The 144,179-nt window shown below is 41.2% G+C and overlaps 1 protein-coding gene across 1 annotated transcript; it reads right to left on the bottom strand.

Moving 5' to 3' along the window:
• Nucleotides 1–71,196: 71,196 nt before the first annotated feature.
• On the bottom strand, nt 71,197–130,899 carry LOC149457869 (lipase member H-like). Its single transcript, XM_089682896.1, has 10 exons — nt 130,763–130,899; nt 115,352–115,728; nt 102,762–102,870; nt 100,605–100,706; nt 87,165–87,254; nt 86,418–86,585; nt 84,832–84,927; nt 82,497–82,608; nt 81,396–81,569; nt 71,197–77,948 (listed from the first exon to the last, which is right to left on the bottom strand). Exons 1-10 carry the CDS (start codon nt 130,827–130,829, stop codon nt 77,801–77,803), a joined length of 1,443 nt encoding a protein of 480 aa, XP_089539022.1. The 5' UTR covers nt 130,830–130,899; the 3' UTR covers nt 71,197–77,800.
• Nucleotides 130,900–144,179: the final 13,280 nt, after the last annotated feature.

The following is a 144,179-nucleotide window of genomic DNA, read 5'->3' as shown; positions in this document are numbered from 1 at the left end:
TCACTCAGCAAGGTGTGTCAGAGGAGCTAAGGCTGTTCTTTGAGTCAAGGTGCAGAACAGAGAACCCAAATTACTAAGTGGCTCTTGCAGAGGTAGTGTTGTCCTAGCGCTAGCCAATTTCTAGTAAACACATACCTATTTTGAATATTTTGGGAGTAATTGGTGATGGGAGGGGTTTGGGAAATGTGGGGTTGTGGTTTTCATTTATTTTTTACACTCTGTTTTTATAATTTTTTTAAACTTTTAAAACAATGCAGTCTGGTAACATGAAAAAGTTCACAAACTATACTATTAAAAGCTTTTGCCACTGGCAAATTTGCTTGAAATTGGTTTCGTTTATATTTTTTATAATAGCGAATTGTCCTATGGGTTTTAGATTGATTGTGCAAAAATGTAAAAGGTAAACAATTTAAATGTAGGAGTTAAATAAATTAGTTATAAATCATAAATATGCCATGCCAGAATGCATTGTTACTTTGTCCATGAATATAATACAGTACAACTTACAGGCATCTCCAAAGCATATAATTTAAAGGAGTGGAGTTTTTTGTTGTCACTCTCGAAGAAGCACTAAAAGGACCCTCAACCTACTAGTATTTTCTTTGCTTTCTTAAATATCCTCCATGTCAGTGCCCTGCTCCCAATGTCCTTTTGTTTGACAATATCTTGCCTATTAGCCTTGGAAAAGGCTAGAATTTGGCATCAAGATTTTAAATTGTTTCTCTGAATGCGGGTAAAAAGAATTTTTTTAACCCAAGAGGGTGATTTACCAAAGAAAGAGAGACTATTCAGTTAGAAAAGTAAATGGTCACAGAGCTTATTAAATAAGGTAAAATGGTGTTCACTTCAATCACATAAATTCTTTATTTACTAAGCTCAGTGAGTGTTTATTTTGTTAAGTGAACAACGTCTGGTAAATCAACCCCAAAGCATTCCAGCAAAAACTTTTTTTAGATCTACTCTTCTTAAATACTGCTGTAGTGCTATAGGAATATTAAATAAAAGAGACGCACAAAAATGTAGTGATTTGTAATTTCCCAGAAGCAGCCAAAAAGCCCTGCAATGATTTCTGATGCACTTCAGCTGTCCAGAGCGCTAAATGATTTTCACAAATCAAATATCACTTCTCTTTGACTTTAGAAGAAATGAAACAGTATATCTTTTTTTTTATTTGCATAAGTCAACTAGAGAAAAGCCTGTATATCCAAAAGACTTAGCTCTGCACACTGTTAAATTACCCTTTAAGTGGTGATATTGAAATATTATTGTAAGAAAACAGAGTCAGTGGTTAAAGGTACACTCACGTCAAACATGACCGTACTGACCCACTGAAGAGTTGCTCTAATTTTTCATCCTGGTATTTATTGTGTGTCATTGACTTATCTATTTGCCGAATCCCTATGATTGTTCTCATGCTTATTTCCTTCCTGGCCTTGACTCTATACCTGAGAAAATGTAGACGATGTATTTCCTGGATTCAAGCACTGTGCGCTATAATTCTAAGGGTCCATGCACACTGGGCGTAAAAAAACGTTGCTTCTACAGTTTTGTTTTGCTTGTAGGAGCAGCTCAATGTTATCCTATGTGTCCATGCACATTAGGACATTTAGAGGCATTTTGTAAGCTCAGCACTTAGAAGCAGAAAAAACCTTTCTGGTTTTCATTTTTAGGAAGAGTTTTTTGGCACAAAAGAAAACGCTAAAGCAGGGGTGGACTGACAACTCATTGGGCGACTGGGCCATATGGGATCATGGGGCCCCTCTGTCCTCACCCACACTCAAACCACACCCAAAAAAGCATCTGAAAGGTACCAGGGACATCTCAAGGGGCCCCCTACTGACCCCGGGCCCTCGGGCAGTGTCCGAGTTCCCCAATGGTCAATCCGCCCCTGCGCTAAAGGCTCCTAAACAAGCCTAAAAACAGTACAAAAACACTCTATATGGCAATATGGGAGGTTTTTTTCTGCCAAGGGAACTGGCGTTTTTTTCAAACCCAGCGTGCATGGACCTTCAGTGTGAGAGGTACATTCATGTGAAGCTGCAGTCTCATCCAAAGGCACTGTAAAAAGCCTACTCACTCTGAAGTTAGGTTTACTCTGCAGTAGGTAACTGGCGTCATGCATACTGCATCATTGTGTTTAATAGATTATTTTAGGTTGATCATAGTTGGAGCAGTATTTAGCATTCATGCAGCCCCAGGGAAACTTACATTGTCTTCTTTTTCATACGGGCTCCTCTCTTCACTATTCATAATACAATTTTATAATTCTGAAAAAATTCAAAATACAATGAACTATTTGAAGCACCATGTTGTATGTACAGAGCTTTTCCCATTCTGCAGAGAAAGCAGAGATGCATGATGAGGGTTAGGCACAGGGGCACACTGACAACTCATGGGGCCCCCGGACAATAGGGGAACATGGGGCCCCTGTGTTCTTGCCCAAACTCATGAAAAAGGTACCAGGGGCATCTTATGGGGCCCCCTACTGACCCTGGGCCCTCGGGCAGTGCCCTAGTTTCCAAATGGTCAGTCTGCCCCTGGTTAGGCAATAGGCACAGTTCAACAGTAAGCATACGGGATGGTGTGATTAGTTTGTTTGTTCAAATAAGTTGGTGCAGCGCTAAACAGTAATACATATTAATAAATATACTGCCATGCAATTTCAAATAAATGTGGATAGGTGATATCACCTTAAGGTGATTAATCGTGATATATAGTTCAAAAATAATCGTGTGGATCAATCAGAGATCACAATTCCAAAGTGTGTGGACGTCCTGATCCGGGAGTGACAACAGGTGCAAGCCACACGAATGGGTAAAAAACGCACTCACCAGATGTGCGTTTAGAATGCACAATAATAAATCCTGCGTCATCAGGTTATAGAAAGGTCATCAGATCTCGGGTCAGGTTACCATACGAGTCACTATCCCAGCTCCACAGAAAAGGTCACCAGAAACCACTACCAGGTATCACCATCAGGGTCATCTATCCTCCAAAAGGGCACTGTGAATGATGACACTCACACAGAGTGCCCAATGAGAGACCACATAGTGTGATATTGCTTAAGGTACCTTTTATTCAAGGATAGGTGCAATGGTAAAAACAAACTTTCAAAAAGTTCCAAAAAGTTACTGACCATGTATTCAGGGTATGCTGTGGTTAGATGTCCAGTTGCTGTTGCCCCTCTGACGCGTTTCGTGCATTGCACATAGTCATAGGGATTAGTTTGTTGGAGCTAGCTAGGTGGTGCTTTGTTGACTGTAAGGTTGCAAGCGTGGAAAAAGCAGAATTTCACTGAGATATCAGGTTTTGTTGAATGACCCTTATACCCTCTGACTCCGTGAGGTTTTGGCTATCTTTTAGCACCATCAGAAATTTTCTGCATTCAATTGTTATTGAGAAGTGTCAGTTGAGCACAGCTGAAGAGTTTTTAAGGGTGCACTCCCTACTGAGGTAAAAGTTTGAGAAGGAATCTGTCTTGGGTATAGTGTCCTCCTTTTCAGTGATTCTATAGGCACTGACATTGGTGTACATGTGTCATAGGCTGTGTCTGGGGATTACTGGAAAAATATCCCCCAAGACTGTGTGGTGTTTTGGGGGGCTTATTAAAGTGGTTGCTTGCAGATAAATATGTGTTTACTACACAGACCTTCAAAGACCTTAGACCCAGTGTTTTTTTAATTTGTTGTTGTATTATATTACTATGTATATTGTTGTATTTACAGTACATTGATATGGCATTTTGTAATAAAAAGGCTGTTGTTGCAATGAAATCCCAGGTTCTGTATGTAGTTTGTTTTTAAAGTGAGGGTTTGAGGGACTGGTGTAGTTGGACATAGGTGCACAAGCAAAGTGGCTGAAGAACACTTCCAGGTGTTTTGGATGCTTGCACTCATTGCTACTTGCCTTGGTTCCATTCAACGGTCACTACATCATCATAGCTCTGCAGGGACACAGCTCTGTAGGGTGGAACAATAGCACTGCAGCAGAAGGAAGTAGGCATCTGACACACTCAGAAGTGCCAAATGCTGAAGATTCTTGGATATACAGAATATATATATATATATATATATATATATATATATATAAAATAAAGGAGGCCATAGTTCAGCTTTAACATTTTGTATAGATGACTGTATAGCAATTTACCTAACAGTACATTCAAATACATCAAATGCATCTTTTGAAAATTAATTCATGTGAAACAGAAATCTATAAAATTCATCACAAGCATCCAGAGCCAATGAATGGGGTAAGAAGCCGCATGTTGAAGATGTATCTTTTTTATGAATGTAGCAGGTGTTTAAAATGATTATGTTCAAGAGAGCTATATTCACCCAAAGAAAGATAAATATGCCATATATTTGAAACTCAATTTGTAGTTGAATGATTCATGTCACTGAAGGTTTGCAATTACAACTGTTTAGATGTCACCCACGGGGTTCAGGTTGTCAAGACATTAGAAGTGTACATACATCTTCTGTATAAAATGCACAACATGGGAGGATGAGATACAAACTCCATCCATAGTTAGGGGAGATCTGTACAGAAAATACTATTTTAAAATTCTCAATTTACTTTTGTTTAATTATAAAGCGAATGTTAAATCTGAGTTTTTACATTCTTTTCATTTCTATAAAGTATGAGAATATGATCAGTGTAATTTAAAATACATCAGTATGCGCTAGTGTTCTATACAGCGTGGTTTCTCTTTTACAGTTACTGTAACAATGTAACAAATTCTGGTTTAAAAAAATAAATAAATGTTTTGTTCTTAACGCAGAAAAGTACCTTCTATTGCTCTCAGCTTCCTCCAAATCTCATAATTCCTTTTTTGCTACTGTGATCTGACTACCTGTTAAAGGGTGGCTACATTCCTTCTTCATGGCTTGAATTAATTCTCTGGGGTCTGTACTGATGGAGTGGGGGGGTGACCCCCTTCCTTCAGTACAGACCCCCCTCCCTCAGTACAGAACCCCCTCTCCACTAAGTATAGACCCCTCTCCCTCAGTATAGATCCCCCTCCCTCAGTACAGACCCCCCTCCATCAGTACAGACCCCCCTCTCTCAGTACAGACACTCCTCTCCACTTGTGCTAGTAGAGAGGTGGGGGTTCAGATATGTGCTGGGGGGCACTTTGGGAGGGGAGAGATCTTGTGCTCTTGTGGGGGGGGTCAGATTTCAAATCCAACCCCCAATTCTAGCATGGGTCCTCTCCCCTCCCAAAGTGCCCCTCCAGCACATATCCTTTTAACCTTTCCCCACCCACAATCACTTCTCCATCTTTTTTAACTTGCCCCCCTTCCCAGTCACTCTGTCCAGGAACAATATAATAAACTTAGTATAGACCTCAGATCAGCGTGGGACATGCACAGCGAATTCCCTCCTCCTCCTCCTTTGTACATGTAAACAGCCAAAGAGGGAGAGCTGGCTTCGGTCTGCTCTGCTGTGTGAGACAGGGAGACAGCTGGGGACAGAGATGTGGATCAGTGTCGCTGGTGCGGTGTTAGCGATACACCTGGTGACAGGTGTCGCCCCTCTAACATGTATCACCCGGGTGCTGTCTGCCCACCCCTATAGTGACACCACTGTATAGGGCCATTAAGTAGTGCATGTGTATGGACTATTTTTGGAGAATAATGATGTTGTTTAGAGTCACTTTAAAATGTATCTAAACATGGCCGGAGCTAGGGAGGTGCTGGTGTGGGCTACGCCCCCCCAAATATCAGCTCACATAGCTCAGACAGCACACTACCCCCTTCTCATCCCTCCGGTCTGTCCCACTCACACTCCAATTCTTAACCAGTGCTGAGCCTGAGAAGATGTGTGGGCTGGAAATTTAAAGCACTGCAGCCGACAACTAGATCGTGGCTTCAAGATTGATTCCTCTGCCTGAGCCTGCAGAGACCAACCTGGGTGAGTGAGCTGAGCTCTGCACTACAGCTGAACTCTCCCCATCTCCCTCCTTCTCTCCTCCCTCCATCTCCCTCCTTCTTTTCCCCCTCCATATCCCTCCTTCTCTTCCCCCTCCATCTCCCTCCCTTCTCTCCCCCCCTCCATCTCTCTCCTTCTCTCCCACTTCCATCTCCCTCCTTCTCTTTCCCCTCCATCTCCCTCCTTCTCTCCCCCCTCCATCTCCCTCCTTCTCTCCCCCCTCCATATCCCTCCTTCTCTTCCCCCTCCATCTCCCTCCCTTCTCTCCCCCCTTCATCTCTCTCCTTCTCTCCCCCTTCCGTCTCCCTCCTTCTCTTTCCAATCCATCTCCCTCCTTCTCTCCCCCTCCATCTCCCCCCTTCTCTCCCCCCTCCATTTCCATCCCTTGTCTCCCCCCTCCATCACCCCCCTTCTCTCCCCTCTCCATCTCCCTCCTCCAGCTCCCTCCATCTCCCCCCCCTCCATCTCCCTCTCCCCCTCTCTGTTAACACTCAGGGACAAATGTAATGTTATTGGAGAAGGATGACAATCTGCTGGCTGGATAAACTGATACAGGTTTCTCTCAAGTATGTGTTGCTTATGTTTAACTCCTTCTGCCCTGCCCCAGTATCCCTTTAGGGGCTTGTTCACACATGCTTTGGTCTCTGAAGAGCGATCTGAATTTAGATCACTCTTCAGAGGGCAGTTGGTTGGCAGTGAGGAGATGCCGTATCACCTCCTCACCATCTGCTTTAACGCCTAGAACCACACACTCGTGCAGTGCCACCATGATAATTGCACACAGTTTTGGGGTGCTTGCAGAGCAGCCTCATTCACTTTAATGGGTCACATTCAACAGGCACTGTGCTCACAGAACACAACAGAGGATATAATTTCTGCCACAGCCACAAAACATCACAGTGGTAGTATGTGTACACCCCAACGTGATGCTCATCCTGCCTGCTACACTCCATATGTTGTTTTGTTTTTTCACTTACTCCTGACCCCTGTACTCTGTACTGGTTTTTTATGAAGTTCTTCTTTAAGGAAAGGACTAGTGAAGCAGCCTATAAATTAGCCTATGGATACAAATAGAGAAACAGAAAAAGGGCGCACCGACCTAGTGCATTATCGTTTAAAATAATTTATTAAAGAAACAAAAATAGGTATCATACTCACAATGGACATAATAACACAGGCATGTCAAACTGAACAAGGTGTATGATCCAAACAACATCTGAGTCCATACGATGGAACCCTGGATGACCAACTTGCTAACGCGTTTTGAGGACACAACCTCTTCCTCAGAGCCTCAGGTTGTATCCAGTGTATTCAGACCACCCCGGTCTGTTGAGGGCAGCAAGCAGTGCATATTCCAGAAAATTCCAGAACATTCCTATTGGGTCTACTGAGTCCTTTCCTAGCGCAGGAGTAAAGTGTTTGTTGTGTTGGATTATACATTAGCCTATGCATTAGTCATTTTTTTGATAAACAGTGGGTTGAACAAAAACAAAATTACTTGATTCTCTCATCTACAAATTCGATGTGGATGGGGGAATCACTCCCGCTAAGGTGATGTGTTCTGATAATGAAGAGACTTCAATGCCACCAGAATACACTGATCAGTGCTACCAGCTATAGTCAGCTGTGCTGATCATGCAGAAATTTTCCTAGAGGCTGATTGTACAGAAGTCGATCGGTACATCAACTTCTGTACAACCAGCCTGCCCATACATGGATCAGATTTCAACCGGTCCCTACTGAAGCAGATGAATTTTGATCCATGTATGACTGCCTTTGTCCTGAGGTTTATGTCTTTGAGTCAGTTGTGGCACAGTATTTAGAATTATGTGGGAAAGATTACTGTAGCATAGGTGTGCATTGTATACATCAGGCGCAGATTCTGTTCAATCCCCTCTGAAGTCCCTCCCACTGGCCAGCCACATAATTTATTTATCTGTTGTTTCCCAGGGTTCCCCATGTCTTTCATAATCCCAGTCTTGCTCACATTTTGTCCTCCTGCTTTGACTTTTTAATTGTAAGGCCAGCCAGATTACTTGTTATGAGTACTGGTAATATTGTCAATGTTTACATATTGTTTATACTGTTTAGAGGCTAAGTTTGCCTTTAAAAACTTATTATATGTTCTGCACACTGCTGACCCCCTGTACACTGTCATACTGACCCCTGTACACTCCCCTGCTGACTGACCACCCTCTGCCCTGCTGACCCCCTGTACACTGGCTATAAACTGCTAACCCCTGCAATACACTACCATACTGACCCCTGTCCTCCACCCTGCTGACCGCCCATCCTCTGTCCTGCTGACCCCCTGTACACTGCCCTACAAACTGATGACTGCTGCAATACACTACCATTCAGACCCCTGTCCTCCACTCTGCTGACCACCCATCCTCTGTCCTGCTGACCCCCTGTACACTGCCCTACAAACTGGTGAATCCTGGAATACACTACCATTCAGACCCCTGTCCTCCGCATTGCTGACCGACCGTCCTCTGCCCTGCTGATCCCCTGTACACTGCCCTACAACTGCTGATCCCTGCCCTTTGCTCTGCTAATTCCTGTCCTCTGCCCTACTGACCCCTGTACATTGACCTATAAACTGCTGACCTCTGCAATAGACCCCCAGTACACTCTGCTACTGATTCCTGTTTTTGCCCTGCTGACCTTTATCCTTTGCCCCCCTGACATTTTTTACTGCACCCCCATATAAGACCAGCTATTTCCAGCCCTTTATCTAAAGCATCATTCTTTTATTTTATATGGAATGATGAGTTTTTAGAATCCCTGTTAAATTTGTATTGCTGTCTGTGTCCCTTCATCCTCTCTATCTGTCCCGGTGACCACTGTCGAAATTTTAGAGTTGTAATCAGAAAAAGAGATGCTGGTAAATCTTCCAAGAAGAAAACCTGTTCCAATGACAACTGATAAGAGGAAAATTCCCCTCAGTGAGAGATTTTCTGTCACTTCCTGTTGCTGGTCTTGGATAAGAAATACATGAAAATTTCCTCCACAGACAACAAGCAAATAAATTGACAGAGATTTTAATCCTTCTCTATTTGTTCCAAAACTTCAAAATGGTTCTGAGGTAAGCTTTGCAATAAAGCATTTCCATCCTAGTGTAGGAGCTAGGCTAAAGAATGAGCCACTATAAAGACACTGTGCTGCAGCTGGTTTGTGTGCCTCTATAAGACTCTTATGCTGGCTTTCAGTGCCATTTAGCATCTATCCAGCAGAGGGAATGCCCTTAAAGGGCAAGGTGCTGTTTTGGCCTATAATGCAGGTCAACTATTTGAGGTAAGCAGCCTCATTGAAAGGTGGTAGAAGCACTTCTGAGATAAAGAATTGGCATGAACACGGGTGGAGTTAATATTTGAAATGGAAAACTAAAATTGACGTTCACAGAGGTGGAAGAAATTATGATGGACTTTTATTATTTAATTTTTGTTGATCTGCTGAATATCAAATATATATATATATTTGTATTATTTTGGACAATGTATGTAATTTATTTTAGGTAGATATATAAGTAATTGAACAAAGGAACAGAGAGCGCTCAGGGATCCAATTAGATCAGCCGCAAATGCACTAAAAAGGAACCCTAGACCTTATATATATTACAAACAGAAAACAGTGCAGTGCTAAAAAATGACACAGTGTAGGACTAGGAAAATATAAATGATAAATAATAATTATTATTTATTAATGATGATGATAATAAATCAAGAATAGATATTAGTGATAACAAATATAAGTGGATGACGCTCTATGATTGGCGCAATAAAATAAGTGCAGCTGTGAAAGTCTTAAAGCAAAAAGTGTTCATAAGGTGGTGAAGGTCTAACATACACCAGTCAGAATACAGTGTTTTAAACAGGTCCTATTGCACAGTTGGTGTCATATTAATCCATGTGACTTTATCCGTGCGGGAGATTGATAAAAATGCGCACTCACCAGATGCACATAATTCAGGCGCAATGTGTTGAACGGTATATTAACCAAGAATCTTCAGGAAGCCCCCTTTAGATGGACCAGACAGACAGCGTGGGAAAAGAATCCCTCAGGATATGAGACTCCTCTGCAACCAAAATTCCACTGGGGTCCTGGGAATCGTTAGCTAAAAAAAGAGCCAAAAAAGAAGGTGCTCATAGTGTAGTAATATTTCTGATTTATTAAGTAAAAAAGTATTAGATAAAACTTCCATGTGGAATACAGCACAAATCAGAGCATAAAATCAATGGGGATGAACAGCCACTCATTAAGATGGCCGCTGGACCTTCGTGAGGCTCCGGCGGCGTGATGTCACGGCGTACGGCTCCGCCTTGACGCTATACGTGCAGTTGTTTAATTTAACCAGATATTTTGGGTGGGGGATCACATGACATTAGCTGCTGCAATCAAATCAATATATTGAGTTTGGATATGCACTATATTTTATTTATATACTTTTATAAATATATATATATAATATTTTGATTGATTCACATATAGTTGAGTGGCAGTGCAGGAGACTTTGAATCAGTGTTAAGCACCTTGGAATGCAGACTGGTTCTACAAACATTTGTCAAAGAATGGGCTGCTCTGACTAGCTCAGTGAATTCAAGTGTGGTACCGTGATAGGTTGCCACCTGTGCAATAAGTCCATCCGTGAAATTTCCTGGCTACTAAATATTCCACAGTCAACTGTTAGTGATATTATAACAAAGTGGAAGCAACTGGGAACAACAGCAACTCAGCCACAAAGTGGTAAGCCACGTAAAATGGCAGAGCGGGGGTCAGTGCATGCTGAAACGCACAGTGTGCAGAAGTCACCAACTGTCTGCAGAGTCAATAGCTAAAGACCTTCAAACTTCATGTGGCCTTCAGATTACCACAACAACAGTGCGTAGAGAGCTTCATGAAATGAGTTTCCATGGCCGAGCAGCTGCATCCAAGCCCTACATCACCAATGCAAAGAGCCAGATGCAGTGGTGTAAAGCACAGTGTCACTGGAGTCTAGAGCAGTGAGATGTGTTCTCTAAGGTGATGAATCGCGCTTCTCTGTCTGTCAATCCAATGGATGTGTCTGGGAGAACGGAACCTTCCTCACTGCATTGTGTCAAGTTTGTTGGAGGGGGGATTATGGTGTGGTGCCGTTTTTCAGGGCTTGGCCCCTTAGTTCCAGTGAAGGGAACTCTTAAGGCGTCAGCATACATTTTGGACAATTTCATTCTCTCAACTTTGAGGGAACAGTTTGGGGATGGCCCCTTCCTGTTCCAACATGACTGCGCACCAGTGCACAAAGCAAGGCCCATAAAGACGTGGATGAGCGAGTTTGGGGTGGAGGAACTTGACTGACCTGCACAGAGTCCTGACCTCAACCAAAACAGAACACCTTTGAGATGAATTAGAGCAGAGACTATGCCAGGCCTTCTCTTCTGACATCAGTGCCTGACCTCACAAATGCACTTCTGTAAGAATAGTCAAATATTCCCATAGACACACTCCTAAACCTTGTGGACAGCCTTCCCAGAAGTGTTGAAGCTGTTATAGCAGTAAAGGGTGGGGGCCAACTCATTATTGAACCCTATGGACTAAGACTGGGATGTCATTAAAGTTCATGTGCGTGTAAACGTAGGCGTCCCAATACTTGTGGCAATATAGTGTATATATATATATATTGCAATATAGTGCTCCCAATAGAATTACAGTATCGATTTACTTATCCTGGAGGGGACGAGGTTGCTCACTGAGGCAAAAAAACAGAGAACCAAACCTACCATGCGGTGTAGCACTACGCTAGCATTCATTATGTGCAGCTGGTTGTCTTGATAGACAAACCCCTCTAATTGACAGAACCAGCCTTGAGTGGGAGTCTACAAAAAATGCCAGTGTGTTTTCTGGTTCAAGTTCCTAAAGCCTAGAGCAGGGGTATTAATTTTAAATTTGTGGATGTACAGTCAGTAAAATTTATTCCAGTAAAGTTCCAAATCCCATGTTTGTGCTATTACTAAAACCCTTCACCTCACAGCTCCCCCTCTTTAAATGACATCAGTGTCCCCAGTCCCCCCTTCACATCACAGCCCTCTTTACAGCAGTGTCCTCAGTCCTCCCTTCACATCATAGCTTCATAGTTCCCCCTTACATTACAGTTTCCTTTTATATCACAGACCCCATTTACATCACATCCCCCTTTACAGCAATGTCCTCACTCCCCACCTAATATCACCCCCCCCCATATCATTCCCCTCCATTTACATCAGTGTCCTTAGTCCTCCATTCACATCCCACCCACCCCCTTTTATATCACAGACCCCATTTAAATCACATCCCCACTCCTTTGCAGCGGTGCCCTTAGCCCCGCTGTACATCAGTGCTCTCAGATCCCCCCCCCCACAAAACAGTCACCTTCACATACCAGCCCCCCATACATATTAATCCCCCTTCACATTACAGCCCCCTTTACATCAAGCCCCCCAGCTTTCAATCACCCCCCCCCTTTAAAGTCCTTACACAACAGTGTAGAAAATGGGAGATGGTGCAGGTCTGGTCAAAGAGCGTGGGCTGCCCAACTCTGTGTTCTAGCAACCAATCACCTGCTTGTTAACCTCAAAATTTGCTCAGCCCCTGACTCCATCCAGACCTGCTGCAACTCCCAACCTCTGCCCTGATGTGAGGATAACAAAGGTGGTGAAGTGGAAGAACACCCGGGAGAGGATACACAGACTGTTAAGTGGAATGGCCATGGTGTGGATAGAACTGTCATTCAGTCTGGGTCTGAACCTTGGTCTGCCACTTAGTGATGCCTGTCCTAGAGCAATGTTTCTAAACATTCTTTGAAGCAAGAGAGGAAGGTTGCACAGCAAGGTATCATATGGCAACAGCCTTGCCCAAAAACATTACGAGAAGTCTGCTGAATCTGGTGGCCTTCCTGACAGTTCCTGATGTAGCACTATTTCCTGCATTATGTCAACAGTTCACAGACTGATTTTTCTTGTTGCATGGAGTTGCCCCCTAGGCACAATCCATGTTGTAAAACACAGGCATGTTTTCTGTGCTTGTTGAATCTCAATACTTAGCAGGACAATTATCTGTTAGCATCTGCATTGGAAACTGTATTAATAGGCATACACTATATATAGCACTGTATATTGCTTTTTTTTGCATATCCCTGTCATTCTGCATGGCTGCTATCTGTAATACAAGACTTTTTATCTAGATGGAAAACATGTTACTGTCCCCAGATAAGGTCATCACTTTTTAAGCATAATGCAATTTCAGTAATAAAATGAATTTTATAGTGAGCATAAAATACTTTATGTGGATTAAACTCTTTTAATTAATCCTATAATTTTGCCCATTGAAATATATAAAAATGAAATCTACAGACTTTGAACAGGGATGCATTATTAAACTTATTTATGATTGTTATCTAATACGAAGGAAATGTGTTTCTATTGAAGAAATACTAATTGCAAATTTGAGATAACAGAAAATGACCACATTAATAATTCAGGGCTTTAAAAAGGTTATGCTGGCCGAAACAAGTCCATGCACACGTACAAGTGAAAAGCCTTTAACCCCTTCATTACCAGGAGTGTTTAGTGCTTGCATTACTTGATAGGGTACATGTACAGTGAAGGAAATAAGTATTTGATCCTCTGCTGATTTTGAATGTTTGCCCACTCACAAAGAAATGATCAGTCTAAAAATCAAATGGTAGGTGTATTGTAACACTGAGAGACAGAATAGCCACAAAAATTCTAAAGAAATGCATGTCTAACAAATTATGCACTGATTTGCATGTTCATGAGGGAAATAAGTATTTGATCCCCTTCACAAAACATGACAAATCCGTTGTTAGCAGTCACAGAGCTCAGACGTTTCCTGTAGTTGGCCACCAGGTTTGCACACATCTCAGGAGGGATTTTGTCCCAATCCTCTTGGCAGATCCTCTCCAAGTCATTGAGGTTTGGTGACTGACGTTTGACAACTCGAACTTTCAGCTCCCTATACAGATTTTCAATCGGATTAAGATCTGGAGACGTGCTAGTCCACTCCAGGACCTTAATGTGCTTCTTCTTGAGCCACTCCTTTGTTGCTTTGGCCCTGTGTTTTAGGTCATTGTCATGCTGGAACACCCATCCATGACACATATCTCTTTCTCTGGAGTCTATACCTCTTTTAATACAAGAGAGGATTTTGCTCACTTTAGAAACCGCAGCTTGGCATTGCATGCCATTATCAAGCTTGTGATCTACCAGAACTCCCGGATCCTTCTCCACCATTGATTCCCCCCAGTTGTACCCCCCCTAGTATGTATGATGCATTCATATTCTTAGCCCCCAAGTGCATAACTTTACATTTATCAACATTAAACCTCATTTGCCACATAGTTGCCCAATTAAACAGTGCATTGAGGTCGGCTTGTAATTTGTAGACATCTTGTAAGGACGTTATTCCACTGCACAGCTTGGAGTCATCTGCAAAGACTGAAATGGTATTTTTAATCCCAGACCCTGTATTGTTTATAAATATATTAAAAAGCCATTTATATAGTAGGTCGAAAAGGCTCCCTGCTTCCCAAACCAGATAACTAACTTCTCCCCCTGTTTTTATAACCTTAGCACAAAGGGGTGGAGAGGATCACATCACAAGGAGGCGCATACCACACACATGCTCTTAACCTAACCCTCTCTGACATGGCCAGTCGGCCACCACTGCTATTGAAATTTCCAGGTTTAACGAATAATGTGCCCCACCATCACTACCACCACCATCACATGCTATGGTTCTTCCTAATGAGCCTTTTGTCACCACTGTGTCTTGTAGAGACTTTGGAGCTGGTGGGAGAAGCCACAGAGTGCAGTTGGGGTCATATTTTCTGCCACTGCTGTATTGTCAGAGAGCAACAGAAGCTGAAGTTTATAAGAGACTTTTCTCTCTGCATGCTGGATAAGTGAATATTACTCTTACAGGTTGTTTCTATTTTAATGTCTTCCAGATAGTGACAGTCACTTTAAATAAACCATTATGTGTTTGTCAGAAAAATGCAAGAGCTTTCATGGTTATGCAGGTAATTTTATTTATTTCAGGTACTTATATAGCACCGTCAATTTATGCAGCGCTTTGCATAAATATATTGTGCATTCAAATTAGTCCCTTAACCTCAGGGAGTGTACAATCTAAGGTCTCTAACGCACATTCATACATTCACATACTAGGACCAATTTAGACAGGATCCAATTAACCTACAAGCATGTCCTTGGAGTGTGGGAGGAAACAGGAGGAAACCCATGCAGGCACAGGGAGAACCTGCAAACGCCAGGCAGGTGGTGCCATGGTTGGTATTCAAACCAATGACCCTTGTACTGCCAGGCGGAAGTGCTAACCATTTAGCCACTGTGCTGCCCTAGTAATAATGTAATCTTACAGGTGTACCTATCAGGTGTGTGAAATAGGCTGTATTTGTGCTACCTTTACAGCTGTCCTTCCTTTTGAGCTCTGAATGAAGCTCCATAATTTTATATCAAGAAAAGAAATAAGAACTGATAGGGGATGATTATATTGTTCAGTATGAATGGCTAGAAATATGTGCTCCAGTTGTCTGTGTTTTACCCGGCATGACATAAATTTGTGAATAGAAAGACGACGCTCGTGGCCCTGTCATTAAATAAAACAAGAAATGTTTGCTCATTATCAACCTCTTCCAGAATGATGCCTGAGAATCCTTTGAGGTCATTTTCTTATCATTCATCACAGCTGTCAGCAGGAGCTCAATTCCGAATGTGTATATTCAGTCTAAGCACATTGTAACACAGACAAAACACTTATTACAGTCATGCCAGATATGGAATGGGCAAGCATGAAGCTTTCTGATTTGAAGTAATGCAGTGAATTTTAAACAGGATGAACATATCTACTATATGTTAAAGATACAATATAAATTAGGCTTTGAGTAAAACACAGGAAGTATAGTCTATCTGTTCTATTCTTCAGGTTTTCATCCAGGTAATACACTAGTTAAAGAGGTAGTTCAGTTTTAAATACTAAGTCTTAATTTAACATTGCTATACGTAGCATATGGAAGTAAATGAATAAACCTCCCAGTAATGCTATTACTAGGGCTGCAGCTAGAAGGAGCTCTAATGATTTATAGTGTGACTTCAGGAGACTAAAAACCAACAAGTTCACATTAAACTCGGAATGAACAAGTGAACAACATGTATTTTCTGTTCTCCTCCTAATAAAAGTTAGTCACACTTGGTTTATGCTATCTTTGTTCAGTTTTGTGTTTGTTCTGACATTTACGTCCTCTGTTTAGTAGCCTATATGTTAGTAATGGTAACTCTCTAACACAAATTGATGCACTTTTCCATGTGGCCTGCACTGCCACATCCTATGATTGTGCAAATCCAAGTACACTGCCCAAGGACTGTGTTTTACATGTCTGTTTTTAGAGGTGGGCACAAAAAGATAAGTGCAGAAATCAATGTATAAAATATGTTTTTTTTGTCAGTCTAAATAACCTGACACTTTGGTGAATATGACACTTTATTTCCACTTTATCTCCTTTTGTCACTAATTTGGTGATCTAGGATCCCTGTTTGTGTTGAAGGAGAGTCCATAAATTTACCCACTACAGACTCTACACTGGCTTACCTAACATTCTGTTTTTGAGATGACAACGTTGCCTAGGCTGCACTGCTAATGTTGTCACCTTCTCTGCTAAACTACAGAACAACTCATCTTCTCCTCCTCTCCATAACATAATGTTATGGGCAGGGGTGGACTGACCATTCAAGCACTCGGGCACTGCCTCAGTAGGGGGCCCCATGAGATGCCTCTGGTACCTTTCATTGGCTTTTTCATAGGCTTTTTTGAGTGTTGGCAAGGACACAGGGGCCCCATGATCCCCTATTGCCTGGGGGCCCCATGAGTTGTCAGTCCACCCCTGGTTATGGGTGTAGTTTAGCAAAGGAGAGCTCAGGCAGATCTGACCAACCTGCTTAGGATTTCAGTGCAGCACAGGCACAGTATTGTCACCCCAATACAGTAATATAGGCAGTCACTGGAATTCTGACAGGATCAACAGATATTTTTCTATACCTGCAGCATTGTTAGAGAAACAAAACAGGAGAAATTGTTATGTATTGCTGATATATACTGCATGTTCTTTTTTTTTTTTCCCAGACATATTGGGGTAGAATGATAAAAACTGGAGCACTCAGAATCCGATGCAGCTGTGCATGGTAGCCAGTCAGCTTCTAACTTCAGCTTGTTCAATTAAGCCAATAAAACCAGGAAGCTGATTGGTTTTTGTGCAGAGCTGCAACACATTTTGCATGCTCCAGTTTTAGTAAATAACCCCCAGTGTTTCCCTAAAGAATCCACACAACTGCAAACTAAGACTTTTTAGACCTAATCTGAGTTTAAGCTGATAAGCTTGAATGGTTTAGCCGTTCCGGAAAGGCTTTGATGTTTTATTTTGCTGGAAGGTCCGTTTTATAATATTTCTGTGAATTGCACATAACTGGGCTTCAATCAGATCCATTTAACAATTTTTAGTTACACATCTCATCAGTCAGTTCTCCTAACCGCTGTGCAGATAAATGGTAAAAAGAAATTTCAATTACAAATTTGACAAAAAAAGCAGACCCCTGATCTCTCAATGCATATACAGAGGGGGGTGATACCAATTCTGTATGATGGTAAAGAGAACCAATTACTAAAAATCACACTCCACGGGCACGTCAAGATAACCAAATCATGCCATGATGTGTTGCTTAGCTCTCTTGTGACCTAAAGTCTATGGAAAGATCACAGAGTCTCTGTTGGCGGGGGGGGGGGGGGCATTAAGAGTACATCATTAGACACTGTACAGAGTATAATGTTTTTAATCAGGCAGACCTTGTCTAGTAAACTTGCATGAGCCCAAAGAAATTAAAATCAGAGATTGCCTATGTCTGCATAGAAAAATGTTACAATGTAAAAATTCTAGAGAATCCTCAAAGAAATTAGAAGATAAATGTATCCAATAGTTAAATTTATTTTCTAATTCCTTCTAGCTTTCTCTAGAATTGTTATATTGTATCTCTAATTACAAAGATGTATGTATTGCTTATGCTTTTCAACTCCATCTAGTGGATGGAATTGGTTATTTTTTACTACTGCCCATAATAAAAAAAACATTGGTTCAGAAGAGAATCTAGCCTATAAAATATTAGTTTTTGCTCAATTAACACAGAGCAAATGTACATGAAGATTCACTGGGTGAAGCAAACTCATTCCAATCAAAATAAGCTCAGCTGTAAAACTAGCATCTTTAAGAACAAAATAAATTGTCAATTTCAATGATGTACTGCCCTGGCCAAAAGTTTTGAGAATGAGGCAAATATTAATTTACCTTCAAGAAAACATTTGCAGTCATCATTGCTTTGCACAAAAACAGATTCACAGGCAAGGATATTGCTGCTACTAAGATTGCACCTAATTCAACCATTTATCGGATCATCAAGAACTTCAAGGCGAGAGGTTCAATTGTTGTGAAGAAGGCTTCAGGGTGCCCAAGAAAGTCCAGCAAGCGCCAGGACCATCTCTTAAAGTTGATGCAGCTGCGGGATCGCTCAGGAAAGGTAGCAGGCGTGAGTGCATCTGCACGCTAAGTGAGGCAAAGACTTTTGGAGGATGGTCTGGTGTCAAGAAGGGCAGCAAAAGAAGCAAATTCTCTCCAGGAAAACATCATGGGAAGACTGATATTCTACAAAAGTTACAGGGATTGGATTGCTGAGGACTGGGGTAAAGTCATTTTCTCTGATGAATCCCCTTGCCAATTGTTTGGGACATCCGGAAAAACCTTGTCTGAAGAAGAAAAGGTGAGCGTTACCATCAGTCCTGTGTCATGCCAACAATAAAGCATCCTGAGACCATCCATGTGTGGGGTTGCTTCTCAGCTAAGGGAGTGGGCTCACACATAATTTTGCCTATGAACACAGCCATGAATAAAGAATGGTACAAAAACACCCTCAGAGAGCAACTTCTTCCAACCATCCAAGAACAGTTTGGTGATAAACAATGCCTTTTCTAGCATTATGGAGCACCTTGCCATAAGGAAAAAGTGATAAACAAGTGGCTTGGGGAAGAAAACATCAACATTTTGGGTCCATGGCCAGGAAACTCCCCAGAGCCTAATCCCAATAAGAACTTGTGGTCAATCCTCAAGAGGCAAGTGACCACAGAACCCCACAAATTCTGACAAACTCCAAGCACTGAGTATGCAAGAATGTGGTGCCACCAGTCAGGATGAGGCCCAGAAATTGATTGACAGCATGGCAAATTGCAGGGTTCTTGAAAAAGAAGGGTCAACACTGCAAATATTGACTCTTTGCATAAACTTAATGTAATTGTCAATAAAAGCCTTTGACACTTATGAAATGCTTGTAATTATACTTTAGTATACCTTAGTAACATTTGACAGAAAGATCTAAAAACACCGAAGTAGCAGACTTTGTGCAAATTATTATTTTTGTCATTCTCAAAACTTTTGGCCAGGGCTGTACCATAAACATTTTCATTTTACACACAAAGTGCTGGAAAAAATGGTATAAGCTCCAAGCACTGCATAACTAGGAAAAGTCCCAAATGCATCCAAATTTATATAGTCAGGTGCTGCACTCCAGCAACAAGGGGGAGGAGCAAGGGGTGTTTAACCAAACTGCCCAGGAAACTTCGCACTCTTGGTGGCAAAAACACCGGGGAGAGCAGATTGAGGATGGAGTTGTCCTGCTGTAAGGCCATGTCTGGAGAGTCTGGTCAGGAAGGACAGAATGCAGCACATTGCTTAAGTGATGCCATTCACAGCATCTGAGTTGTGAAGTTGCTGCAGGGAGACCAGAGAACCTTCGCACCTACAGCTTCCTGCTCCCCATTGCCAGGAATTTGTTAAGAAGATCCAGAGCAGGACACCCCCATTACAAAGAGCTCCACAGACAGGAACGTGGGGATTGGTGAGAGGGCTCAGAGCCCACAGAAACCCCTATTAGCAGCATGTGAGCTAGGAAGCAGAACACTAAGCACACTACAGTCTAGTTTGGGATCCTCATTTATTTCAGCTATTCCTCCCTCTTGTTCTTGAGTAACCTCTCTTTGCTTTACCCACCATAGCTCCCCCCGCTCTCATTCTATGCTGACTGCTGGATTATCTGGACTATCTACAAGTGCACCAACATAACTTTAAGGGCCCCAACAATAGCCGACAGAAAATTTCCCCTTCAAGAGATTGTCTCTCCTATTATACCCTCTTGATACACTTCATCTCCTGTCCCCTGCACCAATCAACTGCCCTCTCTGCATATGGACATTATGCATCAATCAGTCTAGGCCTAGCACAACAGCCATTGCTCTGGCAGTATAGTATTATATTTGGTAACCTGAGATTTATTACTGTACACTGCTGCACTTTACAGTGGCACTGCTACTGTTTATGCTGAACTGGAGAGCAACTGTGATTTAGTTCTCAGTTGTTGGCATACATCGCTTGAATACATAGGAAATGCTCAAAGTGTTTACTGTTACTGTTGATCTTAATGAACCCAGACTGGTTACCCACTATATTGATGACATCTTATTGTGTTACTTTATTGAGCTGCTTACTGTCTGTTTTTTTCTACTGAGATCTAATTATTGACTGCTAATCAATATTTTAGTTGGGTATTTTTTTTGCACCTTTTCATGGTGAAACACTCAACCCAGTGTGCCAGAAGGGCTGCGGTCCTTGAGGAGGTTGAGCAACAGAACAGAGGATTAACATTATCCTGTAGCTCCTTTTAAATAACAGCTCAAATATTTACATACATAACAGGCAGTACAGAAGTTACCCCTGTAGCTGTAGGCACTGTGGAGTTATGTATCCTAGAATTTCATAGCAGAAGCACTTTTACTTTCTCTTAGTTGCTGGTTTTGCTTCCCCCCTCCCAGTAGTGTCTTGGCAAACTAACACCCTCCTAACCTCTAAGGGCCCATTCACACCTATGTGTTGCAGTAATAAGCAATACACACATTGGTCCATTCCAGTGCAATTCATATTCAATGGCATCTCCCGCACTTACGTAAACAGAGTTGTATCACAGTGCACCTTAATGCACTATTGTGTTTGATGTTCTGCATTGTGCAGATCCATTTTTGGTCCTTTGTGGTGCTTTTACACATACTGTAATATAGCACAACCAACTAGGGCCCTAATATAATCACAAAGAATTTGCACAGGAAGAGGGGAGAGAGCAAAGTGCTGAGACCTGACTTGAACTGCTTCAGTGCTCCTTTTGTCAATTTTGAGACTTAATTACTCCACAGTACCTGGCGGCAGGCACTGGTTCATTTTACATTTTTTATTAAATTGAAGAATAAATATAGGTGGCGCCAGACAACAATATTTAGTAAATAATAACATAGACCCAAATTAATCAATAAACCAGCTGCAAGATCTATCCTTTTTAAAAGTGCATACAAATGTGAAAAAATAAGATTGCGCTAGTAACAGATCCAGTATATACCATAACATTAACACATGCAAATTTTAAATCATATCAATAAACAAATACAAAAGTCCCACAATATATACGGTAAATCAATATTTAAAAGTCCCAAAAAATATATATGTGATAGTGAAAAAATAAAAATGCAATAAAATCCACCAAGTGAATCTACCAAATGAACTGAATAAACTTACCAGAGCAATATGCTGATTATATTATAAACCAGCATAGGTGCTTTTTTGCTCTGGGAGCAACGATCTGCAAACAGTTGAGACACAGCTTAGGCTTGGAAGAGATGATTTCCTAGAGTAATACTCTGCAGGAGACTCTGAAGATCCACTTTATTCACATCCCATCTTGTTTTAAGAGGTATTGGAATGGCCACTCGGAATATAAAAAAAGAAGCTCATGGTGCAGTACTTCTTAAAAACACTTTTTTAATAATGACAAAAACGCACTTACAAGAAACGGTGTCCAACCGGCACCAGCATATTCAGCATAGACAAAAGCCAAGGAGTAGACCTTCGCTCCGCGAGGACGTCGAAATGACGAAACGCGTAGGGCGTGGTTTGAGTGTGTGACATCAGCACGCTCCTAACATCGCAAGAGCGCATATGTGTTGTGGCTGGGTCTACTCCTTGGCTCCTCTGTTACTAGCGCAGTCTTATTTTTTCAAATTTTTTAATTAAATGTCTTATTTTCAGAGGCATAGTTACTTATCTGAGATACAGCTCTAAACGCTGTAATTTGATGAGTCTTTATATTATATATAAGTTGCAAAATTTCAGCTATGGTCGAAATTTTTCTTCTAGAACTATTGTTGAGTGTGGATCTATATGAACAATTTATCTGTTCTGGATAGTATTTGATGTTTTATTTGACTGGAAGGTTTGCCATAATTAGTTTGATATATTATTAAGGGAACTGCAATCAGATCCATTTAAAAATGTGTTTGCATATTTTCAATTTGCTCTCTTTTGCACTGCATAAACAAAAAAAGAAAAAAGATAAAGTATAATAAAATGATGTACCAGTTTTATGAAAAAATGTACCCAAAGTTTTTTTTTATCGCAGTTTATGCCCTGGCTAGATGCAGTCTCTCTGTTTGTCTGGTGACTAATGCAATTGAGCGAAGGAAAATACAATATTTTGAGTTGTCACCAGAAAAAGAATAAATGGAAAATTGTCCAATAGGGACAATTACAACTGTCTAACAAGGGGTTTCCTTAAATTTGGAGAGATTTGGGGAAATTCAAAATGCACTCTTTTTTGTGATTTTTGTGGGGGAAAAATAAAAAATAGATTACTTAACAGCACTGCTTATATGAAAAATATAAACAGTGTCATATTTTTCAGTACCATGGACAGTACTAAGAATTTTTTTTCACTGCATCACTTGTTTCAAGACTTGCAGTTCATCCTGTTATACAAGTAATTTATACCTCTGCACAACATGCCTGATCAAATGAGTCCAATAATATAGCCATGTACTGTGGTGGTTTCTAGGATTGAGTATATTTATAGCTTGAGTTGAGTGTCCTCATTATCATGAAATATCTACAAAAATCTGGAAATTTCAGCAACGGTTCATTAACTTTGGAATTCTGTTGGAATCAATTGGATAGGTAAATTAAAGTGATGCTGTCATCATAGGGTCTTTTGTACACAATAGGAACCCTGTAAAATAGGACCAATATGCCTTTTCAACAGCCGCTGAAGGTATTCCATGCTGCCAGCTGTGTAGAATAACTGTTTCCTTAAAAAATAGGTAAAATAAAACATATCAAGAGACAGTACATAAATACACAAATAATGATCAAATATAAAAAAAAAATGAGGAACAATAAACTATACTGCTTTAAATAAATTCATACCTCTCTAAGCTTTCCTACATAATGGAGTAACCGCAGTATGTGTGGGGAAGGATCAGATATTGAACTCACCCAGAAGGATCAAATACTTGCTGCAGGCAAGTAAAAGCAAAGTTGCCATGTTTCATAATATGGTCTACCAGAAAGGCAAACATTTTGCCTCTTTTTTTGTACAGGGCCCACATTGTGTACAAGTGACCCTGTAGTGACAGGATATATATTTTTGTTTTTGGCAGTGCAATAGGCTTTAATTTGCTTCTGAGGGTTACATACAGTTGTGTCCAAAATTATTCAACCCCCACTGAAATTGAGTGTTTTGGCCAGTTTGACATTGCTTTTGATCATTCAGTCATCTTGCTTACATTTACATTAAAGAGGCACTTGTAGGTCAGACAAATATAACATAACAGTTATAATGAAATAACCACAAATGTCTTTTCTGTGCTCACAGCATTATCAGTTTTATTCAACCCCCAAGTGACATTCAATCTTAGTACTTAGTACAGCATCCTTTTACAGTTATAACAGCTTTTAAACGTGAAGCATAGCTTGACACAAGTGTCTTGCAGCGATCTACGGGTATCTTCGCCCATTCTTCATGGGCAAAGGCCTCCAGTTCAGTCACATTCTTAGGCTTGCGCACTGCAACTGCTTTCTTTAAGTCCCACCAGAGGTTCTCAATCGGATTTAAGTCTGGTGACTGCGATGGCCACTCCAAAATGTTCCAGCCTTTCCTCTGCAACCATGCTCTAGTGGACTTGGAGGTATGCTTGGGATCATTGTCCTGTTGAAAGGTCCAACGTCTCCCAAGCCTCAGGTGTGTGACGGACTGCATCACGTTTCCATCCAATATCTCCTGGTACTGAAGAGAATTCATGGTACCTTGCACACGCTGAAGCTTCCCTGTACCTGCAGAAGCAAAACAGCCCCAAAGCATGATTGACCCTCCACCATGCTTCACAGTAGGCAAGGTGTTCTTTTCATCATAGGCCTTGTTCTTCCTCCTCCAAACATAGCGTTGATCCATGGGCCCAAACAGTTCTAATTTTGTTTCATCAGTCCACAGAACACTATCCCACAACTTTTGTGGTTTGTCCACATGGCTTTTGGCATACTGCAGTCGACTCTTCTTATTCTTTGGAGACAGCAAGGGGGTACGCCTGGGAGTTCTGGCACGGAGGCCTTCATTACGCAGTGTGCGTCTTATTGTCTGGGCTGAAACTTCTGTACCCACATCTGACAAATCTTTTCTCAGTTCCTCAGCAGTCACACGGGGACTTCTCTCCACTCTACGCTTCAGGTAGCGCACAGCAGTCGAAGTCAGCATCTTCTTTCTGCCACGACCAGGTAGCGTTTCAACAGTGCCCTTTGCCTTGAATTTGCGAATGATGCTTCCTAAGGTGTCTCTTGGTATGTTTAACATCTTTGCAATCTTCTTATAGCCATTGCCCTTCCTGTGAAGAGAAATCACCTCTTCTCTTGTCTTCCTGGACCATTCTCTTGCCTTCACCATGTTTGTAACCACACCAGTAAATGTCTAGAAGGAGCTGAGTATCACAGTCATTTTAAAGCTGCCTAATTGGTGCTTATTATGCTTGATTGCTGCTCGGTGACATCCACAGGTGTTTTCAATACCTGATGGAAAGCACCTGTATGAACCTCTGTTCTTCAGAGTGGTAGTCTTTAAGGGGTTGAATAATTGTGGCAATGAAGAAACCACATAAGAACCATTTACTACTGTATTACATAAACAATTGATGTCATTTTAGTTGCATTTGGGTAGTTACAACGTCCTTGTAGGATTTGATTCTGAATACAATTCCAAATGTACACTATAGTCCCTAAACCCCTTTACAGCATTGGGGGTTGAATAATTTTGGACACAACTGTAGGCTCCTTTCAACTTTCAACCATCCTGGATCTGTTCTTGTGGGAAAAAAAATCCACCATTAGCTTCATTGTTTTACTTTCAATCATTGAAAAAAATGAGACATAGAAAACAATAAGTAAAATAAAATATTTCAAGAGATAGTACATTAATACACAAAAAAATGATCATATACACAAAAAAAGGAACAATAAACTACACTACTCTATATAAATACAGTACATACCTCTTTAAGCTTTCCTAAAAAACACACCCTATAAAAAAGTACAATTCTCTGTAAAACCAATTTTGTCAAAATCACGCCAACTCATTCCTAGTGGTACCATGCAATGCCATTTGTTGTGGGGTGGGAGGATTTAACAAAAGGATATTAGTTCATTAACAAACAATTGCTCTCTTATACAAAAGCTGTTAAGACACAAGCATCCAAAAAGGATATTACAAGCTTATGTCAGTTATTGAAAAGACCTGATTGGTTTCAGGGAATCCAACTCGCACTTCACAGTTGTGGTTCATTGTGGCAATGGGTGCGTTGCCACAGCACACATTAAAGTTATTCTAAAGGTTCATTTGCTCTGGGGGCACTCATGCATGTTCACACCCTCTACGTCCATAAGACTCAGGGCAAATGACTTCACCTGTCTCTAAGCCAATGAGAAGTGAGAGAGCCAAGACAGCCTCGGCTCTCTTGCACATCGCTAAGTCAGAATCAGGCTCAGGTGTGTATAAGGGAGGGTGGGGGATGGGGGGAAGCTGCACTCAGAATGTTTTTTTACCTTCATACATAAAATTCTTGAAGGAAAAAAATCTGCCTGTACAACCACTTTAACACACTTCAAAAAATGGTCCATGTCCAATTTTTAATTCACTGGGCTATGCTAGCACAACACAAGTTAATGTGGACATAAATTAGAATAAGAAAGAGCCAACATAAAACATGTAGATCAAAACTATTCATGATCAATATAAACAGAAGCAGCTGCCCCTTAGCAAGTGTAACCCATACTTTTGGCATAAACAAATATAACTGAAAAAAAAATTATCTCCATTATTACGTGGGTAGATGAGAGATTATCAGTATTCACAAATGGAGCATGGATACATCATATGAAGATAAGAAAACTGTGTAAAGCCAGATACCCATTTATACTGCTGGTTTGGCTGTGGTAGTAGCCAAGTCATTCTGGTAAGTTTACATTCCAGCTGATCACGTGGTGGAGCACTATTTCATGGAAAAAGAACTTATCATCTATTTGGATGTATTTTCATGGAGTTGTTGTGAGAAGGGACTTATTTACACACATTTATTGAATGGACATTTTACCACAATTTATATTGGATGAGAATTTATTGTTGCATGTTTATTTTCTCACATTTTCTATTTATTTATTAAGGTTCATATAGTTGGTGATATATGTAAAGAGCTAGCATCTCCTTTTTTTCAGGTATATTGGAAATGTGGACATAAGCCACAACGCCCAAGTCTGAATAGGCCCTTATACATCAGACATTTGTAGAGTTCAGTAACCTTTTTTAGAAACACTTGACACTGATGACTCCTAATATTTTTACAATTTATAATGACGGTAATTTATTCCATGTAATACTACTTCTTTTGTCTGAAAAAAATAGACTAAAGTTGGGAATGTCTATCTATCTATCTATCTATCTATCTATCTATCTATCTATCTATCTATCTATCTGTCTACCTGTCTCAGTAGGTCATCCCTGTCTATCAGTACCTTACATGTCTCTTATAAAGGAATGGATTAATTGATTCCTATATGTTTTTATTATATCACTGTCATATTATAACAAATTCTATACCCGTTATAGTGCACACATCCACAATTATTGCAGCAAATTATAGACACATTAAAGTTAAGTGACAGATTTACTGTGCCCTTGTGTTATGTTTCATGTAAAGGACAAAAAATGAATTAGGTTTTACCTCTGACTAACATTGGTGAAGGGCAAACTGTAACTGAGGAATAATTATACTGTAGACTTATGATAGAATAAAAGTGCAATGACTTGTCCATCAAACACAGAACGATGGCAGAGATTGCTACTATAACATCATTTCATATTTGTCTATTCAAATCTTTGTAGTTAGATTGTACCTAAACCCAAGAATTAAAATTAATACTATATTGTAGTTTACCAGTACTTAGATGTGTTGGGTGTATTAGTTTCTTTTCAGTTTTTTTTCCTTTCATACTTGGTGAACTTGCCAGCAAAGCACTTCCTTTCCTAGAATGATAATACTCAGTCAGTGTACCATATCCAAGGCTTTTCCAGCGGGAATGTAAGGGAATGCAGTTCTGGCGCCTCCAGCAGTAAATATATGAAATGACAAAGTGGGCTGGGGTGTGCTGGAAGGTCTATTGATGCTGGCTTATGGGAAATATATTGTCGCTGGGGGGGGGATTTCCTAATTAGAAAGGGGTTTATGGTTGCTGAATGGTCAGTTGTTGATGGGAGGGATTTACTGTAAGTTATAAGTTACCAGCTGCTGGGGGGGGTTTTTGATGCTGGCTGCTTAAAGATCTATGGCTGCTGACGAGGGTCTATTGTTACTGGAGTGGATCCATTGTTGCTGGGAAGATATTTTGTCTATTGTCTATTGTAGCTGTGGGGATATATTGTTGCTGGCAATAGGAGATCTCTTTCACTGTTGTTCAAATTCCATACAAATTACTTAGCACCACAAAATGATACTTGGTTCTTTTTTCTCTAAAAGCGGCAGTGTTGGTAGGTGGTTAGGCGGTGGAACCAAAGAATGGTGCTCAGAAGTGGGTAGGGGCAGACACAAGGAATGACTCGGGAGAGGGGAGTACCTGCACCTATTCTCTGAGAAAAAAGCCCTGACTATGTCTATGCAAAAGCAGCATCATCACTCTAGGACAGAGATTGCGTTAGAACTACAGTACCCTTCCCCCTCCCCTAATCTCCATATCACAGGGAGATCTGAAAACAATGGAAACTGATAACAGTCAGCCGAAGCATAGATCACAGTAAGGTCCTTACAGTGGCTGCAGCTATTATGACAACTCAAGGTGATCGGCTCAAGGTGACTATCTGCTTTGCCTCTCTTATCAGTTCCACCTATCAGACCTGTAGAACAGAGCAGAGGAGGAGTTTTGAAGTACTTCCTTCGGTTCTGTGCTACAGGTCAGATAGGCTACTAGGCAGGGACAGCAGATGGAAGCTGTGGGTTTTCACAATGTTGGGACCCAAGGCACTTAAATGTGGTGCATTTACAATGGTTGCTGACACTAGTGACGCCCTTGTTTTCAACATTCTTTGGCCAACACAAAACAGAAAAACATCAATGAAAGTATCCATGTGCACTTAGTCAATGTGCTTTAGCAATGGTAGCAATGGTAGCTAAAAAGTTATAGTTTCCAAGTAGAGAGTATAGGGGACAACTCTTCAATGTAACCCTATATTGTAAGCTCTTTGAGAGGAGGGACTGATGTAAATTTACAATATACAGTCCTGGCCAAAAATATTGCCCCCCCCCCCCCCCCCCCCGCATTCCTGTTAGATAATGTTCCACTTCACCAAGAAGATTTTTGCAATTGCAAATGTTTATGCATTCTTATATTTTTATTATCTTTTATTTGCATTGGTATGACACAAAAGAGTGGCGAAACAAAAAGCCAAATTGCATATTCCATGCAAAACCCCAAAAATGGACTGGGAAAAATTATTCGTACTTTGAAATTAATTTTTGGTAGCACATCCCTGGGAAAAAATAACTGAAATCAGTAACTTCCTGTAACCATTAATGAGTTTCTTACACCTCTCTACTGGAATTTTGGGCCACTCTTCTTTTGCCAACTGCTCTCAGGCCACCCTCATGAAGTCTGTTTCTGATTGTTTGGTCAGAGACATTCACACCAGTGGCCTGCTGAAAGTTATTTTGTAGGGCTCTATCAGTGCTCATCCTGTTCCTACTTGCACAAATGAGCAGATACTGGTCCTGCTGATGGATTAAGGAACTTATATGGCCCTGTACAGCTTTCCTAGAGTAACTGCCTGTGTCCTGGAATCTCCTGCATGCTCTTGGAACTGTGTTGGGAGACACGGCATACCTTCTGGCAATGACACATATTGATGTGCCATCCTGGAGGAGTTGGACTGCCTGTGCAACCTCTGTAGGGTCCAGGTATCACCTCATGCTACCAGTAGTGACACTGACCCTAGTTAAATGCAAAACTAGTGAAAAACAGTCAGAAAAGATGAGTAGGGAACAATATGTCAGTAGCCTATACCTGTAAAACCATTCCTGTTTTGGAGTCATCTCATTGTTGCCCATCTAGAGCACCTGTTGTTAATTTCATTAACACCAAAGCAGCTGAAACTGATTAACAACCCCCTCTGCTACATAACTGACCAGATCAATATCCCAGGAGTTTAATTGACTTGATGCTATACTCTGATTAAAAATTGTTCCTTTAAGTTTTTAAGCAGTGTATTATAAGTACTGTATAAATAAATAAAAGTAAATAAACGTAACCTTAAAGCTTTGTGCGGTGTTTTCTATAATGGGAGTGGCTCAGTGCAGTATCTTGCATGGAAGACAGTAGGAACTTCTACTTCATAACCTGTGATTTCTAGCTGTGACTCCCCATTCTTTCCATGTACCGTACAGTGGGTTTAGGATTTGTCCTTAAAAAAGGGGGGATGGTTCATGTAGAATTTACTTCCTGGAATCCATCTGCCTTTAGCTCAGGCTTTCAGGCAGGAGGGTGTGCTTAGCTGAGAAAGCCCCTTCTCCAGATACAAGAAAAAAATGCCCATGAAGATTCCTGGGTTGTATGACATTATTTTGGCCTAGGCCAGAAACCAAGAAGTAACTGAAGAGATGTAAAAAACATTTTTAAAACAAGTAGATATAATGTATCCTACCCGTGTTCCTACCTTTTTACTAATGCTAGCAGCATAAGGATTCAAAATAGTTAATGTTTTTTGAGATAGTTAAGTTCCACTTCAATAGCAGAGGTTACTGTTAATATCCTTTTTTAATTTTTTAATATCTAAGCCTGTCAATACATTAACTGGTAGTCAGATGTCCATGCATTGTGAAACCACCCTAAATCATTGCTATTGCCCATTGAGTCCCTAAATACAAACATATGTTTCTTATGAACCTAAAGGGTGGGGGGACACACTGCAGGCCCATCTATCAGGTAAAAACAAAAACATGTGGGCCAGGTTTTTCGACCTGTCCAATTGCTTCTTCTTTCGGCAAGTCACAGATGGTGGCATCTTCTGGTCCCCACAGATGTTATTTTGTCTCTCAGCCCGATTAAGTTTTACATTTCATCTGTTCAGTGCAATCAGAACAGACTCATTGGTTGTTGAAGGTTATTGCACATCGCACTTGGACTTTTGAAACGAGGGCTATTGTCCAACAAACTTGAAAATTGATTTTTATGTTTCCAGACTTTAACATTCTGCTCCGTCTGCATGCAACAACATACCATATAAAAAGATTAGGCTCTGCTTGACACATCCATTGCTTCTTCTGTGAGTTACAGAGTTACAGCTTATATTTTATTGTTATTGATTCTTCCAGGCCAAAAGGAAGGTCCAGGTTTTCTGCTGTTAATATTTGGGCCATTATTACCGATGTCACGAAAGTTTTACCAGGTGCATTGGAAAGTTTTTTATTAACCTCTGATTTTTTATTAAAACAATATATTTATTGTTGAATAAAATAATAAAATAAATAAATACAATTAATGGTTTTATTAAACCAACAGTCACTCAGAGGTCCTTGGAGGAATTACAAAAAGATAAAGTGGAAGCATAATAGCGATATCTGTGTGTGCCCTAGCTTGTGTTTTACTGCACCAATAAATGGTTAGTGCTGGATTTATGAAATAAAACACATTGCTGCAGCTACTAGATGTCAGCACATTAGTCTTGTAGATCCGTTTACTTATTTATGATTTTATGCATTTTTGTCCACAAAGACCAAGCACAAAATTCTGTTGTACTAACAATTTGCTGTGGCATATATCCCAATTATGGCTATATAGTGAGTCATGTAAATTATTTAACTATCCAAGGTTTAACACAGATACAGTATGTATAAATTGGAAGTAGTGGTGCCAGTTCCTAGAATTGGCTCTTATTTGTGCTGTGGTGTTGTCTTCTGTTGTAACATCTCTGTAAAGGAATAAAACATAATATTGGTAAGCACTATGCACAGATCAGCTCTTTAAAGGGAAACTGGAATAGTCTGTGGTGAATTTTATTTTTTTTGTCTAAGTGCAAGTATAGCCAAAAGTTTTTTTTTCATGTTTTGCTTACTGTGCACTACTGCAGAGATGTCTCTTGTCCTGTCCTTTGACATAACAGAAAATCAGAAGAAATCTTCTCAAAGTGTTAGACCTCTTCTTGTTATCATTGCAACATTTCCCATCATCTTCTCTTCTGGCGGTAACTCTAAAATTTTGGATTTCTGCTTCAGTGACATTAAAGTGGAAGAAAAGAGTAACTATAGCTGTTCTTAAAAATGTTCCCTCCCCCACCTCTGACGTATACCTGCCTACCATGAATGCATATTTATTTTTAATGTACTCTGGTCAGGTCATGTGATCCTGCAGCTTCGGCTCCCTTGTGTCAGTGGGCAGCTGCTGCAGGGGACAGCAGGGAATCCAGACAATGGCTGGGCTATGGAAGCATGGGTAACATCATGGCTCCCAGAATTTAGAGCTACTCTACTAGGATCATGTGGCCATACCAGAGCGGACTGAAAATAGGTAAGTGTACAGATATTTTTTATACAGGGTAGGCAGGATAGGTAGGAGGAAGGGGAGGGAGCATTTTGTAAGACTTTTCTTACACTTTTACAAGACAAATAGAGGGGTAAAGTTCTTCCAGCAGGGACACAAGCAGCAATAAAACAAAACAGGGAGTGTAATCCTTCCCTATTCTATCCACAGCTAACAAAAAATGTTTTGTCTTTACATACACTTTAAATACAGCTTTAACTTGTATTTCCTTTTTGCAGTCAGATTGGCATAACACATTTTCATCAAGGGTTAATAGTGCCATTACAATATAGAAATTTGTACACTTATAATGAGATGAATGGTACATTGCCATGAAATGAAAACATACAACCTTGTATCGCTTTACAGTCAGCACAGCTTAATTACATAAGGCATAAATACATAACTTTTCCTGCCAGTAGTTGAGTTTGACAGACAGATTCCTTCAGTTAGGTAAGGAAACTGTAATTTAGTAAAATATAAACTCGGGCTCGGTTCTGCTTACTATCTCAGTGAACAGGAACAGCAAAACAAGAAATTGCGAGTTTGTGCATTCTGATGGCTTCAAGATGAACAATGCTTCCTTATGTGATTTTTGTGTACCCTTGCCCAGTATTGTGTATGATAACTGGTACAGTCTTGTCAAAAACCTTTTGACCTTTGGGCATTCTGACCATATCTGTAAGATATTGCCTGGCGTCCACAAAAGCATTTGTCAGAAGCAGTGAGTATAAATTTTGCTAGGCATTGTGGGACCATATACCGTCTCACAATTTACAATTGGATTCTACGGCCAATGCATTAATGGAGCAGTGGGCTCTGGTCTGCCATATTTGTTTCCAGTCCTCCTGGTCCATGCTGCCTCCCAGGACTCTCTCCCATTTTGCCACTTTACTTGACCTTTGTAATGATACTGTTATATGTGGTGTCATGAAAGGATATATTTTCAAACAATGTTAGAAGTTCGGAGGGAAGATGATTGTTTAATTGTCTGGGTGACAAAGTTTTTAATCTGAAGGCATCTGAATGTGTCTTGTGTTGATGCTTAACCAAGTATGGGCAAAGCTTCTTTGGTCCTACTTCTCCTATGGATCACAGGAGTGCAGTTTGTTCTGCACTCCTGTGACCCATTTTCAGCCAACAGCAGGCTAAAGTCCGCTATTGGCTGATTCACTCAGCTGGTCCAGGCTTAGGATCAACTCCAACTGTACAGTTGGGATCCACCCAGATGCCTGGACCAGCAGCTGGCTCAGTCTCTCACACACCACAGCCTGGCGCTCCAGTGAGTGCTTGAGGGGCAAAGCAGAGTGCAGAAGACGGACTGACAAATGCTGCATCCACCTAGGTGAGTATATACTGTATGTGTATATATTTATACATATATATATATATATATATATATATATATACAGTGAAGGAAATAAGTATTTGATCCCCTGCTGATTTTTAATGTTTGCCTACTCACAATGAAATGATCAGTCTAAAAATCAAGTGGTAGGTGTATGGTAACACTGAGAGACAGAATAGCAACAAAAAATAAAAAAAAAATGCATGTCTAACAAATTATGCACTGATTTGCATGTTCATGAGGAAATAAGTATTTGATCCCCTTCACAAAACATGACTTAGTACTTGGTGGCAAATCCCTTGTTGGCAATCACCGAGGTAAGACGTTTCCTGTAGTTGGCCACCAGGTTTTCTTGGTGACTGTGGTCCCAGCTGCCTGGAGATCATTGACAAGATCCTCACGTGTAGTTCTGAGATGATTCCTCACTGTTCTCATGATCATTGACACTCCACGAGGTGAGATCTTGCATGGTGCACCAGACCTAGGGAGACTGACAGTTGTTTAGTGTTTTTTCCATTTGCGAATGATTGCACCAACTGTTGTCATCTTCTCACCAAGCTGCTTGGCGATAGTTTGGTAGCCCAGTCCAGCCTTGTGTAGGTCTACAATCTTGTCCCTGAAATCCGTGCACAGATCTTTGGTCTTTGCCATGGTGAAGAGTATGGAATCTGATTGTTTGATTGTTCCTGTAGACAGGTGTCTTTTAGACAGGTAACAAAATGAGATTAGCAGCACTCCCTTTAAGAGACTGCTTCTAATCTCAGCTTGTTACCTGTAGGAAAGACACCTGGTCGCCAGAAATCCTGCTGAATGATAGGGTATTGAATACTTATTTCCCTCATGAACATGCAAATCAGTCCATCATTTGTTAGACATGCATTTCTTTTGAATTGTTTTGTTTGCTATTCTGTCTCTCAGTGTTGCAATACACCTACCATTCGATTTTTAGACTGATCATTTCTTTGTGAGTGGGCAAACATTTAAAATCAGCAGGGGATCAAATTATTTCCTTCACTGTATATATATATATATATTTTTTTAGTTTTAAAAAAAACCCATACTCTTTTAATGCAGGTTTTGTACAGTTGGGAAACTACAGATGGAATCTAACACAGTATCATCTAAGGAGATCCTGCAAGGATATTGTTACAGTAAAGAACCAGCTGTGGAACTAGTATTTCTACATACTATTTGTAAGATAGGGGTGTCAAACTATCTGTGCTTTAGGGATTTAATGGCTAGTTTTATGGCCTATAAGGAGATGGGTGCCTCAAGGAGTAAAAGGAGGTCATGCGGGATGAGGAGTGAGGGGTCAGATACCAGTGTTTCATCTTGGCCTAGGTTTGTGGGGTTTGATATCATATGGGATAACATATTCTTTTTGTTACATGTTGCCATTAACCACTTGCCCTCTAGAGGATTTACCCGCCGTTTCTGACCAGGTCATTTTTTGTAATACAGCACTGCATTACTTTAACTGAAAACTGCACCATCATGCAACGCTGTACATTGATCACCTGTGTGTTTTTTATTTTTTGCTCTATAAGCATAAAAAGACCAACAATTTAGAAAAAAAACAATATTTTTGACTTTTTGATACAAAACATATCCAGTAAAGAAAATTAAAAAATCTAATTTCTTTATAAGTTTAGTCCAAAATATATTCTGCTACATGTCTTTGCTAAAAAAAAATCACAATACATGTAAATTAATTTTTCTTTTGATTGAAAAAGATACTTTATTACAGAAGTATAAAAAAACATGATACTCGTTATCGGGGTACATCTCACCCTATACTGCGACGCAGCGCACCACATTGCAATATAGTTCCAGGCATACGATAAATACATTCAATAAATACATTCACTCAGCGGTATGATGCCTGACGTGATGTGCGTGGCGGACGAATCCCCAGACCAACACGTCATGCATAACGCCGCTTACCCCGAGACCATAGCATCCTAAGACAAAGAACATTTCCTACCATTAAAAAGTCATGCAAGATACGATTATTACAATATACAATAAGCATCGGGTGTGGGGGGGGGGAGGGAAAAGAGGGGTCACAGGCCCGAAGCTTTATTGAAGGGACAAAGACACGCAAGGGGGAGTAGGGGGAAGGGGAGATCTTCAGACGTCCTCTTCCTCCTTAAAGTCCATCAAGGTATAGTCCCTGAGCAGACTGAGGATCAGTCTGCGGCAGTCCTCAATGGACATCCTCTCCCTCTGGTGGATGCGGCACTTCCTGGCGCACCATAAAGCGTCCTTAAAACAACACAGCACCCGCCAGGCGCTGTCAATGTCCTGCAGAGAAAAAGTTCCACAGAAAAGTCCATTCAACACCCCAAAGTGTGTGATGGCTGTCTGTGGCACAAAGTCCTTGAGTTCAGGTTCCAGGGCCCTCAACAGGTCCTGAGCAAAAGAGCACTCCCAGAAAACGTGATGAGCCGTTTCCTCATGGATGATGCAGAAGGGGCAGTGTCTGTATCTGCTCAGGTTCCTGGAAATTAATTGGTTTACGTGAAAGTTATAGTGTCTACAAATGGTGGTATATATATCCTGGAATTTTTTTTATATACTAGTAATGGCAGCAATTAGTGACTTATAGTGGGACTGCGGGACTGTGGGACTGCCGTGAGCATTCTGACACTGGGGGAAGGATTGACTAACTGCCACTGACATTCCAATGACGTTAATACAGTGATCAGTGCTAATAAAAAGTGCTGACACTGTACTAATGACACTGGGCAAGAAGGGGTTAACATCTGGGGCAATCAAAGGGTTAACTGTGTGCTGTTTTACTAAGTGTGCTGTGTGTGTTTTACTAGGAAAACATATTGCTGTGTATTTTGCTAGTGTGCAAAGAAATACACAGCAGCATGTGCTTGCTAGCAAGAGAGAGACCTGTGTTGTTTACACACAGGTCTCTCCCCTGTCAGTGATACTCAGCGATCGCCGGGTGCTGGCGGAGAATCTCCAGGCGGGACCCAGTGATTGACATCTGTAGCTGCCAATGGCGTGCACTATCTACCTGGAAATGCAAAATAATATATATATATATATATATATATATATATATATATACACATGATTTTGTGCAGCCCTGCTGCCCTGTAGCAGTAGTTCTGCTATAGGGTGGTCAGGAAGCAGTTAACATAGCATAACGTAAACAAACATTTAAAAACTGTTGTTAACTTTTTTGCTTAAAAATCAAACCTATCAATCCCATTCTGCAGTATGTAATGTAGAAGGGGCCAGGGGAATTATTTATCCCATAATGAACCCTGTCTGTACTGGGCTGAAGGATCTTCTTTATAATAAATAATAAGTGTTGCACTGTAACATTTACAAGAATACAAACAGATTAAAAAAATAAAACAATATGTAAAAAATGATTATCCTGTATTAGAGGAAAAGGCCAATATAATATATTAAGTTTAAGTGATTAAAAAAGACCCATGTGAAAAAAAAGCAAAAATAAATAAATAGCCCTCAGTGAAATTAGTGTAACAGTCCCCTGTAAGAGTAATGCTCCAAAATCTTCTCCCTTTCCTCTGCATACACCAGTGTCACCCAACACCATAGTGAAGTCAAGATTCAGGCTTACCAAATGTTCCGACCCCCTTATTCAGAGTGGTCAGTAAAAGCTCAAATTGCAAAACCACAGTGGCAACTCTCTGCTCCAATCCAAACACTAATGTCCAGCACCACTCCTCAGATAGAAAGTAATTACAAAAAAAGCAGATTCAGGTAAAAACAAAGAAATAGACACTTCTCATAGTGTAGACATCATAAAACACCATTTAATTAGCATAAAACGCACATACAGACATCAATAAGCATATGCATATAATCATATTTGCGCAATCGGTAAAGATAGCTTCAACTTCCGGTAAATCTGTACGTGATGACGTCATGGGGAAGCTGTATGTATTGCTTGTCACTACCTACATTGGTAGTGTTAGCACAGCTTCCTATTGGATGAGATAATATGCTAACAAATAGTTGAGAGACCATCCATGCACCAGATGGCAGAACTGGCAAATCAATTCAGTATCTGTATTTATTTTTAATGAGCTAACCCTAAATAAGCGCAATATCCTATATACAGTTCATTCACTAAAGAGTTAAATTTATCCATATTAAAAATGTTTTTTATTCCTTCCTAGGAGTAATATATATATGGAGTCATTTCTATTCTTACAGCATCCCATTCTTGTCTGTCACAACAATGTGTATGATTATCAATTCTGATTGATGTGCGGTTACACAGTGCATTCCCTGCAAGAGTTGAAATCCTCTCCTTTCTTGTGTCTCCAAGATGTATGACAATGTAGGCAGACTGTTATTAAAGATGCCTCAGCCCAATATTTATTCATTCTTATCAGTGTGTTTTTACATTGTCACATTGGATTGTACCTGCATTGCTATTTCTTATTTAAGTGTCGAATATTACATTTATCGCATTTAAATGTCAGTGTTTTCATACTACACATATTAACAATTATGTTATACTTTGCCTAGTAGATTATACTTTGCATACTGCAGACACTTTGCTTCAGCTGAGATTTATACATTGCCATTAATTGTTTTAGTTTTTACCGAAGAGTGCAGTAATATTCTGTAGCATTTTTTTTTGTTTGTATTTATATTTAACTACTTGCCTTCCTGAGGACTTACCCCCCTTCCTGACCAAGCTATTCTTTGCAATACGGAGCTACATTATTTTAACTGACAATTGCGCGGTTATGCAATGCTGCACCCAAATGAAATGTATGTCCTTTTTTCCCCCACAAATGGAGCTTTCTTTTGGTGGTATTTGATTGCCTCTGCGTTTTTTATTTTTTCTGCTATAAACAAAAAAAGACCAACAATTTGGAAAAATTTGCTATAAAACATACCCAATAAAAAATTTAAAAAATCTAATTTCGACATATGTATTCTGCTACATGTCTTTGCTAAAATAAAAACCCAATACGTGTAACTTAATTGGTTTATGTGAAAGTGATAGCATTTACAAATGGTGGTATATATACTGGAAATTTCTTTTTTTTTACTAGCAATGGCTGAGGTCAGTGACTTATACCGGGACTGCAGCAGGCATTCGGACACTGGGGGGGAACTGAGTTGGTGTCACTGACATCCCCAGTGACAGCAATACAGTGATCAGTTTCAAATAAAAAGCACTGACACTGTACTAATGGCACTGGGCAGGAAGGGGTTAACTTGTGGGGCGATCTAAGGGTTAACTGTGCGCTGTTTTACAGTGTGCTGTGTGTGTCCTTTACACTGTAAGCACACTGCTTTGTATGGCTCTCCTATGCAGAGCCATACAAAGCAGTGTGCAGGAGCTGACAGGGGAGAGGTCAGGTCTCTCCCCCATCGGTAATACTTGGCAAACGCTGGGTGCCAGCGGGGAATAACCGGCCAGGACCCTTGATTGACAGCCGAGGCCGCGAATGGCAGTGCAGATAGTATTTCTAATAAAGGGCGTCACGGAAGCAGTTAATGAGATAACCCTAAATAAGTACAATATCCTGTGTACTGTTGATTCAGTAAAGAGTTAAATGTACCCATATTAAAAATGTTCTTTATGTTTACACCATGCCCACACATGAATCGCACAGTAATGTGCTGTGCATTCCTGTGTGATTTAGACCGCATGCAAAATGGACTCCATTTGCGATCTGCAGTGGGTATAAATAGATAGCTAATGCCACCCTAAACAAAAGTCGCAAATGCAGTGTGTTTGTCTGCACTGGATCGCACTGGTTTTGTACCATGTTATCCGGTTGCAGTGCGTTTTAAAAAATAGTGCATTCACTACTTTTGGTGCAGTGGGGTGCAGTGCAGTTGTATCCCTTTCTATTCCCTTTGCACCACACACAACCGCATGTGAATCGCATAGGAACATGCTGTGTAGGCATGGTGTGAACCGGCACTCGTGTAAATATGAAATATTGAGTTTGAATATTTTGTATTCTTATACCTACCAGCAGGTGGAACTTTTCACATCTCACAATTTCTCCTGCTGCAAATGAAGGTAATTTTTGAGTCATGTGAATATGTATTTAATTTAAATAACTAATCATGTGCAAGGGAAATTGAAAAAGAAGGATTTCTGCTAGCAAGATGGGTATATTAACATAACTTCATCCAATTTACTAAGCTCAGCAAATGTTCACTGTGCTAAGGAAATAGTATTTAATCATTTTGTAAATCAATACTTGTGTGTCTGAAAGGAAACAACTTTTGCTTTTCTTTCTTTAGGAAACCCACAGCCTCTGAAAATCCTTTTTCATAAAAAACTATTTTCAAAATAAAGATAGTTGTGGTGTATTAATTTGTATTATGTACATTTGTATGTATTGCTATTTTTGTGCACTATCTGCATTTCCCATGTATCTATTGTCATTTTGTGCCAATTAGGTGCTTTACTAGACGGGTTCTTCTGTGTGGTGTTCTTGATGTCCAGGCCCTTTTTTAATACATGGAAATCTCACTAGGTTTCCATACTCACTTCTTTCTTTGGGATGACATGTTTTTTTCTTTTAGTGGGATTAGTCGTGGGTTTCTCACTATCATTTCTCCTCTACAACCATTCATATATCTGATTTCTCAGATTTCTTCTACCTGGTTGTGGACCGAGTATCATCAAAATGCTGACAATAAAAACAGTGCTGTTTTTTTATCTTCCTCCTCTGCAAGACCCGTGAGTGCCTCTAAACCAGTTTATTTATATATATATATATATATATATATATATATATATATATATATATTATACACACACACTACTCAAAAGTATTAGACCATCCCCCATCTTTCCAGTTTTTATTGACATTTACCCAGTTTAATGTCTTAGTGAAAATAAAGCCTAGAACAAACAAGTATTATATGAGTATATACAGTATAATGAATATATATTTGTATATATTACGTATTGGACATGTATATGCACTTGCTAGCTGAAAATTGGCATGGCACATGGATGCAGTGGTGTATTTTAGTTTTGTGCTGCCCTAGGCAACTAACTAAAGAGGGAGAGAAAGACAAAGAGAGACAAGAGATAAAGAGGGAGAGAGAAAGAGAAAAAGGGAGGGAGAAAAGGAGAGATTTAAAAAGAGAGAGGGAGAGAAAGAAAGATAAAAGAGGGAGAGAAAGATAAAGATAAAGAGAGAGAGAAAGAGCGAGTGATAAAGAGTGTTCTGTCCCTCCAATCTAAGCATTGATAGTGTGATCTCTGTAACTTACAGTTCTGATGAGATAGCGATAACTTCAACCTCAGTTGGACACCACAGTCAGTGACTCAATCAATAAGACATCTTGTAGATCTTGTGAAGTTTATTCCATAAACTGAGAGAATCTTACAACAATGAACATTCGATAGGTCAAAAGATCATAATGTGATCTACTTCATGACATGAGCCTAGAGCTGCAGTGCATTACTGGGAAGGCGAAGGGCTATCTATACAGCATTAACTACTTGCCAACTGCAGATAGCCGAATGGCGGCTACACTGTGGCCGGCCAGTTCTGGGAGGGCGTCATATGACGTCCTCCAAGAATGCGCTCTCCTGCGCGCCCCCGGAGGCACGCACCCGGCGATCTCCGTGAACGTTGTGTCCTACGGACACAGCTGATCACATGATGTGGTAAAAGGCCAATCACAGCGGCCTTTTACCACGTGATCAGCCGTGTCCAATGACACACTGATCACCGGGAAATGCAATTTCCGGTTCTCGGCTGCACTTTCCTCACGCTGTCAGAGCGCGAGCAAAGTACTGCAGAGAACCGGCAGTTGTCAGAGCAGGGATCGGCACCAATCATCAGAGCACTGATGATCAGTACCCTGATGATCGGTGCCCAGCAGTGCCACCCACCAGTTCCGCCCACCTGTGAACAGCAGTGCACCCACCTGTGCCCAGAAGTGCACCCACCTGTGCCCAGCAGTGCCACCTACCTGTGCCCAGAAGTGCCACCCACCAGTGCCACCCATCAGTGCCCATCAATGCAGTGCTGCCAGTCAGTGCCACCAGTCAGTACCCAGCGGTTGTGAACAATCAGTGCCCAGCAGTTGCGCCAGTCAGTGCCTAGCAGTGCCGCCAGTCAGTGCCCAGCAGTGATGTCAGTCAGTGCTGTCTATCAGTACCCATCATCAGTGCCGCCTATCAGTGCCACCTATCAGTGCCCTTCAGTGCTGCCTATCAGTGCCCAGCAGTGCCGCCTATCAGTGCCCATCAGTGCATCCTCATCAACGCACATCAGTGAAGGAGAAAAATTACCTGTTTGAAAAATTTTATAATAGAAACAAAGAAAAAAAAATTTTTTTTCAAATTTTTGCACTTGTTTAGTTTATAGCACAAAACGTAAAGTGCCCAGTGGCGATTAAATACCACCAAAAGAAAACTCTGTTTGTGAGAAAAAAAATGATAAAAATGTCATATGGGTACAATCTTGCATGACCGCGGAATTGTCAATCAAAGTGCGACAGCGCTGAGAGCTGAAAATTGGCCTGGTAAAGAAGGGGGCATAAATGCCCGGTAGGCAAGTGGTTAACTAAACCAAAGGAAAGGGAGGAGCAGAAACAAGATATAGAAACACTTAAAGGCATATGACAGTCAATATGACAGTCATGTGAAACATAACACTCCCTGTCAAAATCTATGAGTTCTATTATAATAAACTTTAGTTCAAGTCCAATATAAATAATAAAGATTCTTTCCAGGAACATCTGCAAAACAAGAGGGAAGGGAAGATCAAAGGAAAACAATGCAAACATTTAGCATAATACTTGCAGATGTTGGTCTCGAAAGTCCAGGCTGAGACATGGAAATCTATATTCAGAGGGGAAGGCAGCAAAATGCACTATCCCTTCTTACCTCCCTTTAAATCAGGTTGATGACTTGTCTTCCTCTTTGGGCAAAAGAAGTACTAGTTCCTTTATAGACCTGAAGTAAAGGTGTGCAAAACCTGCTTTCATGGTTTATATAGCCAAGATGTGTCCCAAAATGCAGTAGTAGGTACTGCACGACTGCCGCGGTCAGCAGGGTTGAGGCTAGTGGGAACATAGTGCCATTGTCCAGGATTTAGAGACTGTTTCCAGGATTCCCACCTTTGTTGTTTCTCCTTGGGTAAGGGGGTATCCCAGTCTGAGCTTTCAGAAGTAAGTTGTCTCAGCAGTATCTTACCCTGAATGGTGAGAGGTGTAATGAAACCTAAGGGATCATAAATGCTGTTCACTGTAGGCAATACTCCTCACTTTGTGAAGGGCTTGTCACAGGCTGATGCTTGAAATGTGAATGTGTCTTGTTTAACATTCCAAAGCAATCCAAGACTGCGTTGTGTAACAGAAAGGTCAGATCCTAGTTGGAATTTCTTCACACTGGCAGCATGGTCATCAGAAGGAAAGGCTATCATGACCTTGTCGCTGTTAGACATGATTTTGTGAAGTCTGAGGTTTACAGTGGCAAGCATGTTCTGGGTTCTAGTAAGAAGGTCAATGGCTTCTTCTTCATTGGGCACAGATTTGAGTCTGTCGTCTACATAGAAATTCCTTTAGACGAACTGTCTTGCATCAGATCCAAATTCTTTCTCACCCTCTTGAGCTGTTTTCCTCAGTCCATAAATTGCTACTGCAGGAGAAGGCCTGTTACCGAAAACATGCACCTTCATTCAACAGTCTATGACTTCATCGTTGACATCATTATTGCAGTACCATCGGAACCATGAGGAAGTTTCTGTAATCTTCACGAATGATGAAACAGTGGAATATCTGCTGAATGTCAGCCACAACAGCAATTGGCTCTTGCCTGAAGCAAAGTAAAACTCCTATGAGATTGTTGCTCAGATTAGGCCCAGTGAGAAGATTGTCATTGAGGGAGACACCTTCATGACGAGCACTTGAGTCAAAGACCACCCTAATCTGATCAGGCTTGTGAGGATGGTAGACACCAAAGCATGGTAGATACCAACATTCTTCTCCTTCCATAAGAGGAGGTGCAGGCTCAGCATGATCTTTCTCAAACACCTTCTGCATAAAGTCCACAAAGTGCTTTTTCATCTCAGGCTTCTGGTTCAAACTGTGATTTAAAGAAACAAACCATGATTCTGCATGTATCCTGTTGTTTGGTAGTCTCTTTGGGTATGAAATTGTAGAGGTGCTACCCAACTGTTGGAATTATCTTGGTAGAACTCTTTACTCATGGTTTTCAAGAATTCTTTGTCTTCTATGGTAGCTGCCAACTCATTGTCTTTAGTGGTTACCTTGAACACTGTGTAGCCAATGTTGTCATCCCAGAGATTAAGAGCTTTCTTATTGTCTTGTATGATGTGCTGTTGTGCAACCTTTTCAAACAGTCTTTCTTTCAAAATACATTTATGGGGTCATTGTGCAGAACAAGTTGTTCGTCCATTTGATAGGAAATGTGTTTTAAAGGAAGAGACTGAGTAGGACCTCCTGTCCTTGTCTAGGCGGACATTGCCTATGATGACTGATCCTAGATCCAGACGCTGAGCATATGGTGTATTGTTTGGACCGTTGACTTGAGGACGAACTTTGTGCACCCTTAGGATGTCTCGACCAAGTAACAGCAGGATATCGGCACTTTCATCAAGGGCTGGTTTTCGGTTGGCTATGTGCTTTAAGTGAGAATGGTGAAAAGCAGCTTCAGGAGTAGGGATCTCCTCTTTGATGCTTGGAATCTGGTTGCACTCAGTGATAGTGGGCAAAGATATTTCCACATTGTCATTCAGAGGAGCAATTACAGGACCACTGGCTCTCCTACCTAAGATATCTGTAGTGCCGGAACAAGTGCTTAGAGTATAAAGCAAAGCATCTCCAGTTATGTTCAACAGTTCAAAAAACTGAATTCTTGTATGAGATCTGTTACTCTGATCATCCAGAATAGTATACAGTCTTATGGCCTTTTGAGGTTGACCTTTGGGGTATACACGGACTAAGCATATCTTTGCACAGGATTTTTTAAAGAATACTTCTCCACAGACCTCTGTACATGTAGAGAACACTGGGGTGGTAGGTGCTGCTTAATCTGGGCGCTCCCCACCTTGCTTTGCCTCAAGAAGATTGTGAGCGTAGTAGAGTTGTGCGAATATTGATGAAGAGCTTGCACATGGTCACCACTGTCACACTCTATACATCTGATGATCGCTTTACAGTCCTTTGCAAAGTGTTCTGTGGAGGCACAGCATTTGTAGAAAACCCCAAATTTCCTCAAAAGTTCCTAACATTCTTGGAGGGTTTTCTTTCTGAAGTCGATACATTTCTTAAATGGATGTGGTTTGTTATTTTTTATTGTTATTTATTATTTATTTATATTCTTATTTGTTTATTATTGTTTGTTATTGGACATTGCTGATTTGGGTCCTCAATTTTCTTGTTTTGATCAGTCTTTTCAGGAATTGTAGCAGGTGCAGATAGAACATTAGTCCTTTTCACTAACGCTGGACCTCTACAGTCTCTGTGCGACATACGTATGTTCGTAGGTCTTGGAGAGAGTGTGCTAAGAGAGTTACAGTCCCCATATTAGAAACTTGGGTCATTCTTAGTGTCTGCAATTCTTTTGATGAACTCACAGAAATAAGAAAAAGGAGGTAAGGCAACTCTATGTTCTTCCTTATACTTTAATCCAAGCGCTGCACATCTTTCTTGAATTCCATATGGTAGCTTGAGAACAATAGATTTGATGCCATGAGAGGTGTCAAGATAACTGAGACCAGGTAAGTTGATGTCAGCCTTAGAAAGTTGAAGCTCTAATAGAACATTGCTGAGTTCCTGAAACTTTAGATTTTCGCTAGCAGAAATCCTTGGGAAGCTTTGCAACCTTTTGTATATGGCATCTTCAATGGCCTCTGGGCTGCCAAAGATATGTTCAAGTCTGCCCCAAGCAGCATTAAGGCCTGCAGCAGAGTTGTCAATATGAACAATATGAACTGCTTTGAGCCTCTTGATGCATTCAGTAGACTGGGGACCTAGCCATCTGATGAGTAGATCTAATTCCTCTGTGGCATTGATGTCCAGGTCACTCATTGTGCCCTTAAAAGTGGATTTCCAGCCTCTGTAATTTTCAGGCTTGTCATCAAACTTGGTGAGGCCTGTCTTAACAAGCTCTCTGCGTAGCATGTATTCAGCAAACTGTGACATGTCCGTGTTTTCAGATTTTGGGTGCATGACTGCAGGTGGAACAGAGTTGGTTGTGACAGTTAGTGGACTTACGTGGAGTGACTTGGGAACATATGTTGCTGCTAAAGAATTCAACATGGGAGCTGGTCCAAAGTCCACTGGCATGCTGGTTTGTAGAGTAGTGTGTATGCTAGGAGGTACTCTGTTGGTGCCAAAGTAAGGTGGACGGTCTGTTAAATACATACCAGTGTCTGCAGTTAGCTGAGATGCTGCAGTGTGATGTATTGGAGGATATAAGGGCAAATGGTCTTGAGGTACAGTAGGTGCAGAGAAGAGACTTTGATGGAGTGGTTTGGCTGCTGTGACAGGGAGTTGACATTCTGGAGAGGTGTGTGAAGAATCTGAGACATAAGATACAACTGAGTGTCTGGAACTGTTGTCTCTTTCATTTTCACTAGCGGCTTGTTCTAAGACCCGTAACCTTGCCATGGCTGTGGCATGCTCACATTGTTTTTCCAAAACCTCAATTTCTGCCTTTTGGCATGTGGCCCCAGCTTCTTTCTCTGCTTTCTGATGTATGGCCTGAGTCTCCATTTCTGCGGCCTGAGCCTTCATTTCTGCTTTCTTATGTGCGGCCTGAGCCTCCATTTCTGCGGCCTGAGCCTACATTTCTGCTTTCTTTTAAGCGAAAGCTGCCTGAATTTTGGAAGCTTCAGCATCAGCACGGGCTTTTATTAGTTGTTGACTGAGTGTAGAAGACCTTGATTGTATGGATTTGGAAGATCTTGAGGAGCGTCTAGTAGATGTAGAGCAATAAGATCTGGATTCGTGGAACTGTGTTATTCTCACTTCTGCCTTTGTCTTTGTTCGCACCACTAAATTGTCTCTTTCAAGATTCAGCTCCTCATAACTCTTTATTCTTCCAATGACCCTTGAGTGTTGTACTGCTTTAACAGAGCAATATATTTAACACACAGTCTTTGATAATTCTCATAAGCAACATTCAATTGCTGGATAGCGCACTCTAGTTGTATTGGCTCATGAGATTGTTGGGAGAGAGCAGACATGCATTTAACATTATTAGAGCCTGGAGCTCTGAGGAAGAGGGTACTGCCCTGGTAAATCAAACATGTAAGCTCATGTTGCCTTGGATGGGTAACTCTGTGGGACTTTTACTGGGCTGATCTATGCATCTGAAGTTTTAACTCTGAGCATATTGTAGTTTGTTTTGAAGATATATTTTATGTGAGGTAATGTACAAGGCTGGTCTGCCCTTTCTTCTTTCTTGTCCTTTTTGTAGATGGTATCTCACTATTATAAAGTATAAAACATCTTCATATTGGCAGGACTTTTTTTTGACAAAACTTTGCATTTGCCAGTGCCACGTACCCCAGAAGTTGGCCTGTTGGGTATTTTGAACGATTTTGTTCCTCACAAGCATTCTGGGATATTGATACGTTTGCTTCTGTTTTATGCTAGAAAACTTGATTTGTTGAATTGGAATGGTGATACTCCGCCCTCTATACACCAATTTTATCGCATGGTTAATCTGGTGCTGCCTTAATATAAGCTGATCTATAAAGGATGGGCCTTCCCCAAAAAATTCACAAAAATCTGGCAGCCTTGGCTGGATATAGCGGACTCTTTTTGGGGAGATGCTCTCTTGTCACAACCATTGTCATAGGGTTCTATGGTTTGAGTGGTTGGATTTTACATGCTAATGCTTTCCTCTGATTTGTAAGGGAGTTGATGGTGTGGGTGTTTGTGTTTGTGACTGTTGTATGTGTTTGGCTGTGTGTTTGCATGTTTGTGACTTCTTACCTGTTATGTTATTATTCTATTCTGTGATTCTCCCTTGTTATATGTATGGGGTTTCTGGCCTGCAATAATGTGTTTGTTTTTTGATCCCCTTTTCTGTATCCTCACTTTTTGATTTTAGTTTTGAGTTTCTGTTATTATTTGTCTTTTTCTTGTTCTGTTATTGTTTGTGTTTTATAAATGCAAAATAAACACCTTTAAAAAAAAATAAAGTATAAAACATGTAAGAGATTGGGATGGTGGACTATCCTATCAGTTTCTTCAAATAACTAAAGCAGGATTTTTTAAGGCAATCTGACCCTTTAATAGACAAGTTATGCAGTACTTTTAATAAGGAGCAGGGTCAGAATAAAAAGCAGACATAGGTACATAGCATTTTGCTTTACAAGGTACTGGATTTTTTTGGCCGGTATTTTTAATTTAAAACCATACAGCCAGTCAAAGATGCAAGATATTCTGACTAGGTTTGATGCATTGGTGATCTTTCCCAAACAAACCTTCTTTGGCTTTTCTAAGCTGAAAGAAGAATGACAAAAGGACACTAGTGGATATTAGCAAACAGCCAGTCTATGTGCTAGACAGCTGTGATGAACAGTTCTATTTAATAGGCTCTCGGATCTATAAATCTACTGTGCCAGGCTGCACTTTGATGAAAATGTGATATATTTCTTTAAAAAAAACTCTCACCAAATGTCACCCTGAAAACTTGCCATATTGTTGAAAATGTCTGCCTCCACCAAGTGAACTACAAATCCATACTTTACTGTTGGAAAATAAAACTTTCCTCTTATAGAATGGAGGCTAAATTATAAATGCATGGCATCACTATAATCAAGTGACTTAATTTAGACCACTTAGTATGCAAATGATGTTTTGTTCTTATCAGTGTCATAAAATGGCAGCAGAAGTCTTGATTAACCTTCATTTCTATGTTTAGCAGTGTGTTTGTATCAATGTAAATGGTCTGTGGTTCAGACTAATACCATTATGGTATGGAATGAGTCAGTCAATTTAGGAGTGGTAGGCTGCGATCTACTGTAATAAATGGAACTGCAGTTATGGGTCATTTGCAGTTTCCCAATCAATGTTTCATGCATTAAATATGTAAGTATTTGTACTATTTTTGTAAGATCTTTATTTTGAAAATAAATGTTAAAAGGGATATTTTTTTATTAAAATGCACAAGATTGGGGAAATTACCCCAGTATGTCACATGATTGGTCTGAAAACATCTTAAAAGTGTAAGTAAAAATTAAAAAGATTTTTAAGCCATAGCACAGCAGAGGTTGCTTGCTGTCCACTATATCTCTCTGATTAAAACATCATATGACTATACAGGGCTTTTTTTCAGCTGGAACTTGATGGAACTGAGTTCCACCACCTTTGGCTCAGGCCATCTGTTCCCTGCTCACCACGATCACTTGTAAACACAGAAGTCCACGTGTAAAGCCATTCCTGTTTTGCAGATTGCCTCATTGTTGCCCATCTAGTGCACCTGTTAATTTCATTAACACCAAATCAGCTGAAACTGATTAACAACCCCCTCTGCAACTTAACTGACCAGATCAATATCCTAGGAGTTTAATTGACTTCATGCTATACTCTGATTAAAATGTGTTCCTTTAACTTTTGGAGCAGTGTATTTGTATTGTATTTTTAGCCAAAACTGTACTGATTATTCGAAAATCTGGTATCATATGAGATTTATTTTCTTGCCTGTCCCATCAAATAATTTCACACAACCTTTCCGGATTGGCTCTTGAAAGCTGTGTACTAACATTTAGATTACCAGAAAGCGGTATTTTTTGTATGATTTTCTGATTGTGTGTATGGGCCTTTAGAAGACCCTATCTTAGTAGCAGGCCTTTTTTTCCAGAGAATAGGAGCAGGAACTCAATGCCAATTTTAACCCCTTTAAACACTTATCACAGTGCCACAACTATGTGCATTGCATGCAGTTGTGGTGCGGCCCCATTTAGTTGAATGAACACAGCAGGGAGGATCATTTTTGCCATGTTGCAATGCAAAGCATCATAGCCACATCGTGTGTACACTCCCACCTACTGCCTTTGCAGTCTATGTTGGAATTGTTTACTACCCCAACCGCAAGTGTAGTGAGGTCTTGGAGAGTTGTAACTTCAATACGTGGCCTCAGAAAAAGACTTTGGCTAGTGACGGCTCAAATTTTGGTTTTCAATCCCTTTCTGTCCAAAGAACAATGCTCACCAAGACAACTGGGGGAAGCTACGGGGACACAGACCGCAATACAAACTTGACAAAGTTGCTAGCCATTCCATTCCATGAAAGGTTTTGTCTTTAGATGCATATAAGAGAGTTTTCTTCCCTTGTAAAGTTATATTTTGATGCACTTGGGAGAAATTCACCCGTTTGCAAAAAATGTTAGTGTAACAACCTAACAAACTAAGGTAGGGAGCTGGAATGTATTATAGTGGCCACATAGACTTCCATTTCTTTTTTAATATGATCGATGTGCAGTTTCATCAAAATGATCAAATCCACAACCAATCAAATAGCCATAACTTGTGTCAGTGGGAGGAATAGTGCCCCATCACTGATGTCAATGGGAGGAATAATGCCCCATCACTGGTGTCAATGGGAGGAATAGTGCCCCATCACTGGTGTCAGTGGGAGGAATAGTGTCCAATCATTGGTGTCAGTGGGAGGAATAGTGCCCCATCACTGGTGTCAGTGGAAGGAATAGTGCCCCATCACTGGTGTCAATGGGAGGAATAGTGTCCAATCATTGGTGTCAGTGGGAGGAATAGTGTCCAATCATTGGTGTCAGTGGGAGGAATAGTGTCCAATCATTGGTATCATTGGAAGGAATAGTGCCCCATCATTGGTATCATTGGAAGGAATAGTGCCCCATCATTGGTATCATTGGAAGGAATAGTGCCCCATCATTGGTGTCAGTGGGAGGAATAGTGCCCCATCATTGGTGTCAGTAGGAGGAATAGTGGCCCACCATTGGTGTCAGTGGGAGGAATAGTGCCCCATCATTGGTGTCAGTGGTAGGAATAGTGCCCCATCATTGGTGTCAGTAGGAGGAATAGTGGCCCACCATTGGTGTCAGTAGGAGGAATAGTGCCCCATCATTGGCGTCAATGTTGGAGGAATAGTGCCCCATCGTTGGTATCAGTGGGAGGAATAGTGCCCCATCATTGATGTCAGTGGGAGGAATAGTGCTCCATCATTGATGTCAGTGGGAGGAATAGTGCTCCATCATTGGTGTCAGTGTGGGAAGAATAGTGCCCCATTATTAGTGGGAGGAATGATGGGGCAGTATTCCTCCCACACTGACACCAATGATGGGGCACTATTCCTCCCACTGACACTAATGATGGGGCACTATTCCTCCCACTGACAATAATGATGGGACACTATTCCTCCCACTGACAATAATGATGGGGCACTATTCCTCCCACACTGACACCAATGATGGGGCACTATTCCTCCCACTGATACCAATAATGCTTACATTGCTGACCCCTGCTCCAGCCCGGGCTCACTCCCTCTCCCATCTACAGCTAGCATACCTGCCTGCAGCAGCAACATCTGCTCTGCCCAGATCCCAGCCGCACAGAGACTTACCTTACCGATCAGCTGTCTTCCTTCTACTCCTCTTGACCGACTCTGGCTGCTCCCTCACTTCGATCAGCTTCCCTTGAGCTGCCCTTTAGCTCCTCCTCTCTGCCTGTGTGCTTTCCCTGAGCTACAGATCTGGCGGCCAATCACCGGTGAGGAGGCGGAGCTTGCAGAGGGAGAGACAAGCTGCCTTAGGCCACCTGGTAGGTGTGGCCAGGTGAGAGGCCATCCCGCCCACATAGCGATCCATGATCATCCACCCAGGAAATGAAGACACCGGACACCCTCTCTACCCCTCCTCCAGCAGCGCCTTCGTGGACCGGATCGAAGTGGGACACGGACACAGGTAAGACACATACCAGCAGCCACTGCCCCTGGCCCTGCCCCATTCCTGGTGTCTCATTAATACAGCAGGTGTGTTACTGGCCAGATCACCAGGTGAAAACAGAGGGAAAAAACAGAGGGAAAAAAATAAAAATAAAACAAATGCAGCCATCACATCTAATGATTAATAAGCTGCAATATACTGTAATACATTTTTGGTTTGGGGTTTAATACCGCTTTAATGGTAGACAGTGCCGCTTCCAGCCAGTTTGCTAGCTTGTAGAAGGGAGGGAGGAGTAGGAGGATGTTGCAGGGAAGACACCTTGAAGTAAGGTGGCTCTATAGCATCCTATAAGAGAAAGGAGCCACCCTGAAATAGGGACTGTCAGGGATCCTGCAGCGGTAGCCTCTAGCACTCCACAGACCGGAATCCCCCAAGGCATGGAATCTAAGCTCCGACCTGCTTGTTCATCAGAGCCCCTGATGGTGGGGATGGACTTGGAGCAGGCCGAGACCAGGTCCCTGGGTTCACCCAGCTGTGGTAGAAGCACCGTTGAAGGTGTATAGCGGGTAAGAGTCTGATGTGAGGAGATAACTGAAGCAGCGTCGGGCAGGCCGGGTCGGTAACAGTAGTGGTGGTGTAGTACAGAATCAGCAGGCAGAGGGATAAACAGGTCACAAGCCGGGTTCGTCAACAGGAGGTCAGAACGTATGGGGTTAAGCAGGAGAATGGTCAGAAAAAGCCAGGGATCAGAGCAGGAGACGGACAGCAAATCAGGATCAGGCAGGGCCGGCAACAAACAATCTACTCACAGGAACACAGATAAGACCATACGGCACTTGAGCATTGCAAGAGCCGGGTTTAAATAGTCCGCCCGACTCCTGACAGGCACTTCTGGGTCCTAGTGCTTGCCCAGCACCGTCATTTGTGACAGGCGCGCCTGGGTCCTAGTGCCCGCCTGCCTGTACGTTTTGTCAGGATTCTACGCATGTGCAGATTAGATCGCTGCGGCGATCTTCCCATTCCCTGACAGAAGCTGCATTCTCTGTAATGCCTGGTACACACAATGAGCATATCGGACAAATGACCCTCATTTTTTTTTTTTTTTGCATGCTTGTCTCATATTGAAAACGAATAGGTTAATAGAGTTATAAAAATTCTCTTCCAGTGATGATGTAATGTATTATATTGTAATGTATTCTTTTGTTTCTGAGCATGCGCGCTCTTGGTCACTCGATTTGTTTACGGACAAATACTGTACTGCTTAACCTCCCTAGCGGTCTGATTATTTCAGATTTTTGGTGCTGAAAGCGGTACCATTATTTTGCATGGAAATATGTAGTTTTTTTATTGTAGACTGTAATTTTTAGGAATAACTCACTGAAATCTGTACGAACAAGAGTCTATTAAACATCCCGGGGATGATAAAATTTGAAACACGAAATCATAAATTATAATTTAATAAATAATCATAAAAATAATAATATAATAATACATTTAATTCAATAATATAATCAAACCGAAAACACTGAAATTTGAAATAGAGCGCCAAGTTCGCACATTGCTGAGCAAAGTCGCAAAATCGTTTTCAGTGTCTGATGACAAATTTCCCCACAAATCATTATCACTCAATTCTGCAAGTGGTTCTGATTTACTATCGCTGTTCTCTAGCTGATCTAAACCCGCTTTTGACATAAAGGGACGCTTTTTGGATGCCATGGACTTTTCTAAGTTTCCAGGCAGAAAGAACAGACAAAATGCAGGCAGGGCACAGGACAAAGTACTAGGGACAAAATGTATGTGAAATGGGTTGAGACAGCAATGTTTTACTATGTAAAATTTGTTTGGAAAAAAAAATGACATTTTTTCAAATTTTCAAATTTTTCACCGCCGACGGCACCCGTACGTCCCGACGTCACAGGGACCGGAACACAGAAGCCGGATGCCAGCATCGGCCGGAGGAGATGGCCGGGGACGCTGCAGGGGACACATCGCGGGAGCGCAGGACAAGGTAAGCTCTGCAGGGAATCCCTGAGCAACGCCGCAGGGTAAGCCCGAGTGTAGCTTGGGGTTACCGCTTTTGGTACTGACATTTTACCCCGAGCTACACTCGGGAATACCGCCAGGGAGGTTAAATGAAAATCATTGTTCAGTTATCTTCCGAGAAAAATGTTCGTGTTTGTCCCTTCGGATAATTTCACATGGACTGTCGTGATCAGCTGTGTTCTAACAATCAGATTATTGGATGATCATTCCAAAAACGTTTTTTAATTGGATTTCCTCATCATGTGTTCTAGTGGTCCTTCACCCTTCAGCAGCACTTTCTTCTTCTCCATCCAGCCCCCCCCCCAGAGCCCTGATATTGGATTCTTTTTGTTGTTTTGTTTACTTACTGTGTTTTTTGCTTGAAAGGCTCGTACCGCCGCCCAACTCCTGGTGTTCGCCTAGGCGAATGACAGTGCCCTGGTGCCTCCTGGGATGCATGCCGTATAGACCCATTCAATGTAGAGAAGTGGAGTGGGCCTAGTGGTGTCTGCACCAAGAACAGCCGGGAGCTGTGACAGGCAGCATGGCAGCTTCGGACCCGTGCAGAGGCTCCAAAAGAGAGGATCCCAGTAGTTCAAGAGAAAGGCTGAAGTTTCTCTTTAACCACTTCAAATCCGAACACTTTCACCCCCTTCCTGCCCAGGCCAATTTTCAGCTTTCAGCTCTGTCACACTTTTAATAACAATTGCGCAGTCATGCAACACTGTACCCATATGATTTTTTTAGCATTTTTTGAGACAGATAAAACTTTATTTTGGTGGTATTTATTCACCACTGCCAATTTTATTTTTTTTGCTATATAAATGAAAGTCCACAATTTTTGAAAAAAAGTGTTTGCAAATAAATAATCTTTCTTCATAAATCTTGGCCAAAATGTATTCAGTTATCTTTTTAGTAAAAAGAAAATAACCCAAATTAGTTTATAAACAAAAATTATAATTTAAAAAAAAATGTTTTACTTTATTTTATTTTTTTATATTATTTATTTTTGGGGTTTTTTTTTTTTTACATACTGTCACCCTAGCAGTACAGTGTCACCATAGTGACACCGTACTACTTGTGGGGGGTGATCAAGATTTTATTTTTTATTTTTTTACAACTGATTGCTTTTACACCCATAAAGGCTGTAAAAGCAATCATTTCTCCTTCGCTCTGGCTGCATTCTTGCAGCCATTGAGAAATACTGTGAGAGCTGTGATTGGTCACAACTTGTCACATGCAGGGGCGGACTGACAACTCATGGGGCCCCCGGGAAATAGGGTATCATGGGGCCCCTGTGTCCTCGCCCACACCCAAAAAAGCCTATGAAAAAGCCAATGAAAGGTACCAGGGGTATCTCATGGGGCCCCCTACTGACCTTGGGCCCTTGGGCAGTGACCGAGTGCTTGAATGGTCAGTCCGCCCCTGGTCACATGGTACAAGACTGTTGTGAATAGCCTTGTACCATGTGACCTCTGTGATCATTCACAGATTTCACACATAGTAAGCAATGATGGCAGGAAGTGACATTTTGTTTACTACTGTTCCTGTGATCACTGATTGGCCAATCAGTGATAACATGATCAGGACCTCACACAGAGGTCCTCTACAGCGATCAGTGTTCCTCCAGACACAGCGTGCACCGGATCGCGGTGCCGCGCTCACCCCGGGAGCGCGCACAGCCTGTAAATACGGGCGCCGTTTATGAATGGCAGCCCGCTCCTGCACTGCTCCCTTCCGGCTGTTTATGTACATGAGTTGGACAGGAAGTGGTTAAGTGATTAAATCAGCTGCTGAAAGTGAATAAAAATGAGGATTTAATATCACTTTAAAAAAAGAACTGTATATATTTCAAATAATAAATACATGTTTAAATGATTCATTTTAGAATGCAAGAAGACTAAGCTGATAATCTGGTTATTTGGTCACAAAACAAGTATGTGATCCTGCACATGATTCAATGATAAGAATGGAAACATTAATAAGTGATCCATTGATTTTCAGGTAATGAATTGTCGGCTGTTACATGGCAATGTATAAGTATACATATATTAAAGTGTTCTCTAGAAACCAGGAGAGCTCGCAGAAAGAGATAAAACAGCGCCACCCAGTGGAAGTATGTGAGCTTGTCACAATTCTTGGCTTTCACTTCTCAGTGTTTCATGTAGAGTACAGCAATGTCTCAAGGACATCTAAGAGGTCGTTTAATGGTTTTGTTATTTGAAAACATGTGAGATAATTACTAAGCTCAAACGGTAAGAGTGGGATAACCATGCTGAGCCTCAACAAGATGGTAAGCAGTGACTGTAAAAAGAAAAATGAATGGGCCCGTGTAACAAAACGGATTGATTTTGCTCTGTCCTCACTGCTGAGTGTTATTGCAAGTCGTATCTGTAAAATTCACAAGTCAGTGATTGGCCTAAACCTTAAAGTGGAACTTCACTCTCTCAATCAACATTATTTATTTATTTTATTTATCACAAGTACTTATATAGTGCTGTCAATTTACGCAGCGCTTTACATGTATATATTGTACATTCACATCAGTCCCTAACACTCAAGGGGCGTACAATCTAAGGTCTCTAACTCACATTCATACATATACATACTAGGGCCAGTTTAGACAGGAGCCAATTAACCTACCAGCATGTCTTTGGAATGCGGGAGGAAACCGAAGTACCTGGAGGAAACCCACGCAGGAACAGGGAGAACATGCAAACTCCAGGGAGGTGGTGCTGTGGTTGGGATTAGAACCAATGACCCTAGTACTGCCAGATGGAAGTGCAAACCATTTAGCCACTGTGCTGCCCATGGACTAATAGTCCATGAACATGGAATATTTTTGTATTTCAATGGTTTTTATGAATTTGTAACAGTGTAACACAGGAGTAACAAAGCACGCCCACGCAGGGGCTATCAATTGCACATAAAAAATTAGAAAATTAGAAAAAACAGTGCTTTAACACCAACAGAGCAAAAGGTGCGCCCACCCAGGGGATATCAATGGCACTTAAATGACAAAACATTAGTATAACACGGATAATAACTCAAACTAAAGGCAACTATCCACCGCCACACCAAAAACAAACAAAAAAAAAGAAGGAAGGAGGAGTACAAAAGAAAAAAGATAAGAAAACAAAGAGCAGGGATCCAAGAACGCCAATACCGAACAACATCACACCCCCAGACTAGCCAGGGGGAGTGTGGGAAAGGCATATTGCAATCACAGCTCCCATATTTTCAAGAATTTATGTTGGGAGTCATTGCAGATACTTGACATCTGTTCATTGAGCATTATAGTGGTCATACGGTCCCGCACCCCCTGAAGAGGGACAAACGGGCTCTTCCAGGCCTGAGCAATTGTTCTAGTGGCTGACAAAAACAATAGGAAGCCAACTTCTGCTGATGAGCCAAGAGGCCCGGCATGGGACAATGAAGCAAAGCATACCGAGCATCCCGGCATATAGAGAGATGGAACAAGGTGAAAAGGAGGCCAAACACAGGAGAACAAAAACGATGCAGTCTCGGGCGTGACCACCAGATATGTAATACATCACTATGATGGCCACAACCCCAAAAGCATCGATCACTGCAGGCAGGGTTTGCCTGGGACAAACGAGCCGGAACCCAATACCAACGAAACAATACTTTGTATGTCGCCTCCAGCGTGGTCATATTAAATGAACATTTAGCTATAAGTGACCAGGCCCTATTCCAGTCCTCTAGATCCTCGACTACCCCCAGGTCGCGCTCCCACTGAACAACATATGAAAGAGAAGTATATGTCGTACGTCTGTTCAAAGCTGCATAAAGAAGGGAAATAAGGCCAGGGGTGCCCGGACTCTGTTGGCAAAGCTGTTCAAAGGCAGATTTCTGGTACGGGAAAGCAGAAGTGCCCTGCAATAAGATAAGCTAATGCCACAATTGAAGGTAACGAAAAAATTCCGCCGGAGGGACATCCAGTGACTCCCAAAGAGAATTCCAGGTAGGGAAGGACCAAGAAGTCAAAAAGTGTTGCACCTGCGAAAAACCATTGGCAACCCACCAAGAAAACACCCTTGGTTGATCTAAACCTGGTGGGAATAGAGGGTTGTTAGTAATTGGGAGCAAAGGCAAGAAAAGTGACATCAGGCCACTGGAGTAGTGTACCGAGTCCAACACTTGTAAGCCATGGAGCAAAATCAGACTCAGTGCCATAGGGCGCAGTGCAGGGGAAAGCCATAGAAGTGTCAATGTCGCAATAGGGGCACAATTAGATAGTTCCAGCAGGACCCAGAGAGGAATGTCTGAGGAATCGTGCAACATAGACAGTGGGGCAATCTGGCTCGCCTGATAATACTTAGTTACATTAGGTACTCCAAGACCACTCTGGAGTCTATGAACAAAAAGCGTAGCTCTGGAGACTCTGGGGTGCTTATCAGCCCAAATAAAATGCATAATCTTCGCCTGAATCAACCAAAGGAAATGAGGAGAAACCCGCACTGGGAGGGTGCGAAAATAGTATAACAATTTCGGCAAGATGGTCATTTTCACTGAATTAACCCGTCCTATCCAAGACAGGTGCGGAAATTGCCAAGAATGCATAAGAGAAGACACAGAGCGAAGCAATGGATAATAATTTGCAGCAAACAGTGAGTCATAGGTGAGGGTCAAGCAGATGCCTAAGTATTCAAGAGAAGAGGAAGCCCATTTGTAAGGGAAGTGGGACTGTAGGCGCGAAACCAAATCTGAGGCCAAAGTGATATTAGGAGCAATAGTCTTATCCAAATTAATACGGAGACCCAAAATCATGGAGAAGTGCTCAAGAACCTGTTGCAAATTTGGAAGCATCATCAGGGGATTAGTGAGGGTCAAGAGGGCATCGTCTGCAAAAAGGTTCAACTTGAACTCCTGTCCCAAAGCCAGCGGCTCAAGCGACAGGACAAGCTGGGGGGCAGCCCTGTCTCGTCCCTCGCCAAATAGGAAAGGGATCTGAAAAATACCCAGCTTACTTAACGGAAGCCGAAGGGGAAGAATACAAGGCTTGAATCCAAGAAAGAATAGAATCTCCAAACCTCAACAAGACAGCACAAACTGCAGATATTCCCAGGATAGAGAATCAAAGGCTTTATATATGTCTAAGAACAGTAAAAATACCGGGATTTTCCGCTGTTGTAGAAAATGTATAAGATGGACCACCTTACGAATGTTATCACTCTTATAATAAAGAACCCAAAAAGCCACCGGGACCTGGGGCCACAGTGGACCATAGAGATTTGATGGCTTGGAGTACTTCCGATACGGTGACACCAGCGTTGAGGGCCATCTGCGCTGCCTCGGATAATCCAGGAAGTCGGAGATCTTGGAAGAATGCCTCTGCCTGAGCCACAGGGAAGGGATCTGGTTTAGCGTAAAGGCACAAAAGGAAGTCTGAGAAATGGGAAACAATCTGCTTGGGATTAGAAGTACAGCCTCCCATGGGAAGTCGCAATCAGATCGATTTATAGGGTTTCCCCACAGAATTGAGTTTCCTGGCCAGCATCGGACCCGGCTTATTAGCACAGGAATCAAATTTGTGTTTGGTCCAACGCAGGGCCTGTTCCGCCTCTGAAGAGACAAGTAGGTCCAACTCTGCCGCCAGAGCATCCAGTGCACGTTTATGGGCCGCAGATGGAAATGACTTCCAACGAACATCTGCAGAGGCCAGTAGAGAATGAAGCTCCAAAAGTCGGCGCTCCCGCAACATGACCCCGCACCGTGTCTTTATGCGCCTCTCACAGGGGCACTGCTGAAGAGACAGATTCCGAGTTTTCCGTGAAGTATATGCGTAAGAAAGATTATATTTGTTGTCAGGTAACCTGAGTGGTCAATAAAGAATCATTAATGCGCCAGTGAAAGGGGTGCCATACCGATCCAGAGAGGGCAAGGAAGAGTACCAGGGGATCATGGCCTGACCAGGGTTAGGAGGGAATAGCTATCCACCTGACCAAGGGAAGCTGCTGAACATGCATTAATATATGGTCAATTCTACAAAAACTGGCATGAGGGTTGGAATAGAATGTAAAGTCACGCTCAGTTGGGTGAAATTCCCTCCAGACGTCCGCCAGCCCCGCCATCCACAAGAGAGAGAGCGCATACGTTCCTCTAGCACTAAGTCGTGAGAAGGGGCCGCCCCCCAGGCATAGCGCCTATCCAATGTGGAATCCAAGGTAACATCGGAATCTCCCAAAAGAAGAAGACCCTTGGGGTGTCGGGAAGGACATGGAATATTTTTAATCCTTATGCTGCTAGCATTAGTAAATAGATAGGAAAGTGTATCATATATACTTGTTTTAACCTTTTTTTTTTTTTTTACATTTCTTCAGTTACTTCCTGGTTTCCATGCCTAGGCAAATGGTGTCATACATCCCAGGAGTCTTCATGAAGGGAGGGGGGGGGGGTTCTCAGCTCAGCCAATGCCTGTACTAAGGGAAGATGGATTCCAGGGAGTAAATGCTACATGAATCAGAAATGCCAGGGGGTGTTCTTCAAAATGGATTCTCAGCAAAATAAAGCATGGAGACGTGGACAGATGGGCGAGTTTGCTTTTTATATTAACCTCCCTAGCAGTATGATTATGTCAGTATCATTTCCCCAAATGATCCCTTTTTGGAAAATAGACAGTCAAAGGTATTTAGTAAGAGTCATGGCGAGTTTTTTTTGAAGCTGTAATTTTTGTCACTTTTTATGGAAAATGAAATGTTATATTTTTTTTACATACTGTCATTAGTGCAGTACGGCATCATCATATAACTGGTGTGGCAGTGATCAGGGACGCTAACTGGTGACAGTATACTTTTTTTCCTTTTTTGAATGACAATTTTAACACAGTAACACTATACTACTCTGGGGAAGTGATCAGGATTTTTTAATTTTTTTTTTTGCACACTATGATTGCTAATATAGCACCCTCCTAGTTAGGTGCTAGGATTTGCATACTTAGGATAGGTATAGCTGTGTTTCTCTACTTAACAGTGACACTGTTAGGAAAATCCAATTGGCTCTCTGCTTAACCACTAGCCTTCAGGGCACTTATACCCCCTTCCTGCCCAGGCCAATTTCCAGCTTTCAGCGCTGTCACACTTTGAATGACAATTCCGCGGTCAAATAACACTGTACCCATATGAAATTTTTATCATTTTTTTGTGACAGATAAAGCTTTATTTTGGTGGTATTTAATCACCTTTGGGTTTTTTATTTTTTCTTAAACAAAGCAAAAACCACTGAAAATTTTGAAATAAAAAAAGTTTTTTCTTAGTTTTTGTTATAAAATTTTGTAAATAAGTGATTTTTCTCCTTCACTTATGTGCGCTAATGAGGCTGCACTGATGGGCACTGATAGGCTGCACTGATGGACACTGATAGGTGGCACTGATGGGCACTGATGAGGAGGCACTGGTAGGTGGCACTGATGGGCATTGACAGGCATCACTGATGGGCACTGAAAAGCAGCACTGATACATGGCACTGATATATGGCACTGACTGGCAGCACTGATAGGCGGCACTGACTGGCACTAATAGGCGGCACTGACTGGCACTGATAGGCGGCACTGATTGGCACTGTTAGGCGGCACTGACTGGCACTGTTAGGCAGCACTGCCAGGCACTGATAGGTGGCACTGATGCGCACTGATAGGCAGCACTGACTGGCACTGATAGGTGGCACTGATTGGCAGCACTGATAGGTGGCACTGATTGTCATTGATAGGTGGCACTGACTGGCACTGATGGGTGACACTGAAAGGCAGCTCAGATGGGCACTGATATGTGGCATTGATGTGCACTGGTAGGCACTGATATGTGGCACTGGCACGAAGCACTGATGAGCACTGACATAAGGCAGTGATGGACACTGACAGGTGGCACTGCTGGGGCTACACTGATCATCAGGGCACACTGATCATCAGTGCCCTGATGATCAGTGTACATGTCCCCTCCGCGGAAAGCCGATTACCGGCTCTCCTCTCCTCTCGAGCTGTCAGCTGATTGGACACAGCTGATCACATGACCGAGCCGACATCTTTGGCTCTTTCCGTGATCGCTGATCCGCTGTGTTCGAGGGACACAGCGCACCGCTGATCGCCGCGCTGCGCACTCCCTGAGCCGTGCATGCACAGTGAGAATGGGAGGACGTCATATGACGTCCTCCCAGAACGAGAGAACCACCTTGCGCCCGTCATATTACTATATGGCGGGCGGGAGGTGGTTAACAGTGCTGTGATGCATTATTTAGGTCTGCTCATGATTCTCTGGTGCTCTTTGACTTTGCCTTGAGTTCTGCCCACTTTCAGGAAGCTATGAGAGGATTCCAGAACCTGGGAGGGAACTAGGCAAATGAGCAGCATGAATATGGATACAGCCCTGGCCAATTGCAGGGGAGGACAGTCCCATTGCATTCTGGGAGTGGTATTTATAGAGTTCATAAACTATGGTATATATCTGAATATTGATGAATCCTGAAGTACTGACGGCCAATCTAATTTCTTGAGGTCCAAGAATGTCAGAACAGTACAGATATCCCCCAAATGACCCCTTTTTGCAAAGTAGACAGTCCGAAATATTTCATAAGAGGAATGGCGAGTTTTCTGAAGTTGTAATTTTTTTGTCATAATTTTTCGGAAATGAAGAAATGAAAAAAAATGGTTTTCACTATTTTTTTTTTTTACATACTCCAGAGCAGTACAGCGTCATCATATAACTGGCATGGCGGTGATCAGGGACACTGACTGGTGACAATACGAAAAAAAAAGTATCTTTTTATTTTTTTTTATTTTCTTATTATTTTTTATTACATTTTTTCCTCTTTTTGTAAGATTTTCTTTCATATTTCACTATGAGCAAAGTAGTATAATATTACTATAACATTGTACTACTTTGGGGAAGTGATCAGTATTTTTTTTTTTTACACAGTTTGCTTATAGCAAAGAATTACTTTGCTATAAGCAACATTTACCTGAATGAAATCGATTCATAGTCAATTGCGATCTACAAGCCATGTTCAGCGGTGGCAGGCAGGACTTGTTGTTTATTCTTTCACAGATGCGAGCGAATGATGTGGCTTTGTGGGCAGAGCCCCACACAGCCGCGCAGATTTTAAATGTGGCTATGGAGGAGAGAAACCCCCCCACGAGGAGTGGTGTTAAGTAAAATTTTTTTAAAAAGGTGGACTTATCCTTTAACCACTTCCCATCCACCCATTGCCTATAGACAGCGGACGGGAAGCTTTGCCGATACGGACTAACGTGCCTGTATATCAGCCCGCATCAGCAGCTCCTACACGGCTCACAGATCGCGCACACGGGAGCCCGGCAATCGGTATGTTGTCCGGACATAGCTGTGTTCAGGCAACCACATGGTGTTTTACCATGTGATTGCTGAGACCAATCACAGCAATCACATAATAAACACTGAACGTGAAAGTAAAGATTGATTCTCTCTGCTCTGACTGTGAGACCAGAGAGGAACATAGCAGCAGCCTGTGAGTGTACAGCAGACTGCATAAACACTTACAGACTGCTGTGCCAGCCACCCCAATGTCGCAGATCACTGCCCCAGTGTCCATGATTACTGCCCGTTGTAGTCAATAATAAACATGCAGCCAGCCACTGTCACTTGTCACAGTGCTCATGGTAACATGGCCATACACCATACCAGTGTCATAATTACTGCCATACCAGTGTCCTGATCACTGCCATACCAGCATCCTGAACACCCCATACACAATACTAGTATCCTGATCACTGCCATGTCCTATACCAGGATTCTGATCACCCCTATATGCTATACCAGTATCCTGATCACCCCCTATGCCATATCAGGGTCCTGATACCCCATACCAGCACCCTAATCACCTCTATAGCTTGTATCAGTGCCCTGATCACCACCAAATTCCATATTAGTATTCTGATTACTGCCATACCCCATACCAGTGTCCTGATCACTGCCATACATCATACCAGCGTGCGGCATTTTAGGGTCTCAGTTGATCAATTTTCAAACATATATCCCATCGTTTGTAGACTCTATAGCTTTCACACAGACTAACTTTATATACACTGTTTGGGTTATTTTTACCCTATAAATGTAGCAGAATACATTATGGCCTAAATTTGTAAAGAAAAATTATTTGCAAAATTTTATAACAAAAACTAATAAAAATAATTTTTTTCAAAATTTTGGGTACTTTTTTTTATTCACATACCAAAAATTAAAAAAAACAGTGGTAATCAAATACCACCAAAAAAAGTTCTGTCTCCAAAAAAATAATACAAATTTCACATGGGTATAGTTTTGCATGACTGAGCACTTGTCACTCAAAGTGTGACAGTGTTGAAAGCTGAAAATGTGCGTGGACTGGAAGGTGGTGAAAGTGTCTGGAGTTGAAGTGGTTAATGGCTCTTTCTGCCACCCCCATGTCACTACTGTGTTAATCATTACAGTCTGAGCCTGTGCATGCCATGTGTTGTCTTAGGTTGTCTATCCTTGCCGTAGCAAGAGCATCCTCGTAATATATGAAAAAAGTACAAAGGAGCGGCAGGTAGTAATAAAAACTGACAGAGGTTCTAGCACTTTTTGATTCTTTCAAAGCTGAAACAAATCGGTCTAGAGTTCCTATTTCATGTATATGCATAACCAAAATGTGTATTTTTCTGTGTATTAAAGTGGTTCTAAAGACTTGTTTTTTTTGCCTTCATGCATAGAATGCATGAAGGTAAAAAAACCTTTTGTGTATAGCAGCCCCCAACACTTACCTGAGCCCTATCCCAATCCAGCAAAGGCCTCGGTTCGCCGGGGACTCTCACTCCTGATTGCCTGAGGCAGCAATCACAGCCAGTGAGCCAATCAGGAGAGGGAAGGGGCAGGGCTGATCTGAGGCTGTGTGTGTGTGAAAGGACACGCAGAGCCGCAGCTCAGGAGCATGCCTGCTTGAGTGCCCCCATAGCAAGCTGCTTGCTGTGGGGGCACCCAACAGGAGGGAGGGGCCAGGAGTGCTGGCAGAGGACCCAAGAAGAGGAGGATCCGGGCAGCTCTGTTCTAAACCATTGCACAAAGTAAGTATTATATGTTTATTTAAAAGAAAAAAAAAAAAAAGATTTTAATATATCTTTAACAAATTTTGTTTAATTAAATTTATTTTTTTAAATTTGTTTAGTTTCACTTATTCATTTTCAAATTTTCCAAAGTCAGTCAAACTGAATTTGATTCGACCAAATTCAGAAATTTTGCATAGAAAATGTTTTTTATTTGAATGCGACTGCTGAATTTTTCACATCTAAAAATTGCAATATGTTTACATTTCATATTAATTTAGAAATTTGAATTGAATTTGAACGAATTTCCTTTCATTATTTCAGAGTATTCATTTACATTTGTTACTATTGTGATTCAGAACTTGGATACACCTGAATTTCCGAATAATGAAAAATTTGTCCGGATTTCGATTCCGAACGAAACGAATCGCACATGTCTGCATGACAGGGGGTTGCTTTTGAGGCAAAGGGAATGTACTGTATAACTGGTTTAAATTTATGGTGCCCCAAGTTGGGCTTTAAGCGTACAAAAATGCACTTCAAACATATCACAGATCAAAAGTATGAAAAAGGTGACTTGGCTTGTGAGGTAGAAAGCAGCAGAACTCCGATTTACATAAATAGTATGAATCATAACTGTATGTTAATTTTATGAGTAAAGAACTTACCGAATTTCTTTTTAATTCAGAGGTTTCATGAAAAAGCACAATATACGTATAGTTTGCTCTTATATTTGTGTTCTGCTTACTCCAGATTGTAATTCTCAGACATGAAAAATTAAGATTATTGTGTGATTAACTCATGTTGCACAGGTGAAAGATTGTTCATTAAAACGGAGGTTATTTTAGTCTGAATGTCTGTATTTCTAATAAATTTCCTCTGACAGCCCCACATAAGCCTATACTACTCTGCTGATGTGATGTATCTTGTGTACAGGTTCTGTGAGGTTTGGTAATCTATTGTCTTGAAAGCAGCATAAAACACGGGTCACCAGTGGGACACTTTGCTTTAGATCACAGAGATACATGTCACTGAAAATACCACCTTCTGCTCTGAACTGACAGGCAATGAAGATATTGTGCTTTGGTGACAATAAAATTACTTTGATGAACAAAAAGTGCTTAAAAAAAACTTGTAGAAGTTACCTGTAGGATTTTATGGTTCATTTTTTCCCCCTAAAGGAAAGCTCTGGAGCAAAACCACAGTTAAAACTGAATTCCAGGTATGGATATTTTTGCGAGTCCAGCTTGGACCAATGTAAGTACACGTATTCCTTACCTGTTGGCTGATCCCTGCGGGAACAGATACTCACTGTAGTATCCACTGTGACTACAGTGATCCTGATGGTCTTCCAGATCTGATGCTGACCTTCTGCAAAGTGAACATAAGGGGTCAGTTCGCTGGCACAGGCGCCATTCAGAACACTTTGCATTTTCTCCATGAATGCAAGGGTTCTCTGGCAGGACAAGGTGGAGAGGAAGAGTGGTGGTGTGATGATCTCTACCTTGTCCAATCAGGGAACACTTCATTGAGCATTCATGAAAAACATGTAGGTAGGTTGCCTACTTATATCTAGTTAGGTGCTGCCCTGGTCAGGAGGGATAGCTTTAACTTCATGTGCTGCCAATCCTGGGTTGTTCTTCACTGGCTTTCTGGCCCTGACCGACTAGTCGTGTGTGGCAATAAAAAAGGACGCGAGTCCAGGGTCCATGTCATTGCTGTCTCCAGTGTTGAGCTCTCACGGACTTGTCCAGATTCCAGCATACTGCTACTCACCTGTTTCCAGGAGCCTTCCACAATTTAGGGGGATTGGGCAGCACAGTGGCTAAATGGTTAGCACTTCCGCCTGGCAGTACCAGGGTCGCTGGTTTGAATCCCAACCCCCGGCAGCACCTGCCTGGAGTTTGCATGTTCTCCCTGTGACTGCGCGGGTTTCCTCTGGGTACTCCGGTTTCCTTCCACACTCCAAAGACATGCTGGTAGGTTAATTGGCTCCTGTCTAAATTGGCCCTTGTATGTATATGTATGAATGTGAGTTAGGGACCTTAGATTGTACACCCCTTGAGGGTTAGGGACTGATGTGAATGTACAATATATATGTAAAGTGCTGCGTAAATTGACGGCGCTATATAAGTACCTGAAATAAATAAATTGCTGGGACCTTCAGTCTGCCCTGAAGCCACCGATGTGTTGGAGCACCACCTAAAAGAACTTTCTATGAATGGACTCTTGCCTGTGCAGGTACACTGGAGCAGCCAAAAGCCTGAGTTAGGGACTAGGGTAGATAAGGAAAAGACTGTTACCGTTGTCATCTGCCATGACTAAGTTCTTCAGTAAAATGGTGAAAAGTTACCTTTGCCTGGTCTGAAGTTATTTCAAAGGGGTGTATGCAAGTAACTGGCACAGAAGTAGTTTCCAGTCTGGGTCAGTGGGCACATTGGGGTATGAAGACAGCAAATAATTACCAAGGGTAACGAAGGTCTAGAAAGCAGCCTGTTGTGAAGCGTGTACCTGTGACGGGTGGGACATCCTCATGCAGGGAGGGAGCCATTGTCAGCATTAACTCCCCTGGCGATCCCTCTCCCATAGCAGTGGGAGCAGATCAGTGCTCAGAGGTTCCCATCATGTGCACAGGTACAGCAGAAGAGTTGAATTAGCGTACGCATGGAGTCTGCGCTAGGTACCCAGTGAGGCATCATTTAATTACTGGGAGTGAGGTAGCGGAGATATGCTGGGCAGGCGGAGAGGGAATAGCCTCAGTGTATCCCCCCTTAATGTAACAAGAGACAGTAATGGTGTACATTGACACAGGAAGGAGAGAGTTCACTGGAGGACAGTTTATTGCTCAAGTGTACACGGTGAACAGTCATCTCTAAATATGGAAGTCTGCCTTAAGGTTGAGGATTCCCTGAAAGCAGCCTTCAGTTGGCCCCAGGCATTGATGGATACGGCACAAGCAAAGTTATCCCATGTGCAGGAAAGAGACCCTATTCAAGGTGCCTAGTGTAGTCCATAAAAACCCACACCAGGGTAGCCCTCTTACGTGACCCCACAACATGGTGCTCAACTAGGGGAACATGGAGGAAGGTCCACATAAATTACTATGCCTGCTGACAATCGCATACATTGAGAAAATGCAAAGGGTTCTCTGAATGGCGCCTTTGCCAAATGAGTGACCTTCTTGTGTTCAGTAGTCAGACGGGCAGCAGCTACTACATTGATTCCCTGCTTCCATGGGGATTGGCCAGGTATGGAATATGCATAATTACATTGGTCCAAGCTGGATATGCAAAAATTTCCATACCCATTATTGAGCTTTAAGATGTATAGAAACAAGTGGATTGGTCTGATCAAACCAGAATATGAACAATACCTGGAAAATCTGCACAAACAGATAATAGCTGAGGATCCCCGATCTCTTTGGCGAACCAATAGTTTTTCTCCAGATGATCTGATAAAGGGTTCTTTTAGGACCCCATATCAGTGCTATACTGTGCTGCTAAATCTGCATTTTATGGACAACCAACAAAGCTCATCCCACTCCACACCCTAACCAGAAAGAACCGACAGAAGCCCTTATTTTATGCAATCCAAAAGCCACAGAGAAATATGGCGCTGTTCTCACATGACAATGTGCCAAGTAAGGTGTTCTACTGCTATCCTACTCTTGTTCTATCAGGTATTATAAAAACATAGCAGGGTCCATCTATAAAATGTTCACTGTATGAATGAGTATCAAACTGCAAAGTCAGAACAAAAAATTGCTGTATTTTCTCCAGTGTGATTAATTCCTAATATTCAGTACCATCTAGGGACCATAATGCAATTTTTTTTCAAGCAATACAGCAATCAGGAAAGGAAAATTCACTATGGTCACAAGATGGCGCTGACAATACATATACAAGAAAATATGACAAATGTTCATTCTGACTGTGTAGATGTTTACCACATTCACCCAGACTTTTCTATGGAAAGGTTGATTGGTCCTCCAGTTCAATATACAACCACACTCTTCCATTATATAGTTTCACTTCACTGCTAAGATTTAATGGATCTTAGTTTGGAAACTTACACCCTGAAACTGAGGTGTATATCATTCAACCCTATTTGTAGGTAGCCAAGCATTGACATCTTACACAAAAGCACAGTGTACATCCAGCATCACAAAACACCGTGCACATTTCACACACCTTCAGTGCTTCCTCATAAGGTTGTCAAGACAGTCCTAACTCTATACATGTTGAGAGCCTCCATAGTAGAAACACATGTATAATAATGGATAGATGGAGGTCAGGTAAGCCTGGAGGGAGCCCACCCCTCCTTAAAGTGCACTGGACACCCAGCATATAACACACTGGCAGCGAAGTCATCCAGTGCTCCCCTCACAAATATATCAAGATTACAAACAAATGGCAACTGCCCCAACCTTTAACTCGCAGCAAGGAGCACATGGAAGGGTGATGCATGTCAAACAACAAAGAAAAATTCCCAGCTCATCTTACTAACCAGCCTGCAACCAACCTAATTAACCTGTCTAACAGTTCACATTAACAGGGGTTAGTTTGTAGCTTATGCATGTATTTGCAAATGTGTGTAAACGAACCCCTGTTGTTAATGTGCTCCTTGCTGCGAGTTAAAGGTTGGGGCAGTTACCATTTGTTTGTAATCTTGATATATTTGTGAGGGGAACACTGGACGACTTCGCTGCCAGTGTGTTATATGCTGGGTGTCCAGTGCACCCGTGCCTTTAAGGAGGGGTGGGCTCCCTCCAGACTTACCTGCCCTTAATCTATCCATTATTATACAAGTGCTTCTACTATGGAGGGTCTCAATAATGATAATTAGGACTGCAGCTAATACTGCGTTGCCATCAAGTGGTCTCTGCAGCTTACGCATGTATTTGCAAATGTGTGCAGAGACCACTTCAAGGCACCCCAGTATTAGTTGCAGTCCTAACCAGAGGCGGACTGACCATTTGGAAACTCGGGCACTGCTCGAGGGCCCGGGGTCAGTAGGGGGCCCCATGAGATGCCCCTGGTACCTTCATAGGCTTTTTTGAGTTTGGGCAAGGACACGGGGGCCCCATGATCCCCTATTGCCTGGGGGCCCCATGAGTTGTCAGTCCGCCCCTGGTCCTAACTATAAATTTTGAGATCCTCCATAGCAGAAGCACTTGTATAATACTGGATAGATTAAGGGCAGGTAAGTCTGGAGGGAGCCCACCCCTCATTAAAAAGGCACAGGGGTGCACTGGGCATAAAGAATATAGCACAATGGTACCCGTGTGGGCTCTCTCCTGAGTCATGCTCTGTGTATTCATTGACACACAGAGCATCTGCCCCTCCCCCCTCTCTCTCTCCTCATTGTCTGTGATTTATAGCAGGCTCCCGCTGTGGTATCTGAGGGGGGAGAGAGCAGAGAGAACCTCTGCCCTTGTGTACATCACTGGATCAAGATCGGGCTCAGGTAAGTATAGAAAGAGGGGGCTGATTGGAAACATTCAATTTGTCTTTAAAAGGAAGATAAATTGTGTTGCAGAATGTATCACAATAAGTTCAACCCAATAAACAATTTACTCCAACACATAAATGGTCAGATTTACTTGCACTTCCCTTTTCACCAGTATGGCAGTATTGCTTTTAAAAATTGGTTGCAATATTAGCGCAGAACATTAAAATTGTCGCAAACAAGAATTGTGGTACCATCCATGCCTACAATGAACATGTTGCTAGGTTTTCTTGAATTTGGCTCAAGGCTTCCAGTTACATCCACACACCCCGGAATTGTGTTGGAAATGTCTTACAAAATTGCCCACACTGTCTGTGTACAAAGCTTGTCATATTGGGACAAGTCCAAGGACCAGTGGAATCCTTGAAGTAGGAACTGTGGCTAAATGAGACATTATTGTATGTTAAAATTATGTTAATGTCCATGTTTCAGCCAGTTGGCTCCCCCTCCATTTATCCCACTTAACGACTAGTCGAGAGGGTAAGAGATCAAGTCGAGAGGGTAAGACTCATCTTCCAGGTAGCCCCAATACACCAGAACTTCAGACTGGCAGCTAAAGACTCCAACTCTGTGTCTGCTTAGTACACTGTATGCAGTGCAGATTTTGGGCAAGTTTACACCAGAACATGGTGCAGGAAATTGGCTTTCCGCATGCGTTTCTTGCAACACGTCCAAAACAAAAAAAATGCACTGCACTTGCAATCTGCAGCAGGTGTCAGCATTAACAACACCCCAAAAGCAGGTCACAAACAGCGCATTTGCCTGCACAGGATCACATGGTACGGCGATACAATGCGATCTGGTTGCTGTGCATTTTATAAAGTAGAATGTGCACTACTTTTGATGCGGTCCAGCATAATTTCAGCCCATTCAAACAGAGGGGCTAAAATCACACTGTACCCCGATTCACATGTGAAATGCACAGCATGTTCCTGTGTGAATCACGCTATGACCTGCCCCCTACTTCTGATAGTATTTAGCAATTGTGAAATGGCACCAATGTTACACAAATCAGAATATGATGTATTCCGTCATAGCAGACATTTTCTACTACTGAACGCTCCTGAAAATGCTAGTCACCTGGCTGCTATGGTTTGGCCTAGATATTTTGAGTCACTGGCTTCGAACATGTCTACAGTAACTTTGCCTTTTCTCCCACTTGTTCCAAATCTCAGACTCAGAAATAAAAAAAAAAAAGCCGCACAGCCAGACAGCTAGCTTTTTCTAAAGGAGACCAGCAGTAGCAGCCCCTATATTTTTCTCATACACTAAATGCTCTTATTTGGACTAAATCATTGCATTTGTGACAATTAATCAAACACAACGAAAAAAAATAACATATCAGTAAACCTTTATAAATTAAACTCAACAGGAACATATAAAATGTATATAAATAATTTTATTAATTTGTATGTACAATTACAAAAAAATATACTGTCATAAATTCATGATTACAAAAAATACATACGGTTGGGCAACAAATTTTGTTTTAGCCATTTACATCCATACATTATATACATATTAACAAGTCTATTTTAGACATCAGAACCAGATTTATTTCAGATCTTCCTTCATTATACTGAAACTTTATTGGTTGCTATGCATTACAAGGAAAACTCCAGGTAAAAAAAAAAAAACGCAAATGAATGCGGGTATCTGTTCAAAAAATAATGTGAATGCATTGCACAGTAAATGCATCTAATATAAGTATCGGTATTTGCAGCCAACAAAAACGTAAAAAGTTCATTTGCATATAAAACATGTTCATATATGGATGCATTCTAACAGTATATTTTGTGTTTTGCCTGGAGTTTAGTTTTAAAAGTCAACCACTCAGTCTACCATTGCCCTCCTAAAATACAAGCTGTTGTGCTGGCTGAGGCTTCAATAGTTTTGAGTCACCATCCAGGTACAAGAACGCAGAAAAATTATTTTTCTCAAACAAAGGAATTTTTAACAGTGAATATGGTTTTCATTCAGGAACGTCCATTCTTTCCAAAACGGAATGTTAATAACAAAAGAAAACTTGGATTACTTTCAATTGACATTTGTGAAGTCATTGTTCAGAATTTTTGAAAAAACGTTAATTCAAAAATCTACTAGTGTGTAACCAGCTTTAAGTGGCATCTGGCATGGCCCTGAAAGTGTTAGGCCCTGTTCACATATGGGCACTTAGGAATCATGGGAAAAATCATTGCAATTCTGCCCACAATTGTAAATTGTGCGATGTGTGTTTTGGTGCCATTTGTCCTGAATGACACCCTAAATGCAGCATGATTTTGACAGTTGTCACATGACAAAATGAGACTGTAAAATCACTCCTGGCTTGGATCCAAAATTTGGTCCCTGAGCTCCTTTAGAGAGAAGATCGTGCATACTGCAGCCCATTCAAGTGAATGCGCTGCACAATGTGCGACAAGTTTCCGCATGTGAATCACACTCACAAATCACTAGCAGGGTCCTGGTTTCCTGCTAAAGTGATAGATGATAGGGGCCTTACCTTTGAGTGATGAATGCCATCAGGCAATCCTGTTACTTTACCTAGTCCTGGCAATGTACAAGTTCACATAGAAAAGTCCAGCAGCATACAATAATATTAGTAATAACCATGTCATTACTGGCTAAAATGGAAATGTCAGACACATTTTGCTGACTGCCCCTGAATGGTTTTTCAGTCATTGATTACATATGATATTCAGCAGGAGAAAAATATAAGACTGCTCAAAGTAATATACACATAGAGGTAGAACATTTTGCTGTGGATTCACAAATGTGCAGTGTGAATTGAAGCTCCATTTTCTCAACTATTTGACAAAGTAGTTGTACAGCAGTTCAGGTCAGGTTTAGATCAGGATCAGGTCAGGTTTAAATCAGGATTAGGAGAGAAAACCGGCCTGAAATCGTGTTCACAAACTCATGACATGTGCGATTCAGAAGCAGCTCCCATAAAAGTCAATGAGCCTGTAATCCACACCTGAACCAGACCGCTCAGAAATCGGACAAGACTACTTTTCAATCCGTACTGCCAGTGCACTGGACATATATGAACAGGCACCTTAGGAAGCAATGTTGTTTCACATGTCAAACCTCATCCAATCCGCATATAAGTGAACCAGCTCTAAAAACAGACATGTCTGTATTACAAAAAAACAAAAAAGTACTTAAAATTGTAGCTAAAAGCTAAACTTTTATGCTAGTTTCTGATAAAGTGGAGAGGGATTAGGACCCCTGAAGAGGGATTAGAAGCCTTTTCAAGTTTTTATTGCCATCTGTGTTCCCATTCAGGAGATTCACCCTCTCTATTTGTCACATTTACCATCATCATTGAATGTGAAAGTTTAGGAAAATCCCAGATTTTGGGTTCTCCCCAGAACAGGAATAGAGTGGAAGTCTACCAATGGGGATGCTAGATTTTGCGACACTGGTGACAACTAGGAGGGATTTATTCTCCCTTCCGGTTTTGGCTATGGGACATGACATGAACGGAAATCTCCCCAATGAGACACAGATGGGAAAGAAAAAAAAAAAAAAATCAGAAACCCTCCCTTACTCTATTCAAAACTAAAAATAAAGTTTTGCCTTTAGTTCTGCTTTAAACGTATAAAGCTTAGTACAGCCCCTCTCAACCAGGGTTCCTCCAGAGGTTGCAAGGGGTTCCCTGAGCAATTTCTACCTCTGTAACGGCTGATACCAATGAACATTTTAGCTATCTGTTACAGGGGATTCCTTCCACTGACCGCAAATGTAAGAAGTATTCTTTCCACTGACCATCATGGTAATATACAATAAACTGAGGCTATAGTAATTATAAGCAGGGGCTCCCCGAGACCAAAAATTGAGAAAGTCTGGCTTAGTGTAATAGCTCTTGCCAAAATTTTCCATTTACAGAGTAAAGGAAGAAATGTTTCATTTTATGAATTGTACATGTAAATGGTAGATATAGGTTACAACTAGAATTGTAGTTTTACTGGCAGAGCTTTCAAAAGAAGTCTGCTTAAGTCTTCGGTCACACCAAATGTCAGTGCAACTTCAGGAGTGACTTGGAAGACATCTGTACTTCTTCATGCACAGATGTCTATGCAAGTTGGATCTGAACTTGCAAAAAGTAATACATGTAGTACTTTCAAAATTGGTCGACTCCAACGGAGTCGGAATCGCATTGATATGATCACTTCCATTGCAGACAATAGGGTGCGACTTTGCATGTGATTTGAAACTATTAAATCGCATGCCAAGTCGCACCGGTGTGACTTATAGAGTACCTGCAGGATACAGTTTTTCTTTAATGGTCCTGAATTTTATTTTCCAGTTTAATCATCTATTAAAGTACATGTAAATCTAAAAAACATTTTAGTTTTGATTTTGGATAGAGTAGGGATAGAGTGGTCAGTTTTCTTGTTTTTGTTTTCTTTTTTTTTGCCATCTGTTTTAAATTCAAGAGATTTCTCTTCACTTCTTGCCCTGTACACACGTCACGCAATGCATGTTATTATGTGCATAACGTGTGGAAGGTAAATGCACACTGATGTGCCCTGCAGTGCTTGTTAAAATGCATTACAGAGCTTGCATGTTTTTCTTTTTAACTGCTATGTAACTTTGTCCTGCAGCGTGTTGCACAGCACGTTGATACAAGCTGCACTGTGCACAAATTCAACTCTACTGGTGTGAAAAACGTTAAAAACTAACACTAAACTATAACCTTGTTCTTCAAAAATAATCCATACCCTTCCACTACTTAATGGCCCTGTAATCTATTTTTTATTTTGTGTTTTTGTGCCTCCTCTGAAATCTCCAATGAGCTCCCAAACCTTTCAATTTCCCCCTCAGTTCTATTTGTTTGAAACAAGCAGTGCACACTTGCTGTGGTCATGTGTGCTGTTCTATGCACACTAAAAATCCCATAGTCCATCTTGGAGTGAGCAAGAAAGTGGGGTGGCTACGTTCCTTCATACACCATAGAAAACGAAGGTAGCCACCCTCTGACAGGAAGTTGAATCACAGCAGCAGAAGGTACTTTGAGTTGGTCAAGTTCGCCTTTTGGGAAAAATTATAAATGTGCATTTATTATTTGTTGCTGCAGGAGCTTGCAAAGCATTGCACCAGTGATCAGTGGACTGTGGGTGCAATGTCACTCTTTCATCAAGCTCTACAGCTCTCAGCCTGTACCTCTGTATAGGCTGTCAGTTTGAAAGCTGCAGGGCATGTGCATGAACTACAAAAGGTGCTCAACAGCGCCTTCGCTGTTCATTGAGAACTACAAACCATGGCAGACAGGACTAGTAGTTCTCTCATTCACAGATTACTGTGAATGAATGACAGGGCTATGCGGATGGAGCCCATCACAGCCACACTGTTTGTAAAGTGGTTGTAAGCCTCATACATGTAATATGAACAAAGCATATCCCTCTATAGTGCGTGCGTGTGTGCCTTAGTCTAGAGCAAGTGTCATCTGTCTGCTGCCCTGTTGCTTTGCTATCAGCATGAGTCACTTCTGACAAGTTTTCCTGACACCAAGAGAAAAATGGTGACGGGGAGGGCATAACCTGTGATTGACAGCCTCAGCTCTGTATCTGTGTGCAGGGAGGTGTGTCCCTTCCCTCCAATCAGCTCTCAGAGCTCTCTTCACTGATATAACTTTAACTCTTCACCCCCTGCTTTTCAAACCTGTGTAAATTATGCACTTTGAATGGATGTAGAAGACAGACTGCTGCAGATAAACAGGTACAACTTATGTAGCGGGATTTGTTTCATTTCTGTGCATCACCTGAGGCCAGCCACTTCACTGAGTATATGGAAAGGTTTATAACCACTTTAAAATGGTTGTAAAGGCTGAAGGTTTTTTACCTTCATGCATTCTGTGCATGAAGGCAAAAAAACCTTCTGTGTGCAGAGAATGCTCCCAGCCCCCTCAATACTTACCTAAGCCCCACTGAGATCCAGCGATGTGAATGACAGCCTCAGCTGTCCCGGGTCTCTGGCTGCTCAGTGGCTGAGAAAGCAAGCGGGAGCCATTGGCTCCTGTTGCTGTCAATCACAGCCAGTCAGCCAATGAGAAGAGAGAAGTGGGGCCAAGCTGCGGCTCCGCGTTTGAATGGATACACAGAGCAGCGGGTGTCCCCATAGCAAGCTACTTACTGTAGAGGCACTCGACAGACAGGATGAGCCAAGAGAGCCTGTGGGGGACCCCAGAAGAGGAGGTTCCACCCTGCACACAGTAAGTAAGTATAGACAGGTTTATTATTATTTTAAAAAAAGTAAACCTTTAGAATTGCTTTAAGGCAAATCCTCTCCTAAGATTTCCTTGCCATTTCGGTTTTGGTGGCAACTTCAAATTTTAGATTCTCCTTGAAAAAGGTCACCAGAATGAATAGAGAGTGAATCTCCAAAGCAAGGACACAGACAGCAATACAAACTGGAACTTCTCCACACTCTCCAAAAATGATTAAAAGGTTTTGGCATTAGATCCAGTTTAATTTTCCACATGTTATGAATTCTGGAAATGAAGCTTACAATGGAAGTGTCTGCTCTGTAAGTGGATTTACAGAAGGAGAGATCAGAACCTGAATTTCCATTGTTCACCGTTGGCCCAAAGAAGAGGCAAAAGGTAGAACAGCAGCACCGGCTCTGTAGAGCTGCAGCTTATGTCAAGTGTTGTCACCCTTCCCATGACATGCATTTATTGGTTGCCAACCCTCCAGAAATGTACAGAGAACATTTAAAAAGAATAGATGATTGAGGCTGTCCATTAATTCATTTGAAGCATTTTTGAATATTCCAAAACACTGGAAAGCTTGATACCAACCAACTTGACCATTGTTTGCACCAAGTGTTCGTGTTTGTATATAATATCACGATGGAAAGGTTACTAGTAGGGAATCATCATTGTAGGTTAAATGGATATAAAATACATAGACAATTTTGGTATGGGCAACCCCAACAGTCCAGGGGAGATTGGGACATAAGAGTATGAATACCACTTTCTAAATCTATAGATGCACTTTCTATATATGTGTTTCAGCTATACATTTAGGCCCCATGCACATTGGCTTAAAAAAAACAGCAGCTCTCTTGGCAGAAAAAAAAATGCTAGATTTAAATCGTTTTTTGTTTTTTTTTAATTTGCCTCTAAAACGCAGAGCTTAAAACACGCCTCTAGACTACCTAATGTGCATGGACACATAGGATAACATTAGTTGCTTCTACAGGCAGAACCCTAAACTCCTCTAGGAGCAGTGTTTTTTAAGGCAGTGTGCATGGAACCTTAGAACACCTCTGTCAGTTTTTTACTGCTGTCTGTGCTCCCTTGGGGAGATTCACCCCTCTTTCCCCTGTGTACCATTATCACCAAAAGTGAAAGAAAATCCAAAATTGTGGTTTGTCCCCAGAACAGAAATCGAGGGGGAAGTCTTTCAATTGAGACACCAGTTCTGGTGACAACAGAACTTGGAAGGAATTTCTTCTCGCTTCCTGTTTTGGCTATGGGACAGTAAGTGAAGCAAAATTTCCCCAATGAGACACAGATGGCGAAAAAAAAAAAAAGTTGACAGGGGGTATAATCCTATCTTACTGTATACAACATAAAAAAGTCTTCAAGTCTACTTAAAAAAACGAGTAGACATATGTCACTGAATCTACAGTTCTGATGTATGCTTAAAGATATTATTCACATTAATGCTATGTTCAGGCCAAGTAGGGCAAAATCATATTAAATGAGTATCCTGCTGCTGGTAAAATTATATCAATCCACCTGGTTAGTTTAAAGGAAGAACCTAGTCCTTCAAGAGAAGTGCTGCTCACAGTGAAACAAACCTATCCAATAAGGTATAGTGCAAAGTGCATCAGCCCACAGCAACCAATCAAAATTCATTGTTGAGGGATAGGACTCCATCATTTATTGGTTAGCTATGGGTATTTTGTATTTTTTTTCTAACTTCAGCTTGCTTGTTGAATATTCTGTTATGGGAACATGTTAGAACAGCTAGACTACCACTGAGATTTCCATGGTGTTGGGCACTGCTGTGTGTTTTCACTGCAACACGAGGAAAACAAGTTGGAGTTTTTACAGGGAACTGGCAGAAAATCCACTTGAATGTTCTCTTGTAATACAAAGTCATATCGACAGAATGATGTCCTGAAAAACAGAAAAACACAAAGATAAAACAAACTTGCTCGTTTGCCTTGAATGAGAAGTTCAGGTTTTCTTTAAAACAGAAATAAAAACTGTATCTGAACACCACAATCTGAAAATGCTATTCAATTCATAGTTATATACAGTAGTTACATAGTTAGTCTGGCTGAAAAAAGACAAAAGTCCATCTAGTTCAACCATAAAAAAAAAAGCTACAATCCTACCGACAGCTGATCCAGAGGAAGGCAAGAAACCCAGCAAAGCATGATCCAATTTTCTCCTGCAGGGGAATAAATTCCTTCCGGATCCCCCGAGAGGCAATTGGATATTTCCTGGATCAACTTTACCTATAAATGTTAGTATCCAGTTACATTCTGTGTATCTAGGAAATAATCCAGGCCTTTTTTAAAGCAATCTAATTAGCTGGCCAGAACCAACTCTTGTGGGAGTCTATTCCACATTTTCACAGCTCTTACTGTGAAGAAGCCTTTCCATATTTGGAGATTAAATCTCTTTTCCTACAGGTGTAAAGAGTGCCCCCTTGTCCTCTATGATGACCTCAGGGTGAATAACTCTACACCGAGTTCACTTTATGAACCACTGATATATTTATACATGTTGATCATATCCCCCCTTAATCTCCTCTTCTCGAGAGAGAGAATAAATTCAGTTCCTGTAATCTTTCCTCATAGCTGAGCTCCTCTATGCCTCTTATCAGTTTGGTTGCCCTTCTCTGTACTTTCTCCAGTTCCCCAATGTTGTTTTTGTGAATTGGTGCCCAAAACTGAACTGCATATTCCAGATGAGGTGTTACTAATGATTTGTACCGGGGTAAAATGATATCTCTCTCTCTGGAGTCTATACCTCTTTTAATACAAGAGAGGATTTTGCTCACTTTAGAAGCCGCAGCTTGGCATTGCATGCCATTATTAAGCTTGTGATCTACCAGAACCCCCAGATCCTTCTCCACCATTGATTCCCCCAGTTGTACCCTCCTAGTATGTATGATGCATGCATATTCTTAGCCCCCAAGTGCATAACCTTACATTTATCAACATTAAACCTCATTTGCCACATAGTTGCCCAATTAAACAGTGCATTGAGGTCGGCTTGTAAGTTGGAGACATCCTGTAAGGACGTTATTCCACTGCACAGCTTGGTGTCATCTGCAAAGACTGAAATGATGTTTTTAATCTCAGACCCAGAATTCATTTTTGATATTCAAAAGCAAACCCATCCATCCATGTATCCATGCTTTATTTTGCTGAGAATCACTTTGACTCTGAATCACTTAAGTAAGGGCAGATGATTCGTATAGCACCTACTTCCTGGAATCCATCTGCTCTTAGCTCAGACATGCAGGCAGGAGAGTGCACTTGGCTACGAAAGCCCCTCCTCCCCTCCTCCAGATGAAAGAAAAAAAATGCCAGTGAAGCCCGTGGGATGTATGAGATCACTTTGGTCTAGGCCAGAAAGAAGGAAGAAACTGAAGAAATGTAAAAAAGAAAATATAATATACATTCCCATATATTTACTAATGCTAGCAGCATAAGGATTAAACAGTTAATGTTGATTTAAGACCTGCCGCCTTTACACCAGGTTCACACCTAAGCGTTTTCCGCAGGGTTTGCAGAAAAGCACTACAGTCCATTTAACATGATTTCCTATGGGACACGTTCACATCTCTGCGTTTTCAACTGGTGCATTTCTTGGAAAGGGTCAGGGACTTTTTTAAACGCAAAAGTTGAGTTTTCTGTTTTTTAGACTTCATAGAAATGCTGCAGAAAAGCATGTAGTGCATTTTTGCTGTGTTTTAAATCTGCCTAGCTATAAGAAAAAAAAAAAAGCTTCAAAAACGCATGTGCAAAAATGCAAAATGCACTGCACAAATGGGTGAAATGCAAGCTGAATAGGTGTCAACCTAGCCTTACTGGGCTCTCCTTTCTCAGTACCGGTGTGGCTGGTGGCATCTGATGCACTGCACAGAGTGGAATTTCTGTTGTTCCCCCAACACCCCCCCCCCCACCCAACTACCCCAGTGATGTAAAAAACCGGAAGCAGCAAGGATTTCGTAATTTCCAGTCTTGGTTTGTTTGCTTACAAGCTGTTACCAGCCTGTAAAGCAACTGATCAAACCCATCTAAATGTGATCAGATGCTTTGGAGGAAAGAGGAGAGATCTGGGGTCTAATAGATCCCAGATCTCTCCATAAAGAGAACCTGTCATTGCCCATGTTATCTTAAGGGATGCGGTTTATCCCTTGTGATAGCAATTAAGTTGATTTAGAAAAAAAATTAAAAAAGGTGTAAAAAATAAATAAATGAAACTATCTAAAGCACCCCTGACGCGCCCCCTCCCCCCCCATGTTTACACGCAAATGTGAATATGTACACATATGTGGACATCAGAATAAGAGCAATTCTAGCACCAGACCTCCTGTGTAACTCCAAACTGGTAACCTGTAAAGGCTTTTCATATGTTGACTATGGAGATTTTTAGGTACCATAGTTTGCTGCCATTAAACAGGTGTATGCATTTTTAAAGCGTGTTAAGTATATATTTACTGTGCGTAAGATCATCTTTTTCCAAAAATTGGGTATTATATTGTGATTGTGTGCACTAAAATTCATTAGTGTATTTTTTTCTGAAAATGTGTGCTTGATAAACTGCTATGCAAATATCATGCTACATAAAAATTGCAACAACCATTTCATTCTACAGGGCCTCTGTTTAAAAATATATATGTATAATGTTTGGGGCATCAAATTAATTTTCCAGCATAAAAATGCAGACTTTTTTTACATGTATGAGAGAAATGTCAGAATTGGCCCAATTTTGAAATGGTTACGATATCAAGATGAAGGATTACACATGCTGTGGCAAAATGTATACCTGCTGTCATGTTCAGCAAGCAGTACTGCTGCTAAAATGTAACTCAGTCAAAAGAATTCTCCCTCCCATTCTGTCATTATTTGAATTTGGCACAATTGTGTGTGGCTCTGCCTACAGAGCTGCATCATCCATTCACAGGAATCTCAATGGATCACAAGTGCAGATGTCACCATCACTCAGTCTATGGATACTTCCTTCAGCCCCATAGCTAGGTATGGATCGGAGGCATTGCCCTGTGATCCATTGGTTACCGTTGCAATGCTTTGCAGGCTCCAATGCAAAAACATAATAAATACACATTTTTTTTTAATTAATCAGTATGGGTGCATTTATTTATTTATTTAATTTATTGTGCAAAGGGTGGAATATTCCTGTAGACTGCTTTAGTTAGAAAAAAAAATTATAGCTTATTTGGAAAATGATAGTGTTGCTGAACATAACACTCCGTAAATGCAAAAAAGTAAAAAAAGCAACAGCGGTCTCTTGTATCTTTTGTAGAAGGTTCATCACAACATGGTCCTATGAATGAATGTATTTAATATTAAACAAATTCATCACCTGTAAGGATCTGCTGTGGATCGGAGCCTCATTCTTAGAACTGGCAGCTTGTATTTTGGTCCTACCAAAGATCCTGTGGTAAATGTCACAAAGATTCTTGAAATCTGCCCAAAATCCTGATCAAACTTGGCTAGCAGGGTCGTTTCCTGATTTTTATCAAACAAGGCAGCATCCCTGGAAAACAGCAATACATGCAAACATTGAACATACATATTAAATGGAACTAATCAGAAACCTAAGCCCAAGATAGAAGCTGTACACCTCTGAGTCCTGGTCTGCATAGTAGTTCCGAACCAATGGGGATGATCCTATTTTGCTGTCACTTCCACACACCTCCCCATAAATCTGGCTGTACAAAAAGCAACTTTCCTGCACAACATACTTTATTTTAAAAATCAAAGCAGCCAGGCGGAAACAGTTGAACAGTACCTGTACCCATACAGATGCCGACATTGTTCGGGTATGTTGACAGCTAATGGCTTTGGCTGTCAGACATAAATAAGGTACAGTGGGAGATTCGTCCATCCATGCAGTTCACAATGGATACAGCAATATGTTAGATTTTGTTTGTACAGCCTGTACTTTGTCCCATTGTTCCTATGTGTTTTGTAAGCCTAGTTATGGAGTCAGACAAGCCACCCCATGGCCTTCCAACAATGTAGCTAGCAAGAAAATGGCTGGTTGATAACCAGATGCTTGTCTCAGCTCCAAAAACTTGCCCTAGCCAAGCAGCAGCAAGCAGAATAGAGAGAGAGGATGAGCATATCATCCTCCCGTACCTCTACCTGACTCTTGATTCCACATGTCTCGGACAAGTGATGGGAGCAGAGACAAGCACCGCTTATCAACAGACCATCTCCTTGCTAGCTACGCTGGATGGCTGTGAGGGAAAGGGGATATGAGGGCACCAAGTTCAACCTTGTAGCTGAACTTACAAAGTACAGACATGGGACAAAGTACTACATATATGCTGTCCCTATGGAGGGGGGGCGGGTTGGAGCATGACAGACACTGAAAAAAAATTCAAGATTGAGAGAGAATTGTTCTTTAAAATGTGTCAAATGTAACAAAGTAGTATACACAATGAACTTAAAGACTTACTGGTCCAACTTTGACTCAGTTGTGTTTCCAGATGTAGATTCAACTTTGATGGTAATATAACCCCTCCTTTGATTAAGGTTTGACGTAATAAAATCCAAGTAATAATGAAACACTAAAAGAGGAAGACGCCAAAAATATTAATTATAAACAGCAGATTAGTTTTCCAGCTTTTTTCCCATCAGCAAGTATCCTATGAGTACAAAATGAACACATGTACGCTGCCTGTTCATCCACATTTTCTAACTGGGTACGGAGAGTTCAGTATGTCAAAATATACAGCAAGGTCAAAATGTTTTTTAGTCTTGGATAGACTAGAGAAGCTTTGAAGTAGAAGCATAGTCAAATACTAACTACCCTGTAAAGGAAAGATGTCCATACTTACCTATGTTGAGGGTGATCCAGTCTGGTCACATGTTCTCTCTAATGGCCAGGTTTAAATGAAGAGGAAAGATCACCAACAATAGCTGCAGAGCCTCGCCATGGCGTCACCCAAAGACTTACTATGGGGAATCCGTTGTGGACTGTCTCTCCTCTACACTGCATGAACAGGTCCCAGAGCTGGCCTCAACTAGACCGGAGCTCCCTCAGAATAGGTAAGTATACAGATCTTTCATTTCACTGGGATAGAATAGGCTTAGAATGGTGGTAGGAGCAAGTTTAAGCTTAGTTAGTATTTCATTAGAATTCCACTTTAACTCTTCAGATTTTTTATTTTTGGCCCATTGCGTGGGATTCACTCACTTCCTGATTTGAAATACAACAGGAAATTAGAGGAGAGATCTCCAAGGGAAGGGAAATGCACTCATAAAAAATTGTGATACAAAAAGTTGATGATTCCCACGCCCCCAGTGACAGCTCAAAATTTTGTCTTTTCTCTCGGTGGTAATAGTTACTAGAACAAATACTGTGAGTGAATTTATCCAGTGGCGATTCAACAATATGACCTGACGGTGGTTCTAATGCTTCATTACTCTATCCAAAAAGAAATTACATTAGTTTAAGAGTAACTTCACTTTTGTTGTTAAAATCTCTGCAATGTACATATATCACCCAGAGGGGGATGGGTTTTTTTTCTCAACAAGCTGTTTGTCTGTCCATGTGGAAAGGGAATCTAATGAAAGTGCTTTCATAATTATCAATCAGCTGTTGCACTTGCAGTGTTCTAATGAGGAAAGTGTCAGGATCTGCATCCCTTTAGATGTGATTTCCTATTGGCAGTAGCTCACCAAAAATGATATATTTGTTGCAGGTGACGCCTGAAATCTGACTTTTCTGGGAAAATCAGTGAGCCAGTCAAACAAGAAGGAAAATCAGTGAGCCAGTCAAACAAGAAGAAAAATCACTGAGCCAGTCCAACAAGCAGAAAATGAAATTTTCAGGGGTGTTCTGTACACCATCTGTGTAAAATGCCATATTGCATCTTACAGAAAATTACAGCACTGCAGATTGAAAAAGGAAATGCAATTTTTAATAACATTCAATTACAATATGACTTGTGTCGCAGTTGTATAAGCAATGTTATTTTGCTTTTAATTTGCTATTTTTTCCCCACAAAAGTGGAGTTACCCTTTAAACCTAAGATGCCTATACACATTCCAGTCCTATTCAAAGATAAGATAATAGATTGCATCTATTTAAAAAAAAAGTTTAAAAAGCAGAACGCACACTCTATTTGCCTTTAGTAAATCAACCCCATTATATTCAGTTTTCTTTTTTTTTATTGCTTAATAATCTGCTTACATCTCAGATCCACAGAGTTGGCTGACTGGCATGGCTCATAAACATAGGTTTCCTTATCTTTGCATGGGCTGATAAATCCCAGTATTTGTCTGTTTAATTTCTTCACCAGGACCCCGTCTTCTCTGCTGTAATTATATTTGTATGTTTACTGCATCTTAAATGCGTTTCCACAAAATCAAGGTCAAGTTGTGCACTTGTTCTCTTTGTTGTAAGAGAGACGAGGGCTTAGTCAATCCCTCGAGTGGCAGGGATAATTCTGTTTTGTACGCCCCTGCAGCACAGAAAAGATTAAAGATCACTGCGCAGCCGAGAGAACAAAGCAGCTGCGGGCCGCGACCACACAACAATATTTAAATAGGTCCCAGTGTGAGAAGAAGCCTGGGTGGAACGGCCCTAATTCGACTACAACAAAGAAGTAGGCCAAAAGAAGACAACCCCCCCACACTGTACAGTCCTCTTCTCATCCTTATAATTCACAGTTCACATTATTCCGTCTGAAGCAATTAGCGTTCCAAGTAAATGTCGCCAACTTCCCCAAGCTACTATTATCTCCCTCTGACAGCTTTTTATTTTATGCAAATTCAATTTCACTCACTGCAAAACGGTTTCACCGACGCCGTATCAAAATAAGCCTTCGTCACTGGAGGATTCTTCGCCACCAGATAATCTCTCCACTTGTCAGCGTAAAAACCTGTAACGCACACGCAGTGTCATTAGTGCCCAACCGCCACACAGGCTCATAATTTATAATCAGCACATTTTAGGCCCCGGCAATTATATAAAGTAATTAGGAGGGACCCGGAGTGGGTTACACAATGACAATGAATTTTAGCCATCGCCTGCACACAAAAAAAAATGAAGAGTAATCTAGCATGAAATTATATTTATTGTATTATATGTCTTAAATGGCATTGTTTCTCGCTATTGGGTGGGTGCAGGTGGTTTTAGCTATGTGGATGTGCCATGCGCTTTTGTGATAATAAAGACATCTTTGAACAATGGTAATTCAGACCGACAATCACAATCAACATTGCAGTCCAGCATGATGCTTGGAGTGTTCACAACATATCTACAGGATGCATACAATTTCTGGGACAATTACTCACTGCACAAAGTGTATTCTAATTATGTCATTCAGATTACCATATGATACATGCATATTGGGGGTATTTACTAAAATGCGGAGTAAAAAATGTGGTGCAACTCTACAAAGAAACCAATCGGCTTCCAGGTTTTATTACCAAAGCTTAACTGAACAAGCTGAAGTTAGAAGCTGATTGGCTACCATGCACAGCTGCACCAGATTCTGAGTGCTCCAGTTTTACTCATGCCCCGTACACATAAGAAAATTGTACGAAACATTTTGCGGAACCACTGATCAAACTATTTTCTCTTCGTTGATGAGCAGGATGTTTTAACCAATAACAATATTGTGAATGAAAAAATCCAGTTGAACAACAGTGAAAAATGCTGTTGTTTCGCATACGAACGACCGATTTTCTATGCGTTGGTATGAAGGTCGTACGAAAAAAATCTATCAAGCACTATCACGCATGAGCGGAAAAACGGAAGATGACCGGGATGTTTATGTCCAAGGAATCTTCATAAACACAAACGAAAAATCCAAATGTTAAAAGTATATTAGCCTAATGAGATAATGAAACCAGAATTCTGCATATTCTATTTTTATGTATCACTATTTATGTACAGTATATAGGTAATGTAATAAACTATATTATACTCATTGCTGTTAATTGTTGTGTATATCGCTCGTTCTGGCCAGAAGGGTGTGGCTACAAGGTCACAGGCACACTGCATCACTCCCACTTGTACAGAAGACATCAACACTACATATTGTCTGACAAACGATTTTTTTTAGATTGTGTTAATGTGGGCCACAATTTCAACCAATGAACAAACGCCTCTCAGTCGACGGATGACCGATCGGTCGATTTTCTAATCGTGTATTTCCACCTTAAATCTGCCCCTTTGAATGTATTAGGCTCCCTTCACATGAGCGGGAGGGTAAAAACATGCAGTTGATCCGCCCCCACCTGCAAGCAGTCATGATGCTGCTTGGATGAGTAGACATTGCCGCGATCTTGATGCTTTGCATTGTGGTGTGACAATTTTAGCATTACATGCTACGTTTGAGAGGCAATACCACCTATTAAACTTTACCTAATACTGGACAGCCCAGGGGTCCATATGCTGTGCAATCCACACACTTCCCAGTGCGGTAATCTTTGTAACTGTCACAAGGAAATGTAACAACACTGCAAGACTCATTTAAAGATGCAATATACAAAAAAACAGAGCGCTGGTGATCACACTTGAAATATTCAGAGCCTGCAGGAAAGAACAAATGAAAAAAAATGACAAGCAAGTAATCAAAACATACATGGCACATTTTCCTCATTTAATTGAAACCAGTTTCTGATAATAGATACAATTTATTGAACCCTCTGAGGCCAACTTGAGAAAGGCAAAGCTTTTAAAGAGTGTTCCGACTGTCAATCCCCATCAACACATGTTCCCAGCTTTACAGTAAGAACCCTAAAACAACAGTCCACCTAAACTGATAGATGCCTGAGAGCAGGAAACCACCAATTGTTTCATTAGATCACTCCTGTAGATAGAACTCCCAGGCAGGGGCGTATTTACTGCAAGACAAATCAGGCCTTTACTTATGGCGGCATTTATCAGGAAGAAGGGACACACATGGCATGGGGACCAGGTGGGCTGCTTGATGGTGTATGCACAGCCCGACTCTACTGTAGTTCCCGAGGATGTCCGGAGCTGTGAAGGTGAGTGTCTCTCTATCGCTGGGGGGAGGTGTCGGTTCCACGTATTTGCTTGAACTCTAGGTTTACAAAATACCTTTAATCTATTCATATCAGCTGTTTCATATACATATGGCAGATTTACCTGATAATATCGTTTTTGGACATCCTGGTTGGTCTGTTCCTCCATTTGGGTAGAAATCAATATTTCCTAAGCTCTCCTTATAGCCAAGACCTTAATGACAAATTGAATACATAATACATGGTTACACCAAAGGCTACACTAATATGTAAAACATACACATGACCTAAACATGTAATGTTTAGTTTCAGCAGACCATGAGCAATAAGGCCACATCTTTATTCAGGTTAAGAATAAGTGAATGTATATTGTGATCACAGATGCAGACAATGTTACCATTTTATTACTATTATCATTATATAGCCTATACAATTTTGCAACACTTTACAGAGATTACCATTGAGATCAGTCTCTTCCCTTGTGCATCTTCATATACACTAATACCTCTACCACTTGCATATTAAACATAGACATAGGCACCTGAAGACAAAGAAGGGACCCGTACAAACAAGTATTATATACAAAACTGTTATAAAACAGAAAAACAAACATGTTGTTCCTGCTCAACTCAAACTCAAGACCATAGTGTTGTTACGGGAGCAGCCTCCTAAAAGGCCACCAAGACCGTACCAACCTTGTAAATCCTACTGCTAAATGAATGTGTCCTAAGCCAGTGTTCCTAAACCCTTGCTTGAATCCCACCAAGTGTCCATGTGCTGTACGTGTTCACACAGCTAGTTATATAGCATGGCTGAGACACAAAATATTCCATACCTACAAAGATAACATGACTTGAGGGCAGGTTTAGTACAGGTTTTGATTCAGGTAGCTACTCCACCAACTATTTGTAGGTTCAGAAAGGAATTTGTTTCAACCTTAGAAGGTTAACAGAAGGCACTCGTGGGAAGTGGGTTGGGTTGTTTTTCCTTCCTTGCTGGGATCTGTTATAGACTGAAAATGACAGACATGTATCAGACATGGTCCTTGCTTTACCTCAGAAGAAGTGCGTGCGCACGAAACGCGTCAGCAGGAGCCTGTGGACGTCGTTGACACTACGCCGTCGGTGCCATGTGGAGGCCCGGCGGCCACCTTTAATTTTAAGAGGGTCAGTGGGTCACTTTCACTTGCCACCTGATTACATGTTTTTTACTTGGTTTTTTTAAATAAATTGAAGTAATATACTACACTATGAGTATCTCTCTGTGTTCTCTGTGAGGGGTCTCTCTCCCAATTTCACAGCCACAGAGTGATTTCAATCCCAGCCTTGGTTCCATTGAAGAGGAATATCCTATCCTGGGAGCGTCCTGGCCTGCAGGATTTCGCTTTTCCACAAGAGGACGTTATCATCCATTTCAGCACATATCCATTTTCTGACCAGAGGGAGAGAGGGGAATCTCCAGGATTTCTTACACACATGCGTACTTCAAATGCACTTCTGGTTAGTTTGCATTCTTTCCATTGACACTGGGAATTAATGAGCACCTTTCCAGGACTACTATTGTGTTGATTTGCATGATTTGATAATTTTACAGCGCTGCATTTTATATGCATATAGACATGTATCATTGTTTTTCAAACTAGTAATGTATGGAACTAATCTTTGGTAAGTGTCTGCATAGATCATTGAGCTTTGATGTGATTAAATCTACAGGGATTTAAAATGCTGGGCAATAGTCTTTTTATTCCGCTTCTAGGACATTATATGATCTTTCAGTAGTAAAGAAGAATGTAATACCCATGTCAGGAACATGCAGGACAGTCAGAATACTTGCTGATGGCTCTGTAATACCTGGACTGAACCCTGCTTTTTGATGTTCGCTAGCAGGTGTCGCAAACGCGTGCATCAGAGATGGACGCGGTTCAACCATTTTGGCTTCAACCTCCATCTTGGTGAAGAGATTAACCGTCCTGAAATATCTTTTTCCTTCATCCTCCCCCTTCCTCTCTGTTCAGCCACCGTGACACCTGGTTGTGGGTCAATGGCAGGCTAGAGCAGCAGGGAGCCCAGAGCTACAAAGCCCCCCTCAGGAGAGCTGGAGTCCCACTGTCCTGAGAACCTGTGTAATTTCACGTCTCGTAAAAAGATAACCGAGCCTTCCCCAGAGTTCAAGGCATTCCCAAGAAGCCTGCACCAGATAACAATTTTTAAAAGATACATTTTTCCCCTATGTTTCATATCTTGGAATATCAGAGACTTACATAAAAACCAGACATCCCGTCAGATTGGCTAGGAGCAGGCGAACAGTTTGATGGGTCATTCGAATTATCTCGGACCATCAGGGCAGCCGAAACATAGAACTCGTGAACCGTGCAACATATAATTTCATAATTCATATCTAGATAATCCTCAGACTTGTCTGCATAATAAAATACCTGCGGGTGGAATGTCACTTGTGCAGCTGGAAAGTTATGGACCAGAATATGAATTATGAAAGATGTTGGCTCCAGTTTAGGGTTCCGCCTGACGATCCCTCTCTCAACAGGGGATTGGTCTTTTTACTTCATCACCACCCCCTGCTGGGAAACTTTAAAGCAGGCTGTCAAGCCTTAGGGGGAGAGTTGAAGAATTCTCCCATTTTTCCATCTTAACATAGGGAGATCAAAGCACCCTCCTGCTCTGACTTGGATCTGCTAACCCCAGGACTTTGGCAAGTACTTTAACCCTTTCACCTCTCTCTGATATCTCTTTACTGTGCTATGGTTCTCTGTATGTATATATATATATATATATATATATATATATCTTAGTTACATGTTCTCTGTAAATATTTTATTGCACCTGTTTGACCCTTTTAGTAATAAATCTCTCTTTCTGAAAGTGTTGAACTGTTTCTATAGTTCTTAATTGCAATTTACGAATCCCTGCCTTTGAGGAGACGCTACTGTTTGTTTAAACCTCTGTATAACCGGCCTGCGGACCATTTTATACAGACGATTATTTCAGTCATTATAGTGTTATAACTGATAACGCGAGTTTCCTCTTTCTCTGTACAAAAAGGAGGTGGTGGCAGTGTGCAGAGTTAGTTGCGTAATTACCCGACCCAGTAACAATCGCTCAGGTTGCAGGTACATACAGTAGATTGTAGTCAGTTAGCTGAAAAATCTTTGTGAAGGGTGCAGCTGGGCGCGGTATTGTTACGCACGTCGCATCGCGGTTTGGATCGGCCAGTCCTTCGGTCACGAGTTTGGTGAGAAGGTCTGGGGTCTGACGCCGCGATTGTGACAGCAGGGTCTGCCACTACCTAGTACGGCTTAAAGTGGAACTTCACCTAAAAACAAAAAAGTTCCACTTATCTCCCCTCACCCCCATATTTGGAATTGCATTCAGAGTGGAAGTTTCCCCCCCACCCCTTCCCTCATCCACAACCTCCTGGGACATGTTAAAGGTTCCAGGAGACTGCACAGTGGGGAGTCGGCTGTGAAGCCCCAAGGAGTCACAGCTGGCTTCCTACAGTTAACATGGAGGTGCCAGGGACCCGAAGACCAGCTAAGAACAGGCCCAGTTGAGGACAGTGCTGCATCCCTGGAGAAGTACAGTAAGTGTCTGTTTATGAAAAGTCAGCAGACATCTGACTATAGCCTCTGACATTTTTAACCACTTACCCTCCTGAAGATTTACCCCCCTTCCTGACCAGGCCATTTTTTGCGTTACGGCGCTGCATTACTTTAACTTACAGACAATTGTGTGGTCATGAAACGCTGCACCCAAATGAAATTTACGTCCTTTTTTTCCCACAAATAGAGCTTTTTTTCAGTGGTATTTAATTGCCGGTGCGTTTTTTTAGTTTTTGCACCATAGGAAAAAAAAATACTAACAATTTTGAGAAAAACATTTTTTTTTACTTTCTGCTATTAAACATGTCCAGTAAAAAAAATGTAAAAATTCAAATTTTGTCATAAATTTAGGCCAAAATGTATTCTGCTACATGTCATTGCTAAAAAAATTCCAATACATATAAATTAATTGGTTTACGTGACAGTTATAGCGTTTACAAATGGCGGTATGGATACTGGAATCTTTTTTTTTTTTTAACTAATAATGGCGGCGATCAGTGACTTATAGCGGGACTGCAGCAGGCATTCTGACACTGGGGGGAACTGACTTGGTGTCACTGACATCCTCAGTGACACCAATACAGTGATTAGTGCTAAAGAAAAGCACTGACATTGTACTAATGGCGCTGGGCAGGAAGGGGTTAATAGAGGAGATCAAAGGGTTAACTATGTGCTGGGAGTGTTTTACTGGGGGGCGGTGTGCTGGTGCTTCACTGTAATTACACTGCTCTAGATGCCGGTGCTGTGCACAGCCATCCAGAGCCGACAGTGAGGAGGACTGTTCGTAAACAAAGCAGCCCTCCTCCCTGTCGGAGATCCTAGGTAATCTCCGGGTGCCAGCGGGTAATCACCGGCCAGGACCCGGTGATTGACAATTGCGGATGGCAGCGCGGGTAGTGCTCACATGCGCCCCCTACCCAGAAGTGCAAAATTACGTATATATACACGTGATTTCGCGCACCCCTGCTGCCCTGTAGCAGTATATCTTCTATAGGGTGGCGGGGATGTGGTTAACTAGAGTAAGGGTGAGAAATAAATCCTGTCAGTGTTTTACCATTTTTGTCTTATTGGGGAAATTTCCCTTAACTCCCTGTCCCATATCCACAACAGGAAGTGAGATAAAATCCCTACTAAGTGAATTTTTCCCTGGTTTTCGCCAGGGTCACCAGAACTAGAGTCTCCACTGGTATATTCCTGTTCTGGTGAAAACCCAAATTTAGTGATTTATTTTTCTTTAACTCTTGGCAATAACCTTAAAACAGGATAAATAGAGGGTGAATTTACCTAAAGGAGTCCTCTACACGGATAACACACACAGCAATAAAAACCAGTTAGATGTTCTAACCCCTCTCCACTCTATTAAAATCTTCAATAGTTTTGCCTTTAGTAATACTTTAATTAGTTACCACACATAGCTGGCTTCTGGAAGGCTATTTAGCTCCTCATCACTTCATTCTTATTGCCTTACCATTCTACCTGTGTGACTACATCTACTGTGTACATAAATCAGCCTGTTCCTAAATAACCGCCGTGTAGCACTACCTTTTTGAGAGCCACTGGTTTTGGGTCCCCTTTTACTTCCTGCACAGCCAGGCAACACGCATTTTCCACTTGTATCTAGACACAAAAAACAGTCCAAGGACTTTTTTTTTAGTTTTATTGGGGAATTTAACTTTGATAGGGATTATGGGATGCCCAACTTGATTGCAGAATAAAACAGGACAAGTTCCTACTCAAAAATACTACGAAAATGGCAGATGAATGACTGTGTTCCAGCCAGAACCCTGACAGTCTTTAGCAAACTAAGCAACTTGCAGGAGCTCAGAGTACCCTTGAATAGATTTTTACCAAAGTCCTAACTTGTAGGAGCTCTAACTCCCCTGTGTGAACAAAACACCAGCCCACCTGGCTACGGTATCTGATCCCAGGACAAGGGATTTGGTAAGCTATGAACTGTCCCCTGAAGACTTGCCAAGAGCTTTCAGGCCTTTGTAGCTGGGCTTCTCTGCAAGCTTTGCAGGCTGTCCTTCCCTGGTGGACTGCAGGGCAGTGGAGCTCCCTCCACCAGTCCTCCTCTTCCCTCCTACAGCTTCCAGCCTCCAACCTGGAGGCAGAACCAGCATCTCTCAGCACTCCATCTTCCACCCGACCTGCTGGCCAGGCTCTATCATATTTATGGGCTGGTCTGACACACTGCCAGGTCTCCTGCCTGAGATTGGTCAGACTCCCATAAATATGCAGCTCAGCCCCTCCTCAACTTTGCCTACTGACTTCTAGAAGCTTCTCCAAGTTTCTAGACCATAGGGAGGTACCAGAAGCCTGACCTGTAGAGCCCCCCAGCTTAACCTGAAGTAACTCTCTATCTAAACCCAGGCTTCTAGCAAGCCTCTAGCTACTCTCAGTAATTACGGTATGTATACCAGAGGAAGATACAACCATGTACCCATTCTGTCCAGCTCCTAACCTATATACTACCCAAAACCTTGCTTTCTCATCAAATCCCTTTCTAACTGCTTTACCTGCTTACTTTTTCCTTCATACCTGTTCATTTAGTTTAGTTTCATTATTTCAGGTGTTTTTACGTATTTGTTTGTGGTTGTTCATGTTTTGCTTTATGTCATATGTGTAATGGACACAGTTCACAAAGTTAATACACCAGGGTAAGTATCCTTATTTATTAAAAAAATAAAAAGAAGTGACAATTATTTTCAGCTGAGTCCAATGAAATGTTAAAAGTTAGTCATTAGGCTGAAAATAAATTGCCTTAGACTGATATTAATGCGTTTCTAAAAGGTACATTTTAATTAAAATAATACACCTGTTATACTTACCTGCTCTGTGTATTGGTATTGCACAGAGCAGCCCCATACTTCCTCTTCTGGGGTCCCCTGCTAGTGCTCTCAGTTCCTCCTCTTCAGTGTCAGCCACCATAGTAAGTGGCTTGCTATGAGGGCAGACTTCCAAGCCAGGCTGTGTGTGTCCATAGACACCCTGCTCCCCCAATCCCTACTGATTTGACTGACAGCAGCAAGAACCAATAACTCCCGGTGCTACCTGATCCTCCTGTGAGAACAGAAAGACAGAGGAGAACAACTACAGATGGGCACAGCGCTGGATCAGTAGAGGACTCGGGTAAGTCTTTCGGGAAGGGGGGGCACAGCAAGTGGCAAAATGTTTTATACTTTAAGGCTAGGTTCATACCTAAGCATTTTGTGGTTTATTTTGTGTTATGCAGAAATGCACTATAATTCATTTACCATAATTTCCTATAGGTGAAGTCCACATCTCCATGTTTTCAACCGGTGCAATTTTTGGAAAGGGACAGGGACTTTTTTTTAAATGCAAAGTGGTGCATTTTGGTTCAATATACTTCAACAGAGATGCTGCAGAAAAGCATGTAGTGAGTTTATGCGTTTGATGCTTTTTGGATTTGTAATCTGCCCAGCAACAAGTTGGCAAAAAAACACATAAAAATGCAAAAACGCATAAAAAAAAAAGTACTGCAGAAACGGATCAAATGCATGCTGCATAGGTGTGAATCTAGCCTAATGCAGGGAATGCATTATGGTGAACAAACATTTTAGTTTTAGAACCACTTTAAATCATTGTGAAATGAGCCTTGTCTTTATAAGACATTTTCATATTTTGCACTAGTCAAGAGATTTAACCATAGGGTGGTACTATGGGGATTAATGGTAGCAACTTGTGCCACATCCTGAGATAATGTATAGAATAACATTGGAAATCATGGACTTTATAGACACGTACACCCCAAATCACATATCAATTTAAAAAACCTTTTTTTTTTAATTGTCATAAAGATAAAAGAACAACAATCCATAAAAGACATTTGTCACATAAATCACAAAATACGGTACCCTAAACAACTGGAATTGGTTATCCCCTGCAATCACAATACCAGTATGGTACCCCAAGGGGCCACCAATATCTGTAGTGCTTGTTTCTTCCCAGATGGGGGATTTTATCATTTCATTTTAATTTCCTGATGTGCCCCTTGTTCAGATACCAGTACTTCTTTGCTTCTCCTGGTTATACTCAATTTGCTGTAGTAAAGAACAAAAGAAAAGAGCGCACCAACCTTGTGCATTACCTCAGTAAACAGTTCATGCATTTATTAATAAATTATACTCACAAGAGTAGTAGTAAAAAAAGGCATATAATATCCATAGCCAACACAGGGTTAAAAGTCACGTGCAAGTTCCATCCGGAAGGAAATAACTTATCAGCTCCTCCTGTGCGCACAGCAGCTCTGAGGAAGAAGGGATCACCCTTCAAAACGTGTTAGTTTGACCAAGAGTTATCTCCCTTCCGCATGGAACTCGCAGATGACTTTTAACCCTGTATTGGCTATAGATATTATATGCCTTTTGTACTGCTACTCTTGTGAGTATAATTTATTAATAAATACATGAACTGTTTACTGAGGTAATGCGCAAGGTTGGTGCGCTCTTTTCTTTTGTTCTTTACTACAGTCTATATCAAGCTTCCCCAGCTTTGTGATAGAGCTGCACAACCTTTGATCAGTATTGGATGAACATACTTTTTCATTGGATTAATCTTCCTCTGATCTGAGCCCCTGAGCGCAGGAGGTGGTGGATGTGTATACTCAATTTGCAACTGGTATTTTACATTGTAAGTAAAAATAGTTGTTTTAGAGATAATTGCTTACCTGGAATGGATAAACATATGGTAATAAATTGTGTTTTCCACTCCTTTATATAGATGCAGCAATTTAGCTCCTGAGGAAGTGATATTTTGTTGCAAAACATGTAGAGCAAGCTACAATTGAAATTAGAAAATCCCCCATCTGGGAAGAAACAAGCACTACAAATACTGGTGGCCTTTTGGGTACCATACTGGTATTGTGATTGTGATTTATGTGGCAAATGTCTTTATGGATTGTTCTCTTTTTTTAAAAAAAATGTAATAAAAGAAAGTTTTAATGACATGATTTGGGGTGTATGTGCCTATAAAGTCCATGATTTCCAACTGTATTCTATACATATTTTGCATGAAACTGGAATTAGATCTCACTTCATTGTTAGTATCATACGAGCTTATTCCAGATATTTGTAATGAACTTAGTTGTAATGGTTGTGCATACTAGGAACAGGAATAGCTGCCTGTATAGCAGCCATTTTGTCCTATGCCCTTTCTTCAAGAGAACACATAGCACCGTGACCTTTCCCCCTCCATCCTTCAGTTTATACAAAACACAACTTAACTGATGCCAGGACCTGGTTATCAATCCATTGATCAAACACCCAGACCTCTCCATTACCCAATCCACAATTTCAGCATGGAAACCCTCATAAAACAGTCACCTTCTGAGCTTGAGCAATCCAGAGAACTAACAGATATCCGATGGTAAATAGTTTAGCTGATGGGAATAGCAAATCCACACTTCTGCAAGAATGGTTAGCAGCCAAGACTCAAACTGCAGAATATTTTGTAACTCATGAAATGACAGCACAGCCAGAATATACACTGTGTTCACAATTATTATTGAGCAAGTGAGTATTTTGGCCAAATCATCATTTTTATGCATATTGTCCAACTCCAAGCTGTATAAACTTGAATGCTTATTGGATTTAAGCATATCAGGTGATGTGTATTTGTGTAATGAAGGAGGTTGAGGCCTAAGGAGATCAACACAAGTTGTCCATAATTATTAGGCAGCTTCTTTTCTTCAGGCAAATTGGGCCAAAAAAAGATATAAACGAAAGACGTTTTTCAATTCTTGACTTTTCAGAGTCAAAGGGATGCAGCACTATTGCAATTTCTAAGATATTGGGGTGTGATCACAGAACCAAGCATTTTGTTGCAAATAATCAACAGGGCCGCAAGAGACGTGTTGAGAAAAAAAAAGCCGCAAATTGCAAAAGAAGTGCTCAGAGACATGGCCAAGGTAAGGAAGGCTGAAACCTGACTTTTATTACAGTAATAATGCCAGCCCATACCAGAACCCCACCTCCACTTTGCTGGCACCTGAGTCGAAGTGGAGCTTTGTACCCATTACTGAACCAGTCACGGGCCCATCCATCTGGTCTGTCAAGAGTAATTCTCATCATATCAGTCCATAAAACCTTTGAAAAATCGGTCTTCAGATATTTCTTGGCCCAGTCTTAACATTTCAACTTTTGTGCCTTGTTCAGTGGTTGTCAGGTTTCAGCCTTCCTTACGTTGGCCATGTCTCTGAGCACTAAACACCTTGTACTTCTGGACACTCCAGGTAGGTTGCAGTTCTGGAATATGACAGCATTGGAGGATAATGTGTTCCTGGTAGCTTCATGTTTGATTCTTCTCAAATCTTTGGCAGTTAATTTGCATCTATTTCTCAACACGTTTCATTCGACCCTTTTGACCATTTGCAACAAAACATTTGATGGCTCTGTGATCACGCCCCATTATCTCGGCAATTTCAAAAGTGCTGCATCCCTCTGAAAGACTTTTTACAATTTTTGACTCTTCAGAGTCAGTTAAGTATCGTTTTTGGCCCATTTTGCCTGAGGAAAAGAAGTTGCCTAATAATTATGCACACCTTGATATGGGGTGTTGATCTCCTTAGGCCACACCCTCCTTCATTACACATACTCACATCACCTGATATGCTTAAATCTAATAGGCGTTCAAGTTAGACAATATGCATAAAAATGATGATTTGGTCAAAAAACTCACTTGCCTAATAATTGTGCACACAGTGTAGACACATTTACCTCAAATAATATAACAGTGCCACACTTTCCTCACAACATCAATATAAACAATACAAATGTGACCTCAAGTTCTCCAAAAAACTTTAATGTGCCATTTAATAAGTCCCAATTATTCAATAAGTTGTCCTTAACATTTCTTCTTTAAAATCACCATATGCATACTTCTTTCGCAATACTACTCCGTGTCTTCTTAACCCCTTGCCTACCAGGCACTTATACCCCCTTCCTTACCAGGCCAATTTTCAGCTTTCAGCGCTGCCGCACTTTGATTGACAATTGCGCCGTCATGCAACATTGTACCCATATGAAATTTTGATCATTTTTTTCTCACAAATAGAGCTTTCTTTTGGTGGTATTTAATCGCCACTGGGCGCTTTACTTTTTGCGCTATAAATTAAAAAAAGTGCAAAAAATTTGAAAAAAAAAAAAAGTTTATTTGTTTCTTTTATAAAATTTTTCAAACAGGTATTTTTTCTTCTTCACTGATTTGCGTTGATGAGGCGGCACTGATGGGCACTGATAGGCGGCACTGATGGGCACTGATAGGCAGCACTAAAGGGCACTGATAGGCAGTACTAATGAGGTGGCACGGATAGGCGGCACTGATAGACAGCACTAATTAGGGGTCACGGATAGGCGGCACTGATATGCAGCACTGATAGGCGGCACTGATAGGTGACACTGATTATGGGTACTGATAGACGGCACTGACTGGCATCACTTCTGGGCACTGACTGGCGGCACTGACTGGCACAACCCCTGGGCACTGACTGGTGGCACTGACTGGCAGCACTGCTGGGCTGCACTGGTGGGCGGCACTGGTGGGCACCACTGGTGGGTGGGCACAGGTGGGTGGCACTGGTGGGCACAGGTGGGTGGGCACAGGTGGGTGGCACTGCTGGCACATGTAGGTGGCACTTCTGGGCACAGGTAGGTGGCACTGCAGAGTGGCACAGGTGGGGGCACTGCTGGGCACAGGTGGGGGCACTGCTGGGCACAGGTGGGGGCACTGCTGGGCATGGGTGGGGGCACTGCTGGGCATGGGTGGGCGGGGCTAGTGGGCGCACTGCTGGGAGGAACTTGCGGGGGTCACTGCTGGGCACCGATCATCAGGGCACTGATCATCAGTGCCCTGATGATCGGTGCCGATCCCCGCTCTGACAACTGCCGGTTCTCGGCAGTACTTTCCTCACGATCTGACAGCGTGAGGAAAGTGCAGCCGAGAACCGGCACTTGCATTTTCCTGTGATCAGCGTGTCATTGGACACCGCTGATCACGTGGTAAAAGGCCGGTGGGATCGGCCTTTCACCACATCTCGTGATCAGCTGTGTCCGTAGGACACAGCGATCACGGAGATCGCCGGGTGCGCGCCCCCTGGGGCGCGCAGGAGAGCGCGTTCTGGGAGGACGTCATATGACGTCCACCCAGAACTAGCCGGCCGCGGTGCAGCCGTCATTCGGCTATGCGCGGTCGGCAAGTGGTTAATCTTAACATGTGTACCTCCACCACCAACACCCCAGATGTGCCCTCACCTGGAGTTTTTGACCTCATGTAAAAGCTCTGTCAAAAAAATGCTTGCGTCCCTTAGGATGGACCTAAAATAATGTCTCTTGCATTGGAGTCTTCCTTCACTGATGGAACAGCCTCCTTCTTACAAATCCCCCTGCTCAGCATATGTATGTATTCTAGCTTAAACACAACAGCTACCAAGAATACAGAGCTCTCAGCATGGTCTGAATATTATAACTATATAACACACACACACACACATACATATAAAGCAATAAAGCGAGAATATATTTTCTTTTAAAAATAGTCGCAGTTGCAACATTTTGTGTCTATTGAACCCAGTCTCACCCAGTTCTATGCATAAAAGACCCCATTTGAGGAATTGCAGGTAGCCTGTCTTTTGGTCATAATGATATCTTACACTGACTACAAAACCTGCTTAAATCTATTGTCTCACTTTGGATTTGGAAAAAGAATTTATCTGAACAGACATTATTGTGGCTCCTTTCCTGCCTCTTAGACATGATTCTTTCCATTGTTTTAAACATTTACAGAAATTTAAAAGAAGGATAAAAACCACTTATAAATAAGCAGTATATGCTATAAAATATTTAAACTGGAAGATCAAGGCTATGGATGAGCAAGGCAGGAGCAGATACCGCTCTGAATAGCATAAAACATTTTATGTGAACATCATCAATAAATTAAATTACAGCTGTCTCGTTGATTTCCATTCTCTGAAATTGTTAAAAGACTTTTCTCTCTTATCTTTCCTTTAGGAAATCACGGCTAATATATCTTTGCCTTCAGATAATCGTGCTGGAGAACAGAAAATAAAATCCTGATATACTGCCTGCAAAGCCATAACTAATTTTTCAATTACAGAGTCTGAAGCTTCAGAAACAGTCCAAAGATGCAAACCAACTTTTCAAAGATCATTTTATAAGGCTCCATTGTCTTCCTTCTCTGCTAACTAAATCGAGGCATAAATAGTTCATGTTATTTGTAATATATTTCACTGAGCAGATCAGCGCCAAGCACAAACAAAATACAATGATGTACAATTGCCAGTTAGTTCATGGAATAGATATTTTGGCAACAGTAAAAAAAAAATGAATGCACATACCCAGGCTTTGGTAAAATACACCCAAAATTGAATTCTACTTTTTAGAGTGTAAAATTCCTTTACAACGAACAGTCCACCCAAATGTCATTTTTAGTCATACATGAAGCCTAGTGAGTTGAGTTAGCTGCAGTCCCCTTGTATGTCTTGGATTCTTCAACATTGAGAGCTCTTTACAGTAATTCCTCCCTACTGCTGCCAGACCTAAAGGTTTGGGGTTTTCCTCCCTACTTTGCCATGTCTCAACTTCTTCCATTAGAATAAAATGAAAAAACCTCAGAGATAGTGGAATCCCTTAACACTAGCTTCACACCTATGCGCTTGCTACGGCTCATGTTTGCGCAGGCACAGCAGCCCCATGATTTGAATTGGTTGCTGGAACTGCAAGTAACAGGAAAAAAAGAGTCCTTCACCTTTTTAAAAATACAATCAAGCACAGATATCTCAACAATGGAGTTCGTAAGAGAAATAAGATATTGTGGTATATTTTTCTATCATCTACTAAAATCTGGGTTGACAGACCATTTAAACTGGATTGATCTTTAATACTTGTAAGCAGCAATTCTTAAAACACATACCATCAGTATCTGAGTGAATGACATCCACAAATTGTGCATCCGTATGGTGCAATCGGTCCTCAGGAGGCTTCCCATTGAATAATGGACCAGCTGGATCCAGGCCTAGAAAATGATGCAAGAAAATTAAAACAGTGACACTTGACTCTTTACTCCTACTCCTGATCCACGTCAATCCAGATTCTCTCCAGATCACTCCAATATTTTGCACATGTATTAAATCAACTGCTTTATTCATTCATTCTTCTATAGTGCCGCTAATTTACAAGGCACTTATACATTGTACAGTCCCTAACCCTCAAGGAGCATACAATATAAGGTCCCTAGCTCACATTCATACACACACTAGGGCCAATTTAACCACTTGCCTACCAGGCACTTTTACCCCCTTCCTACCCAAGCCAATTTTCACCTTTAAGCGCAGTCACACTTTGAATGACAATTACGCAGTCATGCAATACTGTACTCATATGAAATTTTTATAATTTTTTTCACGCAAATAAAGCTTTCTTTTGGTGGTATTTAATCACCACTGAGTTTATCTTTTGCACTATAAATGAGAAAAGACCAAAAATGTTTAAAGAAAAAAAGTAGTGTTTTTCTTTGTTTCGGTTATAAATTTTGCAAATAAAATAATCTTTCTACTCAAATTTAGGCCAAAATTTATTCTGCTACATTTCTTTGGTGAAAATAACCCAAATCAGTGTTTATTATTTGGTGCTTAGGAAAGTTATAGAGTCCATAAACCATGGTATATACATCTAAAAATCAATAAATCCTGATGTACTGATGGCCTATCTCATTTCTTGAGACCCAAAAATGCCAGGACAGTACTAATACCCCCCCCCCCCCCCCCAAATGACTGCTTTTCAGAAAGTAGACAGTCTGAGGTATTTGGTAAGAGGCATGAGAAGTTTTTTGAAGTTGTCATTTTTTGTCATAAATTTGTGGAAAATAAAGAAATTAAAAGAAAAATTTCACATCATATAACTGGTGCAGCATTGATCAGGGACACTGACTGGCAACAGTATATTTAAAAAAAAAGATGTAGTTCAATTTCTCTTAATGATTTTTTTTCTACTCGTGTGACCAGAGCAATACAATGTTACCATAATAACATTGTACTAGAATACCATGTCCTACTCTGAGCAAGTGATCAGGTTTTTTTTTTCACATTATGATTGCTTATTCCAATGAATTTCATTTGTATAATCAAGCTTTTTTACTGAATGAAACCAAATCATTTAGTAGTTTTTGTTGTGATCAGCTGTGATTGGTCACAGCTGATCACATGCTACAGATGGGCTGTGATTGGCAGTAGTGGTGGGGTCACATGAGAGCTTAGAGTTGGAAACTCACATGTCATTTGATCATATTAGTGTTATTTGACCATCCAGTATGGAGTCAACATCTTTTGTTGAGTGGGAAAATCATTTATTACTCACCAGTGGTGGAAAAGAATCTATTGGATCAATGCGATACCCTCCTATAGGACTCTCATCCATTCACATTTTCTGGACTTTTAGGATACCCTATATAAGATTAACTATTATAGGTGGTGTTGCGAGAGCACTTTATGTATACTTATATTTCAACTTTTATGTTTTATGACACATATGTATATACTAAAATCATATTGAGCAAGCGCCTGTTTAATTATGGTTTTAAAATCCCTGCCATCATGTCTTTGGGGTGTGGGAGGACACCAGAGTACCAGAATGGAACCCATGCAAGCACAGGGAGAACATGAAAACTCTCCACAGGTAGTGTCATGGTTGGGATTTGAAATGGCAACCCTAGTGCTAACCACTGTGCTGCCCTTATAAGTGCCCTTAGAAGGGTTTTACCAGACTATACTACCGGCTAGAGGACTAACGGTTGGACAATCACCACTGGTTCGGATGTCCAGATATCTGAATCAGCAACCACTAGGAAGAAAAATTCTTTCATTCTCTATTCAACTTGTGTTATGGCTCGAATTGCTTCCCAAGCAACACATCAGAAGATTTAATTATAGAATCTACATAATTACCCCAATATTAAAATTACTTTACAAACAAGATCCAAAATTCTGCATTAATTTGTTGAACATTATCACATCCATTACTTTACGAAAAAACTAATATTGAAGAGAGTCCAAGACAAAAAGATAATGATTACCAGTTATACGGTTGATGGAACCATTGTACATTTTTCCAACATATCCAGAAATGTGTGCACCAAGGCTGACACCTATCATATAGATTAGGTCTAAAGATCCTCCTTGATCCTGGAAAAAAAAAAAAGAAATCAATAATTGCTAGTTGCATCCAGTAAAATCACTACTGCTTAACAAAGGGCTTTCACTGAATGTATAAATCCACTTCCATTACAAAAGTGCAGATTAGTGGATAACATTTTTTTTCACCCATTTAACTTTATTTTTGTATTAAGTGTTTTACTGTGTAGACGGTCTCCAAGAGTATCAAGATCACACCTACACTTTTATGAAGGGTCTAACTTGTTTTAAAACTGCTGCAAGTTACAATTGTACAGTGTTTTTTGTAGTTCGTGGAAGGGAATTGTGTTGTTTTAGGTATGTGCAATTGCATTAAACTACTTTTTAGACCATTGGGGCCCCTTGTATTCAAGGGCCAGTTTATGGAAAAGGTGACGTTAGCTTTTAGGAGTGTGTTAAAATAACCTGCAAATTTCTTTTAGTTGTATCTCTTTCTTTTTCCTGATAAAATGGAAAAAAAAAAGAAAGGAAAGACTTTCTGGGAAAATCACAGAGGTTTCCTATGACCCACATTTATTAAAGCAGTTGAGCTCTGTTTTCAAATGTCACACCATGCAAATGTGATCAAATCAATCACAGTTCATAGTCCACATTTTGCAGATGAACGCTAAGGAGTGCCGCAGCACTGAGTAAATGTCTTCCAGTCACTGTGCTTTTCTTGCAAGTGTTATGGACTAGATTACAGCAGAATTAACACAGCAATTTGTAACATAATTGAAGCAGTTTTAAACCTAAAGGAAACATGCATTATATTGCAACTTAAAAATTCTTAGATGTGATGCCTGCATTAGTTTGTTTTCTAATATTTTTTGATCTGGTGATCTTGTCAGTAAGTCTATTATTTTTCAAAAGAACAAGCTCTCATCCAGATGTATCAATTTGTACAAATGAGACAAACCATTTAAAGGCCCCTTTTACATGGGGCAAACTCCGCTTTGCTCAGCAGGGGATCTATCAGTTGATCCAGGAATGGGACACAAAATAGGCCAATTTAGCCAATTTTTCCAGAGTGCAAGGGCGTTCGCGGGGCAGTTGGTGATGGAATATTAATGGAGTCAGTCCTCCGCACTGTAATGTATTGATTACAGTGCCCCTTTACAGTGCAGTCCCCTTTATATCATAGTGCCCCTTTACATTACAGCGCCCCTAGAGATCTAATCACAGTGCCCCCTATATATTCAAAGAGATGGCTCAGTCCAGCAAAGTGACATCCCCATATAGCAAAGAGACAGCCCGCCCAGCAAAGAGACAGCCCAATCCACCGCTGAGCTGTAACAGTGTGGATGAAGGAGAGAGGCCGCCGTTGTCCCTTAAGTGTGGCTGTGTGCAGTGGCTGGGGAGGTGTCTGTGTGTCCTCAGCGGTGCTTCCTGCCTGTCGCTGGAGCCATCACTGCTGCTCCTCCTGTCAGCCCCGCTTTGGGCATAGATGCACAGCGGGAGGTGAGCGATGGCCGCAGTATGTGTTAGCCCTGTCCAGGCCGCAGTCGCCGCTTGCTTCCTGCTGTGCGGCCCAGTCATCAACAGGCTGCTCTTCTTAAGCCCAGTGGCCCTGGCCCACAGGAAAAATGCCCGGTGTGCCCTATGGCCAGTCCACGCCTGAGTTGATCCCCCGCTGAACAGGAGTAGAGCAGGCACATGAAAGGTCTGTGTGTGCTCCATTTCAGACAGGCGGAGATGGCTGTCTGTTTACACCTGACTGCCCTCCAATCCGATCCACCTAGACAGAAAGTGAATGGATCCCCCTCCGTTTCTTTTTAGCGGATTGGAGGTAGGTTGGTGTAAAATGGACACGACACAGCATGGGGAAAAAAAAAAAAAAAAAAGATATACTACTTTTTGACCCCAGAAACCTATATTTAATTATCTGTGGCAACAATTATTATTGGTGCCTAATGGTGCTGTAATTCTTACACTACACACACTTCCTATCTATGGTCCACTGGTGCTAGATATCACTTGCTTTCTCATTATTCTTTGTCTTTTTTTCTTCCGCTTTTTTGTAGGTACAATACTTATATAGTATTTGTTTTTTTTTTGTTCTTCTGTGCTGTGCACTTGTTGGATCTGTTTTACTACTCATGTTTTTGTCTCACAGGTCTAATGGTTTGTTTTTGGTGGGAATTTGTGTCTTCCGATTCCATCTATACAATATTAGGTGCTGCTCCTTGGTTTTTCTACCTGGGTGCCATGGTTTCCTACCACAACTCCAGCATCAGACACCTTGCAGCGGTTGCCAATTGGAGGTGTTATTTTAGATTTTAGATCATTTATCAAGCTGAGTTGTCAGTACTGTTATATCAAGGACATCAGTATGCATACAGGTGAAACTCAAAAAATTAGAATATTGTGCAGAAGTTCATTTATTTCAGTAATGCAACTTAAAAGGTGAAACTAATATATGAGATAGACTCATTACATGCAAAGCAAGATAGTTCAAGCCGTGATTTGTGATAATTGTGATGATTATGGCTTACAGCTCATGAAAACCCCAAATCCACAATCTCAGAAAATTTGAATATTGTGAAAAGGTGCAATATTCTAGGCTCAAAGTGTCCCACTCTAATCAGCTAATTAAGCCATACACCTGCAAAGGGTTCCTGAGCCATTAAATGGTCTCTCAGTCTGGTTCAGTAGGAATCACAATCATGGGAAAGACTGCTGACCTGACAGTTGTGCAGAAAACCATCATTGACGCCATCCATAAGGAGGGAAAGCCTCAAAAGGTAATTGCAAAAGAAGTTGGATGTTCCCAAAGTGCTGTATCAAAGCACATTAATAGAAAGTTATGTGGAAGGGAAAAGTGTGGAAGAAAAAGGTGCACAAGCAGCAGGGATGACCGCAGCCTGCAGAGGATTGTCAGGAAAAGGCCATTCAAAGGTGTTGGGGACATTCACAAGGAGTGGACTGAGGCTGGGGTCAGTGTATCAAGAACAACCACACACAGACGGATCCTGGACATGGGCTTGAAATGTCATATTCCTCTTGTCAAGCCGCTCCTGAACAACAAACAACGTCAGAAGCATCTTACCTGGGCTAAAGAAAAACAGACCTGGTCAGTTGCTCAGTGGTCCAAAGTCCTCTTTTCTGATGAGAGCAACTTTTGCATCTCATTTGGAAACCAAGAACCCATAGCATGGAGGAAGAATGGAGAGGCACACACTGCAAGATGCTTGAAGTCCAGTGTGAAGTTTCCACAGTCTGTGTTGATTTGGGGAGCCATGTCATCTGCTGGTGTTGGTCCACTGTGCTTCATTAAGTCCAGGGTCAACGCAGCCGTCTACTAGGAGATTTTGGAGCACTTCATGCTTCCTTCCACAGACAAGCTTTATGGGGATGCTGACTTCATTTTCCAGCAGGACTTGGCACCTGCCCACACTGCCAAAAGCACCAAAACCTGGTTCAATGACCGTGGGATTACTGTGCTTGAATGGCCAGCAAACTCGAGAATCTATGGGGCATTGCCAAGAGAAAGATGAGAGACATGAGACGAACACTGCAGAAGAGCTGAAGGCCGCTATTGAAGCATCCTGGTCTTCCATAACACCTCAGCAGTGCCACAGGCTGATAGCTTCCATGCCACACATGGAAGTAGTGGCAGTAATTGCTGCAAAAGGGGCCCAAACCAAGTACTGAGTACATATGCATGCTTATACTTTTCAGAGGTCCGATATTGTTCCATGTATAATTCTTGTTTTATGGATTGCATGTAATATTCTAATTATCTGAGATTGTGAATTTGGGGTTTTCATGAACTGTAAGCCATAATCATCACAATTATGACAAATCACAGCTTGAACTATCTTGCTTTGCATGTAATGAGTCTATCTCATATATTAGTTTCACCTTTTAAGTTGCATTACTGAAATAAATGAACTTTTGGACGATATTCTAATTTTTCGAGTTTCACCTGTAGATATTGCATTCCCTCTTTTTTAGGGAGTGATGGAATGCACTCTGTGAATCTGTTTTTTGGTTTACAGATTTTACATCGGGGGCATCTACTCCTGAAGAAGTGAAGCAACATTCAAGGAGTGCATTGATTTATAGGCTGCACCGATTATGTTTCAGACATTTGGCAGTGTGGAACAAGTTATTTGAATTACTATATGAATATGATGAAAGCAGTATGCTCATATACGCTAGAGTTAAAGAATCAGCTTGCCATCTTAACTAACTCTTCTATCCATTGAGTAATAAATTTACATTTTTTAATAGAAATGTTATGCCTCATTTAAAGTCCCATGGTAAAATGTTTTGTGTATGATACATCGAGACCCCCCCCCCCCAAAAAAAAATGGCAATGCTGCTGTCTGTGTCCCCTGTGCTCCTTCATCCAGAATACAGGAGGTGTATTACTGGCTAAATAACTAGGTCAAAACAGGGGAATAAGCCTAAAAAAAGAGAAAATAGATGCAGCCACCAAATCTAATGATTGGTAAGCTGCAATATAAATACATTTTGGTTTGGGGTTCAACACTGCTTTAAGGGATGGAACTGATGCACCTTTATTGACAAATGTCCAACGCAGAATGACCAATGAGGAGAAATAGGTCACACTCATTCACACATCAGAACTCCAGCCAAACTGTTGAGCACAAAGTTGATATACCGTATGGTTTTACCAGCCAAAATGTTTTTGATTAATCTACATCCAGATTCTATAAACCTGAAAAAAATATTGTATATGTAATACTGTGTCATTAACATCATGCCAGCCACCAGAAAGATTGTGCCAGCCAAAAGGCTCATGTACATGTGCATAAATGTGCACGTTTGTAGGCATACGAACCTAACTAAACGCGCGGCAATGCGAATACGTATGTGCATGGGTAAGCACACACCAGAGTGCACGTGAACGAATAGACACCACAGATACTGCCGCCTAGCGGACTATTTAAACCCAAGTTCTATAAGGGATCATTGCTGAATAGCCTCAGTCTGAGTTTTTGCTATTCCGGATCCTAAACCCTATGCTTAACCCTGTGATTGACCTGACTTTTGTCTGACCTGCTTTTCAGTGATCCTTTCCTCCCTGTTTGGTCATCACGTTTAGTGACCTTGGCCTAAACTTTTGACTAAGATTTTGCACATCAACCCTCTACCTTGCTGCCTGCACATTGCCAACTTCTGCTTGTTCCTGACTTTCATCCTGCCTATAAATTGGTGTCTCTGCTTGTTACCGGACTTTACTCATAACTGAACTTGGTGTATTCCGGGTGCCAGGGGCGGACTGACAACTTATGGGGCCCCCGGGCAATAGGGGATCATGGGGCCCCTGTGTCCTTGCCCAAACTCAAAAAAGCCTATTATAAAAGGTACCAGGGGCATCTCATAGGGCCCCCTACTGACCCCGGGACCTCGGGCAGTGCCCGAATTTCCAAATGGTCAGTCCGACCCTGCTGGGTGCCCTATCTGCTGTGCTTCTGCTTGTCTGACACCCGTGCTCCTAAGTTCCCAATTTTCATTTCCAGCTTCCTGGCACCTAGACCCTTCTTTCTCCCTGTGCAGACATGGTCCCAACTTCCAGCGCTGCTTGGATGAGAATTTTGTGAGAGGCCACCTTGAGTCAGAGGATCAACCGCAGAAGAACGGGCACATCTGCCAGCACTCAGTATGCCCACGTTGATCTGCACAGAAATGCATACAGCTGTTGTGTGTGGGTGCTCAGGCACATGCCGGTGTGCATGCAATCGAGCATACAGATGCACCATGATGCACATGAAGCGTGACAGTTGCTGGCACCCACTTGCCTATTAAAAGTCAGCACTCTGGTGCACAAGTTGCTGAATGTTCGTCAGCCCCCTGTACCTTGTGCTCCTGTGTTATTTTACTTCTGGATTCCCGTTGCTGACTCGGCTTGCCCCTGCACTTGTCTTGGCTCTTCTCCTGGCTCTGACCCTGGCTTGTTTCACGGACTTGATTGCCTGCTTCCTGTGTATGACCCCAGCTTGCTATACTTACTCCGTTACGGCCTCTCTCCTGTATATGACCTCAGCTAGATTTGTGACCACGCTTCCTGCTACTACTGTTTGACCCCCTGTGCATGATTCCTGGCTCCAGTTCCTGACTCCGCCTTCTGTTCCGCTTCCCTGCCATGATCCGCCTGGCATCTAGAGTTTCGCTTGTCTTGCTAGTTCTACCCCACAAGCAAGACTGCCTGCCAGTCTGAAAGTGTCTTCTGTCCTGCTGACACCATTGCAAGATCAACTCCATTCCGAGTGCGGCCTCCATTCTGCTCATTAGAACATTCCATAGTAGGCAACCCATGCTTCCTTGGGCACAGCACTCCCTGTTCCCACCTTCAGGAGTGTCTGCACTCAGCTGTAAGGGGAGCTCGCCACTTCAGCCTTCAACCAGGTATGTGACCCCTTGTCATCTTTATTCGAAGGCAACAGGTGCCTAGACAGGTTTTCACATGTTCAACATCTATTGTTAGCTCCTCATTATAAAAAGATCATTTACTGAGCAAAATAGCTGAAGCTTATACACACACACACATATATAAATGGGAGCATTGACTCATCCTCCTCCCTGCCTGCCTACTCAGACATACAGTTGTGCTCAAAAGTTTGCATACCCTGGCAGAAATCAGGAAATTGTGACATTTATATTGAAAATGTGATTGATCGTGCCAAAATATGTCTTTTATTTAAGGATAGTGATCATATGAAGCCATTTATTATCACATAGCTGTTTTGCTCTTTTTTAAAATTATAATAACAGAGATAACCCAAATGGTCCTGATCAAAAGTTTCCATACCCTGGAATGTTTGGCCTTGGTACAGGCACAAAAAGATCGCAATTAGTGTCTGTGTAGAAAAAGTCAATGGGTTTGTTAGCTCTCACGTAGATGTACTGAGCAGGCCACATAATGAGCCTTGGGGAGTAGAAAAGAACTATCAAAGAACCTACATAACAAGGTAATGGAACTTTGTAAAGATGGAAGAGGATATAAAAAGATGTCCCAAGCCTTGAATATGCCAGTCGGTACTGTTAAATCACTTAAGAAGTGGGAAATTCAGGGATCTCTTGATAAGCCAAAGACAGGCAGACCAAAAAAGATTGCAACCATAACTGCCAGAAGAATTGTTTGGGACACAAAGAAAAACCCCAAAGTAACCTCACAAGAAAAAGACAGTGTGGTTGTTTCAAGGAGCAAAATACAATGATACTTGAACAAAAATGAGCCGCATGGGTAAGTTGCCAGAAAGAAGCCTTTCCTGTGCCAATGCCACAAAAAAGCCGTGTTACAATATGCCTGACAAAACCTTGACACTCTTCAAAGCTTCTTGCACACTGTAATCTGGAATGACAAGACCTAATTATAGCTTTATGGTCACAACCATAAGCACTATGTTTGGAGATGGGTCAACAAGGCCTATAGCAACAAGTATACCATTCCCACTGTGAATCGTGGTGGTGGCTCACTGATGTTTTAAGGGTGTTTGAGCTCTAAAGGCATGTGGAATCTTGAGAAAACTGATGGCAAGATAAATGCAGCATGTTATCAGAAAATACTGGCAGGCAATTTGCATTCTTCTGCACGAAAGAGACTCTCTTGGACTATCCAGCAGGACAATGACCCTAGGCACAAGGCCAAGTTGACCCTCCAGTGGTTACAGCAGAAAAAAAGAATGTTCTGGAGTTGCCATAACAGTCTCCAGACCTTAATATCATTGAGCCACTCTGGGGAATGTGCAGTTCATGCAAGACGACTGCATGATCTGGAAGCATTTTGCCAAGACGAATGGGCAGCTATACCACCTGCAGGAATTCAGGGCCTCATTGGCAACTATTACAAAAGACTGCACGCTGTCATTGATGCTAAAGGGGGCAATACACAGTATTAAGAACAAAGGGTATGCAGACTTTTGAACAGGGGTAATTTCATTTGTTTACTTATTGCCATGTTTTGTTTTATGATTGTGCCATTCTGTTATGACCTATAGTTGAATATGAATCTCATAAGAAATAAAATAAATGCCTTTTGCTTGCTCGCTCATTTTCTTTAAAAATGGTACATACTGTATAACAACAATTCTCCAAGGATATGCAAACTTTTGAGTACAATCAGTGTCTGAAGGAAAACTGCTTCTGTTCTCTTTATAAATCCCACAATGTTCTGAGAATCCTACTTCATAAGTGCACTCTGAATTATGCATTTGTAAAACTAGGATATTATATAAATAAAAAACAAAGCAGATCGTTATTTTTTACCTTTTTTTTTAAGAAATTACAAAATATTATGATGGTTTCACTTTAAAAATGTTCCCTAGTAACAGAATTCCGTTATCTAAAACTACCTGACTGGTTGGCAGTATTGGCCCTGATGCAGACCCTTTTCACGTGAAACTTTAGAAGGTGGATTCTGGTATTTTATACAGACATGCTATGTGTATTCAATGGTGTTGACATAATGGCTGCCCTATGACTCAATATTTATCTAAAGCAGGTTGGGAGAGGCTATATGTACAGTCACCAGGAGATATATAGTTTATTCCAAGATATACATTTTTCATGGTTCCTTTTTTTATCTTGACTAAACAGGACATGCCAAGATTTCTAATTTCTGTGCGCTCTGGCTGTGAGGAATTTAGATTTAGTTCTGGAATGCAGTAAATGGCTGATGTTGCTCTCTGTGGCCTTTTGAAGTATAAGCTGACACATGCCTTTTCTATACACTGAGCTGTATATAATAATGCAGAACTGAGATAACCCGTTTTTGACTCATAACTAAATCCTGCTAAGAAAATGAATCACATCTACAATACTTATTTTAAATCGAAAGTGGAGACATTACCGAGGTTATGAAATAAACAACTCATATAAATATATGACGCTTTGTTTACCACACCCTATACATTTACCTCCCAACTTTCTGAAAGATCTAATATGCAGGAAAAGTATTGGTTAAACCATACATGTGAATTTTTTGGCCTCTATTTTTTTTCTTATTGTCCATAAAATCTATTTTCTTTGTTCCTTCCTCCAAACGGCTCTAGAGATACTTAGTTCTAGATACCCAGAGGGAAGAATTAGAAATTCTATAAGGTCTTATTGCACCCCTAGTGTCACCCAGCACCTCTGTCACTACACCTTTGACCACCTCATCCTCAGCACCCAGCATCTCTGTCATTGCACTCCAACTATAACTAATTATTAACTCTGTCTCAGTCTATAAAATGGTTATGGCTGATCATATGTAGATTAACTTATTCCTTACACCAGACTCTTGCTTTTAACTGATGTTTTAGGGGTTTTTTTTCATTCTATACCAGTATAAGCAATATTTGTTGTACAAGTAAACATAAGGTCAAAGAATTCCCAGAGCACGGAGTGTTAGCTAATCAGAGATCAAAGCACTTGCCCATCAGGAACCCTGCTTCTCATTAAATTCTCCTACAGACACTCCTCTGACTCATTCTCCTGTTTGTATAAATTTCGGCTTTAGCTATTAAATTTGTAACCAGCAGGTTTTTATGTTTTTTTTTCTACAGGAGGTACAAAGAAACTGAAAAATAGGTTAACCAATTTCCACCTGCCCACAGTACTTTTACTGTTGATGGATGGCACAGCCAAGCTCAGGAACATAAATATGCGTTGCTGAGCACATGCGCAACAAGCTGCTACCATAACCGCTGTATCCACAGGACACACCAGATTACGGTTCCTAGTATCTGGCTGCTTTTATATTATCACAATGTCAACATAGGTATTATGAATGAATTTTATTCATAACAGCTGTGATTCCTATAGCGACACTGTGATTGGCCCACAGCTATCACATGGCACTCATCACTAGAGTAAGCACAGCTGTCATTAATGAAATCTATGATAGCTCAAACAATTGCAGTTATAGTGATAATCACTGTAACAGTAATCACAATGTAAAAAAAAAATAAAAATTATATATACATCCCTGAATTCTCCACCCCCCCAAGGTACTGCTCTGATGATGTAAGAAAAAAATATATAGCAGAAAAAAAAACATGTTTAAAAAATTTTTATGATTATTTTTGTTTGCGTACGGTCACCAGCCAGTGTCCCTGACCACCACCACGCCAGTCATATGATAACATTGTACTGCAGTAGTGACAGTATGTTTAAAAAAAATTTGTAATAGATAAAATTTAATTTCTTCATTTTCCAAAAAATTTTAAAATTGTGACAAAAAAAATATAACTTCAGATAACTCCCCTTGCCTCTTACTGAATACCTTGAACTTTCCTTACTTTCCTTCTTATCAAATGCCTTGGAATTTATCTTTGGACTTAAATACCTACTTTCCAAAAAGGGTTCATTTGGGGAGTATATGTACACATACACATATACACTATATTGCCAAAAGTATTGGGAATGTTTGACCATTCTTCCAGAAGCGCATTTTGGAGGTCAAGCACTGGTGTTGGACAAGAAGGCATAGCTCAAAGTCTCCACTCGAATTCATCCCAACGGTGTTCTATCAGGTTGAGGTGCAGGCCAGTCAAGTTCCTCCACCCCAAAGCTGCTCATCCATGTCTTTATGGACCTTGCTTTATGCACTGGTGCACAGTCATATTGTAACAGGAAGGGGCCACCTCCAAACTGTTCCCACAAAGTTGGGAGCATGAAATTGTCCAAATGTCTTAGCTATTGACTCTGCAGATAGCTGGTGACTTCTGAGCACAGTGCGCTTCAGCATGTCCGGACCCCGCTCTGTCGCTTTACGTGGCCTACCACTTCGTGGCTGAGTTGTTGTTGTTCCCGGTTGTTTCCACTTTGTTATAATACCACTAACAGTTGACTGTGGAATATTTAGTAACAAGGAAATTTCATGGATGGACTTATTGCACAGATGGCAACCTATCACGGTACCACGCTTGAATTCACTGAGCTCCTGAGAGCGACCCATTCTTTCACAAATGTTTGTAGAAGCAGTCTGCATACCTAGGTTTTTATACACCTGTGACCATGGAGGCGATTGGAACACCTGAATCCAATGATTTGGATGGGTGTCCCGATACTTTTGGCAATATAGTGTATATACACATACACACACGCACTATAGTTTGCAGACTAACTTTCACACAGACTAAATTATAGGAACTGATTTGGGTTATGTTTACCAAAGAAATGTAGCGGAATACATCTTGGCCTACAATTATGAAGATATTTATTTTCAAAATTGTATAACAGAAACTATGAAAGAAAATGTGTTTTTCAATATTTTAAAACCCAGTGGTGATTACATACCACCAAAAAAAATAGCTCTATTTGTGTGAACACAAATTATATAAATGTCATTTGGGTAGAGTGTTGCATGACCAAGCAATTGCCAGCTAAATTAGTCCAGTGCTGAATAGCAAAAAATGCCTTGGTTATGAAGGGAGTAAAACCTTCTGGAGGTCAAGTGGTTAAAATAAGGCTAAAGCTCCACCTACTGACTGGTCAGAAAAATACAAAATATTTCATTTTATCCACCTGAAAAACAGATCTTTAACATTATTTTTAGTTCTGATGGCAATAAAGAAAAAATATAGGAAACCACATTTTATTCCCTCAAAACATGTAGTGGTCTCTGTGCACACCCTTACTACAGACCGCTACAAAATGCTAGAGGAAGAGTGGGCACATAACTTACTAAACTGGAGATTTGACTCTAGTCACTGTGGTCTCAGTTCCTTCAAGAACAGAGTTTCTGGAACCACTATGCCCACCCCTACCCATTCACAGAAGCCTTTTTATTATGTGAAGAAAATACAAAGGCACCTGTGAATGAACAGCAGAAGGGAGGGGCAGACATAACTGCAGTGCCTGCTTCTCTCCTCTCACAGGAAGAGGATACTCCCTAGGGAGTGCAATAAATCTGTCACATATAATAGATACAAGTCCTGGAGGAGACCTGCACTTAATTGGACTTAATGCATAATGTGCCTGCACTTTTAGCGAAGTTGCTGAATTCCTGGAACTCCGCTTTAAAAACACTACAACATATATGCAATTTGATTAGATGATTGGGTTTATATATACTATAGAGGAAATTCTACTTATCCCCTGTGCCAAATATAGGTAGCCATACTTGCATACAGTTTTGATACAATCATATGTACGGTACTTTTTATTACCATATATGAAACATAAATGGCTGCAAGATGAGAGTACAATGTCTGTTTCTTCTGTGCATTACTAATAAAGCAGAGGAAAGGTGGCCTGTCCATTTTCACTGATTTGTTTGAGGATCTGATTCCTAATAAACTAAATTTGTTTTCTTCTTATGCAAATGCCTTAAAATAACACTGCGTCACATTAACCCATTTCAGAGCAACCTGAAAGAGATGCCAAAACTGGATTGATATCTATTCATCCTACAGTACTTCCAGAAGCTACTGCTACCTTATTAGATGAAAAGCTACATCTGCTCATGGTTAGGGCCATGAGAAGGGTCCCTCTGCAATGCTGCTACCAATGGCAGTAGCACAGTTTTCATTCTTACCAACATCTGGTCAATGAAGTTTTTCAATAGGTCGGCCACTTTCCTGGTTTTTGCAGCAGCATTGTGATAGATCACAGTTGTGGCTCCTCGGTTCCAGTCCACTAAAATGACGTTAAAGTCATCAATAGTGAGCAATTTCTGGACAATGTCATCCAGCCACACAGGAGGAGATCCAGTAGGCCGATAGCCATGAGTGATGAATATGGTTTTCCTTGCTACGTTTAGATACTGAAAAGCAGTTGTGTTCTCCCGATTCAGATCCCCAGCACAGTGTCGATTTTCCCTGGTATAAATTAACAACTGGACCTTCAGTTCTGTTCCAACAACAGAGTGGTGTAACCCGAGATCAGTGAATTCATAGCATGTTCCGTTTGTATCTGAAAGGGAAAAGAATTCAGAATGCTTTAGTATGGGTATTTATTGGTCTGGTGATCTGGCATCACATAAGACCAGTGCTCTGGTAAATGTTTTGTGGTCAAGGTTCCAAATCATTCCTTATTTAAAAAAAACTAAAATATTAAAAAAGCAGTTATGACTTATGCCTCTCATTAAGACTTATGCCTGTTACAAATGCCAGACCTTGACATATATACAGCTATAGCTTAAAGTGTTACTAAACCCACAGCAGTAAAATCAGTCTGTATATGCAGTAAAGGATACTTGTTACTGTATATTCACTGTGGAACCTAAGGGGTTACTCCTCCGCATTGTGTAAAAAGGCTGTTTTATTCTGCCTTCTCTGGTCCTCCCCTTCTTCTACTGTCCTCAAACCATTTGCTGACAGTACATAGCTCTGGTAGTCACTCTACACATACTCAGTTTGGTGTGTATTGCTGGAGAGTTTTTTTTTCTCTTTCTTTGGGAGGGTGCATGTCATTAGCACAGGGCTAATCGGCACTGTCCAGACAGAGGGTCAGGGGTTATGCAGCCTCATAGGACAGTCAGAGCAGAATGAAAGCTCCTCCTACAAAGCTTTAACCAGTGCTCAGCTAGACACTGATAGAAGTCACAAGGTTGCTCTAAAATGCTGATGAGAAAAAGTATTTAGCAGTTTTATATTTACTACAATAATTTCATTTCCATGTAGTGTGTACTGTGGGAGACCAGATATAGTGAATGCAGGAAGAAAAGAATGAAAAATTTCCTGTGCTCAAGGGACCGGATATGGTATATGTGGAAAAATCTTCATAGACCTTAGCATCTGAACCAATACGGCAATACTGTGCAGTCCCCTAAGGGCTGGGGTAGCCCAATATGGCACTAGAAAATAAGAAAAGAAGATAATGCGCAAGGCTTGTGCGCCTCTTTTCTTATTTTATAGTGAATGCAGGGTCATGGGTTTAGTAACACTTTAAAGCTGAATTCCAATGCTAAAAACATATTTAAATATATTCATCAATATCTATTTTCACTTTTTGTACACCAATAATCTTTGCAAACCTAGGTATTACATTGTAAAAGTAGCAGTGACATGATCGCTGTGCTGTATATAGCCCGTACAGACTACAGAGATGTGGGGGGGGGGGTAGTAACTCTACCCACTACAGGCTGCCTGCAGAAAACTACAGGAGACAATGTAATGTTTTTCACTGGATTACTGCAAAGATTTGAAAGAAATACACAAAGCTCACCAAGGTTCAAGGAAGAATACACAACTCTTTTATTTAGACAGACATTTATCCCGGAGTTCTGCTTTATGGAATGGTATTCTAAAAATTGGCATTATGTTTTTTGGGACTCTCAACTCTCCCTGCAGGCATGACAGAACGCTACCTGACCTGTGTGTGCCATCATATCTCCTGCCCCACCCAACAACAGTACCATATGTATAGGACACTAGAATGGATAGACTGGATGATTTGCTGCTGATAAAATCTTGAGCTTGGCTTTGACCGCTTATTTTCATAGTGCAGGCTCCCTCTCTGGCAGCCTGAACTGAACTGTTGTGGAGGGGTTGATGAAACTATACTACAAATAGGAATTACAGTTAAAGCGTAACCCCACTTTCATGGAAACTAATACAGTGGCTAAATACTTAGCACTTCTGCCTGGCAGTACTAGGGTTGTTGGTTCAAATCCCAACCACCTGCCTGGAGTTTGCATGTTCTCCCTGTGCCTGTGTGGGTTTCCTCCGGGTACTCTGGTTTCCTCCCACACTCCAAAGACATGCTGGTAGGTGAATTGGATCCTGTCTAAATTGGCCCTAGTATGTGTATGTATGAATGTGAGTTAGGGACCTTAGATTGTACACTCCTTGAGGGTTAGGAACTGATGTGAATGTACAATATATATGTAAAGCACTGCATAAATTGAGAGCGCTGTATAAGTATCTGAAAAAAATAAATAAATATAGCAAAATAAAAACTAATAGGCATATACAAATGCTACACAAACCATGTTATAACTTAGTATTACTAAAAATTGCCTTTCCTTTTCCATATGCAGCCACTGTAATGTTCCTTCAAATTCAGTGCAATACCAGGAGACATTTTGTACACAGCTGGTGTTTGATTGGCTTACCAATTTGCCCAAAAAACTACAGTAAGATAAAAGACAACATTTTAGACACTCTCTGCAATAGGAATTTCATTTTTAGTGAGATACTGTTCAAGGATTAAATATTTCTAAAGGGATGCACACACTGCAGATTTTCTCACACACTGGAAATTGCACCAGCTGATTAAAATGAACCAGGACATTCCTTTCAGAATCAGTATCCAAAAGGACAGGGTGAAACAAACAGCTATTTCTTCAGAGCAACAACAAAAAAGGTAGAATTCTGCAACAAAGTTTGTTGAAATCCTTGCAATATACATTGATCACCCAGAGGGGATTGGGGGTTTTTTCCCCCACAACAAAAGTGGAGTTACTCTTCGATTATAACCTGGGCTTTGTCCATGATTCAGGGAAAGAACAGATCACTAAATGTGCCCCCCTCCACATATGCACACCGTTCCCTTATGTTTTTCTGTTGTCTGGGGCAATGAATAATAATGGGTACTTCTGGATACCAGGTACATCTGGGAGGAAGGGGAGTTCTCTTTTTTCAATGCAGTACTGGGTGGTTTAGCAATCATTCTTCAGACATCAGCACAGCCAGGTGTGGTCAGGAATTGGACTTGAGCAACTGGAAGCTTACACAGGGCTTCTTCCCAATCCCATGCCATGGGTATAAAGAGCAGCAGTGAAGTAAAAGGGGAGGTAAGCATAAGTAGCTGAGGGGGGGGGGGGGGGGGCATTTATGTAAACCTATTGTTTGGCCTTGCACTGCAAATCTGTAACACATATTGTTGTGGTATTACATCTCGTTCACCACCATCCAACTTTGCAATCTGTTCTGTGGTTTGTATTACCATGTACATTACTTTTCGGTTGGCGAACTGGAATATTGAAATTGCCTTCTAAGCATCCAAATCTATCCTATGTTTGTCCAACAACACCTATTGGCCTCATGCACAATGGGCATTTGCCCAGCTCTTCTAAGGGCTCATGTACACTGCAGCTGATAAACTCACGTTTAGGAGCTTTTCTGAATTTTTTTCAGCAGCCCCTGAACTCTCCCTAATGTTCTCCTATGTGTCCATGTACACTATGTCATTTACAGGCAGTTGAGTTTACAGTCGTTTCTTTGAACGCACCAAACTTGCGTTCAGGAGTAGATTTTATCAGCGTTTCAAGCGCCAAACGCTCGTAAATGTGGCTAACCGCGTTTAGAAGCGTTTGTTAACTGTTCCATATCCAGATGCTGTCCAGAGCCTTTTATCATCATCAGAAATGCATGCAAAGCCTTTTCTATGTATTCAAATTGACCTGGTACACCAGAACAGTCAGTTCCAGGTTTCGCGTGAAGGAAAAAATGGTAGAACGTGCTGCATTATGCTCATGATGGGATCCATAGTGAATACAACCAGAAAAGACAGGTCATCTCAACACATACTGCTCTATTTCTCTCAAAATGTCTGAAATAGTTAATTTTTTACAGTTTTTCAGTGCATTCTGGGCATGTTGGAAGGTCTCCTGATGTTATCTTTAAAAAGCGCTTCTAAACGTAAATGCACATAAACGCTATATGCAAACGCAGCTAAACAGACGTTTTTTAACCTACGTTTTCCTGCAGTCAGTTTCCATCGTTCAGAAGAGTTTTCCAAACGTCCCGTGTACATGAGCCCTAAACGCCCTTTTCCTGGCAAGGGAAAACAGCATAATAAAAGCGCCTAAAGCCACAGACCACAGCGAGTTTTCAAAGGTGTGTAGGCGTACTTAGACTCATTCAGGCAAGTGTTTTGGCATTTTTACATTTAATTGGCCAGAATATTAATTTATACAAGCCACAAGTGCTAAATTCATTTAGCGATTAGACGCATTTGGCGATTTTTCTGCCCAAACGCTCCTCTCCCGAACAAACAAGTGATGGGTTCTTTTTTCTGCTTCTAAATGCTCCTGCCTGTAAATCCCTATGTGTGCAAGGACAGTTATCTGAGAACGGTCACCTCCCACTTGTCATTTTTACGTATGTCCATTTCATGGACCTACAGCCTGGTTTTGCCTTTTCTCAGGCACAACTACTGTCAAAGCAAGCACCTACTTGCCATAAAGCAAGAACTGAATTTCACTATATTTTGCAACACAGATATATACAGCAGATCTCTAAAAAAAAAATTGTACTAACAAATAATCAAAAAACTTTTTTTTTTTAATCTTCACTGGTACGTGTCCACTTTTTGCAAATCAACCTTAAAAAAGGCCAGAAAAAATATTGCAAGATTCTGCTCCCATAAGCTTCACTGATGTTTGGTGTTCACAAACATCCCACCGGGTTCATTGAACACCCAACACGCCAAACCTTGCATGGTGTACTCATTCCTACCTTTCACCCAAGCCCTTTATTATTATACTTCTTATTTGGGTTTATAAACAAAATATTTTTTGCCTTTTATATAATTGAAATCCATGTAACTAAGGGATGTGACAGCAGCAATCCCATCTTCATGGTTTCTTAACGACCATTACATACCAACAGGGAAAGTTACGTTTTAGGGCTCAATCGCACCAGATGCATTGGGACTATACAGCAGCCTCAATGCATAAACAAGGAAAAATTCCTTCTTTCGTATGGTGTCACGGAAAATTTTCGCTCATTACTTTTTTTAACTGCAGCAGATTGCAAAGCGAATGGCCACATTGCAACGCCACTGTGGTGAATAAACCTGTATTGGAATGTCATTTGTGACATTTCAATGAAAGTTCTGTGAAATAAAAGGAAATCACGTGATGTGCCAAGATCGGCACTGACTCTCAGCACACACCAATGGTGTGTGTCTTCAGTGTGGTTCGCTGCTGTGAATGAGCCAATGAGCTAAAGTCAATGTAAGAATGTGTAAAAAAAAAAAAAAAAAGTAATTTGAGTACAACCTCATGTTTGCATACCAATAATATTTCTAAGCCTCTTGGAGAAACTGGCTTAGCAGCAAAACTGTTGAAAAAATACTGGCAAGCTGCCATATGTTGATAAAGCAGGACAAATGTTGCTTTTACAATGTTGCTCACACATTGTGCTGTAAAAAGGAATCATAAAATAAATGTATAATTATACAAATTAAATGTCAAAGAATGCGACTTTATTTGTAACATATTTTTTGCAAATTTTGGTTTATAAAGACCTGTGTGGACAGAGCTGCTAATTGTATGTCTATAGATCTCCTTGGCATAGGACACACAAGCTCACAGAAATTTCACCTGAAAATCTATTGCAGAAGCTCAGACAGGGTACCACAAAACAGCCATCTTTTTACCGATTACCAAAATTCACCTATTTGCACCATTTATCAACAGTTCAACAACTACATGACCATTTACTTACATTATCCAGTTAACAATTATCTGTACATGATTGGGTATGCAAAGTATACAGTAAAATATTCAATGTCCTGCTACCACTGCTCCTTTGAATTTTCTCATTACTATGATCAAAAACAATCAATTTGACCTCACTAAATGAAAATGGAATAAATAAACCAAAATCCAAAAATGTTCAATCCAAATACTAGCACTGTATGGCCAGTTTAACACTGGAGCTGCTTGGCAGAGGTAAACAAAATGAGAATTAGCTCAGCCTATGTACAATATACACTATATTGCAAAAGTATTGCAAAAGAATTGGGACACCCCTTCAAATCATTGGATTCAGGAGTTACAATCACCTCCATGACCACAGGTGTATAAATCAAGCACCTAGGCATGCAGACTGCTTCTACAAACATTTGATAAAGAAAGAGTCGCTCTCAGGAGCTCAGTGAATTCAAACGTTGCCACCTGTACAATAAGTCCATCCATGAAATTTCCTTGCTGAATATTCCACGGTCAACTGTTAGTGGCATTAGAACAAAGTGGAAGCAACTGGGAACAACAGAAATTCACCCACAAAGTGGTAGGCCACGTAAAATGACAGTGTGGGGTCAGTGCATGATGAAACGCACAGAAATTTACATAATATAGTCAGGGAAAAAAATGTAAAGAATTAATGGAACGTTGACAGCGCTATATAAGTACCATAAATAAATAAATTTGTCTTTTACCATAGAAGCCTTGTTAAATGATCAAATATCGGAGGAGTTATCCTCGGTATCATACACATCATTCGATGAGGCTTCAGAAAAAATTTGATCTTTAGGTAGCAATGTATTACTAGCAAAAGCAGATATTAAATCTGCTTTTCGGTTACTTCCCATCACCCTCAATCTTTTAATTAATTTGGATTTTGCTTTGACGATACATTGTTTTTTGATAAATGCCTCTGCATGGGGTGCTCACTGTCATGCTCCTATTTTGAAGCATTCTCTACATTAATTGAATGGGTTGTATCAAAAAAGGCCGGTTCTAATTGCATTATACATTATTTAGATGATTTTCTTTTCATGGGCCCTGAGGATTCGCCAAAATGTCTGGAATTGTTATCTTCATTTTGTTCTGTATGTAAACAATTTGGAGTCCCTCTAGCCCATGAAAAGACAGTATACCCGACAACATGTCTTGACTTTTTTTAGACAGCAATATTAATACGATTGCTATGGAATTTAACTTACCAGAAGTTAATCACTTGCCTACCATATATATATATATATATATATATATATATATATATATATATATATATAGAGAGAGAGAGAGAGAGAGAGAGAGAGAGAGAGATTTATATCACACACACGTACATACACGTGATCAGGGGCGGACTGACAACTCATGGGGCCCCCGTGCAATAGGGGATCATGGGACCCCTGTGTCCTTGCCCAAACTCAAAAAAGCCTATGAAAAAGGTACCAGGGGCATCTCATGGGGCCCCCTACTGACCCCAGGCCCTCGGGCAGTGCCTGAGTTTCCAAATGGCCAGTCCGCCCCTGCACGTGATTTTGCACACCCGTGCCACCCTGTAGCAGTATTTCTGCTATAGGACAGTCGGGAAGCAGTTAAACTTAATGGATAAACAATACTCTTGGCTGCACATTAACAAATTGATGGCAGGAGTCTCCTTTTTTCTTAAAATTACATAATTTGTCTTCTTGCAATATATATATATATATATATATATATATATATATATGAAAAAAAAAAAAAAAACACACACACACCACACATCAGGTGGACAGTCAATGGCCAATCACTCCTGCCATATCAACTGATTTAGGCAATGCGACGTGTTCCGTTTGCTTTTCGCCTTATAAAGCCAATTTATTTCAAGGGTTTTTTTCTTTGGCCTTTTTTGGCGCATGTTGTATATTCAAAATTTTACCGGTCGGAAAAACGGAGATCAGGTTTTAAAATCCAGGATATATGGGGAGGGTGGAAGAGTAATATGAAATGTGTATATGTGAAATATTTTTATAAATGTATGGTTCTTTTTGAACTGGAGAATCAAATAAGAAAGTTAAATAAAAAAAAAAATTAGGATATATCAATGAATATTGATAAATTGAGAATATTCTTAAAAAGGTCTAAGACAGATAAATTAGGTAAAGGGTATATCATAAGTTTGAATGCTTATAGTGGTTCAGATATTTGCCCAGTTTTTCTAATGAAACAATATTTGCTAAACCGATCTCAGCTGGATAATTTTTTGTTCATTCATGCAAATGGTTTCTCATTGATGCAATTTCACTTTGATGTTGTTTTTAAAAAATGTCTGAGGTCTCTGGGTATAGACCATTTAATCACTTCAATACCAGGCACTTCCTGCCTAGGTCAATTGTCAGGTTTCAGCGCTCTCACACTTTGAATGACAATTGTGCAGTCATGCAACACTGTACCAAAACTAAATTTTTATCATTTTGTTCACACAACTAGAGCTTTTTCTTTGTTTCTGTTATAAACATTTGCAAATAAATAATTGTTCTTGATAAGTTTAGGCCAAGATGTATTCTGCTACATTTCTTTAGTAAAAATAACCCAAATCAGTATTTATTATTTAGTGTGTAGGAAAGTTATAGAGTTCACAAACTATGGGATATATCAGAACAGTAGAGATATCCCCCACATGTCCCCTCTTTGCAAAGTAGACAGTCCGACGTATTTCGTAAGAGGATGGTGAGTTTTTTGAAGTTGTAATTTGTTTGTCATAATTTTTTGGAAAATGAAGAAATTTAAAAAAAAGTCACAAAATGTTTTTTTTCTACCATACTGTCACCAGTGCAATATAGCATCATCATATAACTGATGTGGCAGTGATCAGAGACACTGTCTGGTGACAGTACAAAAAAAAAAAATTGATAATATTTTCCCATTTTTTTTTTAATAATTTTTTTTCTCTTTTTTTTTAACGATTTTTTCATATTACTCAATGACCAAAGTAGTATAATGTTGCCATAGTAAAATTGTACTACTTTGGGGAAGTGATCAGTAATTTGTTTTCTTTTTACACAATGATTGCTTATATCAAAGAATGTCTTTGCTATAAGCAAGCATTTAACTAAATGATATCTGTTCATTCAGGTTTTTTTGTTGTGATTAGCTGTGATCGGTCACAGATAGTCACATGACACAGATGGGCTGTTATTGGCCCAGTCTGTGCATGTGATCACTGTGACCGATCACAGCTAGTGACTAAATTGTATACAATGGATGGCATGAAAGGAAGCCATCCATTGTTTACAACTGTCATGTGACCTGCTGTGATTGGTCACAGCAGGTCACATGGTATTGGCAACGGGCCGGTGACAGATATTGCTACAGCGCGGCCCTGCAGGCATTATTTTTATTTTTTTTCTTTATAATGCACATTTACTTGCTATTTACTAGGAGAAGGAGAGGCAAAATACAGATACTCAGATGAAATCCATATCAATTTAAAAAAAGGAAGTAATACAAGCTTATTACCATAGCAGACATAAACAAAGTACGGGGGAATACTACCTGCAGTTTATGTAGTGACTTTTTGCCATAGACCATGCACTGTAACCCAATAGACTGTAAGTAAATGATTAATCCACACAATGCTATATTTGAGTATCGGAGATGAATATTGGTCAAGTCTGACATCTGTCTGCGTCACTCCCTGTTCTGGTATGCGAGCACTAAGGAAATCACCTGTAAATAACGATGACTGACAGTGCATTCACTTGCAGTCTACTATTCTACATTGTATTCTAACTGCCTTTTTAGGTTTACAAGCATCCGCTGATGGTTTTCTCATGGAGGACTGAGTGGCTCTTTTTTTGGCTTTTATTGAACTCCCAGAAGGTTCTCAGTATAGCGAACATATCATTTATGAGTTTGAGAAACCTATAAACTTGTAAATGGCAAAACACGTGTCTACAAACAATCCATCACAGTTCTCCGGCTGGTTTGTGGAATTTTGCACCCCTAAGTGTTTCTTATGACTCATACACACAATGAGAATATCAGACGAATGATTGTCTGTTTTTTTGCATGCTAGTCTCATATCGAAAAAGAAGCGGTTACTAAAGTTGTGGAAATTCTCGTAAGACAGAATACAAAGTCCTGCGATGATGTAATGCAGTATTTCTCAACCTTTTTTCAGTCTAGGCACCCTTTACAATTATGGACAGTCTTGAGGCACCTCATTCTAAAATGTAAAAAACTATTTTGATTAGTTTTATATAATGCAGCAACATCCACACATGTGGGACACCTAACATTGGAGGTGATTTATTCTTCCAAAGCAAATAAACGTTTGCACACACACTGGTACCGACTAGTATTCCAGTGTTTCTCTTCTCCCTCAGCTTTTCTTCATCACTGAGCTAATGTGAACCCAGCAGTGATGGAGAGGGGAAAACTAGGATGCTGTGCAGGCAACTGACATCCTCCTTATCAACTGATGATGTCATTGGTTGTCAGGATGCCAGAGACTAGCAGGCCATAATGGTGCCCAATGAAAACCTGTGGCTTTCTGTAACTAAAAGGCAGGCTTGTTCAACCCGCTGGCTTGCATACAAGTTTTGGATATTTTGTAGACATTTTGCCAAGGCACCCCTGAAGAAAGCTCAAGGCACTCCAGGGTGCCTGGGCACCCTGGTTGAGAAAAGCTGATGTAATGTATTGTATTGTATTATTTCGTTTCTGAGCATGCACGGTCTTGGTCACTCAATTTTTTAAGGACAAACACTGTAGTGTTTGTTAGCTATTGTTATCTTACAAAATGTGATCGGTTTTCTTAGTGTAGCACCCTACTGGTTAGGTGCTATGATAAGTATAGCTGTTTTTCTCTGCTTAACACAGAGGTTGTTAGGAAAATTCAGGATGGTATTCTGCTTAACAGAGTGCTGTAATTGATTAGTCAGGTATGCTCATGAAGCTCTGATGCTGTTTAACCTCTTCACGCCTTAGGGTAAAACAAATCTAAATACCTAAGCACAATTTTGCAATATTGCCATGTGTTAGTAAAATCATACATATCACCACAACTGCTTTGTACATCCAGGTGAATTATACCTTGTTTTTTCAGGACAAATTGGGCTTTCATTTGGTGGTAAACAGTAATTAATATCTCCTGATTTTTTTTTTATTATCAAAGGAAAACTGGCCCAAAAAAGTAAAAAAAAAATTTTTTTTAATTTAGCTGTGTGTTTCTTGTTACTACCATAACTTACCAAAGAACAGCCCAAAATTAATTCTTGAGCTCTTGGCGATCGCAGCGATACCATATATGTGTATGTTATTTGTTGTCTGCACCCGTAGTAAGGGCCAGAAGCAATAGTGCACATTTTGTTTTTATTTTTTTTTTACCTAAAACACACTGACACCAAATTTTTTTTTCAAATCCATACCTTTGACCCTGATCTTGACCCAAACACTTACCCTGGCACTGAACTAGATCAAACCTTGATCTAGGTATATTTTCTTTATTTTTTAATATTTATCTTCCCCCCCTTCTATGCCAGGAGTTAGAGACATACAATGTATCTCTCTCCTCCATTCATAGAGAGGGTGAAAAAAAAAAAAACAAGGGGGCCGGGCTGTACAGTGACTTATCACTGTGATAACCAATCAGAGGCTATCACAGAGATCATGTGACCCAGAATGGGGAGTCCTGGGTCCCGATCGTTAGAACGGGAACCAAAGCTCTCAGTGACACCACGGTCCGTGTGCTCCCAGCAGAAAGACAGGTAAGCAATTATGTGGCCCCATGGAAAAAAAGCCCAGTTCAGTGAGTCCACATATTTGTGTTACGTCGGCTTCAAGGGGTTAAGTTTGTCTTGAGCCCCACCTGCCTTCAGGAGAGCCTTCTAGAACATAGGCAGGGGATAAGCAAAAACAGCATGAATGTGGATACAGCCCTGGCCAACTGCAGGGGAGGGTGGCCCCATTGCATGCTGGGAGTGGTATTTATGATCCCCCCAGGGGATCGTTCCCCTCCATCTGGCTTGATTGGATCAGAAGGCAGTTGGGTGTAAACGAACAGCCAGTCTGTTTACATCTGACTGCTCAGAGGAGAGCTATCTATATCTGTTTACACTCTGCACGAGCAGAGCGGACATAGACCTTTCATCCAGGAGCCCCTGTCAGCTCAGTAGGGGGCCAGTGGATGAATCCCCTGCTAAGCAAAACTGGATCCGGCCCAAGTGAAAGGGACCCAGCAAAACATCCACTTCACTCTACTTTGTGTCATTCTGAAATGAATGCACCTGCCACCTCTCTGTGTGTCAGTGCTGCAGTCTTTACTCCTTAAAACCATCAACATCGAAGGAGGGAATACTGAATAGCAGACCAATCCAGCAAATTCAGAAAACCTAAAACTCATTAACTAATTTACATAGCTAATTTCCTTTACAGTAATTCCACTGAAGTCCAACTGACCACCAATGGAAGGGAAAATTGTTTCCACTCACTTACCACAAATGGAAGGGGATAGCTTTTCCTCCCACTGACCCCCATTGGAAAGGAGGTATTTTTTCCTTCCACTTACTACCAATGGAAAGGGCCATCATTTTCTCCCACTGACCACCGCTGGAAGGAGGATTTTTCTTCTTCCAATTACCAGCAATGGAAAGGGTGCATATTTTCCTTCCTCCAAACATCAATGAACTTGGACACCTTTTCCTCCCATCGGCCACCAATGGAAGGGGGACATCCGTTCCTTCCACTAACCACCAATTGAAGGGGGAATCTTTCCCTCCCACTGACCACTAATTGAAGGGGGAATCTTTCCCTCCCACTGACCACCAATGTAAGAAGATATATTTCCTCCCACTAGCCACCAAAAGAATGAGGCATTTGTCTCCACCCCTAGAGTGGCAATAGGTGAAACACTCTTTTCCTTCTATTAACCACCACTGCAAGTGGGCATCTTTTCTTTCCACTTATCAATACGAAAGAGGCATCTTATCCTCCACTGCTGGCCAATGGAGTGGGGCATATTTTCCTCCCTCTGATCAATAAAGAGGCAAAATGTAACATCCTCCTGACAAATGCACTCTGTATGTTTTGCTCTATGTTATACACTCCTGACCTTGACACCATATACCCTGTGCAGGATGTTTAAAATGCCTGGCTACTGCACTCTATAAAGCTCATTTGTGCATTCCATATTCCTGAGGTTTACAATTTTCGCAACACCCCTGGATAAAAGTATGCTCCCAAAAGTAGTTGGTAACCTTTCATTAGCCTAAAATGGCTATTAACATAGGGAGTAAGGGGAAGTGTTTCCAACAACGATGCAAACAGTATAGAAGTACAGATTGAGAACTGACTTTGTGACTGGAAGTGAAAATATTTATTTTGTTTTGTCCAACCAGATGCAGCCGCTGTTTGGGTATTCTAACAGCAGCTATAAAAATACAATAGCCCTGCTGGGGAATTTATCCATCCCCGCTGTATGGCATGGATGGTGGAATCTAATAGTGTATTTCAATTAGTGGACTAAATATATGTATATTATTGGGTGAACAAAAAAAAAAATTATATCTATATATATATATATATATATTCTCGCCGACCCCCCACGTCCCCTTAATAGAGTCTTAGGGAAGGACCGGTATATCATGCGACCACTGTGGTTGGCTGTCACAGTGATCACGTGATCAGGAACCAGTCCCACCGGCTTCCAATCATTAGTAGAGACCAAGAGCCGTCTTTGACTGCTGGGTCACTGTGCTGGGAGTGTGCAGTGAATATACTCTCAGCACAGAAAGCTCTGCCACCATGGATACATATATGCAGCCATTAAAACCCACTCTCTGCTGCCGCTGCCACACATACACTATATTGCCAAAAATATTGGGACACCCATTCAAATCATTGAGTTCAGGTGTTCCAATCACCTCCATGGCCAAAGGTGTATAAAATCAACCACTTATGCATGCAGACTGCTTCTACAAACATTTGTTGAAGAATGGGTCACTCTCAGGAACTCAGTGAAAGTCCATCCGTGAAATTTCCCTGCTACTAAATATTCCACAGTTAAATGTTAGTGGTATTATAAAAAAGTGGAAGCAACTGTAAACAACAGCAACTCAGCCATCAAGTGATAGGCCGGGGTCAGCACATGCTGAAGTGCACAGAAGTCTCCAGCTATCTGCAGAGTCAATAGCTAAAGACCTCCAAACTTCATGTGGCCTTCAGATTAGCACAACAACAGTGTGTAGAGAGCTCCATAGAATGGATTTCCATGGCCGAGCAGCTGCATCCAAGCCTTACATCACCAAGTGCAATACAAAGTGTCGGATGGTGTAAAGCACGCCACCACTGGACTCTAGAGATGCTCTCTGGAGTGACTAATCATGCTTCTCTGTCTGGCAATCCGATGGATATGTCAGGGTTTGGCAGTTGCCAGGAGAACGGTACTTGCCTGACTGCATTGTGCCCAGTGTAAAGTTTGGTGGAGAGGGGATTATGGTTTGGGGTTATTTTTCAGGGGTTGGGCTTGGCCCCTTTGTTCCAGTGAAGGGAACTCTTAAGGAGTCAGCATACCGAGACATTTTGAACAATTTGATGCTCCCAAATTTGTAGGAACACTTTGGGGATGGCCCCTTCCTGTTCCAACATGACTTCGCACCAGTGCGCAAAGCAAAGTCCATAAAGCGAGTATGGGGTGGAGGAACTTGACTCACCTGCACCTCAACCCGATAGAACACCGTTGGGATATATTAGAGTGGAGACTTTGAGCCAGGTATTCTTGTCCGACACCAGTGCTTGACCTAAAAAATGCGCTTCTGGAAGAATGGTCAAACATTCCCATCGACACCCTCCTAAACCTTGTGGACAGCCCTGACCTCAACCCGAAAGAACACCTTTGGGATGAATTAGAGCGGAGACTGTGAGCCACGCCTTCTCATCCGACATCAGTGCCTGACCTCACAAATGTGCTTCTGGAAGAATGGTCAAACACCATGGTAGACACACTCCTAAACCTTGTGGACAGCCTTCCCAGAAGAGTTGAAGCTGTTATAGCTGCAAAGGGTGGGCCAACTCAATATTGAACCCTACAGACTAAGACTGGGTTGCCAAGTTCATGTGCGTGTAAAGGCAGGCGTCCCAATACTTTTGGTAATATAGTGTATGTGTTTTACATGGGCGGCAAGAGGTTAACAGTCTCTTTGCAAGGTGAACAGTCTCTATGCCATGAACGAAGTACCAATCTCCTCTTACAAAACATTTTTGCTTCAAAAGTCATGCTGATGACACCTGAATGTACGTAGCAGGAGAGTTTACAGATACTGCAGTCGTGTCTCATAGGAATAGAGATCAGCAGATACAACATACACGATATCCCCAGGGATGAGCGATTTTGGCTGCCTGCTGCTACCCATTGATGTAATGATTGAATGATTGCCAGCTGATCTGACAAGGACAGTCCAGGCAGGACAATGATCACCCAATGTTTCTACAGAAGCAGATCTATATGAAGACATAAGCAAATCTCAGCAAAAGTTAGAAAAGTTCCACAACCGGAACACTCACCAGCTCCGACAGAGGAGGATAGAGAGAAGGGAAGGACGTATAATCCCAGGCACAGTGTCAGCAGCATAGGGACAGATTGCTGTGCTCCCAGCACACACAGAAGACTGGTACTGAGTGGAGGAGAGTCTGCTGGCCACAGTGACAAGCAGGAAGTGTTCAGCATTGCAGTGACACCTTCGCCTCTGCAGGCCACCTGGGCTCCTCCCTGTTAGGGATAGGCAGTTTCACAGCTGATTTCATTCCTTCTATAATTAAACACAAACTTGCTGAATTCAAAGTAACCAGCAATTCCAGCTTGCCCTAGGAGGTTTTCATATGGAAATCAGTCACAGATGACACTCACTGTTATGGAAGGAGTGACCAATCTTCTATGCACCTTCACAGATCAACTTTGGAGACAAAGATTCAATTCACATTCGAGTCACACAATGCATTTCAAACCTCAATGGCTGTAAATAACAGTCAGATTTTTTAAGAATAAGTATCTTTCACCCTGGTTCACATCGAATGCGAATTCGCCGGTCAGTGCGATTTCATGTGCGGTTTGCTGACATCTGTGCGACTTCAAGCACACATGAAATCGGCAAAAATAGTGCAGGAACCTTTTTTAAAATCGGTGCAATTCAGAGTCGAACTCTTCCATAGGCACAAATAAGATGCAACTTGTCATGCGATGTTAAACTCAAATTGCATGACAAATCACATTGATGTGAATGGGGGCTCAGGGCACACGTTAACACTTATTACAGAACCAAACGAGAAAAAGCCACCTAATATGACACATATAAATATGTCATATTAATATCTCCATCTCACTCGTAATTAGTGTGGATTTATGAACCCAATATGTACCTAACAAAAAATAGCAGTGTGACAGATGCAGTACTGCTCAAACAAAAGTGGTTACTTGAAAATCCAAGCGGAGTAATATTATCATTCAAAAAACATTATTCGATCACATGGATCATATAGAGGTTAGACATAGATATGGTAAACAGGTAATAATAAAATCACTTAAAAACATTTGGCGTCTCCAAATAAAGTAGTTGTTCGGCAATTGAGGATCCACATAAGGCAATAGAGTTCCTAACTACTAGATCAAAGAATTTTCCGTATTTTCCATAAAAAATCAGCATAGGGAGATCATTCTTCAAGAACCATTATGGTAATAATCACAGTAAGTAGAATGACTTCCTGAAATGGAAAAACCAAAAAAGAGCGATCATAGTAGGTGGAGCTAAGATAGGGTAAATATACTGGGCAAATAGGTCAGCCCAGCAGACACATAACTAGTGTATATTTAAATCATTACCTTCTCAAAAGCTTGACGATCATTGAAGGATGGATATATGGCCTTCCTGGGTAACCACCCCAGATGAAAGTGTATCCACATTAATAGATGATTCTAAAGAGGTGTATAAATGTGAAACATCAATGACAAAAAGCATATACCTGAATAAAAATAAATAGAGGTAAAAAAACTAAATATTACCATATAGAAGATCAAGAGGACTTAATCCCACTTGAAGTACGATCAGGACTTGATGAAAAAAGTGAATGCAGGGGTGGGAAGCCAGGTGGTGAATATATACAGTCCAGACTGATATAGCTCAGTCTAAATATACTGTGAAATATATACCCAAAGCAGTATATTTACCCTATCTTAGCTCCACCTACTATGATCTCTCTTTTTTGGTTTTTCCATTTCAGGAAGTCATTCTACTTACTGTGATTATTACCATAATGGTTCTTGAAGAATGATCTCCCTATGCTGATTTTTTATGGAAAATACGGAAAATTCTTTGATCTAGTAGTTAGGAACTCTATTGCCTTATGTGGATCCTCAATTGCCGAACAACTACTTTATTTGGAGACGCCGAATGTTTTTAAGTGATTTTATTATTACCTGTTTACCATATCTATGTCTAACCTCTATATGATCCATGTGATCGAATAAAGTTTTTTGAATGATAATATTACTCCGCTTGGATTTTCAAGTACCCACTTTTGTTTGAGCAGCAGTACTGCATCTGTCACACTGCTATTTTTTGTTACACACTTTAACACTGATTCGTTTTTCATGCATTTTTGGGGTAAACACAAGCGGAAGAAAAATGCATGAAAAATGTATCTCTTTAAAGTCTATGTAAACCCTCACCTTGTAAAACAACACATTCAGTTTAAAATAGAAATTATTACATATAAAAAAAAAAGTTAAATACCTCTTATTTCCAATTTTTATAAGTGATCACATACCCTCTGTTCTCAGCTGCGTAAGAATCCTAGAGAGCTGGGGGAGGAGAAACAGCAGGACACTGATCTTCCCAGTGAATGGCTGTGCAGAGGGGGTGCGTTAGGACAGGTCTGGTCATTGGAGGAGAGCAGGCTGAGTTCCCAGCTCAGTTAGAGAACTGACAACACTGTGCTCTCCTGCCAAGTGTGGTCAGTTTTTGACCGGAAAGTAGAGGGACTGGTAGGAACACCAGGGATTTCTCACAAAGGAAGCAATACAAAGAGAACAGGAGACTTGTTCATACAAGCTCATGGTATAGCAGGCACATATGAGGAACATGAAATGTTGGGTTTACATATTCTTTAAATCCTGCGGAATTTTTCACACCAGTGTGCTGCTTGTGTGGTGTTTTGGAAAGTCCTGTGTGCTGCATCTTTGGTGTTCTTTTCAAAGCACACCATAAATGCTTCTCTAATTTAGTTCTATAGAAAACACACCAAAAATGCATAAAAAACGCACTTGCATAGCATTTTTGCTGCGTTTTTTTTGGTCTACGGACCGAAACATGATATATATTGAGGTGTTCTACTGGATTTAGGACAGGTGAGCGTGGGGGCCATTCAATGGTATCAATTCCTTCATCCTCCAGGAACTGCCTGCATTCTCTCGCCACATGAGGCCAGGCATTGTTGTGCACCAGGAGGAATCCAGGACCCACTGCACCAGCGTAGGGTCTGACAATGGGTCCAAGGATTTCACCCCGATACCTAATGGCAGTCAGGGTGTCATTGTCTAGCCTGTAGAGGTCTGTGCATCCCTCCATGGATATACCTCCCCAGACCATCACTGACCCACCACCAAAACGGTCATGTTGAACGATGGTACAGGCAGAATAACGTTCACCACGGCTTCTCCAGACCGTTTCACCGTGCCAGTGGTGGACAATTCTGGTGTTCAATGGCAAATGCCAATGGAGCTCTATGGTGCCGGGCAGTGAGCACAGGGCCCACTAGAGGATGTCAGGCATTCAGGCCACCCTCATGAAGTCTGTTTCTGATTGTTTGGTCACAGACATTCACACCAGTGGCCTGCTGGAGGTCATTTTGTAGGGCTCTGGCAGTGCTCATCCTTTTCCTCCTTGCACAAAGGAGCAGATACCGGTCCTGCTGGTGGGTTAAGGACCTTCTACGGCCCTGTCCAGCTCTCCTAGAGTAACTGCCTGTCCCCTGGAATCTCCTCCATGCTGTTGAGACTGTGCTGGTAGACACAGCAAAACTTCTGGCAATGGCTTGTATTGATGTGCCATCATGGAGGAGTTGGACTGCCTGTGCAACCTCTGTAGGGTCCAGGTATTGCCTCATGCTACCAGTAGTGACACTGACCCTAGCCAAATGCAAAACTAGTGAAAAACAGTCAGAAAAGATGAGTAGGGAAAAAAGAATATCAGTGACCTCCACCTGTAAAACTATTCCTGTTTTGGGGGTAGTCTCATTGTTGCCCATCTAGTGTTGCCCATCTAGTGCACCTGTTAATCAGTTTCAGCTGCTTTGGTGCCCATCTAGTACACCTGTTGTGAATTTCATTAACACCAAAGCAGCTGAAACTGATTAAAATTCCCCTCTGCAACTTAACTGACCAGATCAATATCCCAGGAGTTTAATTGACTTGATGCTATACTCTGATTAAAAAGTGTTCATCTCATTTTTTGAGCAGTGTATTTCTTCCTGTTTCAAGAGACAAAACAGCTGAAAGAATAGGTGGAAATCAGTTGAAGTGACAGCCTTCTTTCCTCTTTTCCTTGTCCCTCTATTTGGTTTCATGTATAGATGGCTTTTAAAAGAAAAGTGCTGTTTAGCTACCAAAACTGCTATTCAGCCTCATTCACATGTGCATACAGATCCGGATTGAAGGAGTATATATGCGCCCATCCATTCCTTTTCTGCGGGTCAGATCAGATTGGATGTCAGCGGATGTAAACAGACACAGTTCCTTTTCACCTGCCGCTCCATATCAGAGAATAGAGGTTCCAGTCGGTCTGCCTGAACAAGGGGCAGGCAGACCAGATTGGAACGTCCATGTGAAAGAGGCCTAAGGGCCCATTCACGCCATAGGCAGTTGGATGCATTTTAGCAAAGCAAACTCTCCCACCCATCTGTGTCTACGGGCTTTATTTTCACTTTGAAAATCCCCCCCACCAGCATTTCTAGCTGTGGCCATCTGGAGTAAATGCAGATGATTTGTGTAGCATTTACTTCCTGGAATCCATCTCCCCTTAACTTAAGCAGAAAGGCAGAAAGGTGTGCTTAGCTGAGAAAGCCCGTCCTTTCCCCCCTGAGGACGTCTGGGATCTATGACATAATTGCCCAGGCCTGGAAACCAGGAAGTAACTGAAGAAATGTAAACAAAAAAAAGAGTTTAGAGCAAGTAAATAATAATATACTTTCCTATTGCCTAATGTTAGCAGTATAAGGATTACAGTCAGTGTGGACTAAGAGGGACGTTCCACGTTAAGGAAAGGTAGTGATGACAAAAGCACACGTGGGTTTAGCCAGTCATTTGTTGTGTGGTAATCCATTCTGACTGGGTGGATGGGAGGAACGTGTCCTTTGTCTGCATACTTTGTGCTATAAGGAAATCCCCGTTCTCCCAGAAAGTTGGAACGTATACAAAAGGCATTTCCAATTGCTTTCCACACTGATTTCATGTATTCCGTTACTTGCAAATAGAAAGGAATTGGAATTGTGGAAGCGGATTACTGTGCTTGAAAGCTGATGGATTGCTCCAAGTGAGTGATTAGCAATATTATTTTTATTATTCCAGGTACTTCTATAGCGCCGTCAATTTACGCAGCACTTTACATATATATTGTACATTCACATCAGCCCCTAACCCTCAAGGGTTGTACAGTCTAAAGTCCCTAATTTACAATCATACATACACATACTAGGGACAATTTAGGCAGGAGCCACTTTACCTACCAGCATGTCTTTGGATGGTGGGAGGAAACCGGCCCGGAGGAATTGGTTGGGATTTGAACCAATGACCCTAGTGCTGCTAGGCGGAAGTGCTAACCATTTAGCCACTGTGCTGCCCCGTTTACTGGATTTATATTGTGCCAACAGTTTTCACAGCGCTTTACAGTATAAAGTGCAATTCCAATACAGTTCAATACAGAAGGAATAAGACGGCCCTACTCATGGAGCTTACAATGTAAAGGGAGGGGGAGGTGGTACAAAAAGTAGTAGCTATGGGGCATGATCTGATGGAGGTACAGTTTTTAGCTGGAGGTGGGGTAGGCTTCCCTGAATAAATGAGTTTTCAAGCGTGGACAGGGTAGGAAGAAAAAGGGGTGGGCAGGAAGGGCAGCTGCCCTGGGCGCTGTGGTACCATGTGAGGTGGGGGGGGGAAGGCATTTGTGTTGGGGGAATTTAGGCTGTGACAGGGGGTGTGAATTGTACTGTGAATTGTTCTAGGAGGGGAAATTTTGGGGTGGGCTAGGAGTTGTGATTTGGGGGCATTTTTGTGCTGGGTGGAGGTATGGGGGAAGACAATTGTGCTAGGATGGGGAAAATTGGCAGCTTTGTGCTAGAAGAGGTGATATGTTAGAGGGAGAGAGGATTTGTGCTAGGAGAGAATTGGGGGGGGGGGGAGGATTTGGACTAGTGGGGATGATTGGAGGGCATTTGTGCTGGGAAGGGAAATTTTTTTTTGGGGGGGAGAGGGGATTTGTGCTAGGAGGGGGATGGGGTGGATTTGTGCTAGGAGGGAGCATTGATGTAAAAGGGAGGGAAATTTGAAGGACAGAGGACTTGTGCTAGGAGTGATTTTTTGACTTGTGCTAGGAGTGATTTTTTGGAGGACATTTGTGCTGGGAAGGGAAATTTTTTTTTTGGGGGGGGGGGGAGAGGGGATTTGTGCTAGGAGGGGGATGGGGGGGATTTGTGCTAGGAGGGGGAATTGATGTAAAAGGGAGGGAAATTTGAAGGACAGAGTACTTATGCTAGGAGTGATTTTTTGGAGGGTTGATTTGTGCTGGGGGGATTTGCGGAGAGAGAGGATTTGAACTGAGAGGGAGGATGGGGGGGCAGAGTTGTCTTAGGAGGAGGGGGAATTGATGCTTGCGGAGTTTGCAGGTAGATTAGCGCTCAATTTTTTTTGCTGTGGGGGGAGGGGATATTTCCTGATACATAATGCTTATATATCTTGGGGAGGGGGTGCAGTTTGGCATGTTCGCTCTGGGCTCTAGATGACCTTGGCCTGACATGGCTAGGAGCTAACTGGACATACTGGGTGAAGGGAGTTCCAGGAGATGGGAGAGGTTCTGGATGAAGTCCTAAAGGCTAGCATGTTTGGATCCAAATCCTGTCCCTCTTTTCTCCACTGCTCTTCCATTTTCTAGGTCTGATGTGTACATTGATATTAGATCCAACATATATAGACCAACACAAATTACAACAAATAGTATTAAAGTGCACATTCACTCCCATGTATTTTTTTAAATTAATATTACCCCCCCCCCCCCCTTCAGGAAATATTTTTTTCCGCAAGAATTAAATCTGCTCCTGTGAAAAGCCTGGTTATGTAGGAAACACTGTGCATGCGCAGTGAAGCATCATCAGTGGGTTAGTTGCTAGGACCTGAAAGAGGCAGCCAGCTCCCGATAGCGTCAATTAAGAAGATGGTGGTGTGGTGTGTGATGGCTTTCAGTGGATTACTGGGGGACAATGCAGGATTTGGAATTTCATTTGCACTTAACCCAGCAGACAAAGTTAGAGGGGGAGGTGAAGTTCCTCTTTAACATAAAAGCAAGCCAATAAACAATTACTACACTGATTGGAATAAAAAAAGTTCCTATAACATGAGGGATCAATTTGTTTTTGTTTAATAAACACACTCAATTCACCTAGTTAAACCTAGGTACCTTTGTTTTGTGAGAATGTTGATGTTTTTCATTGATTTAAAAATAGGAAATACTAAATTTTGTCACTGGATGGCACTAAGTATCATAGGAAATTTCTATAATACTTAACACCATCAGTGGCCAAATGCTGTATTTTGCATTATAAATCAATGAAAAACATTCGACCAGCACAGAAAATAGCTTGATAACAATCACAAAGAACAAATGTACCTGCCATGCAGATTTTTTTTTTGTTATAAAGAGATCCCGTTAGTGTTTCATTGGTTAAGTTAGGCCCAAAGACTTTTCACCTTTCATCAATGATGTCTGAGACAACAGCACTGCTACCCCTAAGTGAGGAAGGATTACACATTTTATTGCACATTCTCTAATGGTTCCTGTAATGTAGAAAAAAATGACATTGCACTTTACTAGAGGATGTGAGTTTTAAAGTGTTACTAAACCCAGGACCCTGCATTCACTATATCTGTTCTCCCACAGTACACACAACATGGAAATGCAATTGTTTTAGTAAATAAAAACTGCTAAATACCTTTTCTATTCAGCAGTTATAGCAGTCTTGTGACTTCTATAAGTGTCCAGCAGAGCACTGGTTAAAGTTTTCATTCTCCTTTGACTGTCCTATGAGACCGCAGGACCCCTGACCTTCTGTCTGGACAGTGCCGATTGGCCCTGTGCTGATTACATGCACTCTCCCAAGTAAAAAAAAACCCTCTAGCAATATACACCAAACTGAGTATGTGCAGCTTGCCCCCAAGGCTCTGTTCTGTCAGCAGATGGATTGGGGGCAGTAGAAGGGGAGGATCAGAGAAGAGAGGATCAAACATGGAGGATTAACCCCTTGTGTTCCACAGTATAACAAGCATGCTTTACTGCATACACATACTAATTTTACTGTTGTGGATTTAGTAACACTTTAATTCCTGCAAACATCCTTCAAACACCCAGTTCAGCAAGTTTCCTTAATGTATATTCCCCTTAATCCAGGTTTATCTCTAAATGGTTTGCAGCTCCACGTCATGCACTGTAGTAAATAATTATACTATCAATTATGTAAGAAATACAAACACTGCCACTGCAAACTGTCTTTTGAAATTGCTATTTTCCTGGCTGTTATTCGGAACCACCGGCTTCAATCTTTTTGTGTCTTTGACCCAGAATAAGTAGACAGACCAGGAACGTCAGTGTAAAGCCAGAACTATTGATCCATATACTTTTCCTGGGTTAGTGGCCAAAATAATCCAACAGGTTTACCATTACAGCTAGGCAACTAGCATTTTCAGAATGAGGTTCACAGTAGATCCCATGTTTTCTTAGTGTCAGGTGTACTTTAAGATCTTGACCTGAAAAGAAATAGGTGACCCATCTGCCTCCCAGCTGTCGTGGAATGGCAGGATTCTGCATGTCAGAAACAGGAAGATCCACTTACAATGGAGACACCCAGGCTAAAAAATTCAGGCTTGCTGCATGTCTAAACAAAGGTTAGTAGGAGATATTTGAAAGGTGTTAGTATGGGAGGGTATGCCCTGAGGCCCTTGGAAAAGAGAAATGGAATTCGAAGTTTTGTATACAACAATCCACAAACCAGCTCTGCAGTTGATAGGTAAATACCAGCAGGCAGGCAAACCTCAGTAAGGTATTATATACCAAATTCTATTCAATTCCAGGCATTGATTTTCATGGCGCTCTCTCAGGCCCCATTCACAATTTGAAATCTCTAGCAGAATCAATTTCTGAATTACAGCAGAGCACGCAATGCGCGTTTTGGTGCCTTTATATTTAATGACACCCCAAATGTGATGCAATTCTGGTGTGGCTGTTGTGTAGCAAAAAAAATGGTTAAAAATTGCACAAGTTTGTTTCCCAGAAAGGAGCAGGAGCTTCTTTTGAGCAACAAAGTCACAAAGGGCAGCCCATTGATATGAATGGGCTGCCCTATGCGTTACACGTATAAAGTGTACTTTAAAAATTGCGAGCGGTAACGCGATGCAAGCTCTGAAGACAAACATGGAGACAAACATTATTTTCATACAGTTGACATGTATTCAAATCTCACTTTAAAGGCCCTTTCACATGGCATGTTAAACCCAACATTTCATGTTCCTGATATATGCCTGCTGTACCATGTACTTGTATGAACAAATATCCTGTTCTCTTTTCCTTTTGTGCGAAATCCCTGATGTTCCTGCCAGTCCCTCTGCTTTCCTGTCAAAAACTGACCATGCTAGGCATGAGACCACAGTTTGATCAGTTCTTTAGTTGTGCTGGGAACTCAGTGTGCTCTCCTCCAATGATCAGACTTCTTTTCACATGCCCCTCCTGCACAGCCATTCATTGGGAAGTTCAGTGTGCTGCTGTTTCTTCTCCCCTCCACTGACATTCTGCAAATCTGACAGATGGAGTAGCACACTGTCTCAGAATGGCTTCCAGATACTTGCTGACTGATGTAAAATAGTTGAAAACTCCAAATTGTCACTGCTGAGAGCTGCTTTTACACGGTTCAAATAGAAATTAATACAAACCACTATATATGTGATCCCGTGCCTTGTACAACTCTAAGGCAATTCTGATTTATTACAATATTTTATTCAGGTTATTTTATCCGATTTTTGATGGAATCTATGGACTGAACATAACTCTTTCATGTTCACCTTTCATATACTCCATTTATTTAATATGTACACACAATTTTAGTCACGTTTGAATGAATATTAGTATACGTATCAAACTGTGTCATATTTTTAGCATGTTTTCATTGGTAGTTTCATATCTACAATCGTATGTATATATTGGTATTTCAATGTTTTATTTACATATATTTTTATCTTTGTTGTGACATGTGGGCCCCACCTCCCAGGATGTGTTGGTCCCTCCTTTTTGGAAGGGCTCACACATTGATACTGGCTATAGATAGAGGAGGGTGTTATCAGTCTGGTTATCTCTGATGAAGAAGGGACACTCTTCGAAACGCGTCAGTTCACTCAGAGTCTGCCCTTCCGATGGGATTCGCACATGTCTCCTTGATTCGGTTTTGGATTATACGTGCCGGTTTTATTACTACTTTTGTGAGTATATCTCCTAAATCAATAAATCAACTAAATTGTTTACTGAGGTAATGCGCAAGGTCTGTTTTTGTTCTTCACTACAGCTTTCCTCTAATGATCAGACTTCTGGTCCCATGCCCCTCCTGCACAGCCTTTCATTGGGAAGTTGTGTGCTGCTGTTTCTTCTGCCCCCAGCTCTCTGTTCTCAGCTGCATAAGGATCTTAGAGGGTATGTGATCACTTATATAAAACGGAAAAATTGTATAATTTTTTTTATATTTATACAGAAATATTTTTTTCTTTCATTTTTATTTTACATTAAATGGGTTGTTTTACAAGGTGAAGGTTTATATATACTTTAAGACAATACTATATCATTACAATGCCATTCTAAAGAGGATGACCTGACAATTGAACATAGCCCATTTTTTAATTGCAGTGCAGGCGTGCTGACTTATTGAAACAGAATGTTGGAGTACCTTTAAAATGAATGGTAATGCATTGCTGATCATGCATTGTGTTATGCATGGTAAAATGTGTTTTACCATGCATTATCTGCAATATGAATGGTCCTAAAGCCCAACTGTAGTTTCATGTAAAAGGCAAACTGAGGGTGCAGAAAAACACAACTTTTTAAATGATTCACTTGTTCTACTTGACTGTGTTGCCGTTTGAGATGCAAGGCTTTTTTCCCCCTCAGAGAATAGGTGTGGGAGTCACTCCTTGTTTCTACCCACCTCCAAGCGCCGTCCTTTGGTTCCACCTCCTACCCAACTCCCAGTACCACTCCTTTTAGAGGATACAAAGCCAAGTATCATTTTGTATGGAATTTGTTAATGATAACAATAAAAGTAGTAAAATAGATCCCCCTCAGCCAGGTAACAATTACCCTCCCCCCTCAGCAACAATAGACCCCAAGCAGCAACAACAGATCTGCCTTCAGAAAGCAACAATAGACCCTTAAAATTCCATCCCTTCAGGCAACAATTTATTCCCCAGCAACAATAGACCACCATGCAAAAATATATCCCCTCCAGTGACAATAGATCCCCCAGCAGTAAGCATCAATAGAAAGGCCAGAACACCCCAGCACCCCTTGCCATTACATACATTCAGTGCTGGAACTGCGTTCCCCTGCGTTCCCATTGAAAAAAATCCCTGGTGAGATGTTTCCTCACTTCCTATCTGATAAATCTGTTGTCCTTGGGACGGTAATTGAGGGAAAATCTCAACATAGCTCTGTATAAAATCATGACTGGGGTTCTAATCCTTCCCCACTCTAAAATTTATAAAAAAAAGTTTTGGCTGGATGTACATTTTAGTCCCCGTTCCTGTTTGTATAATTTTACACTTGGTGACCGATGCACAAAAACGCACATTACCATTTTTATCTATAGGACTCGTTCACACCTATGCATGTTGAAAGAAGTACAATTTATTTTTTTTTTGGTGTGACAGTGTTCACTTTAATGTGAAGGCATGGAAAACACAAGAAAAATTACAATAATAATGGAGGTGCACAATGGCGAACCTAGCCTTGGGCAGCCCATACATTGATCTTTTTTTTCCATTCAGCCAGCAGGTTGAACAAAAAAAAAATGTATATCTAATTCCCCCATCCACACATTTGATGTGGATGGAGGAATCCCTCCACTATTGTATTCTGCCAGAAGGGAGCCTTTCCTGCCATCAGAATGCAATAATCAGTGTTGTCGGCTATAGCCAGAGGCACTGATCATTCCGGAAAAACCTAACGGGCTAGCTGTATGCAAGTCAATCAATAGATCCACCTTGTGTACAACCAGCCTGCCCATACATGGATTGAAATGAGGCTGGTCCCTGCTGCACTGGTCAAATTTCGATCTGGCTTAAGGCCGGTTCACACTATAGAAACACAGTCCCGATGCGTTTCTGGATACGCATTCTTCACTCGTTTCTGGCGAGCTCCGGTGCGTTTTGATGCATTCCAGTTAATTTTTTCCCCTCTCTGCATCTTCAATATAAAGATCTTTAGGATAAAGGTTTTACATAAATAAATAAAACAAAATAATCACTGCCAGCACCCCTGCTAGTGGTTTGTCACATATTGTAACTGATACATTCTGCTGGAGAGCTTGTTCTTTTAAAAAAAAAGAACAGACGTACTGGCTGGCTCACCAGATGAAAAGAAATCTACTGCAGCCATCACATCTGATAATTGGGGAGCTGCAATATAATAAAATGTTTGCTTTTGGGTTTGCCACTTTAAAAATCCATTATATGATGTACTAATAATTACAGAGCTGCATTCAGTTGTCGTTTATACCTGCCTAGAATTCATTATGTACATAATATAATTAATCAAATGGTTATCTTTAGCAAACTACAGAAACTGCCTAATATTTTAGCTAGTTCACATCAATCCAGCCACAGAGTACGTTCCATTTAGATGGGGTCACACGATCATATATATTTCAATTTAAAAAGGGTACATTAAACCATAGAAAATGACCCATTAATGCCCAATGACTGTGTGAGAATAAGCCCAGAGTCCGAATACATTTCAGAGTGTCCTCAGGGGCAGTGGGGGATAAATTAAGCCACATTTGTCGATGAGGATGAGAAAGAACTTAGATCATTCGGTATACCTTCTGTGTCTTGTTCGATGCCATAAAAATGAAGTACACTATGATCAGACAGATGACATTTTTCTGTTTCTATTGGGTATATGGGTATGAAAAGTCTTCATCTGTGTATTGCTATTCCTGGCATCTTTCTATGCACACGTCCCAGAGGTAGTCTTGGTGCAACTTCCAGGTATGCTTGCTTTCAGTTCAATTATAGTGTACTTAAAGCCAACACTTTTTTTTGTTTTCCATAGAGTGGTCAGAGATTAGAACCCCTGATGGGTTTTTATTGCTATCTGTATCCAATATTGAGAGATTCACACTTTATATTTGTTCTGGCAGCCATAATAACTGGGACAAAAAGTGAGAGAAAATTAAAAAAAAAAATGTAGTTGTTATGAGAACAGAATCAGAGGGGACATCTTCCAATGAAGACACCAGTTCTGGTGACAACTGTCTAAGATGGAATTTATCTAAATGGGTATCAAAAGTCAGTATAACAAATAATTTTCAAAAATCCTACAACCAACGTATCAAATCACACCAAAACGAGTCAATAATAAAACAGGTACCATAAGCAAGCTACACTTTATTGCCAAGAGTATTGGGACAC

Source organism: Staurois parvus, unplaced genomic scaffold (genome assembly GCF_062004578.1).
Source record: "Staurois parvus isolate SC_StPar_1 unplaced genomic scaffold, SC_StPar_1.0 ptg000299l, whole genome shotgun sequence".
NCBI classification, from domain to species: Eukaryota; Metazoa; Chordata; class Amphibia; order Anura; family Ranidae; genus Staurois; species Staurois parvus.
This window is presented reverse-complemented; position numbering and strand designations above follow the sequence as displayed.

Coding starts and splice junctions, on each gene's coding strand:
- LOC149457869 (XM_089682896.1), bottom strand. CDS start 130,829: ATGCTGCTGACACTGTGCCTGGGATTATACGTCCTTCCCTTCTCTCTA. Junction 84,928..86,417: donor CCTGGGCTGTCCAGTATTAG/GTAAAGTTTAAT, acceptor TGTGCGTTACAG/GTTTTTACGCTGACAAGTGG. Junction 82,609..84,831: donor GTCGGTGAAACCGTTTTGCA/GTGAGTGAAATT, acceptor TTCCTCTTTTAG/TGTTTCATTATTACTTGGAT.